A 127,740-nucleotide genomic window follows, 5' to 3' on the forward strand; every position below is an offset into this window, starting at 1 on the left:
TCTGTGGTTTGTATACAATTTTTCTTTGGTGTTGTCTTTGAAACAAAAGTTTTTTTAAGTTTATTTATTTTGAGAGAGAGAGAGAGAGAGAGAGAAATAGAGAACCAGTGGGGGAGGAGCACAGAGAAAGGGGACAGAGGATCCCAATCGGGCTCTGTGCTGACAGCAGAGAGCCCAATGTGGTGCTTGAACTCACAAGGTGTGAGATGATGATCTGAGCTGAAGTTGGACCCTTAACTGATTGAGCCATCCAAATGCCCCCAAGGTTTGATTTAATGTTTATTTATTTATTTTGAGAGAGAGAGAGAGAGCACGTGGGCAGAGAGAGAGAGAGTGAAAGACAGGGAGAAAGAGAATCCCAAGCAGGCTCTGCACTGTCAGCGTTGAGCCTGATGCAAGTCTCAAACTCATGAACTGTGAGATCATGACCTGAGCCAAAATCGAGTCAGATGCTTAACCAACTGAGCCACCCAGGCATCCTGAAGCACTAAAGTTTTTAATTTAAGTTTAATTTGTCTATTTTTTTCTTTTGCCACTTCTGCTTTTGGTCATATTAAAAAAAACATTATCTAATCCAAGGTAATGATCATTTACACCTATGTTTTCTTCTAAGAGTTTTTAACATTTTAGCTATTATGTCTAAGTCTGATTCATTTTTGAATTGTGGCAAAATACATGTAATGTAAAATTTACTACTTCAACCACTTCAAGTTTATAGTTTAGTGGCATTAAGTATAGCAACATTGTTGTGTAGCCCTCACCATCATCCATCTCCAGAATCTTCTCATTTTGTGCCATCAATACTCAGTACCCATTAAACCAGAACACTTCGTTTCCTCTCTTCCAGCCGTTGGCAATCATGATTCTACTTTCTGTCTCTATGAATTTGGTTACTCTAGGTACCTCATCTAAATGGAATCATATAACATTTGTCCTTTTTATGACTGGTTTATCTCACTTAGAGTAATGTCCTCAAGGTTCCTCTGTGTTGTAGTATGTGTCAGAATTTCCTTCCTTTTTTTAGGCAGAATAATTTGTGTGTGTGTGTGTGTGTGTGTGTGTGTGTGTGTGTGTGTGTGTTTGCGCGCACGCGCACATTGCATTTATCCATTCATCCGCTTATGGACACTTGAATTGCTTTCACCTTTTGGCTATTTGTAAATATTGATGCTATGAACACGGGTGTACAAATATATACGTTAGTGTCTGGTTTCAATTCTTTTGCTGGTTCATATAGTAATTCAATTAAATTTTTTGATAAATACCATACTGTTTTCCATAGCAGCTGCACCATTTTATATTGCCAACAACAATGCACCAGAGTTCCAACTTCTCCACATCCCTGTCAACACTTGTTTTGTTTGTTTGTTTTTTTTTATAGTAGCCATCCTAATGGGTAAAAGGGGGTATCTCATTGTGATTTTTGACTTGCATTTGCCTAATGATTAGTGATGTTGGGCATCTTTTTATGTGCTAGTTGGCCATTTATATGTCTTTGGAGAAATGTTTTTCAAGTCCTTTACTCATTTTTTACTCAGGTTGTTTGGTTTTCTTTGTTGAGTTATAGAAGTTCTTCAAAAATTTTTAAAATGTTTTATTTATTTTTGAACGACAGAGAGACAGAGAAAGAGATAAAACAGAGAGAGAAAGAGAGAGAGAGGAAGAGGCAGAGAGAGAAGGAGACACAGAATCCAAAGCATGCTCCAGGCTCTGAGCTGTCAGCACAGAGCCCAATGCAGGGCTTGAACTCATGAACCATGAGATCATGACCTGAGCCAGTGTCGGACACTTAACCAAAGGAGCCACCCAGGTGCCCCTTATAGAAGTTCTTTATATATTCTGCATATTAACCCCTTATCAGAGGTATGGTTGCAAATATTTTCCCCCATTGTGCAGGTTACATTCTCACTTGATTGTGTTTTTTGGTGCACAGAAGTTTTTAATTTTGATGTAGTCCAATTTATCTATTTTTTGTTTTGTTGATTGGCTTTGGTGTAAGCCTGGTCCATTTTGAGTTAATATTTTATTATGATATGAGCCAGGGTTTTAAATTCATTCTTTTTCATGTGGCTAATTGTTTCAGCTTCATTTGTTGAAAAGACTGTTCTTTCCCCCATGGAATTGTCTTGGTGTTTTTGTAGAAAATCAATTAATTATAAATGTAAGGGTTTATTTCTGAACTCTCATTTCTAGTCCATTAATTTATATATCTATCTTTATGTCAATACAATGCTGTCTGATTATAGGGGTCTTATCATAGGTTTTGAAATGCATAAGCCTGAGTTTTTCAACTTAGTTCTCTTTCAAGATTGTTTGGCGATTCTGGGTTCTTTGCATTTCTATTGGAATATTACAAAATCTTGTCAATTTCTGAAAAAAAAGTTAGCTGAGATTTTGAAGAGGATTGCATTGAATCTGTATGGCACCTTGAAGATTATTGCCATCTTAATTTTAGGTCTTCCACCATATGAACATGATATGGTCCCATTTATTTAGATTTGTTCTAATTTCTCTCAATGCTGTTTTATGGTTTTCAGTGAATGAATCTTAAATTTATTCTGGCAAATTTATTCCTAAGCATTTTATTCTTTGAAATTATAAATGGAATCATTTTCTTAATTTTAAGTTTGCTCACTGCTACTGCAGAAAAATACAATTTATTTTTGTATATTGATTTTGTACCTGGCAAACTTGATGAAAAGTTTGATGATAAATTCTAAAATATTTTTTGTAGATTATTATTTTAAATGTACAAGATGATATCATCTGTAAATAGAGATAATATTAATTCTTCTTTTCAAGCTGGATGTCTTCTATTTATTTTTCTTGCCTAATTGCCCTATCTAGAACATTCAGTACAACAATGAATATAAGTGGCAAGTGTGAAAATTCTTGTCTTGTTCCTGATATGGGGCGGGGGGGGACATGCAGATTTTCACATTAAATATGATGTTACCAGGGGTTTTTTTCTATATGGCTTTTATCAGGTTGAGGAAACTCTGTTCTACTTCTAGTTTGTTGGATGTTTTTATTGTGAAAGGGTGTTGGACTTTACCAGATCATTTTTCTACATTTATTTAGATAATCATGTGGTTTTAGTCCTTTATTCTATTAAAATTGTGTATTACATTGATTGTTTTTGTATGTTGAACCAACCTAACAATCATGCAATAAATTCCACTTGATCGTGGTATATAATACTTTTAATATGTTACTGAATTCAGCTTGCTAGAATTTTACCGAGTTTTTGTTATATTATGCACCTGTATTTATAAAAGATATTCATCTGTAGTTTTCTTTGTCTGGTTTGGGTATCAGAATTATACTGGTCTCATAAGATGAGTTAGGAAAATTTCCCTTCTCTTCCGCATTATGAAAGTTTGTTAAAGGTTGGTATTAATTTTTATTTAAATGTTTGATAGGAGCACCTGGGTTAAGTGTCCGACTTCGGCTCAGGTCATGATCTCACGGTTCATGGGTTCCAGCCCTGCATCAGAGCCAGGAACCTGCTTCGGATTCTGTGTCTCCCTCGCTCTGCCCCTCCCATGATTGTTCTCTGTCTCTGTCTCTCTCTCTCTCTCAAAAATAAACATTAAAAAATTAAAAAAAATAAGTGTTTGATAGAATTCCTCCATGAAGCCATTTGATCTTGGGCTTCTCTTTATGAGAAGTTTTTGGATTGCTAACTCAATCTTCTTACTTGTTTCAGATCTATTCAGATTTTCTTCCTTAGTCGGTAGCTTTTGTCTTTTTAGTAATTTATCAATTTCATCTAGGTTATATAATTTGTTGATAAACAGTTACTTGTAATATTCCTTTATAATCCTTTTTATTTCTCTAAGGTTGATAGTAATGTTGCCTCTTTCATTCCTGGTTTTTAGGAACTTGAGCTCCCTCTCTCTCTCTCTCTCTCTCTCTCTCTCATAAATCTTAAGTTTGTATAAACTTCATTAATCTTTTCAAAGAAACAACTTATGCAGTGCCTGGCTGGAGATGTCAGTTGAGCATGCAACTTGATTATCAGGGTTGTGGGTTCAGGCCCCACATTGGGTATAGGAATTACTTTAAAAAAAATCTTTAAAATAAAGAAAAAAAAGTAACAACATTTGGTTTAAGATATAGCCATTTATGGCTAAATTTCCTCCAAGTGCTGCTTCATTTATCTAGAAGGTTTTCCTAAATATCTTTTTGATTTCATTTTGACCCATTGATTATTTAAAAGTATGTTGTTTAAGCCCCATATTTGTGAATTTTCCAAATTCCTTTCTGTTACTGATTTCTAATTTTATTCCATTGTGGTCACAGAACATATTTTGACTGATTTCAGTACTTTTAAATTTATTGAGTTGGTTCTATGGAAATAACATATTCTTTCCTGGAGAATGTTCCATGTGCACTTGAGAAGAACGAGTATTCTGCTATTTGGGGTGGGATGTTTTTTAGATGTGTGTTAAGTCTAGTGGTTTATGTGGTAATCAACTCCTCTAATTCCTTGTTGATCTTCTATCTGGTTGTCCTATTATTGAAAATGGAATACTGAAGTATCCAACAACTGTTGAATTGTCTGTATCTCTTTCCAGTTCTGTCTATTTTATTTTGGGGCTCAATTTTTAGGTACTGTGCTAATCGTTATTACATCTTCTTGATGAGTGAAAGATCTTTTTTAGTTTTTGATTATTGATAATTGGGATACATAAAATATGTAAATTCACACACAAACATATCACTATCTGTATTTTTGACAAACGTTTATGCCTTACCAATATAAAAATTCTGATAAATTCTATTTCATGAGATTCCCATAGAAAAGGGAAAAAAATACGTGGTGAATTTGCAGTACTCTGTACTACATAACTGAGCACATTCTCCAGGGGAATAACTTCTTTTTTAATTAGGTATTGGTGAAAATTGAGAACGTGGCTTATAATTTTACAGATAAGAGGGAAAGTTTTCTAAAAACTAGCTTCTACCTCAAAATAGTTAAAACCTTGTTTCTCCTCTACTGCGCATTCTTTGGGTATTGGGGTTATTATAGGACACTGCCAGAGAATTTTCTCTGCCGGCAGGCTATTTCGTTTGATATTTCCTCTGTTCCTGGCCCTTTGTGTCACAATACTGGATGAGTTGTCCCAGCAGGCAGAAGGAGTCTTCCTAGGACAGCTTAGCTACGCTCAAAAATGACTGCCAAACGCATAACTGTATCTCACTAAACCACAGCTAACTATATCTTCAATTCAACTTCCTGTTGGCCAGATTCCGAAAAGGATCACAGCTACTCTACAATGCCACCCCAGTATAAAGGCAAGAGTGATTGAGGGAAAGTCAGAGTGGAAGAGGATGGTAGACTCACCTGTTGTTGTTATCTTTCTTTTGATGATTTTACAAACAGATGACACATACACACATGGTTAAATCTTGGAAGGCAACCGGCACAAAAGTGAAGGGACCTGAAATTTAAGCTTATGTACTTTGTTGTAAATCCACCTCTGGCTCCAACTCAAGAAGATTTGTTATAGATAATAGCTACCATTCACACATAAAAACCATTCCGTTGCTGAAAATTCGTGCTCTTCTTCGAACCATCACCCAAAACTCTTTTCTCTTACACCTTCATTTGGTTAACCATATTTACTGAGCACCTACTATGTACTATTGTTCTGTGCTCAGCCCTGGAAATGCAATGATGTATAAGATACACAGGCTGTTTCCACTCAAAGAGCTCAGAGCCAAAGGCAATACCTACCTCTCTCTAGCTGGAACACTTCAGGTTTGCAATCAGCTGTCTGCCTGCTTAGGCCTTGTCCCACCGTGACTGATTCTTCAGGCTACATTCAGGCTCACCCTGGCCTAGATCACCATGCCATAGCCCAGTTCATAGCACGAACGTGGGTTCCCATCTCTGGACTTTAGGGTCAGATTCCTTACACTCAGTAATAAGGCTCCTATTGCACTCCGTTGAACGATTCGGTGAACTCATTTCACCGTGTTTCTATCCCATTACCCTCGTTCAGCTCATGAGAACTTCCTTCTGCTGTTTGCCCTTTCCATCCTGATATTCCTCTTTTTGATCCTCGTTACCTCACTTGCAGAATGACCTCATTCTGTGCAGAATGCTCCCCACACCGAGTAACTATTTCACTCAATGCTGCCTATAACCTGCCCCAAATCCTCCCTGGAATAAGTGAGATAGTTTATCTTCATCACCATACACTTTGGGGAAAAAATCATAAATTCACTTTCTACATAAAACCAAATTACTAATAATCATTTAGTCCTTAGCAGGAGCATGATACTATAAATATGGTAACCTTTTTTTTATATATATAGGTGATTTTAGGTAATTCTTTCGATGTTAGCTTTCAGTTAAGAAATTATTCTTTTTTAACTGGAATTTTGGAGGAAAAGGATGTTGAAATGATGAGATCTGATCATATCCATACACAACAGCAGTATTTCTTTAATGTTTTATTATTTACTTTTGAGCGTGAGAGAGAACACGAGTGTGGGAGGGGCAGAGAGAGAGGGAGGCACAGAATCTGAAGCAGGATCCAGGCTCTGAGCCTTCAGCACAGAGCCCAATGTGGGACTTGAACTCATGGACCACGAGATCATGACCTGAGCCAAAGTCAGACGTCTAACCGACTGAGCCACCCAGACACCCCCATAACAGCAATATTTATTGTATGATCCAGAGCTAGAGTTCATTGGGGTGGTGTTTGGCTGGCCTCTTTAGGCTGTCTCCCCAAATTAGCGTTGCTTTCCAATTCAGATGTAGATACGTGAAATGGTTACCAGGCAAACGCGGAAGGACATGCAATCTGGCTGCAAAACATGCTGACCTATCTACTAGAAAGATGAATATAACATAGACCCGGAATGGGCTCACATTCCACTCCGGATGCTTAAGAATCTGGTAAGAAGCATATTTAAACCTCAAGGGGAAATGGTGAACTTGAAAATGTATGAGCTGAAATGTGCAAAAGGCTCAGCCCAACCTTCTCTTGTCCTTAAGGATTTCAGAGAGTAAATCCACTATCACTACCACGGACTTGCTAATGACAATCGGGGCCCACATAGACGGAGCCAAAATCAATTATATGCAAATCAAATATTCCAAGTACATAAACAACCTTTGTAATCGATGAGACATGTGTGGCCCTAAGGATGAGGGGAAAACAGGTGTATGGTCGTTGTTTTCTCAGGGCTGGTCACATGAAAGGAGAAAGCAATGATGCGTGCAGCTGTATTTATATCCTGCATTCAATCATGGAAAATGCAGCATTCAATTTCATTGTCCACCCATTGAAAGTAAGTCTAGAATAATTCTTTTAGGAATCTCGCAAGTTATCTGGACACAGAATTTAGTCCTTAATTATTCAGCTCTGCTGACTTTTAAAATGTAATTCCAGTCAGTAAACAAAGTCCTTTGAAATTTGTGAAGTCAAGGTAGTTAAGACATATATTTTGTGAGAGTCTCTTAGAAAAAGTGGCACCATCCCATCAGAGCAGGCACAATGCCTCTCTTAACAGATGGCTGGGAGAGAAGGCAGCCAAAAGACCATGTATGAACAACAAATGTGCTTGCTAAGGGCGGGAGTCCAAGTGGCGAATGTCGAAATTGTTTTCCATCCTAAGCTTGCAGGGCTGTGGCAAAGGCAGTGGGGAGTCAGTTGACTCTTGTGCGCTAAAGTGACCAAACAGCTCCCATGACTGTAGGAAAGGAGACCAGCAGACTTGGGAGTGGCAGAGTGTTCTGAATGTGCCATTATAATTGCTTATCGCCCTTGTGTGCTTGTGTAGAAGTTCTTCTTGCTGTCTGTTAGCATTGTATTTTATCTCGTTTTCATTTTATAAGCTAAAATATGAGTGTCACAAGTACACAGACAGGCAATTTGGCATCTCTAGAGATGAGAAGTATTTCTGCTAGAGGGATCAGGTACAAAGTTACATTGCTCAAAAAGAGAGAGATTATTTACAGGACAGGAGCTGTCTTTGATGGTTTTCACCTTTCTTATTGGGCTCTAAGCAACTTTCTGCCACATAAATGTGGGTAGAACTAGTTTATTGCCTTCTGTCTTCTTCAAGTGCTATAAGGATGTAGTGAAACATCTTATGTTTTGCTTACAGGTGACAAGACCTCTGGGGTAAAAAACTGCAATTTATGTGGATTTCGAGGCTGTGTTGTTGAATGACAATGTTTAAATGAATGCGAGTTTTTCAGTATAGTCTATGAATTGAACCAAATTTTACTAGAGACACCATTTTATTGAAGTCTAGTGTCAACAGGTGAAGGCTGTGGAGGGGGTGTGTGTGTCTGTAGGAAAATGGGTCCTCTGTGCAAATGACTATATCTGTATGTCTGTGAACATGACAAAGTGTTAATTTCATGGAATTTATCTAGATTAATTCTTCAAAAAAGTAGATTTATTTATTCATTTTAAGTATTCTCCTGAAATGATACCAAAATGTGACAATGGCCAGAACCGTGAGATAGAAAACAGGTCCCATTGTAAAATGACACCCTTTATTTTTAGACTTCTGTTATGATACTTGTTAGTTTTTAGAAGTGATCCCGCTTTTTAAATTATTATATATTCACAATGAGTGAAGGTAAGAGGCAAGGAAGATCCCTTTGGTGCTATCTGTGTAAGCCTGTGTAAGAAAGCCTACTACTGCTTCTCCAAGAGTAACCCGCCAAGCCACACATCCCCCTCCTCCCCAAGAAAATTTAGGGAATAATCAATTTCAACCTACTCTTTATCAGATTGAGTACACTCTCTATTATATTATTATTAGGCCCCACTCATGTTAAATATAGTGTGGAGATAAAGGCATTTTTAAAGTCATGTATTTTCATGTGTTTGAAATAAATGAGAATCTCTAAATGAAAAAGACTGAGTTATTGGCTCAAGAATTCTCCCACCTGCTGAATCTCAATAATGCACCATACATTTATTGATTATTCTAAGAAACTGATGCAGTTTTGTGAAATACTTTCACAGGAATTCTTTCCACATCTCTTTGCTGCATTTTGTACTTTGAATTTCTAGGATTGAAAATCAATCATATACTGACAACTCATGTTATTAAAAAATGTTGTGTATAATTTACCAAATCAGAAATATTTTCTCTAGCTTTTATCAAAACATAAATTTGGGCTACCTGGGTGGCTCAGTCAGTTAAGGGTCCGACTCTTGATTTTAGCTCAGGTCATGATCTCGCACTTCATGAGTTCGAGCCCCACATTGGACTCTGCACTGGCAGCATGGAGCCTGTTTGGGACTCTCTATCTCCCTCTCTCTCTGCCCCTCCCTTACTTGCATTCTCTCTCTCATTCCCCCTCTTTTAAATAAACTTAAAAAACAAACAAAAAACATACATGTTATTCATTATGGTAACTTTTTTGAGTTTTTCATCTCTGGTTTAAAATAATGTTGCTTTAAAACAATGCAGTTTAGAATGGCCTTTGGGTCATTGTTGAAATTACTAAATTCTGTTCAGAATCTAGATTGGAGGTTTAAACTTTTAATTAATGTAAATTTTATAGAATTACAAAATAGAGTTAAAGCTTATATTGTTGTAGAATAAGAAAAAATAGTTTTATAATAGTGGAATATTTAATTTAAAATGCTGAAAAAAAATCTATCAGTTTAATACGAGACGTTTGAATTCTTTAATTATTGAGGCAGTGCTGCCCTCTACTGATAGTATTAGAAAATTAACTTCATTTATTTGATTATTACTCTCATTACCTAGCACAAAGCTGGTTAATTTAGGCTCCTGTTCTCAATCCTGGTTGCACATTAGAATCACTTGGGAAGCTTTTTAAATAATGCCCATTCCCAACCCCTAAAAATGCTATTTATTCATGTATGGCCCAGCATCGGTCATTTTTATAAGCTCTCCTGAGATTCGAAGCATCATATTAAGAAATGCTAGTTATGGCACGGAACTCAAGTATTCACAGTTAGAAAAAGTTGTATCCCTGCCACCAGAGCGTTTAGCACACGCATGAATATGATCTCTTTCGTATGTTCCACACTGGCATTTTCAGAGACATAGTTTCTGGTCCCCAAATTTCCCTGATTAACCACCGGCCGGGTCAGCACACAGGCACAGCAGGATATACAAACATGCATGTGGAAACACGTATACAGTCACAGTCTCAGAAGCCAGCCTGTCCTTCCTACTGCGTCTTCTGCACCTCCTCTTACTGCCAACTTCCAACCAAAACACAGCCTTAGTACTGGAACTCAGAAGGCTCTAAAACTGATGCCAGTCTCCTTGGCAAGAAAAGGGAACAAAAATAAGAGGATGACATTGAAATTGAAAACAGGAGGAAGTGTTTCTGTATGTTGAAGTGTATGTGTGCGTGTGTGTGTGTTGTCTGTGTGTGCATGTTGGTGTGTGTGTTTCTGTGTCTGTGCACGTCTCTCTGTGCAGATGTATCTGTGTATGTGTCTGTGTTTGCTGTCTTCTTCATCAGGATACAATTCCAAGAAGAAAGGGATTTTTATGTTTTAGAACAATATTTGGTATACAGTTGTCACTCAACAGGCATTGTTTCATACACAGACATATAAATGAACAAATGCATGGATGAGTAGACTTATGTGTGAAACAGGGTGAGAGAGTCTGATTATAAATAAATGTTCAAGGTTGTGCAACAAAGAAGAGGTAAACCCAAGCTGAATGAAAGAAAACACCTATCCAACTGAAAGACTGAAAATACATATTATTGTTCAAAAAGTGATAGAATGAAAATAAATACCCAAATTGATAATTAATTTGTGGAAATATGTGAATTATGTCAAAACCCAACCATTTCAAGACTAGCTTTAGAGTTTCTTTAAGAACACCTGGCTAGAAACAAAACCAATTGGTTATCTCTGGAGGATTCAAGGGAACCAACTCATTATTTTGCTAACTGGCAAATAGAAATAATAGTCATTTCTCTTGTCTTTCTTATCCAAACTCTATCACTGGGTAACCAAATACTAGTATACTTCTGTAGAACTATTCCAATTAACAAATGAATAAGAAGTCGAATTAGAATATAATAACTTTTCCACCCACAAAGAATGAATGGTTTAGGCACTGAGCATCAACAACTGTGAACAGAACAAAAGGAATGATAATCAGGTGTTAGATGCCTTGAGATGGAAGAACACGCCCACTGCCTATGAAGCCTTCTTGCTAAAAAGAATTAAGCCTAAACCAGGCATGCCTCTAGGTCCAACTACCAATATATTTTTTCCCAAACATGCAGTATTTTATTCTTACCATAGTTACACAATATGCAGAAATAGGGGCCGACAAAGGCACCCCCAAGCCTATTTAACTATATCACTGAGATGCAGCAGACAAAATCCTGATTCTGGAAAATTCTATAGGACAATAATCTGGTTTCATAAAAAATAAATCACAAGAAAAAGGAGAGTCAGTGGAGGAATGTATACACTAAAATATCTTAAAAGACATATCAACCAAGCACAATGTGTGCACCTTATTTGGAACTCAATTCAAAACAAACTGTAAAAAATTAATGACAGTTATAGGCAGTTGGAATTTGAACATTTACTGGATACTTGTTATTAAGGACTTGATAATTTTGAGGTGTAAAATGATTATTTCTGTTTTAAAAAATCATCCTTATATTTTAAAATGAATACTGAAATATTTGTGAGTGAAATAACATGTGTGAAATTTACTTGAAAATAATACAACCGAGCCAAATTAGTAGGGGTGCAGACACTTTGGACTGGCCCTCTGTTAATAACTGTTGGAGTTGGATGGTGAATATATGGAAGAGAGTCCTATTTTTTAACTTTTGCGTAGGTCTGAAATTATCCATAATAAATTTTTAAAAAATTATCCCCTGAAAAGCTTCCTCACTAGCATAGGAGAGTTTGGGGAGGGATGTTCATCACAAACTATTTTAGCAATGGAGAACAAAGAAAGAGGGTAGAAAGAGGGAAATACTTTTAATAGATTATGTTGTGTCCATGGTAAGCTATTTATTCTTACTGGTTTTCTCTGGAAGTCCATTTAAATAATGCAATATCACCATCAAAGCCAGCATGCCAAGAGCATTGCCATTTGCTCTGAGGAAGAAGGAACCCCTCTTTGTGCTGGGGGCGGTTGTGGGAAAGAGAAAGAGGAGAGGAAGTTGCATAACTGTTGTTTCACTAGCACATGGAGAATATTTATTCATTCTTTCTAGGGATTTTTTTTATAATACATTTTTGCTATTTAGAAGGTTTTTTTTAAGTTTATTTATTTTGAGAGAGTGAAAGAGCACAAGCAGGGAGGAATGGAAAGAGAGGGAGAGACAGAGAATCCCAAGCATTTCCCTCACTGTTAGCGCAGAGCCTGACCTGGGACTCAAACTCATGAACCATGAGATCATGACCTGAACCAAAATTATGAGTTGGATGTTTAACCCACTGAGCCACCCAGGTATCCCTAGAAGGTATTTCTTCTTGGGGCCCTTATATTTTTCTTTTCTGGGGAATAACTTATACTGTTGTGCTTTATTTTTCCTACCCTGTAACACGAACTGTCAGCAAAATGTAAGGAGCCTTTTTTCTCCCCATTAAAATGTCATTAAAATGTCATTCTGTACTTCAGAGCAGGTGCTTGATTCATAAAGGACCCATAAAATGAAGGAGTTGGAATTTATAAATCTGGTCCTCTATTCTTGCAGATCCAGCAGAGGGAGCAGTGAGCATGGATTTGCAGACCCCAGAGAGGATGAGGCTACTTCAATGGGAGATTGTAATTAGACACAACTGTTCACTTAGGCGCTGGTTTCCTGCTTCACCTCCATTTTGCCGACGCTGGAGCTTCAGGTTGGCGAGTGAGTATCCATAAGCAGATTCTATTCAGTCCTTACCCTACAGTCATATAAGATTCTTCCCCATATAAGATAATGGGGAGCCAGGGGACATAAATCCAAGATTCTCTTTTTGTGTGTGATTTTAATTCTTCTTCAGAGCTAGAAACTTCCTCTTAATTCTATCCACTTATTTAATGGAGCTCTTGGCATGCTGGCTTCAATGGCCATATTGCATTATTTAAATGGACTTCCAGAGAAAAACAATAAGAATAAATAGCTTACCATGGATACAACATAATGTATTAAAGATATTTCCCTCTTTCTACCTTCTTTCTTTGTTCTCCATTGCTAAAATAGCTAAACTAGTCCTCCCATGCCCTTTTCCTCTTCTCTATTTCCATTTCCTCAAAGCCTGGTCAATAGTGATTCAGGAGCCTATTTTTGTACTGTCCACGTCAGGTTCAGGACAGACACACTTAGATAGGAAACATGTTCTGTTGTGTCTAACCAGGTGTCCCTTTACATGCCCCTATGATAAGCCTTTCCCATAGAGGCCCCAGGACAAGCGGGATAGCTGCTTCTTCATATACATTCAGTCAGCAAATGTGAGGCCATAATGCACTTTCTGTGCAGAGCTGTGGCACAGTGTAGCTCCGTGGACAGGATGAGGCACTTGGCACCTTTTCCGCTCCTTGCCTTTGAAAACGAACCAAGCCACAGAAAGAAAGGCTTAAAGGGGCCGTGATAGCAGCTGATCCACTTTGGCCTTGCTGTAACACTCTAAGAACACACCAGCTCAGCTCTATCAAATCCTCATTCTATAAAAAGCAAGAGAGACCGGCACCAGCTTAACTGCCTCAGTGATAATGAATGTGGTTTAACTCCTCGTGGGCATCGGCCTCCTCCTTCATTGACCGTTTTTCCCACAGGACCCAGAGAGGAGAGAACTCGAGACAATGTGTCCCATTAAAATCACTTTGTTGTTGTTGTTTAGGGCAATGGAAATTAGTCCACGTAGTGTCTCTTGAAGGAGGAACTTTCCCTCTTAAATCAGAAAATCCATATTCTACATTAGTGTTGCTCAGACTTTAGAGTACATAGGAATCGCTTGCAGATCTTGCTGGACTGCCGTTCTGGAGGACAACCAGATATTCTGAAAGGGTCCAACCTGGCTTCTCAATGTGCGTCCATAATCAGCCCCATTGGCATGATCAAGGAACTTGTTAGAAATGCAAAAGTGAAATAGCGTAACCGTATTTTTCCCTCTGTATGTTCAAAGATCTCTGATGCTGAGATGATGATTTAAAAGTACCTCATTAGGTGCATATTACATGTTAACAACTATATACATATTTACTCTAATGCAAATAGCATTGTCTTATTTTAATATAAAAACTAAAGCTCAAGGAAGATAGGTAATTTGTCCAAAGTCACATGGTTGGTAAGTGTCCCCATCCAGGTCTACCAATGCCAAAGCTAGAGCCGTCGTTGCCACTCCATGGTGCAATAATGAGAGCCTTCACCCCACAACTGACCCCCTGTAAGATCCCCTAACTGCTTGCTTCCCCAGCCTCAGCCATTGCTTGATCCTCCTACTGAGTTTTTTTTCCATTGCACTTGCTTTGTCTGCAGCATCTGCACATGACCTTGTGCAACACAGCTGGTTAACAGCAGTCATTCATTCTTGGGGCATTCTCTGTATTTGGCTTAGTTGGGAGAGATCACTGTGTCCCCTTGAGCAATTTACCAACTGTCTAATCTTAATTTTAGAGGGTTTCTTTCTCTAGTGTTTTACTAAAGGATTTCATTTTATTTTCTTCACATTGTGATTAATTCTATTTGTATTCTCCTTTTAATATGCATATTCTCATGTTACACTGTCAGATTCAAGACAATTTTTATGTAATTCATTTCCTAAGGGGCGTTTTGATTTTCTTGCAAAAATTGATAATCACTTCTGAAGACTTACAGATTCTTATGGGCTAGCTGCAACAGTTTTCCCTAGTCTTTCCCCAAATGCCTACATGTATTCATCCAATAAATATGTTCTGAGCACCCACTCTAGGCCAGACATTGTGCTGGGCTTGAGAGTATAGCTTTAGCAAAATATACATGGTCCTTGCTTCCATACAGCTGTATTCAATTATGATTTCCTGGTAAGCTGGCTTCAGTTCTTGTGGGCCTTTCTGTATGATAGCAGAATTAAAACCTCAAGTGGAAAGCCTGAAAAATCCAGGAAATTTTCAGTTTTGTATGGAGTATGGTGTACTAACAAGAATAGATTAGGAGTTTGCACACCTGACCTAGCTGTTTTTTTCTCTTCCTTTCCTCCTTCTCTCCTCCCCCTTTCTTTGTATCCATCTCATTGTTTTGCCCTTCTCCTACCCCTCCTCTCTTTCTCATTAAATATGCACCCAACATTGTGGATACAGCAGGAATCTGGTATAAGGGACCCCTGTCCTCACAAAGCCCTGAGTACGCTGGGGAAGGCAGACGCTGCTCATTTTAATTACCAGAAAATTGTGTGAGAAGTCATTCAGTTTCTCTAAGGCCTTGTTTGTCTGTTTTAAATAGTAAACATAGGGTGTGTGTGTGTGTGTGTGTGTGTGAGAGATGGGGTTGAATTTAACAGTTCTTTTAACTCTTAAAGTGTCAATATTCTAAACAAAAACTTTACCACAAAGTAGATATAATAGATTATAATGTTTTTCATTCATATATAAAAATTCAATTAGCATACAGCATAATAAAGAGAAATGTGCATGCTTGCAGTTTAGAACTCTTCAGAATTGAAAGAAGCCACCATGACACAAGATAATCTCCTCTTCAAATTTAGACATGTTTTGCTACCACTCTAAGTAATACCACGTTCCCCTCCTTCTCAGTTACAGGACTGGAATATAACCACCTGTAAAGGTGATTGGCATAGGATATATAGGAAATATAGGTAAAGGGATATAATCACCTGTAAGGTGTCTTAAAGGATAGCAGTCAAATAAAACGGTAGAGTTGCACTTCAGACACCTGAATTACAAATAAAGGTTACACTTAAGGACTCCTTTCCCAGCGTTGGTTTAAATTGATTTTATATATAATAACATTATTTATGCATATAAAGTCACAAAACTGGATATAAATCTTAATAAACAAAATAAAAATTTGAATCGTATATAAACAAAATTACAAAACCAACACTATTCATAGTAACATTTAATTTAACGTGACAGATGGTTTTGTTTTGATGAAACCAAGCATCTACTTGAAACATGAAAGGACGCTGATGGCCGGGGTGTGGGTTCTTGTATCAGGGGTGCTGTCACTGCTGAACGCAATGCAGAGACTCAGTGTCCCGGTGCTTTTTGGATTTTGATCTACTGTGCTCCTGTCATTCCTAGCATGCACATCATTTGGCCTTCACTTGGCATGAATGAATCAGTTAGGTCTGCTTTTATTCTTTTCTCATTAAGATACAAACCATGAAATCAGATATCTAAACAGCTGTAGGCACCAAAAGCCAATGACAATTAAAATTAGACGATCTTGATTAGAAAGTGAACATCCAGATGACTCAATAGTTTTGTATTACCTTTGAAAGATTTTTATAAAGTCATATAATTTTATTACATATAATATATTTACAAATTTCACATATGTAGAGGCACCTGGGTGGCTCAGTCAATTCAGCCTCCAGCCTCGGCTCAGTTCATGATCTCACGGTAGTGGGTTTGAGCCCTGCGTTGGGCTCCATGTTGTCTGCTCAGAGCCTGGAGTCTGCTTCAGATCCTGTGTCTCCCTCTCTCTCTGTCCCTCCCCCACTCATGCTCTGTCTCTCTCTTCTCTCTCTCTCTCTCAAAAAATAAATAAACATTAAAAAAATAAGAGATTTTTTTAATGTTTATTTATTTTTTGAGAAAGAGAGATGGAGACAGAATGCGAGTGGATTAGGAGCAGAGAGGGAGACACAGAATCCAAGGCAGGCTCCAGGCTCCAAGCTGTCAGCACAGAGCCCGACGTGGGGCTCGAACTCACAAACTGCAAGATCATAACCTGAGCTGAAGTCAGATGCTCAACCGACTGAGCCACCCAGGCGCCCTTAAAAAGATCTTTTAAAATGTCACATATGTATAATTACACATAGGTATACATATACATATAATCACATGTATCTATATGTATACATTGTATGTATTTATAATTATATTATTGATTCAATATACATAAATATGAATATATTTATAAATTTTATATTTATACATTTATAGAAAATAGAGAGCTTATCGATACTTGAAACGATGTCTGAAATTGTCAGTTTGAAAATAAGCAGCAATAGAAAGCACTGGAAGATGTTAGTCAGTGAGTGATTCATAAAAGCCAATCTGAAGGGTGAGATCAAATTTACAAATTTTATTTGTCTTTGGAGAAATTAGAAAAAAGAGGACTAGACAGATTTCTGTTGAAATGATTTACTATACTTTCTTGTCAGGGAAAACCCTCTTATTCTGAAATCATTTGCTTCCTGACTTTTCTGGCAATGACACATCCTTTCAGTTGTAAGATGGGAATAGTGTAGTTTCTTTAAAGCATCATCACTGCTTTAAAGACTTTTTAAAAATATTTATTTATTTTTTAGAAAGAGAGAGAAAGAGTGACCACGAGTGTGAGTGGGGGAGGGGCAGAGAGAGAGAGAGAGAGAGAGAGAGAGAGAGAGAGAATCCCAAGCAGGTTTCACACTGTCAGTAAAGAGCTCCACATGGGGCTTGAACTGAAGAACATGAGATCATGACTCGAGCAGAAGTCAGGGCTTAGCCGACTGAGCCACCCAGGTGCCCCAGCTTTAAAGAGTTTTAAGCCTCCTTTCAATTGTCCCAGATCAGTCTGACAATTCTGTCTCACCTTGTTGAAGTTGAATAACCTGGACCACCACAGGATTTGGGCCAAATCTTTCATTGATTTCTAATGATGCTGCCACCAAGCCTAAATCACTTCCTCTCCCTGGCCTTGGATTCCTTCCAGGTAAAGTGGAAGCCCTCTTAGCAACCCCATCGGATTATAGTCAGATTCAATGAGAGGGAACATGGTATTAACCTCTCTACACAGAACAGCAACTCAAAGAGTTTGGGCAGCCTTCCTCTCCACCGTTGGTCAGCTTCTGCAGGAGAAATGTCACTGAGACAAAGTTTCAATCCAGAATTGTTTTACTTCAAACTTGAGACGAGATCGAGCAACTGGTACCTGTATAAACAAAAGGATATTTTCACATCCTTTCAGTTATTCTCCACAGAATCTCAAAGTGTTTACAGGTCTATTTTCTCAAGATGGGGGCAAGTTTCCTAACGCACGGTAGGTTATAATTGCTCCAGGACCAACGGTGTAGTGAGAAAGCAGTGAGAGTACCTTGGTTGCCATACCTGAGAACTCTGCCCAGGTGCAGAGGTACCACGGTCAGGGTTTCCATTACACATCATTATCTGGTCTTGGATTCAGTGAAGCACAAGCCAGCAGTAAGAACTTGAGCGACAGATTTTGGAGGTGAACACAGCCCTGCTCTTGGCATCCAATGACTTTTTGATCCTCTGTCCGACCTCAGTTTCCTTCAATATGTTCCAGCCAGGCCTGTGACCTTCCATGTGATGAATTTACCCTCTCATGGACCATGACAATTTTTTCTTCCATCCCTTAGCAGTTCAAACTACTGTTCTTATCCGTGTTGTCGTAATTTCCATACCACAGGGGGACATTATTCTTAGCCAGGCTCAACCTCAGCCCAACTTTCTTGAAGTTTGTGTGTGTGTGTGTGTGTGTGTGTGTGTGTTTAATGTTTATTTATTTTTGAGAGAGAGGGAGAGAGAGAGAAAGTGGGGGAAGGGCAGAGAGAGAGGGAGACAGAAGATCCGAAGTGGGCTCTGCCCTGATAGCAGAGAGCCAGATGCAGGGCTCGAGCTTTCCAACTGTGAGATGATGACTTGAGCCGAAGTTGGCTGCTTAACTGACTGAGCTCCCCAGACGCCCCTTCCTTGAGGTTTCTAGGAGGAAGTATATGCCCTCTGACTTCTTCTGAAACAAACTTCTACTCTAACTCTGGCTTTTTAGTTACTTTTATCAGCATCATTTCTGGTTTATGCGTCAAGAAAAGTCCTGAGTTCCTGCTCCCAGCTCAACTCAGTTTGTTGAGTTGAGTTCAGTTCTAACTAGGTCGTCTGGACTGGGACCGGGTTTTTCTATTGATACCATGGCTCTGGTTCTGTTGAACAAGTAGTGTAGGGCAGTGGACACAACACCCAATGGGAAACTCTGAGTCCAAGTTTGTAGCCCCAGGTCTGCCACTCACCGACCTGGTGATCCTGACAAGAGGACCTTCTTGGGTCCCGTTTCTCATCTGTCAAATGAGGCGAACTATGGCTGGCCTAGTTCTCAGCACACATAAAAATCATCCCAAGAATGGTAAAAAATTGCAAATTTGCCAGATGCGGATCTCACTGTTTTAAATAAGCACAAAAAAGTCTGGTAAAAATTGGTTATTGAACTTCACCTTGACAAATCCAGGGCCTATTAGATTATATCTGTGACTGTACTGGAACTCTCCCCTTCTGGCCCAAGTTCAAGTACTCTCAGGTTCCCCATCTGAGCATCTCATTGCTGCTTCCCAACCCCTGCTGTTCTCCTACCTTGGGACAAACTTTCTAGCTGCTTTCTGAAGAAATGTGCTTAACCTTTTCATTCTTGTGATTTTCTTAATTGATCTAAGTCAGGAATTGTATTATGGAGGTCATCTGGTAGTACTAATTTACAGGTGTGAATGGCTACTCTATAGTGCTTACTGCTTGACAGATTTTCAACATATTTTTGTTAAATGAATTATCAGTTTAATGAATTGAACCATGATGAGAGGGAGAGCTGGTTTAAAAAAAGAAGGATGCATTTAATCAACGTTGATCTGTATCTAGGGATATTTTGGATATTAAAATTAAATAAAGATCTTCAGACATACATGAGTGAGATCATTAAAAGTTGATTCTTTCACAGTCCCTGCCAAGAAGGAGGGGATCATAGCACCCGAATCTTCCTAGGGTACCTGGAACATTTTTCACAGCCACTTCCTCTTCCTCACTTGTCGAACTGAGAACAATTTCAAGAACCTTACATACCTATGGTATGTGGAATTACAGAAGTAGTTGCACAAAACAATTTAGCATGAGTGAGGATGGTCTAGGGTGATTTCTTTTAAAACTCAAGTGCATCATTGACCATCCATTCCATAAACATTAATAGACGGAGGCTTTGAATCTCAAAAAGCCACGCTGGGAACAAAGGCACCTAATAGAGGAACTAGAAAATGAAAGTCTGGTCTCTTATGTCCCTGGAGGCACCTCTGCAAATGGTAAATCTCCTTAGTGGAGAAGAAAATGGTAATATGGAAGGAGCTGAAATAGCAGTCAATGAGGAAGCCTGGTTCATCCTCAGAGGGCGGAAATAAGAATACTTTTGTAGCTTGTAAACCTTATTTTATAGAAGACTAGAGATGAGTGGTCTTAAATCAGGCAAGTCAACGGTCTTTTCAGTAGAGAACTTTTCATGCCATTATTTGGACTCTAAATCTGATGAGACTTCAGAACAAATAAGAACCTTTTCCAAATAAGAACAATCAGTTTAGGCTTAACATTTGGGGAAGTCGGAGATTTTCTTTTTTTTTTTTTAGCTCTCTGTCCATGATAAATCTGATGTTGCGCTTGAAAATAACACATAGAGTGTTGCATGGAAACCAATTTGACAATAAATTTCATATATTAAAAAAAAAAAAGAAATAAATAAGTTGGCATATAAAAAAAAAAAAAAGAAAGAAAATAACCCATAGAAGTGACAGAGGAAGGAGCTGAAATTCTCCTATCTGAATAACGTGATTATACAACACCATCTCCTTCACCTCCATGTGCTGTTTTAAAGACTTCCTCTTGTACAGACAATAACACAGCCAGCTTGAGATGCTAAGTGATATTTAACCCTTGGCATTTTCTTATTGGCTTTTGAGTTTTGTGATAAGTAGGTCTTCTTCCTCTCAGGGAGAACTGATTGACACTTATGTTCCACCTAATGCAGTAGTAAAAGATTTAATATAAGTGGAACGTGGTTGCTACAGTATATTTTCAGGCACTAAAGTTCGAGCAAAATGGAATAAGGGCCAGGTGGCGGTATCTACAAACTGTGCTAATAGCTCCATCAACAGATGTTTAATGTGCTTAGAGTTATTCTCCACATCCTACTGTTGCTAATACATTTCCTCCCATACCTCCTCTCAACACAAAAATTTTGAGAGGAAAGGAAACATTAATAACCCCAAAGTGTTTAATTTTAAAGGATATTTAAATCTTAATACTGGTCATAAGGTGACCTATTTGACCACTGGATGGCTTATTGCAGGCTCCAATAATTTTGTTGCCATCATTAGTAAAAGTTGTTAACCAAATGAAGGCCTAAAAATGTATAGGTCTTCTCCTTTATTTACCCTTGGCTTGCACACTGCCTTGAAGTTATTTTTCAATGGATCGAAAATATAGAAGTGCTGTACGGTGATGTTTTAGCCTTGGGTGCAGGTGAGGCCAGCCAGCTGCCTCACCATGTATGGAAAGGACACTGGTCTGCTAAGGAGAGCCTCTGCTCTCTGTCTAGAGTTGTCAGTTCTGTGGTCAGTCCATCAAGTCAGACAACCAAGATGGATTAGACAATTTTAGAGACTCAAAAGTCAGTATCAGAGCATGCTTTTTTTTCCCCCTCTTTTTTTTTTTTTTTTTTTTTTTTTTTTACTACAGTTGGAAAAAAAGAATGAAGAGGTGATTCCCTTCAGTGCAGCACCTTCAGGGAGATTTATTTATATGATTATCCTGGCTCCAGGTTGCTAGACACAGAGAATAGGGGCCTGGTGGGGATTAGCTAAAGGACAGAAGAGGCCGTCCTTTGGCTCTTTGAGACAGAAAGGTAAGCAGACAGGATGGTTTGGGAGCATGGGGTTTTGGCCCTCTAAAAGCTTCCTAGAACAATTTGAAGCAACTGTGGGGAGGGAGGGAGGGAACAATGTGGCCCAGCCCATAGAGGAGTCCCTTACCCAGGCAGCTACTTGGACAGATCCTTCTTCTCATGTACCCCATCCTTGTGTCTCCGTGTCATCTCCTTTGTCTCTTTTCCTCACCTCTTCAGATTGTCAAGCTGTTCCATTTTTAATATTTTTGTATGAAGGAAGGGGCCTACAAATAATGCGTCGGGCTCCTAAAAGTCATGATGCAGCGGTGCTCGAGCATTCCCGTTTGGCAAATTTTAACCTGTTCTATAATTTAAAGTATTCTAAACATGGGTTAGATATAATCTGGTTAATTGGCAAATGAACATAAGAAGAGACAAGGCAATTTTGTAAAACAAAATTACAGCAGGTGGATTTTCTGTAACACTTGTTTTAGGTTAGACATCAACAACAATAGAAAGAATAACCTCATCCCTAAAATTAGACTGAAATGGAAGCACCATAGGATGGATGAAAGAGCTTTGGAAAGGAAGCCAAAATGGTATCTCTAGTTTGTTCCTAGTGAGGCCTTACCCAGCTATGAAAGTTTGGGAAGGTCACCCAACCTATGTGGTCATCACTGTAATTCAATGGCCACTACTGTCTGTCCTTTCTAAACTGTAAAATGATCCTAATCATTAAGTGTCATTTCTGCTTGAGAGAATGAATGCCCACTGACATTTCTGCTTGTAGCCAAGAACACAGAAGAGGTTAAAGTAGAAGAAAAATTGAGTAACATGAATCCTTGTTCTAATGCAGATTAAAATTGTAGAAGGGCTCTGTCTTATGTCGGATCCTATTTCTATTTGGTAACATTAGCAATTATAATTTAAAATACTTTCTGGGACACCTGGGTGGCTCAGTCGGCTGAGCTACCGACTTCGGCTCAGGTCATGATCTCGCGGATTGTGAATTCAAGCCCCGCTCAGGCTCTGTGCTGATAGCTCAGAGCCTGGAGCCTGCTTCGGATTCTATGTCTCCCTCTCTCTCTGACCCTCTCCCATTCATGCTATGTCTCTCTCTGTCTCAAAAATAAATAAAAATGTTTAAAAAAATTAAAAAAAAAAAAAAGAAATGAACTTGAGGGGCGCCTGGGTGGCTCAGTCGGTTAAGCGTCCGACTTCGGCTCAGGTCATGATGTCGCGGTCCGTGGATTCGAGCCCCGCCTCGGGCTCTGTGCTGACAGCTCAGAGCCTGGAGCCTGTTTGAGATTCTGTGTCTCCCTCTTTCTCTGACCCTCCCCTGTTCATGCTCTATCTCTGTCTCAAAAATAAATAAATGTTAAAAAAAAAATTTTTAAAAAAGAAATGAACTTGAGAAGAGAAAAGTATCTTAAAACAAAGCAACAGGATGTGGGTTTTCCATAATTTAATTCTACAATTTGAAAAATATCAACAGCATGCAGGAGAGGCTGCTGCTCCCTTGAGAAGAGAGGGATGTGCTGAGTTTGAGTAGACCTTTTTTTTTAAGTTTACTTATTTATTTTTTAGACAGAGAGAGAGTGCACTTGCACCAGTGGGGGAGGGGCAAAGAGAGGGAGAGACAGAATCCTAAACAGGTTCCATGCTGTCAACACATCCTGGGGCTTGGACCCATGAAGCAGGCATCCTGAGAACATGACCTGAGCTGAGACAGGGAGTCAGACACTCAATCGACTGAGTCACCCAGTTACCTCTTGAGTAGGTCTTCTTTGTTTCTTTCTCTCTTTCTTTTTTAATGTTTATTTATTTTTGAGAGAGAGAGGGGGTGGAGGAGGTGCAGAGAGAGAGGGAGACACAGAATCCGAAGCAGGCTCCAGGCTCTGAACTGTCAGCACAGAGCCCCACGCGGGGCTTGAACTCACAAGCTCTGAGATCATGACCTGAGCCGAAATCAGACGCTGAACCGACTGAGCCACCCAGGCACCCGAGTAGGTCTTTCTAATGAAGAAAGGCACAGGGAGGAAGACCAAACAGAGAGGAAGACAAAGATATTAAAATGAAGTAATAATTTAAAGAGATTACATAATGAGTTCACTTAAACTGCAAATAATAATTACAAAAACAATGATGTGAATTATAATGGGAAAACATGATTGAGACATAAAAAACTAAGAGTGTTTTCTAACACCTTTTAACTCATGTCAGTAAGACAGAATTCATGTTATATATTTTATTTTCACTAACCTTTTCCTGGTTATAATATCTTTGAAAAATACAGAAAATATAAAGAAAAAAGCAGCCTAATTCCTATATCATAGTAAACACTATTTATATCTGGTGTATTTCTTTTCAGATATATATATTTAAAAATAAAAGTTGGATCATCCTTTATAAACTGTTTTATATACCTCTTTTTCTAGTATTGATTTTCATGAATATTTCCCACAAAATCAAATAGTATTCACAAGCATGGTTTTAAGGAGGCCAAAATATTTGTTGTCTGGGTGAAACCATTCCTCTGTTGTTATAAAAATATCACTATTCATCATCAGATGCTAATGTGCTGTTAGAAGCAACAGGCGCAATGTTCACGTAGCAGCATGCACAGATCTTTTTTTTTTTAATTTTTTTAAATCTTTATTTTTGAGAGAGAGACAAAGTGAGAGCAGAGGAGGAACAGAGACAGAGGGAGACACAGAATCCGAAACAGGCTCCAGGCTCCGAGCTGTCAGCACAGAGCCCGACGCGGGGATCGAACCCACGAACCACGAGATCATGACCTGAGCTGAAGTCGTACACTTAACCAACTTAGCCACCCAGGAGCCCCAGCAGCATGCACAGATCTTAATCCTAAGTGGGAAAAAAAGTAGGAAACAGAATGAGATGTATAATGTAAAACCATTCGTATAAAAAACATGTACACGCAAAACAACAGTTAACAGTATACAAGAACAGCGCTCAGCACAAATACTTTCTGTAATACGGCTTTAGCCGTGTTAACTAAAGGTGAACATATTCTCTATACTATGACTTACAGTTCCACTTCATGGCAAAAGCCTGACGGAAATATGGACATGTGTTCACCAAAAGATGAACTACAAGGTTCTCAGCAACACTAACAGCAAATGCAAAACCAGAACCTACTCAAATCCCATTGACAATAGAATGGAAATGAATGGCAAATAGTCACAAGCTGGGATGTTATACAGCAGTAAATATGAACAATCTTCAGTCGCACACAAAAACATAAATTAATCCTAAAAACACAATGTTGAGCTAAAGAAGCCAGATACATAAGAGCGAAAATGGTATGGTTCTGTTAGATCTATTAATCTCTCCTGTGTCAGGATAGGGGCTCCCCTGAGCTGACAGTGACTAGAAGGTGCCCAAGAAAGGCTTGTGGGGTGTTGGCAACATCTGCTTCTTGATCACGGGGCTGATGGCTGAACGGGTGTGTTCAGTTTGTGAAAATTCACTAAGCTATACACTTAGGAGAAGTATAACTGTCTCTATTCTTATGATATTGCACTATAAAAGTTTTTTTTTAATTTTTTTATTTTTAAGTGATCTCTACACCCAGCATGGGGCTCGAATTTATAACCCCCGAGATCAAGAGATCAAGAGTCACATGCTCTACCAATGAGCCAGCCAAGCACCTCAAAAGTCTTTTTTTAAGTTACACATTAAATACATTAGAGCGGCTGCTTATCGGGGAGGAAATGAAAGAATGAATGAACGAATTTCAAGTGTATGGTTTTCAAGAACTTCTTGCTGAGGAGTACCAAGGAATTTCTTAATTTTACTGAGTTTTAGAAGAGTAAGTTGTTCACCATTGCTTCAGGGCTTTTTAGAAAATGTGTGGTGGAGGATGAAATTACATAAGCAACTAGACATAAGTCTTGTTACTAAGAATTGGGGTAATTAAATCTTTTTTTTCTTTTTTCTTTTTTTGGAATTTGGGTAATTAAATCTTATGCTTTGCCAAAAGTGAAATTAATGTGTGATAATTATGATTCAGAAAGCTACTTCTTTTGCCTTAATGTAATGTTTTCAAAAGTCACCTTTTTAGTCATTTTTATTTTTAGAACAGAGTACTTAATTTCCCTTTATTTTTCTTTTCTTCACATTTTAACCTCAACACCAACCTTTCCAAATGTTGTTGAATGCAATCCCAGGCACTTCCTGCTGGAATGAGGCATTTTTTCCTTCCAGAACAACCTAAACAGATTAGAAATCACAAAATGCTTCTGATTTTAATTCCCTGCAGAGAGTTGCTAGAAGAGTTGTTTTAGGTTATCCTGGTGACATTTATTAAGACCACAAGGTGCAGAGATAAGACCATCAGAAATGTTTATTCTATTTAACTATTTAGATCCTCCCACACCTGCTTAGCTCAGTGACCCCAACTATCCTATAATTGCCTATATTAAATGTTTAGTGAGTATGAGGCAAGAACATACCAGCTTAAGCAAAATGCATGTGGTTTCCCTTTACATCAGTTTTTGTGGATGGTTCTTATTCCACTTAATGGATAAGATGAAAAGAACTTCACTAATTAAGTCATTTATTATATGAGCATATTGCTAAGCATATAGGAAAGCTTTCACCAAGCACTTTAATTTTATTTTTCAGTATTATAAACATAATTGGCACCAAATTTAATCTACAAATAATTTTTTTGGATCCTCTAATTCTGTTTTGGAAAAAGGATGTTAATTTTTGTAAAGAAAGTCAACTTAAATTTTCTCTCTTGTGTGATTTTTAAAAAAAACAACTTTGCAAAAACATCTAGCAATTGAATCATTTCTTGGTATGTCATTGCTTTTCCTTTGAGTTTTAAGCCAAAACTGACAATGTAATTTTTGGACACATGACTTATTGACATATAATTTCAGAATGACATCCTTTTGCAATGAACTGCAAATGCATCCCTGTAGCAAACTCCTTCCCTGTATTCTTAATTTTTTCTAATTGCTGATTTTTGCAAAACTTGAACCCTGTGTCATAGTATTGGGTTCCAGTAGACCTCTTCAGGTCTTATTCGTGCATGTGCGTATATTGCTTTATGAAATAGATGCAGATGCATATAACTCTTCGTTCTTGAGGACATTCAATGAATAGGAACACAGAATCATGTGCCCTGTGGTTTACTAAAGCCCCATGGAAAACCCTACTGCAGTAGCTATGCAAAGTTCTGGTTAAACATTGTCCCAGCGTTTGCACTGCTCCGTCTGTTGTTTTTACGCTGAAGACTCAGCCCAGGTTGGAGGCAGTATTGACTTTGTAATTAAACCATTTTACCTTCAGAATTTTGTAATCACTGCATTTAAAGCCATCTGTTGTGGTAAGAGGGTAAACTCTTTTTCCTTTCAAGGTAAAGAAAAAATCTACAGTGGCTTTTTTTTTTTTTTTAACTTTCTGAGTCCTGATTTTAGGGTCTTGATTTGGTCACATGTAAGTGGAAAAATGGAGGAAATTCTGAGTGATGGAAAAGGAAGGCTGTCATAGAACTCAAAGTGAATGCAAATGAAATACCTGCTTCTCCTGTTTCCTCCTGTACATGCAGAGCTATTAGTATCAGAGGATGAATGGGGTGATATTAAAGATAGGTTTTGGTGTATTTCACAGTGTTGGAAATTTTCCTTACTAACTTGTCATGATATTGTCAGGACTCTAAGAGTGTGCCTTTGCTGTGGGTAGCATGGTTCTTTTTCCAGTGAGTAAGGAGGGCTCATGACACAAACAGAACGATCCGGGAAGGGGAAAATACTTTTCAAATAAGTGGCTTATGAAATGTATTGGCTTTGCGGTGATGTAGAACATCTAGGCTGTCTTCCCCTTCCCAGAAAGACGACTCAGAAGAGTGGCCTAATTTGCACCTCTGTTAAATCTTTTTTTTAAAGTCTATTTATTTATTTTGAGAGAGAGAGAAAGAAAGAGAGGGAGAGAGAGAGAGACCGCATGCAGGAAGTTGCAGAAAGAAAGGGAAAGAGGGAGAGAGAGAATCCCAAGCAGGCTCTATGTTCAGCAAAGAGCCTATTGACATGGGGCTCAAACTCTCAGACCTGTGAGATTATGACCTGAACCAAGATCAAGAGTTGGATGCTTAACTGACTGAACCACCCAGGCACCCCTCTGTTAAACCTTCTTAAAGGGCAGGAAATTAATCCCATACCTCACCCCTACATGGTGGACGTGAGTAGTGTCTGAACTACTATAAATTGTACCTTTTGCACTCAGGAAATGTAGCAAAAAGGGTTTGAAAATACAAACTTTGGAGTTAGAACAGAGCCCAAGTCATGGCTTTATCACTTTCTAGCTTTCGGTCTTGGACAAGTCACTTAACCTCACTAACCTGATGTCCTGTCATCTATAAAACAGTGAAGACAAAAGTACCTCTGTCACAGGGTTGTCGTGGGGTCTTTATAAGATAATGTGGTAAAATACCTCACATGGTGCCTGGCATGTAGGAAGCGGAGAGAAAATCTCTTTGGGTCTCAATCAATTGCTCTGCTGGAAAACAAATACTTGAGGCATTTCACCTTTAAGTTTCAGTGTAGTTCATCAATAGAGATAACTGGATATGTGGGCTAATAGTGGACTTTTAAAGCAATTTCATAGTTCTCTTTGGCTGACATCTATTATGTATGTTCATTTGGGGAGAGAAGCAAAACAAAGAAATAACTGCCAACCATCATAAAATTCATTATTAATTGAATAATTCCTCCCTCCACCAAATAATTTGGAGACTGAGCAAAAAGCCCAATTCAGAGATTCCTCTTAAACATCCCATAGCTAGCCAACAATAACTGACTATCACTTGGGACAGGGGTGCGATGGGGGTGAGGAGCAGGGCACAATGGCAGAATTGTATAATCTCAGAATTCAAGCTTTAACCTCACAATGCCTGGCTTCTTTAACTCAGCCCTGTTGCTTACTAGATGTGTGACTTTGGGGAACCCCCTAACGTCTCCAATATGTAGTTTCCTCATCTGTAAAATGAAGATAACAAAAGCACGGACCCCATAGAACTGATATGAAGATTTACCAAGGTAATACGTATAACCTATTTATCACGATGCCTAGCACATAGCAGACACTCAGTAGGTTGATTTTTTATTGTAAGAATGCCGTAATAAATTTGTGATGACTATCTTTTGAACATTGGAATTCAAGATAAGAGAGTTGCCACTGATGTCATGAAGGTTCAGAAATAGTTACGAGTATCCAATTTCCCTTATAAGTTTGTTCATCCTCTGCCAAACTCAAGGCTTATTTTCTTCTTTTATAGAGTTATTGTGACCATATCAATAGGAGCTATTATTAAAACCATGCCTATGTCAGATGACCAATAGGTCAATGATCTTTTTACCCTGAAATGGGAGATGAGTAACTTACATTTAGCGGCCCACCATGGTAGGCACATAAAAATTACTTAAGGAATGTGCATTCAATTGAATTGTATCAATAATGTAGTCAATCCTTGAAACGATGGATGTGAGAAAATGTTCATAGGATGGTTCTGATTAGAAACGAAATAAAAAGACAAACAATAACTTCATAAAAATTTATCCTATTTATGTTTAGGAAAACTATGCATAATTTTATTTGTCATTTGTCATGGTAAGCTTGTAAGTATTTATAATAATCCAAAAAATTCTGAAACTTATAAAAAAGTATTGCATAAACTCATGAGGGCACATTAGGATATGTAACAGTCCTAATTGGTAAAAAGTTATAGAAAATCTATAAAAAAATAAGTAAAAGTATGTAGGCTTGAAAAGAAACTAAAGCTAACATGAGGAAAAGAGTTGTTAAGAAATGGAAATTATTTTGGCAACTGCAGGGATTTCTTACTGCTTGAACATTCTGCGGATTAAAAAAAACCCATTTCACATTCTATAATCAGTTCATAAAGCAATACCTTCTAGAACCCTGAATATCAGAGAAAGTGCTATTTCCTTAAAACTCAATCTGGTTTACAATTCCCATGGAGTAGGAACTTTCTCCTGGTTGAGAAATGGGTGCTTTCGCGAACCAGCATCCGGCCTCCTACAATAGCTTAGCAACAGATCAATGGTGCCGTGTTCAGCTATGGACAAACTCCTTCTCTCTAAGCATGGGAGGTAGGATGGCAAACTCGAAGTCTTTCTGGAGGGAAATCTGTGTGTCCAACACAAATCACAGTCAGAAGATTAATCTTATACCGCTTGGGGGGTTACAAGTGTTCCTTCAGGTTTTTATGTGAATGTATTAATAACATGCTATCATTAGCCTTTGTCCAGTTCAAATACTTTTCTTCTTCTTATCAGGATAGATAAAATGAGGTAAACCAGATGTGAGAGAAAGCACGGGAACCCATCAGCTGTGCATCAGCCACCCGATTGTTCTTCTATGACTGTCCTCATCTTGCTAGTCAACCGGTCACAGAGGCCACAGCTTTGATCTCAATCTGACTCTATTTGACAAAGCCAGTGGCAGATGCTGTTCATGGAGACGGCCGATTACAGACAATACCATGCTGAAGCACAGCTATCTTCCAGCCATGGATACTCTGAAAGCTATCTCTTTAATCTGGGATATGCTTGTGTCAAGGAGTCCCAGAAATGAGGTGACTGTGGAATGGAAGGCATGTATTCATCACAGTTACAAAATCTCTCTGAGAAAGACAAAATTTAGCAGCAACAACGAAGTAAAAATTGCATATGCCATAAACTCATATAGATGCATTTTCAAGAAGTGACTACAAAGACTGATGGTGTACTCAGGCAGCTAAATATTCTCCACTCTCCCCAGAACACGTCCACTCTCAGCTGTTGAAAGTAAGCTACAATAATAGAATCAGATGGTGGGGAGTTAACTTGCAGGCATGTGACAGATATCTTAAAAATCCATTTTGACCTTTGCTATCCCCATGACTTAGGAAGGAGATTTTGATTTCACTTCGGCCAATAACTGTGGGAAGAAAAATGTCATTTTAACAATTTAGTTCAAAGTAATCTTCACTACAAGATAAACGGCCTCAGTTGCCATCATGTGCAAAGACCTTTTCTTTTGTTAATTTGAAATTATACCATCAGAATTGAGCAAATGACTTCGTTAATGTCAAAAGAATGACCTTTGAGTTTGATCTTCATGTTCAGGTGGGCACAATGCCCTGTAGTCAAGTCCCTTCCCGCCTCAGCAGCCCTACAAGTCAGATAAAATGGCACTGAGTTCCAACCACATTTCTTTCATGCTGCACTTCAACGTCTTAGTCTAATCTTTTAAAGTTAATGAATAAAACTGAAGCCCTTTCTCAGTTTCACTTCCCTTTAAAAATTTCAAGAAGATACACTTATCTTTACGACCCGCAATCTCATGCTCACAGTGACGTCACTCTGGGCTGGCTTGATGCTTCTCCAGACTCATCATTTTGGCCATTCCTCTTGTCATTCAAATTTGAGAGCTTCTCACCTTCTGAGCTTACTATTTATTTACCTCCACTACACACATTCTCCAAAAGCTTTTACTTGTTCAAACAGCTATTGGTTTAATTCTGGTTTTAGCTGGAAAGGTAAAAATAGTCTGCTGTAGTTTGGTTTTCATCTTGGCCTTGGGAAATTGCAATAATTTCTCTAAAATTTTTTGTGTACATATCTGTCGTCAACCGACCTATCACTTCCCCTTGACTTGGGACCAATATAAAGGGATAATACAGGAGTGCCCGGGTGGCTCAGTTGGTTAAGCGTCAGATTTTGGCTCAGGTCATCATCTCGCGGTTTGTGGGTTTGAGCCCTGCATTGGGATCTGCACTGACAGTGCGGATCCTGACTGGGATTTTCTCTCCCTTTCTCTCTCTGCCTCTCCCCAGCTCACACTCTGTCTGTCTCTCTTTCAAAAATAAATAAAGATAAAAAAATTTTTTTAAAAAGGGATAATGTAAAGAGTTTCCTTAAAAACAAGGCAGGTATTCAGGGCTTTTCTATCTACAAATCTGGTTCATCAAGTTCAAACAGGGCTTGCTCAGTGGCAAAATTCTCAAGAAAACACATATTAGCTCCAGGTCACTAGCAAAATATTCAACATTTTTTTATGATAGCCACTGTAACTACCCTTTAATTATCAACTCCTAAATATGATATTGTATATATTACAAGATATTTTATACTTATTCTAATTACAATAGTAATCAATAAAACTAAATAACTATAAGAAATCATGAAACACAAAGTCTCCTATAGTTTTCCCCACCCTAGAAAATCACTATCAACAAAATGAGGCCTAACTCCCTCTCCCAAATTTTCTTAGTTATGTTATTCTCCCCCCTCCACTTCCCCCCCCACAAAATATATGTTTTCAAGAAAAGTGTGATATCATGTATATGAATTTGCCATCTGTTTCCTCGTCTTCTACCCCAGTGAAATGTTTTCATGTTAACATGTGTTTCAGAAAAGCACTAGGTTTTAAAACTCGTTTTGGAGGAGGGAAAAAAAAAAAACCATTTTGTGGAGTGTTTGGTTTCAGAAATATCTAGTTACTCCAAATATCTACCAAACGTGTGAAGCTCAAATGGAAAACAAGAAGATATTGTTCAGTGAGTATCTTATCCTCTTAAAAGATGGCATTTCCAAAGGCTCAAACAATATGGAGAAAAGCATGACTTCTCATCCTCCAGATGGACAGACGGCAGAGGTGGTTGCAGGGGTCCCTAGGTATCCGTATTCTGCCAGGATTCACTGTGAAGTCATGAGGAGTCACTGCTCTCTGGCTTTTTCCCTATCCTTCCTTTCCCCCTCACCCTTTTTCTTCCTTTTTTCTGTGTGCACATTCTATGATGATTCTAATTTTAAAAGCTTGCATTTGTTGCAGGGCATTATCATTTCCATTACAAGAGTAAATGATTTTTGGGGAACCACTTGCATCCAGTGTTAATGCTCTCTTTTTAAAAATGAAGACGTTGAACGCATGGAACGTGCTTGTACTCAGATGATATACAAATTCATGTAAGAATATCTATCTTGTCTTATGTCTTCTTTCTGTTTCTCTTTTTTTCCTTCCTTTCTCTCACTGTGGTAACCGGGGCATAAGGGCAGCTGGAACATGTGGCCTTTTATTTGATCAAGGGTAATGATCAACCAGGCCCAGAGGAAGGTGGGCCAGCTTTCCTAGTTCACCTGTGAAAGAGAATCTTTTTACGTGCTCTCCAATTGTGAGTCCATCTGTGCCATCATCGAGAAGGAAAAATGTACAGAAATAAAGGGGCTGAACACAACAGGAATGAATATTTGAAGTTCATTTGAATATGCATACGTGGGGGCTGCCATTCTATGAATGGAAATGTGTCCTTTATTCCTTTCTGTGACTCGAAAGAGCCACAGATGGGTTGTTTTTGTTGTTTGCTTGCTTATTTTAATTTTCTTCTCCTGCATCATCATTTTTGAGTCTTTTGCATTTATCTTTTTTATTTTTTAGATTTTAAACAGAGGGCGCAATTCTCCAGGTTATACCAAGAAACATCAAAACATGCAGTTATATGTTTGCTAATCATCGTTTCCAGAACAAATGGTCGTCATTTGTGAAGAAAGACGAAGTAGGGGAATTCATTCCCGGGCTTTCTAAATATTTGCTATACTAGTATGTCTCTTACAGCCCTTGAGGAAAATTTATACAGTATCTTGGAGTTCCTATGAATCCTGACTATTTTTCAAATACAAGTCATTCGAAGTGATGTTAACACGTCAGATTTCCCAAGTTTCTAATGTAACAGCTTGTTAAACACCATTGGGTTTCAGGGCCATTCTGCTGCTATAAGCACCTTTCTTGCCCATATTGGATTCTATATGCTGTTTCTTGGGCAAAGGACTCAGATTTTAGTTATTAGTACTACTCTCTGTTCAGACAAGCACCAGAAAATAAAATGAAGCATACCTGCCAATGGCTGTTGGCTCTAGAAACCTCATGTTACCACACCTCAGGATAACAGTGCTTGGTGCTTAACAAGGCTTGTTGATTGACATACTAATTGCTTCATAAAAGGCTTCCAGAACTGCTATTGGAAGGTAGTGATAGTTGGCTGTGAGGTGAGGGCAGTGGATAAAGAATTGTCATGTCTGCTATGAGTCTCAGTGGGAAAAATGGGGAAAAAGAAACAGAAAAGGGTCATTGGTAGAAAGTGAGATTATTAGGAATGAGAAGAAGATAGAATAAAGGAATCTAGAAAAGTCACATGTCATCCTTACAAGACTTTTTTGATGTTACTATCTTCACAGTATGACTATTCTAAATTTTATATGCATTCATGAAATTAAAAAGACAAAGCACTAACTTCCCAGGTTGTAAGAATTACCACATTATAAGTATAGCAGGACACCTTCCCCACATTTCTAATCCTCACTCTGTCTTCCAGGTTGCACATGGAAATGGAGGAGTCAGTCTGAGGGGTGGGCTGGGGGTCAGGAATGGAGTAAGGATATCTACTGTGCATTTTACTAGGTTTTACTAGGTAATTAAAAAAGCTGAAAGTTTAATATTCACCTGTGGACTGGCCTAAATGTGTCTATGGCATGTTATTCCTATATCAGAACTTCCTGCTTCACCTGAGGACCAGGAGAATAACATAGCTTTGTGTGTTCTCTTTGTGTGTGCAAGGCATTGGCTTAAAACCTACCCTAATTCAGTTCAGAGAGTCAGGGAATTCTATGAGATCTGACTGACCATTAACTTGGATTTTGCAGAAATCTGTGCTCCATCATAAAGGTTTTGTGGCTATGTTGCTTTGATAACCGAGCTTGTCTTTTGGATCAGCAAAGCCAAATGATGAGGTCATTTCATTACTGTGGAGCAATTAGGAAAGAACACAATGTGGTAGAGAAGTCTTTCTGGTTAGATTCTGCTCTCACTCACCGATCACCAGGTCCATCCCATTTTTCTTCTGCCAGGATTTTGCAGGAGGGCTTGGAAGAACAAGACTCGCTGCAGATTCTTCCAAAGCTTGTGAATAGATCATGAACAGCATGTGAATAGAGAATGTTAGCACAGGGTAGTGAGAAGAAAGACAATAACAATCAGTGCACCCCAGTGATGTAGCCTGGATAAGAACACTCTTCTAGTATGTCACTCCTTCATTACCTCCATCTCTCCTATACCTTCAGTGCCTTCCACCCACTCTGCCACCAGTTGTTTTCCTGTAGTCCATAATCCATATCCGTGGATTAAGTCCATATCCGTGCTTAAACTTTTCCCAGTCGAAATGAAGAAAACAAGCAGCCCTCTTTTAACTCTAGAGGAAAGATGTTTAAGGAATGTCCCATACTCATGGTCTTCCTTTCCTCACTTTCCATTTACAGCTCAGTCCAAACCCATACAAGCTGGCTTTTGCTCAGAACCCTCCACTCAAACGGCCCTCACACATCCCACCGGTCTTCACATTACCAAATGCAGTATCTTCCAAATCTCTTCTTATAGAGCATCTACACTGTGTTTGCCTCTACTGACCATCACATATTCTTGAAACTCTCCTTGACATCAGATCATAACTTTCCCCTTTTCCTGTTCTCAGCTCTGACCATCGGTCTCCTTCACGAAGGTTCTCTCTGTCTTCTCTTTAAGTGCAAGATTTTCTCAGGGATCTTCTTTTGGCCCACTGTTCTGCCTACCTATGAATTCTCCCTGGGCAGTAACTTTAATACTTACAGTTTTAACCAACACCTTATCTTAAAGACCAACAAGTGAAAATTTACAGCCTTTGTAGTTCCTCTGAGTTTTAGACCAGAAATAGGTCCATGCAGGCATACCTCCAAGGCACCTTAGAATTAATTTGGATTAAATGATTGTTTCTTGTGACTCTTCACCCATGTATCTCTCACAGAAACGTTATACTTGCTCCTATTTCCTAATAAGTTGTTGACATCAGCACAAACCAAGTCTCCAGGTCAGCTGTTCTTTCCTATCTCCCTGCCCACCATGCCCATCCTCCACAGCCAATTAATCAAGTCTTGTCTCCTCTCTTTTGTAACCTGTTGACTTCTACCTAGAATATTATAGAATCTTCCTTGCTAAGTATACAGATTGTAGAAACCCAAAGAATTTGGGCACAGCTTTTATATGTCACATGGGGCTTTGTCTCATGAGTTACTTGTATTCCAACATAAGCACGAACGCATAGACCTGCCTCAAAAAAAACAGTCCAAACACAAACTGGTTTTGTTAAAATAACTTGGAAAAGTCCTTGATTGTTGAGTGTTGCTGTTTGCACTGACCTTGGGTGGAAAATTGGATTTTATTCCTTCATGGGGATGTGTGGAAGATTTGTCTGAATCATTCCTTTTATCTAAGGGAATTTGTAATACACCAGCCTTGAAAACAGAAGGCAGATGAGTTGCTAGGCTATTGAGAGGTATGTTTGCATGGATGAATACTTTCCAGGGAGGGAGCCATGTGTTTATAACCTCATCAATATTAACTGAACTTGAAAGAATGAATTGTGACATTGACATTGATAGGGGATCAAATCATAATCTCCACAGTGCCCGAATTTCACTTGATTTACCTTGCTTCCTTTCTACTTGCTTGTGCTCTCCATTGGGCATTGTGTTCATCCTCTCTTACCTAGACTACTGTCCTATCCTCAGGGATATGTGAACATGGATATTCATGTGTCAGAAGGTCTTTTTTTGGCAGTGAAGGCCGACAAGACTATTTTGTGATGGTCTATTCTAAAGGAATCATAAAGCAGTTGCTTTTTACATCCAGCATAGATGTTAATGTAACTTGTTTAAAAAATGATTAGAGAAGACAATTTAGGTAACACAGACAAGCTTTATATTTAACACTTCCTGAAACAACAGTCTCCAGTCAGAGAACTGCAAAATGGGACGGAAGGCAGGCAGCTTTTATAGGATAAAGGATAAGGAACAAGGAAGGAAGCAAAAAAGCCCAGAGTTGGCCTGGAGTTTAGGCACTGACTGGTTATCATATATTTCTGGTGAAGCACAGCACTTACAGGAACACAGAAGTTATCTAAATCTCTATTTGCTGACATGGTGCCCTGGATAGGAGCAGCTCTATCTTGGTCCTAGAAATATACTTCAACAAAAATATTCCTTAGGGTTGTCGTGACGATTAAAAGTTCATATCCACTACTAGTATTATTAATATTTTGCAAATAATTCCCATTTAAGAATATTTAAATAATATTTAGTTTTTTTTTATTTTAAACACTTTTAGGGTGACATCCCCTTGCCCCACTTCCAAAGTAAGCAGGTCAAAATCGTGTCCATCCATAGTCTAGGCATGCCAACTCCCAGACATGCCAATAGCTGACTAAGGTGTCGCAGGAGTTTGGTCTCCTGGACATCAGACATGTCAAAAGTACCTGGGAAATTTAATTCATCATCTGGATGATTTCATATGTTTAAAACAAAAATCAAGTGTGTGTGTTTTCATGCTGGGGTTCAGTGAAAACAGCGCTAGATTAGAAAATATTCTAGGCCGTATTATTTTCAGTGAATCAAGAAATTTCCATCTCTTTGGCACCTGGGTGGCTCAGTCGGTTGAGCGTCTGACTCTTGGTCTTGGCTCAGGTCATGATCTCACAGTTCATGAGTTAACCCCACAACAGTCATCAGCGAGGAGCCTGCTTGAGATTCTGTCTCTCCTTCTCTCTGCACCTCACCTGTTTGTGCTCTCTCTCTCAAAATGAATAAACTTTATTTTTAAAAATAAAGAAATTGCCATCTCTTTCCCCTTTAAAAAAAAAATTTTTTTTAATGTTTTTATTCACTTTTGAGACAGAGAGAGACAGAGCATGAGCAGGGGAGGGGCAAAGAGAGAGAGAGAGACACACACACAGAATCTGAAGCAGGCTCCAGGCTCTGAGCTGTCAGCACAGAGCCTGACGCGGGGCTCAAACTCACGGACTGCAAGATCATGACCTGAGCTGAAGTCTGACGCTTAACCGACTGAGCCACCCAGGCGCCCCTTTTTCCCCTTTTTAAAAAGTTTATTTTGAGAGAGAAAAGCAGGGCGCATGTGCGCGACAGGGGAAGAGAGTGAGAGAATCCCAAGCAGGCTCTGCTCTAGCACGGAGCCCAGTGCAGGGCTTGAACTCACAAACTGTGAGATCATGACCTGAGCTAAAATTAAGAGTCAGACACTTAACGGACTGAGCCACTCAAGCACCCTTGCCACCCTTTTTGTTTTAGATCTAGACATCTTTTTTTAGACTAAATCTTCAACTGTAAAAAGTTGGTTAAGTAAATTATAATATATCCATATGAAGAAATTCTAATAGCTATTAAAAATCTTCTGTCAAGGGAAACTAAATAACAGACAAAATGTACATCATCTAATACTAAGCATAAACTAAGTATACACAAGAGAGATGTTCTTAAGTTGCATATGCACACAGGTATGTACATGTGTGTAAAAGTATAGATTTTATTTGTAAGAGGTAGGATTATATGTGGATTTTCCCCCTTTATTTTACATTTCTGGGCACCTTTTGCTTTTGAGATTAGGAAAAATATGCAGATTTCTATAAAGGAAAAATATTCTCCCCCATCTTATCTAACAAAACCATTTATTAGTGTCTAGTTGTCTCCCCAGAGTTATGAACATTTGCTAATGAGACTTAAACTCCCAATAATATATGGCTTATTCCACTCACTGTTGCACTGCTGAACTAATATCTATGGATAAAATTTTAATATTTTAAATATTTTTTTTAATTTATTTAAGTGATCTCTACACCCAACGTGGGGCTCTAACTCACAATCCCAAGATCAAAAGCCACATGCTTTTCCAACTGAGCCAGCCAGATGCCCCGAAAGTTTTAATGTTTTAAACTGAATAGACTCTTCCCTCTTATAGCTTATTTTTCTCTATTATAATCTAAGAAATAATTATGAAATATTTAAATTTATTAAAAAGTATACAGAATAACACTATAAACACCAATGAATCCATCACCACACTGGCACACACATCTGGCATTTTGCCAGATGTATTTCATATCTTTTTTTTTTTTTAAGAAATAAAGTGTGTAAGATAAAATTGAACCTTTACTCAGTATTATTACCCTGCCTCCCTCCTCAAGGTAATCATTATAATGAAGATACATACAGCTGACCTTGAACAATACAGGCGTTAGGGGGACCAACATCTACTCCCATGCAATCAAAAATCCACAAATAACTTTGATTTCCCCAAAACTTAACCTGCCTAATGTTAAATAGCCTACTCTTGGTCAGAAGCCTTACTGATAACATAGTCATTTAACATTATTTTGTATGTGATATGTGTTATACACTGTATTCTTAAGTAAGTTAGAGAAAGGAAAATATTATTAAGAAAATCATAAGGAAGAGAAAATACATTAACAATACCGTACTGTATTTATAGAAAAAAATCCACACATAAGTGACCCGTGCAGTTCAAACCTGTGTTGTTCAAGGGTTAAATATATACACCACCCAACCACATATTTATACTTTTACCACATATTTATATATATAAACAATAAATACTTTGTGATATGATTTTTTAAATTTACATAAATATTAGATTTTACTTATGCTTTTAAACTTCTTTTTCCACTCAGTATGATCATCTTATAATTTATTCTTATTCATATATGTAATTTTAATTCATGAATTTTGTCTATAGTATTACATTGCGTGAATTTTTCCTTATCCAATTATTGATGGTCATTTAAGTTCATTCTAATTTTTTTTTTTCTGTTGCAAATAGTGTTGTTAACAGCCAACCATCTGTCTCCTTAAGCAAAAGTACAAGCATGTATTTTGGGTGTGTATCTGGATCTTATGGCTTCAAAGGCATTTTCCAGTCCTCTCCAATCAACCAATCAGTGAGTTAATCAGTATTCACTGAGGGCCTACTCTACTAAGATAAATAACTAGAACTTAGTTTTTAAGAACAGAATTGCGTTTCCACTCAATGATTCAAAATAAAATCAAATCTAAAGACAAAAAAGTGTGACTATTATTGTAAACCATACGAGACTCTTAAAAACTGAGAATAAACTGAGGGTTGATGGGGGGTGGGAGGGAGGGGAAAGTGGGTGATGGGCATTGAGGAGGGCACCTGTTGGGATGAGCACTGGGTGTTGTATGGAAACCAATATGACAATAAATTTCATATTAAAAAAAAAGACAAAAAAGCACAACTTTCTTCTCCAAGGAATGTTTCAGATTGCTGACTATGCCAGGGCAACCCCATTTTCAGTGAATTTTCATACTTTGTGCAGTTCTAGTCCCTTATTAGATAACAGTGACTGTTGATTCACCCTGGTTCTTGCTTCATTGTGTTATTTGGTATACAGCATCCTGACCAATGAACCCAAGAGTGATTATTCATTCTGTGTTTAAAAGTGTTCCTTACATGCAATTTTCATTAAACACGTGTTTATTGTAGGAATGCACCAATAAGCCTAACGATCACCTCAGCCACCCCAGAATTTACAGTCAAGTTCAAGAGAGAAAAATAACATGTTCAGTGTCATGTTGGAAAAGTATAGGATCTCAAGGGAGCTTATACGAGGGACACTAACCTGGACTTTGGGGTTTCCAGGGGAACTTCTTAGACAATGCAATGTCTGTACTGGGAGATTGAGTAAGAATCATCCAAACACAGGAAAGGCAGAAGACAAAAGAAGAGAGTTTATTGTGTTTATTGAATTCCTGTGTTATTAACTTGTTTTAAATCTCAACCTTAGCCTCAGTTAAGCCTCTATCTGCCTGTACGTCATTGAGGTCTAGCAAGGTCTATTTCCTCAGTCTTTCAATATCACTTTGTCACACATTAGAAAGACTCAGAATTGAGCCCAAATTTTCCATTAAATAAGGCTTCCTGCAATGTTGTTTGTGTCAAATCCTGATGTCCTGAAATATTTTAGATCCATTAAAGCTATTGATTTTTATAAGCATTTTATCTCTATTGACCATTTATCATTAATATTCCAACACGTTTTACTCTGACCATAAAACATAAAGGAAATCCCAGTACCTACACAGTGATTACCTTTGACATCAAAAATCTTATGAATCTTCTATCTGCAGACAAAATTCCAAAGAGTGTATGCATTATATTGATTAATACTAGGTCCAAGCAGGAAGAGTGAAAATGCCCTAGGCCCATATTAATGAGTCTGGGCCTTGTTCTGAGGTCAAAGAAAAGCCATAGGCTGATCTTGAGCAGCGGGTTTAAGGAAAATCCCTCTGGAAGTGATAGAGAAATGGATTGAGTTGGGGCTAATACCATCATCCTGGAAAGAGATGAGAGTGTGCATTTGGATGCTGTCTATGAGGATGAGGAGGATGAGATGAGAGCTCAGAAAGATACTTAGAAGGAACAATGTGAAGGAAAAGGGGGCAAGGAGGGAGAGGTTAGGGAAACTTCCTGGTTTCTGGCTTCCAGAGCACTGTAATGACAAGAGGGAAAACACGGTGAGCACACAATCTGAGAATAAATCAAGTGGCTCCTGGTCTGCACATGCTGAGCTTCGGGTACCTGCAAAACATCTTGGAGGAGACACCCAGTAATCAACTGACGTTCAGCTTTCTGGCGGGAAGGAGTGCTTTTGGCTAAGGTAAAGGTTTTCCTTCCAGTAATGATACAGAGAACAGAAAGCACCTTGTCCCCAACCTGGCAGTTATGAAGGCATTAGGAATGTCCAACACTTAATAATTTTTTATTATAAATGTCGCCAATTCTATTTTTAAAAATACTAATTTAATTGATTTTTAAAGGGGAATAAAAATTAATCAATGAAAATATTGTCTTCCTAATATAAATTTCCACGGGAAAATCACATATTTTTATAGCTGCTTATTACAGGCCTCTGAAAACAAAGACAATCAGACTGAAATAAACATTGATAGCTCACTCCCAGAATTATTGATTAATCGAGGAAGGACTTGCATCATTGTATGAAACCAGTGAAATATATATAAGCACAAATTATTTTTAAATATTGCTTGCAATAATGTTTTCATATCTAACAATCAGACCATATTGTATCCTGTGAGTGTCACTTCTTTGTAACCATATTGGCGTGGTTAATGATTTACTACGTTTTGCTTTTTTCCTTTACTTTTACATAATAAATTCTTATTTAATTACACCAGTTTAGGTTATCTTGCTGGACAACTCTACCAATATAGCAGTCTACATGACACATAAAGGCACACAAGAACAGTTTGCACTGCATTCAATAACATTACTGATTCCATTGGGACCTGACGAATAGTGATAATTAAAAACAGTTACCATTTGTTTAGCCTGTGCAATATGACAGAAACGATCCTGCTGAATATTTTATAAACCTTAGCTCCGTTAACACTCACACAACTTTTTGTGGTAGATAGTATTATGAAGCCCATTTTACAGATGAGGAAAATGAGTCTCAGAGAAGTTATTTGTCACACAGATAATGTGGTTTTAAACATAGATTTGCCTGACAGTACTAAACATTTTAAATTGCTACATATTGTGTGTGTCTCTACTTTGAAATCATAGTTTATGCTAATCCTGTCTTCATATTTTATTTTATTATTATTACTTTTTTTAATGTTTGTTTATTTTTGAGGGAGAGACAGAGCATGAGTGGGGGAAGGGCAGAGAGAGAGAGAGGGAGACAGAATCTGAAACAAGCTCCAGGGTCTGAGCTGTCAGCACAGAGCCCCATGCGGGGCTTGAACTCAGAACGGCAAAATCATGACCTAGGCTGAAGTCAGACAATTAACCAACTGAGTCACCCAGGTGCCCCATCCTGTCTTCATATTTTAGCAGAAACTTGAAAAGTCACTTCAAAGCTGTTATATAAAGGCAAATCTGTGGCTCTTGGGGTGGTGCCTTTCCTAGAACTTAAGACTAGCTCACAACATCCTGATGCTTCTTAGTCCTTACTGCATCCTATCTGAATCTTTTATGGTCTCATCTTTTCAAATGCAGAGCCCAGGAAAAGCTGAAAAGGAATTTCACTGGGGCAAGCCACTTAGAACTGAAGCCTGTGACAGGGGCAGGCCATTCTTTTGGGTTTCCTGAATTCGCTAGTCCATTCTCGGCCACTTTTCCCTTATATTCCCTGGCAGCATTAAGATGTGAGAGAACTCTTGATGTGCCAAGGGGTTATCTTTCATCAAAGGATCCATGCACTCTCAGAGGGGTTTCTTTGCTGGTTTGTTGTCCAAGTACCCTTAACAACTCTCCCCCTCACTCCCCTCTCCCCCCCTCCCCAGGCTCCCGCAACTGAATACTCAGCTTCCTGTCAAAATACATCAGGTACCATCTTCAGGCACACTTTCTAGTGGAGGGTTGAAATGATATTATAAATTGTAGATTTTGTGGTAATATCTACCACAAAAAGAGGTAGAGGTACCCAGACAATGAGTAATAAGTAAAAAACCAGTCTATATGTGGGGAGAAGGGATGGCAAACAGTACATACATATTACCCCCCAAATTGACAGGCAAGAAATCTTGCCATTTTGTAACATAAAATATGGTAACAGTTTTATTTTCCACAGGGATCATGCAGAGAGCATTAATAAGCTAAAGCACACAGAGCTAAATGACAAATCTTGATTAACAAACTACCCACAAAGCTCATATTTGCCTCGGTGTGTTTAAAGATGCTTGAAGGCTGTAAATCCCTGACCCTGTTTCTGACTATTGATTGGTAAGAACAACACCCTTGTTTTTAACTAATAAAAACAATGGTTTCTCTTTACTTTAGGGCAGGTATCATATTAAGTAGTTAATTTTTCACTTTCGTAAATGTGTTCCTCACCCAATTCTCACTTAAAGACCCTATGACATCTATTTTAAGAAGGTCACCACATCACACTGAGAATCTTGGTTTTGACCTTCTCTTCACCTTTAGTTCTCTTCAATTTTAGGGTCACATCAGCAATACAGGAAAATGCATTTGAAAACATTAACAAATTTTTTCTTCCTTGATATTTAAATACCTTTTTCAGGGGAGAAAGTCTGGGATTCAATTTGTGAAAAGGAATAGAGAATTGTATTAAACCTTATTTTATTGGCTGAAATCATCATTTTTAAAAAGAGAACAAATTAAGACCTTCATGAAGAAAACCAACACCTAAAACGAATACAATGTTACATGTCAATTATATCTCAATTAAAAAAAAACCCAAAAGATTAATTTCCTTAATTTTGTGTTGTCATAGAAGACATAAAAGGGGCTTAAAGCCTATTTTTAGTAGTGGATTCTAGGAAAGCAATGGTGTTTGTTGAAAATATTTTAGCATTTCAAAGTTTATAAAAATCTCAGCTTGACATTCCTACCAGCCTTGTCTAATACTTTGTGTGTCTTCATAATCATGTTTCTCATGTTTCATCACTAAATCACTATGATTATCATTAAAGTTTGAAAGCTTCAGGAGTTTCTCTCTATATTCATTCTGGCTGCTCTTCCTAACTCTTTGTGCTCCTTATCTTTTCATCTCTTCTGCCAACCCTAGGTTCCTTACAGGCTGCATTCCTGTCCTGAACACTCATCCCGCCTGCCAAGCCCTCCCCCACCCCCCCACCATTTCCTTCCCCAACATCACCTGCTTTCCATTTATTCTTCTAGTCTCAGTATGTCACTTCCTGCAAGACATTTCCCTGACCAGCTCTCCCCACCCCATCCCTGCCCTGGAGGCATCTCCATGGGCTCAACTCTTATTATTATTTCTCTGAGCCACCTTCACTTCTTTTCACAATGTCAACTGTGTAGATGTTACAGGTAATGTCTGCCTTACCTCATAAACTGTAAGATCCATGGGGGGGGGGGGGGGGCGGTGGGACCTTATCCTTGTTATCAGCGTGAGCAGACATATTTGTTAAAGTGGGATAAAATTGAATATCTCTTGGAAATTTCAACGTTAACTCCTTAACAAAAAGCTAACCAAGGCTAAGAACATGACCAAGACATTTCATTAAAATATTCAAGTAATAAATAGAAGTCTTGAGATTAAATGAAATATTTGTAAATAATGAGATAAGGTTTTTAATAGGAACAGGAATCTAGAAGTATTCTACATTTATATGTATGTCCAAAGCTTCCCATCCTATTGAATGAACAGAGAACTGGAACTTTCTAGTTATGACAGAACTTCTAGATATGACAAGTAAAACAGTCAATCTAATGAGTGGTCAATTTTATCCCCATAAACATCTGCATGTAATACCTATTACATGAGAATTTTAAGAAAGAAAATCAGAGATCTCTCCAACTGGATTAGATGCCAAAACAAAAACAAAAACAAACAAAAAACAAAACAAAAAACAAAACAAAAAAACCCTAAATTACTTTGGTCATTCTGGAAGTAGACTATTTTTATAAGAAGAAACATTTCTACCATAATATCATATAGCCAAGATGAAGAAAAATTAAGCACTATTTATAAGATTTTGATATTAGAAAACTAATTGAAAACCTTTTTACCAAACAGAACAGAGATAAGCCCTTATTTTGTAATCAAATATCTCAAAATTACTGAATAGATTACTCATTGCAACTACCAATCACTTCCAGCCATTGCTAACACCTATAATCAAAGAGTAACTGAAATGTATTTTCTTTTCATTTAAGCAGTGTGCTTTTGGAACAGACAAGTTGCGTTCTCTGCCATTTACAAACTAGAGGATTTAATTTAGAATTCTATAATTGAATGAGATAGTACAATAACCTTTTATATAAACTCATCATTTCTTATCTTTCCCAAAGCACAAAATGTCCTGTATGCCATAATCACCATTGTTTACTTTTCTGGAAGGTTTTTGTTTAAATTTCTCTAACTGACCTGGGATTATGAATCTGCCTTCAAAATACAGTATGAACAGTTTGCTACTCCAGTCCTTATAAGAGTTCAAAGCTGTTATTGTGAAACTTGTAGGACAATTAATTTTGCTTCCTGTTATATAGAAATCTGAGTACCTGTAATCTCTCTTTCCAGGGAGTTCATACATATCACTCTCATTTGTCTCCTGCTTTTTTGAAAAATTGGAACTTTGGGTTTGGGTTTCAGAATTCATTTATCTCAAAGCGTTTTTCTTTCTTTCTCTTTTTTTCTTTTTCTTTTTTGGGGAGTTCGTGGGGGAGAATGCACTACCTGGCAGTATTCTTTGTCCTGTTTTTGTGGACTGCGTTTTATGCTCATAAATTTATGAGCATAAATTCAGTGGTTGGAAAACATCACCAGGGAAGTTTGCTGTTTATCATGTTTGCTGGTTATCTAATTTGATGTTTATCATGTTTTTCTGAACAAGAGGAACATGCTGCTGTGGACTGGTGACTGTAGTCAGGGAAGCTGTACTCTGAATGGCTAAATGGAGACCATGTCAGTAAGGGCTCCAAGGGTAAATTTGGGAGAGCAGGAGAGAATTGGGTATCGTGCTTCACTGGTCAGGGTGGCACAGTCTCAGCTCTGGTGTTCTAGAGTCTAGGTCCAGGCACCTGTGGCCTCAGTGTCCTCTTACAGGGGCCCACCCATTGCTGCCTACTGGACCCCTCTCACAAAGCTGGTCTCTAGCTCTCCTTCCCTCTCTTTCTCCCTGCTTCTAGTCCTACTCTTCTGCTTGTTTGCTTCTCTAAGCTATGTGTAGGAGTTTCATAGTCACAGTAGCTGAAGAAATCATCTAATTGGGTTAGTTGGATTCTATTTAATGTAGAGTGCCATTACTGGTCAGAGTTTGGGGACATTCATCTCACAGCCTACTCCATTTCTCCATGGAAGTGTTACTTTATTTCTTGCCACAGTTCTTCATTGTGCAAATCTGTCCCACACGCTGCAAGATATTCACATCCCTGGTCTTGACACTAAATGCCAGTGCACCCACCGGTTGTCTTTAGGTATCATGTGAGTAAAAAATATTCTCTTTCCCATTTCCAAAATGGGTTCTTGACATGGGCGACCCCGAGAGTCTCACGGACTTTCTTCTCTCAAAGCAGAAACAAAGAGAAAGATTTTACATCACAACTGTAATTGGAATTTAGCTTAAATGATTTTTTAAAAAATCCTTTCTAATCTGAAAGCATACTTGGGAACATATAACTGAGGAGAGCTCTAACTTTTCTCCACCACCTGGAGAGAGGAAAATAAATCAGATCTCCTTTGATCTGTAATTCTATGTTAATGACATAGCTGGGTTTTAGTTTTTCTTCAAGCTGTTATAAAATAAGCTCTTGGTTTCTGAATTGTATTGAGTCCACCGAATTATTTGGAATGCTCATTTTTCCTTATGCCATTTATCTATAGTAACCACTAAAACACAGGATTTGAAAGATAGTACTCCAAGAACGGAGTATTTAAACCTCTCCCTTTTTTATTTCTACCCTTAATTTTGGGCTTCACATAGGCATTAGCTTGAACAGGTCACTTTTTTTGTCTCTTTTTTTATTTATTATTTTTGAGAGAGAGAGAGCACATGAGTGGGGAAGGGGTAGGGATGGGGAATTGAGGATGCAAAGTAGGCTCTGTGCTGACAGCAGAGCCCCCAATGTGGACTCAAACTCACAAACTGAGATTATGACCTGGGCCAAAGCCGGACACTCAACCGACTGAACCACCCAGGCGCCCCCAGGTCACTTCTTTATAATTGATAGTCCACAACTTCTAAAAATTACTTGATTTACTTTTAAAAACAGAAACACTAGAAAGCTAGGCTAAGATCCTTTAACTATATTAAAATTAACCTAAAGAGTACCAGAAAAAGCCTTGAGCATCCAAGCTTTAGATCCATGAAGGAAGCAATTCTAGAATGATGAGTGCAGCTGAAAGGCAGGAAGGTATTAAATGTCTCAAGCTCCTTCTAAGTAAAATTAATGATGCTGTCACTTTTAATTCATGCAGGAATGGCACCACCTCTCCAGAGGCATTTGGAAACATGGAAGATGTTGTTAGTTGTCGCAAGGCTGGGTGAGTGGAGTGCTTTGGTGTTTGAGTGCCGGGGATACTAAATCTTGTGCAATATGCAGAATGATCCTGCAAAACAAAGAATTGTCCTGCCTGAAAGCCAGTAGTGCCCACAATAAGAAACGCTATTATACATCTAATAGACATAAACCCAAGTCCCACTGCTTGGGGAAAAGAGCAAGTTAGTCTTCCTGATGTCAAAATTTAGCACCTTGTCATTGTACATGAAACCCAGAGATAATGTTTACTTTTCTTCTGCACTTCTCCCTGCTCCATATAATTTTCCCTCATCTATGAAGGGGTTATCAATCCAGGGTCAACTATTTACACTGAAATGGTTTGCAAATAGGGTTAAAGAAAACTTTAGCGCCACTACTAACATATTCCTTTTTTAAAAATTTTTTTCATGTTTATTTATTATTGAGAGACAGAGAGAGACAGAGCATGAGCATGGGAGGGGCAGAGAGAGGAGGAGACACAGAATCCGAAGCAGGCTCCGAGCTGTCAGCACAGAGCTCCACCTGGGACTCGAACTCACAAACTGCGAGATCACAACCCGAGCCGAAGCCGGATGCTCAACCAACTGAGCCACCCAGGCGCCCCTAACATATTCCTTTTTAATTCCTGATATCGCCAGTCACCAATCCTTTAATTGTACTAAATGATGCTTATGCTTCTTTGAAATTTCTTATTCCTGCTCCTTTCACTCTGCTTCCATGTAGTCTCTGCACTTACCTGCTGGACATCTGGAGGAGAGAAATAGCCTCTCAAATAGCCCATTCTTGGGCTAGTTCCTCTCCTGTCTGGTCCTCCTCCCTTTCCAGCTGTTGCTGGCTGTTCCTTAAACATCATGTCCCATATTACTTTTTACTCAAAAATCTTCAATGAGCTTCTACTTCCTATCGCATCACCCCTTCTTCATCATATCAGAACTTACCAAAGGCATTGGCAGGGTTTTATTTTTAGTTGTATTTTCATTTTCATCTTTTCAACTTGCATTTTTCAATGTGCCTGACGTAAAATAGATGCTGAGTATATATGTAATTCCTATATGGTGGAAATTTGGCTCTTAATTTTCGAGACTTATGTCCAAACATTTCTTAAAGCTGTTTTGCTTTTCACTTCAGTCCAAGCCCTTCATAATTTCACTCTCCTTTGTATTCTTACAGTATTACTACAAATCATAGAACATTTATTCCTATTTCTCATCATTTGTTACTGTGCAGAATTTTCTGCTCAATTAATTAGCTCATAAACTACATGCTACTAAGCAAATGGTAGCAACACTCTGAGAAGTCCACAATTAATTTGTTTATTGCTTTCTGAAAACAATCTGCAGTTTGTCTTCACCAAATTACATCATGATGTATAATGGGTATTTGGGGCTTACAAATCCTTTAAAAATGTACTCGGAGCTCATAGTATCACCCAATCCTTAATACAAATAATATAAGTCCTGTCATATGACTGTAGGAAAAGCCTGTGAAGTTAATGGAGGTTTCCCATTACAGGCCATGAGTCTTGCAACAGACCTTTCAGCTAAGATATACAAAAATGAAAAGGAAACAGACCTAGATAGATGGTGTATCAAATTCTATTAACTCGTATGGAATGAATTCCTCACTTCTGAATTTCTCTTTGCATTCAAATGATCCTTGAACACTCATTCATTCTTAGTTTATAAGCCAAGTACTTGATTAAAGACTGCTTCTAAATCTTTAGAAGTTCAAATGGTCTATAAGCCACAATTTCCTTATATTTATATGCATGGATAGGATATGAAAATATTCTTGAATTATGATGTTTTCACCAACCAGCTTTACTCTTTAATTCAGTATCCAAAGGAACTTTGCCTGTGAATCCTAAGCATTCTTCAGAAACAGTAACAGTTCTAAGAGCAATCAAGGATTTAAAAATATTTTCATACTTTATTTCTTTCATTTCTTCTTACCTTTCTTAAATAAAGAGGGAAAGCATTCATAATCTCCGTTCAGTTACATAGAATTGGAATACTGCTATGTAACAGAACTCATCACACTAATGCACAGGATTGAAAGTCAAGCAACTTTGGTCTAGGCTGAATTGAATTAAGTCTTGACCTTGTAAACATTTCCACAGGAGGTAGAACACACACACTTGACTTTTTGTCAAATAAGGGATAGTAAACAATGATTCTGAGACCCTAATAAATTAAAGGTATTTTAAAGGTATTAAATAATTCTTTCTTTTTATAGACCAAAGATGAAGCAGCACACAGATTTTCAATAAATTAGGAAGCAAAATATTAAATCTTCATAGCTGAAATGTTTGCATCTTCAAAGCTCCAGTGGTTCAATTTGATAATGTTTGAAACTATAATTAATAACGAGATCACATTTTAAACAATTTGCGTGCAAGGCAAAGTCTGCAAGTATCTCCATTCATTATGGAGTTGTCCATAGTTTTGTACCAGTGACTTGAAAACAATGTCCTGCCACTGTATATTCCATTTTCTTTACCCTGATGGCAATCCGAATGAACAATATTTGAGCAGTAGAGATTCTTAGTTTCAATCCTCACTCAACATTGTTGGTTTAAGTGCCTCCAGCTGCTGTTCCCATGAACACAGTGTTGATGGGTGGTAAAGAGGACACCATTTCTCTACCATTTGCTCCATGGGAATCCAAGGTCTCTTGAGCTGGATACTGATTGGAAGCTCCATACATACATTGGGATGAGGAGGAAGGAATTGGGGTTTGCAAGCTGGATGCTGTAAGGGAAAATGTAATCAGCAATTGAATATTGACTGACATTTTTTTCCTTTCAAAGTGCCACTCATTTTAAGCCTCCTGTATTTATTTTTGCATTTATCACCCATACCTATGCTATTTTCCTAGAAATTGTTTTTACTTCTACACATTTCACAAAGAAAACTCCATTTCAAACTTAAATTCAGACAACTTTATCACCAAAATATATCCCCAGTCTACTTCCTCTTTCCATCCACACTTCCTCAATTATTCAAACCCCCGTGTTCTCTTACCTGGACCAACACAGCTGCCTCCTAACTAGTCTTAGGACTGTCACCTTTGCCCCACCCTCTCATTCTGCAGGGAACAGCCAGGATAATGCTGCTGATGTATACATCAAATTGTTGCTGTTCTCAAACTCTACAAAGACTTCCCCCCACTCTTAGAACAGAATCCAAGCTCTCTGCCCTGGTTCGCAACGTCTTCTGTGAACTGGTCTCTGCCTTCTGATTGATTTTACTCTACTGTCTTCATTCACCATGCTCAAAGCACATTGGCCTTCTTGCTGCCCACTCAGTTTTCCTTGTTCCCATTTCAGAGACTGTGCACTTGTCATCTCTTCTGCCACCACTCCACCATCAGACCTTCAAGTCATCGCCTCCTAATCGCTCAACTTTCAACTCAAATATCTCTGCCTCAGGATTCCTTTCCCAACCATCTCACCAAAAGCAGTTTCTCCATAACCATGTGTCATTTTGCCCTATTTAACTGACTTCAGAGTACCTGACACTATCTTTTTTTTCTGCATTTGTCTATATAATCATCCCTTAATCTCTCCTTCCTAGAAGGTAAACTTCTTATAGGCAAGAACTCTGTCTGATCACCACCATAACCTCAAACTTAGAATGAAGTTTGGCACACAGTAGTTGGTTCTCAAAAATTTGACCAACTGGCTCTCTGACACTACATTTCCTGCATGTATGGTTGCTGGCTTCTCATTGCTGTTTTTCTCATTTTTCTAACTACCATCTTCTCTGTCCCTGGAAACTAGGTTTTCTAACTAAGGAAACATAGAGTGGGTCCTAAGTTCCCTCGCACTACTTACCCACTTACTCTGTTCCCTTTTTTCACTCAGAAGCCCTCTTTGCTATTTACTTGTAAGCCAGCTCTGTCAACTAAAGCTTAGAATCCATCCTACACCCAAGCTATGTTCCATCAAAGCTTCCACTATCTCTACGAGTAAACAGAACTAATAGTAACAATAGCAACACAGTACATTTTAGTCTCACGGTGAGGAAACTTCCTGAAGTGGAATTTTCTGCTTCATTAGAGTAACCTAGAAGCAATGACCATCTGCAGATAGCATGAGATGGGCTGCTAGACTCTGCTCAGGGAGCATCTGTGATGGTCACGGGAAGGGAAGAAGTGCTTCCTATTGAGTTATTGGAAAAGCACACTGAGAGAGGAGAGATGGAATTTATCTTATTTTCCCTTATGCTCCAGCTGGGTGTCAATGGCCTTTACTCCAGCTAGCTTGAAATCTATTCCATTGGAATATTTCAACCATCTCATATAAACATTAACACTCTGCCTTGATACTTACATGCATATATACTTGTCCTGTGATCCCTTATTAGCCATATTGGAAATTAAATCTATACATATATTTTTGCCCCCTTTTTCAACTCACTGATGTATGGAGTTCCTACCATGTGACAGACACTTTGCAGGGTGCTGTTGATGTACAAATTGTACAAGTACAAGTTGCAGGATTTTCCCAGGGACAGCAACCTGGTTGGAAAAAGATGCTAGGGGACTTTATGGCAAACACACTGTTTTGCTCATTTTTACTTAAACTATATGTAACAGAGCAATAAAAATAGCAGCATTTTCTACAGAGCTGTCTAATCACATTTTACATACAATTGAGAAAATGACAGCAAACTCTATCACAAATCACCATTTTTTAAAACTTGGAGTGGTTTTAGGGTACTAGTGGAGATTATGGGGTCCAAAGATACCTCTTGGCACTGTCCCTGGGTCCAACCGTGAACAGGAGAGAGTGAGAAAAAGACATCATTACTGCCCTCGTAAAATTTAAAGTCTTTTAGGGGCACCTGGGTGGCTCAGTCGGTTAAGCGTCTGACTTCGGCTCAGGTCACGATCTCACTGTCCGTGAGTTCAAGCCCTGCGTCGGGCTCTGTGCTGACAGCTCAGAGCCTGGAGCCTGTTTCAGATTCTGTGTCTCCCTCTCTCTCTGACCCTCCCCCATTCATGCTCTGTGTCTCTCTGTCTCAAAAATAAATAAACGTTAAAAAAAATAAATAAAAAAACTTAAAGTCTTTTAGACTGCCTTTGACAGATTATATTCATGTTTTGCATACATAATAGGTGCCAGCTATTTTTTTGAAAGAATAAGAGATTTAGCAGTGGGTTGCAGAGTGACCAACAGACTGAGAAAGGGGATACTGTTACCAACAGACACAAAAATATGACTTTCGATCCAAAGTGATGAATCACTTGTAGGAATATGACCTCCAGGTTTACCTCAATAGTCACCCTCCAAAGTAAGACTACAGACCTGAGGTCAGCAGCCTTTAAAATGTTTTCAAGAACTACTAAAATAATTTACCTACTACTGGAGTTCGACACGCAACTGATGGTGATGTGTCTGCGTAAAATGAGCTGGTCTGCTTTCTACTATTGTCATCTAAAATGTTAAGTGGATCGTGGATGTCACTGTAGGGAGGCAGTGAGCGAACACTGCTGATGACAGAAACATGTTGGTTCACCATCGATCCGAGTCTATGAGACTCTGGGTAGTTTATGTTGCTTCCATAGTATCCTACAACAGAAAAAGTCAGGAATGTATTGTTAACGTACTACAAAGAATATTCCAGGAATGAAAAAAGGGACAAGATAATAGGGAGGGGCCTAAAGATGCCATATTATAAATATTACATTCACATCCATCTTTACTATAGAGTTGGATTTGTGCTTGTATAAGGATACGCTTCACTCTGCTGGGTTTTTTTGTTTTTAAAAAAATACAAAGGAGTTATCCTATTATTAATTTTCAGATGTAAGACTACATCTCTCTCATATTTTCCTCATCTAAATTAACAAGATCTTCCCATAAAAAAAAAAAGCACTACTAACTTCTCACAAAGATTACACTACTTGTCAAATACCAATTTTATTTACAGATTTATGTTACTGGGAGAAGGACTGGTCTACATCTAGAAGAGAGGACACAGAACCTGCATTGGTGGCTGAAGAAAGAAGTCCACAGACCTTTCCAACTCCGTAAACTTTAAGTGTTTTATCAGACTAATGGGGGGCACAGTTTCTGTCCTAATGTGTATGATCTGCTGCTAGTTCTCTGTAAGAAACATTATTTACTACAAATAAAATGGACAGAACATTCTTCTTTTGGGCTTATTAAGGGAGATCTCAAACATACAGTTTGACATAGTATTTTTTTCATCATGTGTGGCATTTAAAAGGGCAACTTTAAAAAAAAACCACAAGAATTGTATCTGGAAGAAATTAGCTCCAAGTATCTAAGATTCCATGATCTTTGGAAACTTTACGTGGGATGGCATACTACTCAGAGAGGTGGAGCTCAATTCAATGTCTGATTTTGTCTTACTGCCATCTCAAAAGCCAGGAAAAATTCTTTAAAAATTTCAATACCATTCGGTGAATTAGGAGGCAATGTTGCTCCTTGGCAGCTGGCAGCACCCGCATTGCTCAGGAAATTGAAGCTTCCTGTATTTAAAAACTGCATACTGTGTGAATCTTGGCTGTGTGAGGATGGTCCGTAGCTGGAAGGTGGTCGAGAATTATATGGAGACCCAGCACAGCTGCCACTGAAGAAGTCTCTAGAAAGCTGCTGTTCACTCCAGGCCATGCATCGACCATGCTCTGGGCGATGAGGATAGACTCCTGATGGGGGGTGAGGCTGTGCCCTAAACACAGTCTGATAGTTAGAGTTGGTCCCATAAAAGTCATGGCTGGTTTGAGGATGAGTAGGATAAATGGGCTCTGGGAATGTTGAGCAGTGGGGTGGAGCTGACAGGACTGGGCCCACACTTTGAGGTCTTCCTGCCATTGGTCCCTGGTTAATGACGCTTCCTCGGCTCGCCATGGCTGGAGAAATGGGTGGTGTCATCAGATGACCAGTGTTCTGGGAAAGGTCCATTTGACCTGGAAAAAATTACCAGAGCCTTCACAAGTGGCATATAAAAATAGATGGATGCATATCTTTAAAAATTATTCAAAAGATTTATCAATATGCTTTTTTAAAAAAATGGTTCATTCTTACTCTCTAAAAATTACAGAACTGGGGAACATTAAAAACCTAGGTTTAAAAGATACCATCACAAAAAAATAAACATACAAATAAATAAAAGACACCATCACAATACATGTATATTTCACAATACTGAAGTGTTTTACACTTGATCTTGGCCAAGAGGCCGAGAAGCAATAATAGTGAAGTGTTTTGAAGTTAGTCACTATGAACAAAAGTCTGCGATGGTTTCATGCTTCCATGGGTATGAAGATGGTTAGAGCTCAAGCTTGGGAAAGTCAAGGGATCTGCTCTTTACAATTCCCCATAATTAAAAAAACAAACTGAATGTTAAATGGTTTGATTTTTAGGATAACAGAAAAAGGCAATAGTGTCAAAATGCCCATGGCTTCAAAGCAAGCCAATTCAAAACATCACGCAAACACCCCTGATCAACAACGAGTTATGAATGCCACCCACTCTGAGGGTGTTTGATTTGCCACTGGTGGAATTGGGCCCCTGAGCTATAAGGCCTTCCCAGGTTTAAAATTCTGTGTGTCCAATGAAGTTATATATTTCAGAAAAGACATAATGCAAGAAGCAGACGTAAAATATTATCTAGTAGTGAGTTCCAGCCACTTAACATTCAGATTGATACAAAGGGGATGCTAGACCAAAGATGAAAAGTATTGTAATGGTTTTCTAAAATGGCCAAATCCACTTTTTAATGGAGGAGAAATAGTCTCCTCAAAAGCCAAAAACAAATAAGAGGCCCAGTTTTTTGACTCTCAAAGCATCTTCAGGATTTTATGTGTACCTAATCTAATTTTTTCTTCCACTTAATGAAGATAACTATTCGTATTTCTGATATAACTGAGAGAGCATGTCACAGTGTGGTACCTATGTTAACAATGGCATTGATAAAAATGTGAATGAAAAATGTTGAAAATCACAGAAACTGTACAAAGTTTTCATGCAAGTTAGGTAAGACAAGTCTTGTTTACTCTTTGAATGCCTGAAGGTCACCAGTTTTGAAGAACACACAGGAATAGGCTCCTGTGAGATGCACTGAAGCCCAAATGTTTCCCAATGTACCTGTGAGCGGCATGGTGTCTGTATTCCCAGCAGGAAATGGGTGTAGAGCAGAGGGTAAGCCTCCAGGATGACTGGATGATAGAGGAAGATAGGGTGTTTCCACATGGCTTTCATTCTTCACAGTGTCACTGGAAACAGTGCTCCCTTTATTACGGTTGGCCAGAAAGCAAGAACTCGGAGAAGCAGTGAAGGCAGCTTTACTTGCATCTGGAAAGATTTTTTTTTCTTAACAGGAAACCTAACGTCATTCCCATATTCCTAGTATATAAGCCCAAGAAAAGGAAACTGAAAACGCTCTAGGGTCATGTCATAAATCTGGCAACTCCGGGGAAATATGTGCCATGGGAAACAAGGCTGGCAGATGTCTGGTCTTGGCAGTGGTGCTGGATTTTTGCTGTTGTTGCTACCTGTACCTTTGTGAGTGTGAGGCGTGTTCTGAAGGGTGCCAACCACCACCCCGCCCCCGCCCCGGGAGTGGACAGTCTTCAAAATGCAAGTCATCACATCCCAAATGGACATGTTCTCTTCCTTCTTTAAGCTCCCATAGAACTTCTTTCTACACCATTTATAAGGTGTGTACCACAGGTGTTGTCTTTAATTCTGATTATTTTTTTATTTTCATCACCTATCTACCTTAATTGATTTCATATCCTTTAGAACTTCCAGTAAATTCCTCTGACTACTCTAAGTATAAATGGTGGAGAGAAAAAATAGTGCTCCAATGGTGTTAATATACTGTGTTAGTAGTAACACGCCTGGGGAAAAAAACTCTGAGACTGTTATAGCCCCACACAACGTGTGCTTACAAATTCTGGAACTTAGGTTTAAATACAGAAATACGTAAAACAAAGTATACATTTTAAATTACCTGAATTCTTCATATACTTGTCCAATAAATTCTGTAACTCCTGCTCTTTGTCATTATTGAACTGGGTCTCCATGGCAAGGAGAATGTATTCATCAAGAAGCATTCGGATCAAATGGAAAGAACCTTGTTTGTGGATGGGAAGAGGGAGAGGACAATGTGAGATGAAAGGAGGGAGAGAAGGAGAAGGAAAGAGAAAGAGAGAAGTCGAGTTATCTTTGTGACCATCTCACAACACTTTACAAGGAGCAACTGAAATAAACAAATACTTGTTGGACTTTAAATGACCTGCTAAGACCAACATGCTTAACTTGGGTCTCTAATCTTTCTGTGTACCGCCTGCCCAGCTCACTGTGTATACTGTCCTGCCAGCTCTTTGGCCGCTAATTACATCAAAGGAAAATACGGATGAAAGTGAGACATGCTTTATGCTTTAAGAGGGCACACATTGGAGTGTGATAAGCTTTAACCTGAGGAGAATGAGCTCTACTCTGCTGTATTTCTGTTTACTTTGTACTAAATAATTAGACAATGGCCACCATGGGTCTGAAAAAAGTATCAAGTAAGATGTCTTTCTAGCCTGAAACAAAGTTCCCTTTGGTTTCAAAAAACCAAAAGAGTTATTTTCATTTGGAAGTTGTCTTGGAAAACCTTAAACTTCTTTGAAGAGATTTCCCAGCAAAAGTCTGTTTTCATAATAAAGTCAGGCTTCAGTGTGGTATGTTTTAAGAAACCTCACACAAAACCAAGATATTTCAAATAATAGGCTCAATACATTTTGTTCATCCTTCAATACAAGTTCACTGATTTTATCTAATTCCACTGAGGATTAAATAAAAACAACTTAGTTAACTGTAACCTATTTTATAATGTAAAGATTTCTTGGAAAGCTAAATGCAGGAGTACTGTCCACAAGACAGCATTATAGCTGCAAACTAAGAATCCCAGAAATTTTAGAAAAAGGAAGATATTCAATTTTTAAAAGAGCTAACTTGACTCAGTTTGTTTCACAAGTCAAATCAATCAGGAAAGAGGTTTCAGAAACATATGAAAGCATGTCCTCTCAGCTGCTCTTTGACTGCAGCTATGTAGTTCCTGAAAAAGATGCAAAAATTTGCCATATTGCAGTTGGTGCCTTTGGAAAATCATGTACTAATTACTGTTTACTTGCCTGTCTAACAAAAAAAAAAAATTATCCAAGCACTGATGGGATGTAATGATAATAGCTGCCATTCTAGAAGTGTTCACCGGGTACTAGACTGTGTTTTTATATATATTGTCTCACTAAAGTGCCAATACAATCCAGCAAGGGGAATATTCATCCTCTTCGACCAACTTGGGGGGGGTAAAAACCCAAGCCAGAGAGAAGCAGTGTTAGGATTTAACTCTGCATGTGGTCTGACTCCAAAACCCAGGCTCCCACCTACCATTCTCTATGGCTCGACAGTCAGATTTGAGCAGTATCAGTGCCACACGTTTAAAAACTGATAGGAAATGTGACTGGAAAGTGAATTATGTATTCAGATAGGAAGAGCTTTATAAAGCACTTAGGATACCAAAACTGGATGCGTTGTTCAAGGTGAGGTTATGCATTACTCGAGCACCAAAAAAACTCCACTTGAGCAGGAAGTCTTGAGCCCTCTTCTTTAACGATCTTCCATTTTGTTTGCTGGTCTACAAGTAAAGGAACAAAATGAAACTATAAAATCTGTCATCTCATTACTACATGCATCCTGCCTAAAATCAAGAGGTTGATAAGCTGTCTGACAAATGGACAGATGGCATGACACGCAATTTATTTTATCAGATATAATGATCTGTCCAGGGATTTTAAGTTTAGTCTGTCTTTGCTGTGATTTTTCAGGTTGATAGATCTTTATTCTGCATGGTTTTGTTACGTAGCAGAATCAGACAACACAATGAAATAATTTACAAAATACTTCGTCTCTTAATTTTCCTTTGACAGAACTTTAAAAAGAACAGAAGGCGAAGTGTGAAAGAAGGGTTATATATTTCTGTGAATGATTAACTCTGACTTCTCTGGTCCTGAATGATAATCTGTTTTCCTTCCAGGAGGAAAAGAAAAGTCCCTACAATATAACCAGTTTCCTTGATACAGAATGGCTAACACCAACTAGTGATGGATCTATTTGCTCTTATTGCCTTGTTTCATGATGGATTGACTTGCAGCTTAACTGAAAGGGTTGAAAAAACACAGAAAATACAAAATACTGCACTCCCAGAATTTAAAAATGCAAATACTTAAAACCACATTTTCTGTCAGCATTTATGAAAATTTGCTTTTTAGAGAAGGGTCAGATCTTTTCAGCTTTAAAAAAAATTTTTTGGGGGCACCTGGGTGGCTCAGTTGGTTGAGCGTCCGACTTCAGCCCGGGTCACGATCTCATGGTCTGTGAGTTCGAGCCCCGTGTCAGGCTCTGGGCTGATGGCTCAGAGCCTGGAGCCTGCTTCCGATTCTGTGTCTCCCTCTCTCTCTGCCCCTCCCCCATTCACGCTCTGTCTCTCTCTGTCTCAAGAATAAATAAACGTTAAAAAAAAATTTTTTTTTAAATTTTTTTAATGTTTACTTATTTTTGAGAGAGACAGAAAGTGTGAGCAGGGGAGGGGCAGACAGAGAGAGGGAGACAGAGAATCCAAACCAGGCTCCAGGCTCAGAGCGGTCAGCACAGAGCCTGATGCGGGGCTCGATGCGGGGCTCGATGTGGGGCTCGATGCGGGGCTCGATGCGGGGCTCGATGCGGGGCTCGAACTCATGAGCGGTGACATCATAACCTGAGCCAAAGTTGGACACTTAACCGACTGAGCCACCCAGGTGCCCCAGATCTTTTCAGCTTTTATCTTTCACCACCTATGTTACTCAGGTGTAACTGTACTGACTGACAGGGAATGCATAGTGTCTTGTAGTTCTTTGTCAAGAAATGATGAATAGAATTGAATCTATGCCCAACACTTTCAAATCTGGTCTATTCCGAATTTTGATATTTGGGCCACCTTATTTGCAAGTCTTCAAGAGCTTTTCAAGGCATTTTTACACACAGACTATCACCCCTCCCCCACCATTCAAGGAATTACCAGTTTAACATTTACTACTAAGAAAAATTTTATTTTCTGAATCTGTCATTGAAAAATACCTTAATAACTCTCTGCTCTACCACGGTATCCAACCATTCAATAAAAGCCTCCACGGTGGCATTCTTCTTAAGAAGATCTTTCAGTTCTTGGAACACTGTGATAGAATCATCTAAAATGAAAAAAGAAAGCAGAATATTACTCTACTTTGAACTCAAGAGAAAACCTAAAACTAGGAATCATTTAAGAATTTTGTAGCATAAAAGGGAAAGACAGAATAAATTAAATGTGTTAAAGAAATTATTTCATATCCTGAGAACAAGGAACAAAAAATCCTTAGTTTTTACTCTTCAACATTTTAATAATAAGTGTATGTATTTTGGCACATATTGAAATATAGGCTTATGTATTATATAAGCATGTATATACTGGGGAAGAGTAAGTTGTCAGTATAGTTGATTATTCATTCTGAGTCCAAAGCTTTCATTAAATGCAACAGCTTCATTGAAAGCTGATGAATGAAATAAGCTAAACTTGTTGATTTCCTGCTTTCTGAACTACTTTTATCTTTAGCCAAAATTAAATTCTGCACTGTGGAACTGAACCACTTACATGAATAATCTTTCATCTTATAAAAGTTAAAGGGGCCATTTAGAACTACTGTTTATTAAAGAATTTGAAGTTTACTGAACCCCAAAGGGTAATACAATTTTATACTAGGAAACAGAAAGCAGGGCTGATGTTGGACCACCCCAGAGAGCAGCCTATCACTTGTGCAACAGCCTATCAGAGGCTGCACTTTGTCTTTTTGGAGAAAGAGGATGGGGAAATAGTGGATTGCTGTCCCTTGAAAATAGAACCTGGTAGTCTAGTCACACACATTAGCTTGCTAACTCTGTCAGATTGTCCAAACCTGCGCAGGTAATTTCTGCTTTGGAAAACAGTATTATATTGAGACATCATTTTGATATGCATCATATACCATATGATGCTAAGAGTGTAAAACACACGGAAATGTGTATGCATATAAAGTTGGAAGAGAGCTCACAACACTCAAAAACATGTTCATTATTGCCAAGTTATTTCTTTTTTTCTTTCGTTTATTTTTTACTTTTTTGGTTATTTCTTTTAAAAAAATTTTTTTTAATGTTTGTTTATTAGAGACAGAGAGAGAGAGAGAGAAAGAGAGAGAGAGAGAGAGGTATAGAGAGACAGAAAAAGAGGGAGAGAGACAATCCCAAGCAGGCTCCACACTGTCAGCACAGAGCCTGATGTGGAGCTCAAACTCACGAACCAGGCGATCATGACCTGAGCCGAAACCAAGATGTCACTTGTGCCAAGGAGTTGACAGACCCAGCTCTAAACAGGAAGAAGACTTACGTTCAGTGTAGATATCTGATTCAGTGTCTGTGCTGCCAGAAATGGTGAGAAGGGCCTGCGAACCAATACTATTCAAGTCAACCTTTTCAATATCAGATACCATAGAATTCACAACATGCTGGTCGAAGAGAGCTGGTCTGGCAATCTGCATAAAGAAAGTAAAAAAGACACTAAACTATATTATCAAGAGTCTATCTAAAGAAAAGTTTTGGCTTCTAGAGAAATAGTTCCTTGAGACAAAAGTATCACAAATGTTTTATTTTAAAACTAAAAGCAATAGCTGAGACTCATGATCATCTCTGTTAAAGCTTTAAAAACTATTTTTGGAACTAGAAAATGAATTTTTTAATTCACGGTCATACAATAAGGATTTTACAATGTTACGCTTCTTATCTGGAACTAGCCCAATCAAGTCTTTTAAAATTCAGGGGGCTAAAAACTTCCACAAAGCAAACAATCATTTGAGAGGAGGGGAAATATATTTTTTAACAATATACAAACCTGTAATCCTAATTTAAGAATTACTTTTTTTCTTCCTATTTAAGAGATCCAAATTAGTAGTTTAAAATGTGTTCTTTGTGGGTTTCACATCAAATATTACATGGGCTCATTCCCCACAACCTTAATTTTTATTAACTGGATTCATAATGCAAAGAACTACTTTGCATTTTACATTGCACTCAGAAATTTTGTATTTTTTTACTTTTTATTTTGAAATAATATTAAATTTACAGAAAAGGAGGAAAGATAGTGCAGAATATTTCCATATTCTCCCTATCCCCCTTCTCCTATTGTTATCACCTTATCTAACCATTGTTTATTGCCCAAATCAGGAAATTAACATTGGTATAACACTGGTAGATAGACTACAGACATAATTCAAATTTCCATCAGTTTTCCCACTAATGTCCTTTTTCTATTCTAGCATTACTCTGGGGTCTCACATTACATTTAACTGTCTACTTAGTCTTCAATCTCTGAAAATTTCTTGCTCTTTGCTACCAGAGGGTTTTTTTTTTTTTTTAATCTGGTGACTCAAATACCAACATACCTGAGCAAGGTGTAAGAAAGATGTTTGCCGTTTCAGAGAAGATACAAATCTTCGCACGATAGGTATCTTCTTGTCAGTTAGAGCTTCTGGCAAGTTTTCCAAAGATGAAACAACCCACTGTTCCCAATTTTTAGCAAAATTTCTTATATCTGCTAATAAGCTACACACACAAAAAGACTTATGTATTAAATGCTAAATTGTTCAAAATGCATTAAATAAATGTAGTTTAATGGAGGTATGCTATTATTCTGTGATTCCAAGAACATGACTCTGAAGTCTGATGGATTCAGCCTAGGTCTGCCATTTATCACCTTGGTCAAAATACTCAGTGTCCTCAAGTTCTGGCTTCATCTATTAAATGGGGACACGATTAGTATCTATGTCACAGGATTATTACTAGGACTACATAAAATAACTCATGGAGATTTCTCTGGTCAAATGTGGCATGCAGAGAGTAATCAATAAATAATACCTTATTGTTAATATTAACTCATGGTTCAGTCATTTTTGATAAAATATTTCTGGGTAAATGTAAGTACCCAGATTTTGCATATCTTGACTTCTTGAGAGATACTGCATAGGGATCATAATGTCATTTCAGGTACTTACTATTAGTGTCTAGTAATATATTTTTACAATCCAAATATGACTGTGGGATAGTGGGATACATGATCAAAAATGTACTATAGAACCCTATATAGAAACTTGCAAATGTTGGTTGTGTGTGTGCACAAACATTTATACAGAAACACAAAAATTTTAAAATCAGTCAATAATCTACACATTCTACCTCAACAAAAAAGATCTAAATTTATATTTGGGATGGTGCTACATATTGGCAAGCAGTGACATAATACAGGAAAAAGAATAGAAAATGGAGTTAAACAGACGCTCAATTAAAATCCTGACTCTGTTTTTTAACTAGTTAACTTACTTTAGGCAAATAAATTAACTTCTTTCTGCTGCCAGGTTCCTCATTTGTGGATTTGGGATTGTAACAGCTACTGGGGAATAGTCTAACAAGTTGTGTTTTTTAAAAAATCCACTGTTCAATGATAAGAAATTGGTTAAATGAAGTATAGTATTTTTCAGATGCTATGCAGCCATTTAAAAAGAAAATGTTGAGAGGTGCCTGGGTGGCTCAGTTGGTTAAGCGTCCAACTCCTGATTTCGGCTGAGGTCATGATCTTGCAGTTAGGAGATCAAGCCGGGCTCTGTGCTGGGCATGAAGCCTGCCTAAGATGCTCTCTCTCCTACTCCTTCTGCCCCTCCCCTGCTCACACTCAATCTCTCTCTCTCTCTCTCTCTCTCTCATGTTTTTTTTTTTTATTTTACTTGAGAAAGAGAGACAGAGTGTGAGTGTGGGAGGGCAGAGAGAGAGGGAGACACAGAATCCAAAGCAGGCTCCAGGCTCCCAGCTGTCAGCACAGAGCCTGACGTGTGGCTTGAACTCAGACTGTGAGATCATGACCTGAACCAAAGCTGATGCTTAACTGACTGAGCCACAGGTGCCCTGGTCTCTCTCTCTCTCTAAGAAAGAAAGAAATAAAAAGAAAGAAAGAAAGAAAGAAAGAAAGAAAGAAAGAAAGAAAGAAAGAAAGAAAGAAAAAATTGAAAAAAAGAAAAATTTAAAAAATAATGTTGATCCATATTTGTTGATATGAAAGACTTTCACTATATACTGCAATTACAGTATGTATACTATGGTTCCATTTTTTTAATGTGTATATTTACAGGTATTCTTAGAAAAAAACAGTCTATGGGATAATAACATAAGACATTAATGTGGAGAGATCAGGAGTATTATTTTTTAATGCATTTATGCATGTTCTTCATTTTCTACAATGAACTACTTGCATATTTAAGAGATAAATACATAAATAGTCTGCTTCAGGCAGTTGTAAAATTAAGTAAAATAATTTATATAGTCTCAAAGCCCATGTTGTAGTTAATAAAGGTTAGCTATTATTACTATTAACTAATAATGCCTGCCCCTAAGTAAGCACAGCCATTCTGTTGTGACACAGAAATGTTAAGTGTACTTAATTCAGAGATCAGATTAGATGTTTAAAGATTACATATTGATAATTAAAAGAAACTATTGGTCTGGACAATACTATTATATAAATAAATAAAACGATCTACAGGAAAAAGTAAATCAAAAATAAACTTTGTTTTGTCAATCATCATGTATTTATTGAGCATCAACTATGTCCATCCTACGTGTATTTGTGCCTCAAATACTAAAATAAATTTCATTTTTTCATTAGACTTTATTTACAAAGAAAAATTTTCGTTTTTATTTTTGAGTTTTTATTGTTCACACATCAGAAAGTTTTTGTGAAAAATCTTCAGGTACCATTTCAATTTCAGATTTTTTTTTATTGAAGTATAATCGACAAACAACATGATATTAGTTCCATGTGTACAACATAGTGATTTGACATTTGTGTACATTGTGAGCTCATCACCACCATAATCCAGTTACCATCTGTCATCAGTTACCAGAGGGGATGCGGGTCCTGGTGGGGCAATATGGATGAAAGGGATCAAAAGGTATAATGTTCCCAGGATGGGGAATACAGTCTATTTAAGATCTTATTCCTTTGTTAAAAGAAGATGGTAATTCCATTATGCCACTTTATGATTTTTCAGTTAAGGCCAATAATAACAAATAATAATGTTAATAAGTAATCTTTAATAACAAAGATAAAATAATTTTTCTTATAATTTTTCTTATTGTGGTTTATTTTCCATCAATTATCCATTTTATTTTCCTGTAGCCAGTTTCTAAAATGTAAATTATCCCATTTATTTTCCTGTAGCCAGTTTCTATTGAAGAACTTCTCAGTATTTCAAAGGTCAGTACACTTAAATATTTATTTTTCACTTGGACATCTCTTATATTAAAAGGATTTCAAGATTATTCTATCAATTTTGCTCAGTGAGGTTTGAGTATAAAGGTTGAGGCACATCTTCTAACTAATACAAAGGGACAGGAGCAGGAAAGTAATCTTTATAAACAAACGAATTGTTATTTAATGTTTTCCTTTAATATAATGGATAGGTAATATAATGGATGTAGTTAAATTCTACATTAAGAAACTACCACATTTTATTGACTGAACCTACCTTTCAGGCATTTCTTGCATTGTTGCAGGAATGAGTACATCTGTAAGAACCTTAATCACAGCAAAAGAGAATTAACATAAATCCTTACTTAGTATTTTTGTAGAAAGACACTTATTTGTCAATTACTTTTCATTCCTAGCTTTCTAGAGAATAATATACTAACTCATTTCTGGAAGTTATACTTTTATCTCTAAAATGAATGTATGTGTGAGGTGCATGTGTAAGAAAGGTGAGGGGTGGGGATCTAGAAACATTACAATCCTAGGTTAGCCTAGGAACACTAATATCCTGGGTCCAGAGAGTTAATTATCAGAACACAAAGAATAATGAAAAGATGGTCAACATCACTCATCATCAGAGAAATACAAGTCAAAACCACAATGAGATACCACTTCACACATGTCAGAATGGCTAAAGTTAACAACTTAGGAAACAAAAGATGTTGCTAGGGATGTGGGCAAAGAGGAACACTTCTGCACTGCTGATGGGAATGCAAACTGTGCAGCCACTCTGGAAAACAGTATGGAGGCTCCTCAGAAAGTTAACAATAGAACTACCCTATGACCCAGCAATCACACTACTGGGTATTTATCCAAAGGATACAAAAATGCTGATTTGAAGGGGCACATGCACCCCAATGTTTATAGCAGCACTATCAACAATAGCCAAATTATGGAAAGAGCCCAAATGTCCATTGACTGATGACTGGATAAAGAAGATGTGATATATATCTATATACAGTGGAGTATTACTCTGTGATCAAAAAAAAAAAAAAAAGGAATCTTGCCATTTGCAACGACGTGGATGGAACTAGAGTGTATTCTGCTAAGCAAAGTAAGTCAGTCAGAAAAAGACAAATACCATATGATTTCACTCATATGTGGAATTTAAGAACCACAACAGATGAACATAGGAGAAGGGAAGGAAAAATAAGATAAAAACAGACAGGGAGGCAAACCATAAGAGACTCTTAAATATGGAGAACAAACTGAGAGTTGCTGGAGGGGTGGTGGATGGGGGAGATGGGCTAAATGGGTGACAGGCATTAAGAAGGGCACTTGTTGGGATGAGCACTGGGTGTTCTATGTAAGTGACGAATCACACTGGGTTCTACTCCTGAAACCAATACTACAATGTATGTTAACTACCTTGAATTTAAATTAAAAATTAAAAAGAAAATAATACTGAAAGAAAGGGCTAGACTGAGCCCTAAACATGGATGAGGTGGGTAGGACCTGAGAATTAGTAGAAAGAAGAATTTAGATAGTGTTGACTGATCCCAGCTCAAGAAAAACTAGAATAAAGAAAGAGGGGACAAAATAGGATATGAGCAATGCAGATCCATTAAGCTGACTGATAAACTGAGTGGTCCAGCCTGAGGAAAAGGACCAAGAGGAGAAGATATTTCAAAATGTGGGTAAACCCTAATCTTCAAAGGCCTATGTAGCCTACCAGAAAAATGTACAGGTATTCCATGTGTATAAGACAGTATTGTATATGCCCAGTATGTTAGTTACCAAGAATTGGACTTGGTAATCACGTACTGTTTTATGGACTAAAAGCTGACCACTCTCCTGAGAGGAATGAAGATCTTCCAGAAACTCATTCTGCAATGAGAATTGTAAATTGCTCTATTTACAATGCTTACTGTGTCTCCCTGGGTCCACTATGAGGAGAAAAAACTTAATTCATTTAAAGGTACTTAAACTCAGGACTTTTGTGTTGAACTGAAAAAAACAAAACAAAACAAAAAACCAGACCATTTGTAAAGAAAAAAGAAAGAATATGCTTTAAGAATATTTCTTGGGGCACCTGGGTGGCTCAGTCGGTTAAGCGACCAACTTCAGCTCAGGTCATGATCTCAACAGTTTGTGGGTTCAAGCCCCACGTCGGGCTCTGTGCTGACAGCTTGGGGCCTGGAGCCTGCTTCTGATTCTGTGTCTCCCTCTCTCTCTGCCCCCCCCCCCCCCCGCTCACACTCTGTCTCTCTCTGTCTCTCAAAAATAAATAAATGTAAAAGAAAATTTTTATTAAAAGAGTTATTTCTTGGAGGTACTGAATAGTGTTCCAAAGAGCTTTACTTTGATGGTGGTAAATGTGTATGCATGAGACCCGGGGGCTTTTCTTATACCCTCTCTTGGAGCCACCTTATTTCCCTTTTCTGCTTACTTCTTCAAGTCTTAAACATTGCAATCAGTTACTGCAAACTAAACCTTCTCCCTCTAAATAATGATACTCATATGCAACCCAGAAAAATGAGACAATCCTCACTCTCCTTTGTCCCTCTTCAACGTGAATTTGAACTAAAGGCAGAGAATATACTGCACTTGCTCCGTCCTCTTATCCTGTGATAGGAAGAACTTGTTAGAGGATGAAAATATGGGCTCTCCCATTCTGGCTCAAGACTACCTACCAGTTCTTGGTGTGCAAAGTTGCTTCCAGTCAGAGTTCATCTAGCTTCTGCTGAGAACCTAATAGTAGCAACCAGTTTAGGAGGATTTTATTTTCTAAATGCTTAACAGGGTTCTAGTTTGGGTTTTCTTGCAAACTCAGATTATGTTTTAAAAGGAAAGGTTTTGTTTTCCTTCTGACAATTGAACAGGTAAGTGCAAACTCACTTTAAAGTACCCAGATTGCAACACAGTTTTCTCCCTCAGCCTCGACCTTGCTGTTGCTCTAACTAAGGAATTGACTGTCAGGGAATTAGATTCTCCCTCTTCCCAGATAAATGTTTGGCTAGAAGGCCAACCAGTTCATCTTTGTTTGTAATGTCTTCATGATCTTTCTGTAGACATCTGAATACTCTTATTTGGTTTTAGAACAGAAATGAACATTAATACATTAAACCTAGAGATTTCCAATATTTTTAAGTTGTTAATCCCATAAGAGTGTTTAACTCTGCTTCCCCCCCAGAAACACTGACGGTAAAAAAGCCATCATATTATTCACTCTGAAAACACCTTAAACAGGTAATAAAAATTAACAAAATTTAATGTATTAGTGAGTATGTCATATTTTGAATCATTAACTGTAAACAGATTGATTTTATTTTAATGTAAATTTAACCATAACATATGTACTATTAAATACTGGTTTCTCATCAGAAAAAAATAATACTGTCTCTTCAGCCAGAAATAACAAATTTATTGAACATACAACGCAAAAATTTAGATAGAATACTTATAAAGAAAACATGCGGTTTGTGTTTAAGACACCCCAAAGAGCTTACCTTATAAAGAATTGAGTCACAAACACAGAAAATGTCAATGATAACAGGGTTTTCAAGCAGGGGAAGAAGATGATCAGGCATTCCTTGCCAAAAGTGTAATAAGAAATGCTGGATCTAGTTATAAAGCAAAAAGTATAAACATTAAGATTCTTCCTTAACATGAACTCATAAAGAACAAGACAAGAAAGTACACACAATATGATCAGCAAAGCATTCTTTGTCGTCCTTACCTCTTCAAAGTTTCCATTAATTGCATTGTCCAGGATGCACTGGCAGTGAGTTTTATACATCATTATGAGGGTATCAACCTATTTCAAGGAAGAAAACGCTTAACCAAAGAATCCTTTCAATACTGCCTTCATTTGTTTATGCATTCATTTGTCCAGCATGCATTTTTTTAAGCTCCTATTATGGACCAGGCATTGTGCTCAATGTCAAGGAATCAAAAACAAACGTACAGTTCTTATTTCCAGGAACTTAATGCCTTGTGAAGGGAGAAAGGCAAGCAAATAGACAATTACCGTATAGTATCATAGGAACAATGAAAAGCTGATTGAGCAAGGAGCTTTGGGCCAAAGCAACATTGTGTTTTTCTACCTAAGAAGAGAATTACCTCTGATTGCAGAAATACACACAAAATGGTAAAATACATCAAGTGTCCACACAGCGTTTTATTAAGTGGGTGGTGGGCAGTGTGGCATAGCGGTTTCCAGTTTGGGGTCTGGAATTGGTTAAACTGAGTGCCCAGTTCAACTGCACTACTTTGCACAGGTTGTTTTGTCTCTGAACCCTAAGCTTTTTCTCTTTAAGTAGGATAGTAATAACATATTACCCACATGGTATTAAAAAGATTAAATAAAATATCAGGCAGATAGAAGAGTGCCTGGTACACAGTAAGATCTCACTAAATATTACTCGAAATTAGTAATATCAAATGCCTCATATTTACCCAAAAAATATTTGAATAGTTAATGCCCATTCTGAAAAGTCTCTGCTTCCATGTTACCACAGATACTTGGATTGCATAGTTAAAACATGTTAAACGTATTCTAAAATCTGTAATGGATTAGAACTAGATAATATTTTAATAGATTAATAATAGTCAAATATCTGTATTTTACAAGCTAGAAATATCACTACCTGTTACTGGTTGTGTAGTCTGTGTGAACAAGAACATGGCTTAGAGGTTACAGGTGTGAGTTTTTACCTGGATTTGAATACTAGCTCTAACCTGCCACTTACTAGCTGTATGATGTCGAGCAAGCTACTTAACATTTGTGTGTTTTAAATTTCTCATTTGGGAAATAGAGATGATAATAACAGTACATTTCTAATAGGGTTGTTATGAGGACTAAACAAATGAACACATGAAAAGTGGTTGGAATAACCCATAATACATGCTGAGAGACTGACCATTAGATTTACTTTTATCCCAACATTATCTAGGGTGGTGATGGCAATGGGGGTGTCCCATTGTAACCCTCCAGTCTCCAATATTTATCCCTACAGCCTAGTGACAGTGACAGCACACATCTTTGTTACTTAGCTCAAAGCTGTAAAATGATGACATGCAAATTACCAATATCCTTGCAAGGAGGTATGCTGACTACAGGACACCTCTAGCAGAATATGTCACCATTAATGCAATTGAGACATGGTCCATATTTTAGTCAATGATATTACATTTTTAAATAGGTTTCCAGGACATATTTTTAAAAATAAGGATAAGGACAGTATGAAATACAGAGAGGAAATCACAACTGTTGTCAAAAATTAACCCTTTGAAAAACAGTGTGGAGGTTCCTCAAAAAATTAAAAATAGACCTACCCTATGACCCAGCAGTAGCACTGCTAGGAATTTACCCAAGGGATACAGGAGTGCTGATGCATAGGGGCACTTGTACCCCAATGTTTATAGCAGCACTCTCAACAATAGCCAAATTATGGAAAGAGCCTAAATGTCCATCAACTGAATGGATAAAGAAATTGTGGTTTATATACACAATGGAGTACTACGTGGCCATGAGAAAGAATGAAATATGGCGCTTTGTAGCAACGTGGATGGAACTGGAGAGTGTGATGCTAAGTGAAATAAGCCATACAGAGAAAGACAGATACCATATGTTTTCACTCTTATGTGGATCCTGAGAAACTTAACAGAAACCCATAGGGGAGGGGAAGGAAAAAAAAAAAGAGGTTAGAGTGGGAGAGAGCCAAAGCATAAGAGACTCTTAAAAACTGAGAACAAACTGAGGGTTGATGGGGGATGGGAGGGAGTGGGGGTGGGTGATGGGTATTGAGGAGGGCACCTTTTGGGATGAGCACTGGGTGTTGTATGGAAACCAATTTGACAATAAATTTCATATATTGAAAAAAAATTAACCCTTTGATCCCTGAAATATAAATAAGCTTTGATCCTAAAATATAAATAAGCTTCTTTCTTCACAAGTATTTCCACTTATGTGTTCAAATGTATTCTTTTGTACACAAATCAGTTAAAGTTTTTAATCTTACTATTGGTACTACATTTGCTTATTTAATATTCACATAGTCTTCGGACTATGTAAATTTTTATTGTAGCATTGCATTATTTACAAACATAATTTTGCTCAGTTTTCTGAGAATAACACACCACCTTATAGAGGGCAGGAGCAGAGGCAAGGCTTATCTCCAGTAAAGTTAGTATGTGGTGAGGGTGGTAACTGCCTTGAGTGACACCATGATGAGGCAGAAAGTGGTCCCTCAGCTTTGGCCAACCCCCACCTCACTGGGATCAACTTTTCACAGGGAAGTCCCATCCTTTCTGTCTCAAGAAAGCAGGTGCTTAAAGTGCTTAGCTTCAGCTCCACCCTTCTTTCTAGAAACTGACAAGTTACTTGGGGAACTGGGATACTGGCTAAGAAGGTGAAAAGCAGCATCCAACTGTTTTCGAGGGACAAAGAGGATGTTAGTCCCTAGTGCTCATGATGAGGACCGCTGGGAATGAACTTAGAAACCAGGGGTTATTTAAGCATCCTGATACCTGAGTGAGAAATGATCTACAGACCAGGGTTTCAAGTTGACAGGTAAGGAATTCCTTGGAAGCTAGCAGAGAAATTGAAATTAACTATTGAAACATGCTCTCATTTCTTTTTTTTTTTTCTTTGTTGCCCTCTCCATCCCCTTCTCTTTCACCAGGTAGATTTACTTACACAGCAAACATCTTCATGATATGCTTACATGTAAGCAATTCTTTCCACAAAGGGACCCAACAATACTCTCCTCCAAAGAACCATGTTCCCTGGAGTCCCACTGATTTCCACAGGTTTCTCCACAGACTGCCACATGAGGCATCCAAGTCTAAAGTTATAATATCACACCTTACAAGATTAAAAAAAAATGATGTGATAATCTCAAGAAATACGATGGGAGAGGAGAATGGTAGAAAGTGGACATACTTCAGGGGACTTGCTTGGAATCAGCATCTGAGAATTATCTTCAATATTTTGCCTATTCTTAACAGGAATAGTAGGTCATCAGAATAAATCCTGGAAGTGACTGTACAATTCTACTTATCTGTCAATAGATCTTTTTATCAATGCATTATTTTTATTTCCAGTTTCTACACAAACCCACTACTAAGTCAGCTGGACATTAGTTAATCACATTCCTCTGTCTTTGTACCTCAAGAATACGAACTGACTTAACATACTGTTAAAGATATTTTCCTTGGGGCGCCTAGGTGGCTCAGTCAGTTGAGCATCTGACTTCAGCTCGGGTCATGATCTCACTGCTCGTGATTTCGAATCCCACGTTGGGTTCTGTGCTGACAGCTCAGAGCCTGGAGTCTGCTTCACATTCTGGGTCTCCCTCTCTCTCTGCCCACCTCCTCCCTCAGCTCACACTCTGTGTGTGTGTCTCTCTCTCTCAAAAATAAATAAATGTTAAAAAAATTAAAACAAAAGATATTTTCCTTAAATGTTAATAAGAAATGAACTTTGGTTGAAAAAAAAAATGCAGAAATCATTATGCCCTGATTTAATAATGGATGCTGCCGTTAGTCAGCCAGTAGGAACTCAGCAAATGACTTTAGAAGTTCAGAAATAGAGGAGGATTTACTCTTAGATTTTACTATATAAGCATTGAAAAGTCACATTAAGGATTGTTTATAAACTGAATCCTATGAAACTGTTTCTTCCTTAACTTTCAAAAAAATTGCAACTATAACGGAACACAGAATTTTAGAATGGAAAGGAAGCTTTGTCAACTTCTAGTATAGTCCTTGACATTCATCTAGATATTACCCCCTCAGTGCTAGGAACAAATTGTCCTAGACAAGTGCCTGATGACTGCTGAAATTATATGAAGCTAATCAAAAACATAAAGCTTATAATTAAACTGCATGTGAGAGACACATTCTCATATTTTCTTCCTTGATAATTGAGTTTTAGATAAAAAATAATCTTTAGTATTTTGAGGTTTATTTTGCCAACTTATGACTACATACTATCATGGAGATGGTAAATAATTAATTGGAAAGTGTTTAATCAATGTTAGTAAACATTTGTCCCTCCTATAAATCAGTCAATTATGTTTGATTATGCAGATTTCTGACTGCTTCCTGCAAATGCCATGAGATTCCCAGCAAATGGCGATAGGGAACCAACATATCAGAAAATCAATAAAGAAGTATCTTTAATTGATACCTTGTCTTTAGAAATGCATCCCTGGTACACAAGGTGTTGAGCACTGGGGAATTCTGGAAGAAGTGTTCCAGTTTTTGAACTTAGTGAATATTTACGAGTGAAGCCACCCTATAATTTAGAAAAATGAAAAGAAATAAATCATTATCAACTATTTGGCTCTGAAATACCATTCTAATAAAATAGAAACCCATAAAATATCATTCTTCTTCATCCTGCAAACGATGACAAATTAAGAGATTTTGGTAAACTGTTCAGATCATTCAATTGAACAAAGAAGAGCTGTCAGCAGAATCGTTGTTTCCAAATCATAAATAATTTCATAGTCAGGATATTTTCCCTATTATTTTGGATTTTAGTTTTGAACATTTGTCAGTTTATACAACTTTAAGAAATTTAATTTTAGTTCACATTTGTTAATGGCATAAGTTTTGAAAGACCTACTTTTAGAACTGTGGAATTTGAACTATATGAGGATCAAGAATTGCCAAATCCATTTATGGATTGTGTAAACAAGATGATAAGAAGTTAACTAATTTGTTTAGTCTCAGAAATAATTAGTGATAGCTTGGGAGTGGAGCTTAAGTCTTCTCATTCCCAAATTGGTACTCTGGACTTTCTCATCTCAACCTTACCCCACCCTGAATTTACATATGTGTTCTTCTTTTGATCCCTTGGAGAATAGCATACTTCTAGTAGTCTTCAAAAATTAGAAAAAGTGACAAAAAACAAATAATATATAATGCCACAGGGTTGATGTACCTACAAAAAATCCACACAGAAAGAGAGAATGCATATTTGTGATGGAACCAGAGCCTCAGCAAATCCGTCTTCCAGGTCATAACTAATTGTTCCTGCCCCTCAAACACAGTTTTAGCAAACTGGATCATAATAAAAAGTTTAGGCAAAGAATGAAATTGTGACTATAGAATAGGAAGGAAAGTATTCCTGGCAAGGACAAAATTTCATTCTTTCCCATAGTTTTCCTGTATTTTCTTCTACACCTTTTGTATTTCTTTGTTTGTCTCTGTCATATTGAAGATTTATTGCTTATACAAGTTAGGTTCCTACCCTGTATTATCATTCCCAACATTTGTAGACTATTACAGACTTACATGTTAGTTAAATCACTAAGAAGTTGGGAGGACTTTCAGTCCTCAAAGCAGGTATTTTAAGAACATTGATTTCTCATTTGAATGGATTTGATATAAGCTTTCTCATTTGAACGGATTTGATATAAGCTTTCAAAAATTTTTTATTGAAAGTGCAGTAGAAATCTATTTCTTTCAGATTAGGTTTTAGTTATCACCCTTGTTATGCTTTATTTTCAAGTATGGATAGAAAAGAATTATTCTGATTAAATAATTCTTAAGGATTTAAAAAAAAATTTTTAAGTTTATTTATTTATTTTGAGAGAGAGCACAAGGGAACAGGGGAAGGGTAGAGAGAGAGGGGGAGAGAGAGAATGCCGAGCAGGCTCCGTGCTGTCAGTACAGAGCCCTATGCAGGGCTTGAACTCATGAACCATGAGATCATGACCTGAGCCAAAACCAAGAGTTGGACACTTAACTGACTGAGCCACCCAGGCGCCCCTAATTCTTAAGAAATTAATAAAGAACTACTATATAAATGATTAACTATCATGAACTGATATATTAGCACAGTTAATCCCAATCCATTCTACTTAATCAGTCTTAAGAATTCAAGATATATTTCAAATATTTTTGATGCTTGGATTTGTCATTTATGAGCATCAATCATCATTGTACAGTCAAAGAGTGGCATTGTCAATAAATTGGGAAAATAATAGGATGTGAGAAGTAAAGACTTTAATCTTAAAAGGAGGAAAAAGTAATTGGCAAAGAATATGAAACTAACATTTGATAGATAAACATAACAAAAATGCACTTAAATTCTAATTTTAGGAAAGTTTACATTGTTTTCTTATGCCTTTTCTCATGGGTGAAAAATCATGTTTATTCATCCCAAAATGTAATTCGGTGAGATTGGAAAAGAGAGATAGAGAAACAGAGACCAAACAATGGCAATACATGTGTTGTATTAAATCTAAGTTAGGAATATGAGATAGTCTCATTTCCATTGACAAATATAATTAATAATCAAAAATCTTTCCACAAAGGGAAAAAAACAGGCTCAGAAGATTTAATAGGTGAATTTTATCAAGCATTCAGAAAGCAGATATTTCAAACTTAAAAGATTTTTTTTTTTCAGACAGTGGAAAAGAAGAACCTCTTTCCAATTCATTTGAAAACTTTTATGCCAAAACTGGACAAGGACAGAAAAAGAAAGAAAAATCATAGGCCAATACTGGTTATTATCATACTTGAAACAGTACCAAATAAAATACTTGCAAACCAAATCCAACAGTCAATAAGAATGATAATAACCAAGTCAGGCTTAAACACACTACATTGACAGAAGAAAAGGCGGGGTGGGGGGTAGAATACCATATGTAATCATCTCAATTGATCCAAAAAAAGTGTTTGTTAAAAATCCAGCCACCATTGGGGCACCTGGGTGGCTCAGTCGGTTAAGCGTCCGACTTCAGCTCAGGTCATGATCTCACAGTCCGTGAGTTTGAGCCCCGCGTCCGGCTCTGTGCTGACAGCTCAGAGCCTGGAACCTGCTTCGGATTCTGTGTCTCCTCTCTGCCCCTCCCCTGCTCATGCTCTGTCTCCCTCTGTCTCAAAAATAAATAACAACATTTAAAAAAATCCAGCCACCATTCACTTCTCTTTCTCCCTCTCTGTCTATGCTAGAAACAGAAAAAAATTTCCTTAATCATTCAATAATCTATCAAAATATCAAAAAATAAAAAATATGAAAATAATCTAACAAAAACCCACAGCAAATATCATACTTAATAGTAAATAGCAAGTTCATTACTATTTGACCTGTTTTGCAAGAAATATTAAAGACAGTCTTGTGGGTTAAAATGAAAGGACACTAGACAATAACCTGGAGTCATATGAAGAAATTATGATCCCAATAAAGGTAAACACATGGGCAATTATAAAACCTGGTATTATTATAGCAATAGCTGTAACTCCACTCTCTGTTTTCTACATGATTTAAGAGACCACTATTTCTCTTTTAAAAAAAACAATTAGTCTAAAAGCTAGTATTATTGTAACTTTGGTTTGTAACTCCACATTTTCTTTTCTACATGATTTAAAGACTAATGCATTATTTAAAAACAACTATTAGTATATGTATTTTGGACACACAATTTATAAAGATGTAATTCTGTAACATCAATAACTGAAAGAGGTAAGGACCAAACTTGAAAGGAGCAATGTTATGTATATTATTGAAGTTAAGCTGGTATAAATTCAAGTTAGAATGCTATAACTTTAGGATAATAAATGCAATCCCCATGGTAGCCAAAAAGAAATTAGTTGCATAATATACACCAAAGCAAATGAGAAAGGAATTAAAATATTCACTACCTAACAACAGAATACACATTTTTCACAAGTGCACATAGAACATTTTCAAGGTTGCACCATATGTGAGGCCACAAATTGAGTCTCAATGGATTTAAAAAGATAGATATAAAACAAAATATTTTATCTGGCCAAAATGGCATGAGGTTAGAAATCAAAGCAGAAGGAAAACTAGGAAAATTCACAAATTTGTGGAAATTAAACATACTCTTTTTTGAAAGTTTATTTATTTTGAGAGAGTGAGAATCCCAAGCAGTCTCTACTGTCAGCACAGAGCCTGACACGAGGCTCAATCTCACAAACCATAAAATCATGACCGGAACTGAGATCAAGGGTCAGACACTTCACCGACTGAGCCACCCAGGCACTCCAGTAGATCAAAGGAGAAATTATAAGGGAAATTAGAAAATTCTTAGAAATGAATGAAAATGGAAACATACTACATCAAAATTACAGGATGCAGTGAAAGTGGTGCCAAGGAAATTTATAGCTATAAATGCTTACATTAAAAAATCTCAAATCAACAATCTAAGTAAACAACTTCAGGAACTAGGAAAAGAACAAACTAAACCCAAGTTGGGCAGAAGAAAGGAAATAACAAAGATGAGAACAGAGATAAAATGAAATAGAGAATAGAAAAACAATAAAGAAAATCAATGAAACCAAAGGTTAGTTCTTTAAAAAGGTCAAAATTGACAAATTCATAGGTAGACTGACTGAGAAGAAAGAATAGAGAAGACTCAAATGATTAAAATAAAAAAAAGGAAAAACTCCTGAGTCTACCGAGAAAGGATTTTAAGAGAATACATGAACAAATGTACATCAACAAGTTGTTTAACCTAGATGAAATGGATAAATTCCTAGAAACACAAATTCTACCAAGATTGAATCACAAAGAAAGAGAATACAGTATCTGAATCAGTCTATAATCAAGGAAATTGAATTAGTAATCACAAATCTGACAAAGAAAGGCTCTGATCCTATGGTTTCACTAGTGAATTGTACCAAACATATAAAGAAGAATTAACACCATACTTTCTTGAAGTTTTCCCAAAAATTGAGGAGGAAGGAACACTTTTTAACTCATTTTATGAGGCCAACATTATTTTGATACCAAAGTCAGACAAAAACACAAGGGAAAAAAACAAAACAAAACAGGCCAATATACCTTATGAACATTCATGCATAAATCCTCAGCAAAATACTAATAAAGTGAACTCAGCAACATGTTAGAAAGATTATACACCATGACCAAGTGAGATTTATTCCTTGGATGCAAAAATCAATCAGTGTAATAGACCACCTTAACAGAATAAAGAGAGGAAAACACATGATTTCAATTGATGCATTTGACAAAATTTGACACACTTTCCCAATAATAATACTTAACAAACTAGGAATTTACCTCAACATGATAAAAGTCACATCAAAAACCCACAGCAAACATCATATTCAATAGTGAAAGACCAAAAGCATTTCCTTAAGAGCAGGAACAAGGCAAGAATGCCCATTTTCACTGCTTCTTTTCAACATAGTACTGGAAGTCCTAGCCAGAACAGTTAGGTAAGAAAAAGAAACAAAATGCATCCAAATTGGAAAGAAAGAAGTAAAATTATCTGCTTGCAGATGATACGATCTTATATGTAGGAACCCATAGAGATTGCACAAACACAAAAAAAACCCTGTTAGAAATAAGTGAATTTAGCACAGTAACAGGATACAGTCAACATGAAAAACTCAGTTGTATTTTCATAACAATGAACAATATGAAAAGAATTAAGAAAACAATTTTACTTACAATAGTATTAAAAAGAATAAAATACATGGGAATTAACTTAACCAAGGAGGTAGAAGACTCATATAATGAAAATTATGAAATAATGCTCAAAGAAATTAAAGCATAAAGGAAAGACATCCTATGTTCATGACTTGGAAAACTTACTGTTATGATGTCAATAGTACCCAAAACAATCCACAGATTCAATGCAAAATCTTAATGATGGTTTTTGCAGAAATAGAAAAATCCATCCTAAAATTCATATGGACTCTCGGGAACCCCAAATAGTAAAAACAATCTTGAAATAAAAACTAAGTTGGAGAAGTCACAATTCCTGATTTTAAAACTTACTAAAAAGCTACAATAATCAAAAGAGAGTAGTGTTGACACAAAGACAAACATACAGTGGAACAGAACAGAACACTCAGAAGTAAACCCTCACAAAAACTGCCACATGATTTTTGACAAAGGTACCAATAGCGTTCGATGGGGAAAGGGCAGTCTTTTCAACAAATGGTGCTGGAAAAATTGGATATCCACAGGTGAAAGAATGAAGATAAGCCTTTACCAAATACCATGTAACAAATTAATTCAAAATGAATCAGACATTCAAAATATAAGACCTAAACTATGCAATTCTCAGAAGAAATGATAGGGAAAAATCAGCATAACTTTAGATTTGGCAATGATTTCTTAGATATGAGAACAAAAACAAAAACAGACAAATTGGACTTGCTAAAAATTAAAAACTTCTGTGCATCAAAGAACACTGCCAACAGAGTAAAAAGATAATCAATGGAATGGGAGAAGATATTCCCATATCATATATCTGATAAGGGATTAATATCCAGGACATATGGAGAACTTGTAAACTTAACAGCCTGCTTCAAAAATGGACAAAGGATGTGGACAGACATTTCTCTGAAGAAGATATACATTAGTCAACAAGGACATGAAATAATACTCAATATTGCTAATCATTAGGGAAATATTTCAAAGAAGAGAACTGGCCAATAAAAACCCTAAAAAATGCAACCTTATATTTTTGATGCAGTTATTAAAAGCAATTTTCAAATGAAAATCACAGGTGCCGTTTTGCATCCATTGGATTGGCAAGAACTAAAATGTCATTCAATGCCACGTATCAGTGAGAATGTGGAACAAAAGGAATGCTCACACATGGTTGGGCAGATATAAATTGATATAACCATTTTGGAAAACAACTTCATCTTAACTAGTAAAGTTAGGCATGAGCGTATCCTAGAACCTGGAATTCCATTTCTGCACATGTGTGCCTGGAGGATGTTCATGCACTAGTTTTTCAGAAAAAAAAGAGTCCACCCCTGTTGAGATGAGCACTGGGTGTTGTATATAAGCGATAAACCATGGGAATCTATCCCCAAATCCAAGAGCACCCTTTACACGCTGTATGTTAGCCAGTTTGACAATAAATTATATTTAAAAAGAAAAGAAAAGAAAAAAGTCCACCAACAATGGAATAAATAAATGCACTGTGATATTTTCACAGTGGAATATTACACAGCAGTACAAATAAGGGTATTAAAGCTACCTATACATCAACATTGATCAATCACAAAATCTAATGCTGGATGAAACCAGAAGGTCTACAAAAAAATGAATCCATTCTATGTAGGGCACATAATGAACAATACACTGGCAATAATAAATGGGGTAATAAAACAATACATAGAATTATTCATCATTTTGAAGTATATGGTTCAGTGGTATTAAGTATATTCATATTGTTGTGTAGCCATAACCACATTGTTTAGGTATATATTCATAAGTGATCAACTTTAAGGAAAAACACAGTAGTGATTAACACCAAATTTTGGACAGCAGTATCTTTTGGTAGGTGATTGGGATGGGGGCACAGAGAGGACTTCTCTCCATTAAGCTGTGGGGTAGATCTTGAATTTTTATCTTAGGTTATTTTTTTTTTTAATTTTTTTTTTCAACGTTTTTTATTTATTTTTGGGACAGAGAGAGACAGAGCATGAACAGGGGAGGGGCAGAGAGAGAGGGAGACACAGAATCGGAAACAGGCTCCAGGCTCCGAGCCATCAGCCCAGAGCCTGATGCGGGGCTCGAACTCACGGACCGTGAGATCGTGACCTGGCTGAAGTCGGACGCTTAACCGACTGCGCCACCCAGGCGCCCCTTAGGTTATTTTTTAAATGCATGGGTGCACCTGGGTGTCTCAGTTCATTGAGCATCCGACTTTGGCTCTGATCATGATCTCGCAGTTCATGATTTCAAGACTCGCGTTGAACTTGTGCTGACAGCTCAGAGCCTGGAGCCTGCTTCAGATTCTGTGTCTCCCTCTCTCTCTACCCCTCCCCAACTTGCACTCTGTCTCTCTCAATGATAAATAAACATTAAAAAAAATTTTAATAAAAAAATAAAATAAAATGTGTATGTGTGTGTTATGAACAATACATTTCCAAATAAAAAGAATGTTAGAAGGGCGCCTGGGTGGCTCAGTCGGCTGGGCGTCTGACTTCAACTCAGGTCATGATCTCACGGTCCATGAGTTCGAGCCCCGCGTCGGGCTCTGTGCTGACAGCTCAAAGCCTGGAGCCTGCTTTGGATTCTGTGTCTCCCTCTCTCTCTGACCCTCCCCCGTTCATGCTCTGTCTCTCTCTGTCTCAAAAATAAATAACCATCAAAAAAAATTGTTTTAAATGTTAGAGTGCTAAGGAAACACATATTAAGGAACAAAGTATATCTATTATATTTAAATACTTATTTAAAACTCTCATCTTGATAAATAGTAGTTTTGTGTAATAGACGCCAGCAACATTTGGAATCAACAGGAGGCAAAAGTGCCGAAGGAAAAAGTTTAAAAATTAAATTTGTTGGATATGTTAACAATTGTGTGCAAAGTTGGTATAAATCAAATAATAATGTGCCGTCCAAAACATGCAGCACAAAAAGAAAGAAACAATTGATAATCTGGGAAAAAAAGTAAAACACAATCATTTTAATTACATTAATATGTTTGCTATTTTAATTGCACCAAAACTGGTGCCCGTCATAGGCCAGTTACAGAGGTCTGGGAGGTGTGTGTGTGTGTGTGTGGGGGGGGGGGTGTTCCCCTCAACCAATGACTTCAGTACTCTTGGGCAAACTATGAAGTCTTATTTCCAAAAGAAAACAAGAAGAAACCTGCAGAAAAGAAACCATATGATTAGAAGGCAAGAGGGTCTGATTTATGAGGAAAGATTAAAGGATTTAAGTAAGCAGCACAGTTTGGCTAAGTGATGACCAAAAGAGAGCATGATAACAGTCTGTAAATATTTGCAAAGCATATACCAAGGAGGGAGGATTTGTTATTTATCTTGGTACAAAGTTGTTAAATGGCCATGAATGGTCGATGTTAAGGAGAAGGAAATTCAGGCTCAGAGAGACTTCCTGGTTGAAATGTATAAAATCAAAGGGGCTGGCTCCCTAAGAAATAATGGCAACTTCATTACTAGAGCTAGTTAAAACAAAATTTGGTGCGCACTAGAAGATTCACAGGAAAAGAAAGGCTTTCTTTGATCAGGACAAAGCATTGAGAGTAGGTTTTGTTAGTTTTATTCCAGAGGATGAAAGGATTCTGAAACATTCTCTAAGACATTTCTGAAATTTGAGTCACTACATTTATGAATCAAAATGTAAAATAATCCAAATTCATACCACAAGCTGATAATTACTCTTACCATCCTCTTCCTGTCCTTTTGTTTTACTTTTCTTATTTTCATTTTGTTTCCTTGTCTAGTATGAACTATTTAAAGCTCAAAAAGGGGGTGGATAAAGAATAATAAGTAGCCATGTACTAACCAACCAGATTGAGACATTACAAATTTGAAATATTAAAACAGTCTCTGTAGCCTTTCCTAATCTTATTACCTTCCTCCCCACAAGAAATAATGCTCTTCATTTAGTTTATATCATTCCTATTTAAACCTCTAAAAATTTATCTCATATGTAATACTCTTAAGCAACATATACTATTGCTTTAAAACTCGTATAATACGGTATATATCCTTCTACATTCAATACGTTTTCTTCACTCAACTTTAGGTTTTTGAGATGAATCTAATTTAATTCTTGTAGCTATAGTTCATTAATTTCCAAAGCGGTATAGTATTACCTTGTATAAATATATTAACATTTATTCTCTCACTGTATCATAATGGCCATTTGTTTTCCAGTATTCTGAGATTGCAAACAATACCGCAGTGTGCCTGCTTGCGCACCGTGTGAAGGTTTCTCTAGGAATACAGTCGTACGGCATGTGCACTTTCAGCTTTACTAGTGATTGTCCCTTCTCTTGTTCACGAGCGTTCCTTTGCTCCACATGTCTGACGACGCTTATTTTCAGACTTTTGACTATTGTTATTCAAAAAATAGTGACATGACCATTTGTTATGGTTTTAATTTGCATTTCCCCGATGAAACCTTCTCTGATTAAGTTGAGCTCTTTTCACATGTTTCTTGGCAGGAATGGTATCCAAAATATTTGTTGACCCCATGTTATGGTCAGTCAGGAGGGGTGCCATGAATACCAATACTATTTGCAGTTATTATTTTTCATCTTGTATGAATTGCATATTCATATGCCATGTTATATTTCTACTGGGTTGTCTTTTTATCGTGGAGTTGAGTATTTTACATGTTCTAAAATAGTGCTGCCCAACAGAACTTTCTGTGATGCTGAAAATGTTCTGTCTACACTGCAATACTGTATATGATTATTATGGACCTGAAATGTAGCTAGTGTGACAGACAAACAAAATTGTAGGTAATTAATAGCCATATGTGGCTAATAGCTACTATATTGTACAGCATAGCTATATATATTAATCCTGTCACTCATATATGACATGTAAATATCCAGTTTCATTTACATTTGAAGTCACATATACATATATTTGCTTTTGTGTCCTCTTTTCTTCCTAATTAACATTTTTCCATGTCATTAAAAGAGATTTTTAATAAATGGCATAATATTTAGTCCCAAAAAAGTCCTATAAATGATGTCACCATGGGGCACCTGGGTGGCTCAGTCAGTTGAGCATCCGACTTCAGCTCAGGTCATGATCTCACAGTCTGTGAGTTCGAGCCCTGCGTGAAGCTCTCAGAGCCTGGGGCCTGCTTTGGATTCTGTGCCTCCCTCTCTCTCTGCCCCTCCCCTGCTTGTGGTCTGTCTATCTCTGTCTCAAAAATAAATAAAAATATTTTTTAAAAAAATGATGTCACCATTTCTTTATTGGTAGTAATGTAGGTTACACAGTTTTTCATAGTTGTCGATTACAATTTTTGCATAATATTTTGTAAGCATTTTCTGTTATTTCTGTATATGAGATTCATGCAAAAGTGAAACTGAGGGAAAAAAAGCATGAACACTTTGAAGACTTGATACAGATCTTACAATTTTTTTTCCAGGGAGTTTGGTCAGTATTCACCAGAGGGATACGAAACAGCTTATCTCACCAGAACTTCACCAACATCATCATATTAATTTCTAAATATTTGATAATTACAGAATTCAAAATTTTATTTTTTATTTATTTGGCAGTCCATTTTTCATGCATTTATTGCCTTTTTCTTCCTTATGTGTATTTTCTATTCATGTCTTTTACTGTTTATTTTCATCTTCATAGTTTTCTATAAATTGATAGGATTTCTTCACTTAATAGAAATATTATCCCATTGTCATATTTGCTGAAAATATTTTCTCCAGTCTTTCTTTTGACTTCAAATTTTGTATATCATGCTTTTGATACAAAAATAGTTTTCAATTTCTCCACTTTATATTTTTCCTTTGACTTCTTAAATTGTTTTCGTCTTAGAAAATCATTCCCAGCAGCTCTTTCTGCCCACAGGTCCTGTCCCCGTGCTTTAATAAAATCACCTTTTTTTGCACCAAAAAAAGGGAAAATCATTCTTTATCCAGAAATGAAGTAGATAAAAATGTTCCCTTCTAAGTACTGTTTTTATACTTAATAATTTATATGAAATTCATGAGGCATAATTTTTTTCCAAAATGGTCAATTTTTCTAACATCATGCTATGAAGAATTTTATTTATTTATTTGACACTACATCCTCCTCCAAAAAACAATTAAGACAATTCACTGAAAAAAATTTTTTTCCTTCATTGGTTGTAATGTCTCTTTGATCATACATTAAATCCTTATTTATACTAGGGTCTTTTTTTCAGGTATCTAATCTCTGTTATGGATTTATTCTACCTACAGTTGAGCTTATATCATAGTGTCATAATATTTTGATATCTGCCAAACAAGTCCCTTTTCACTATTCTTATTTACATTTCTCTTAACTATTACTTTCTGTATATCCTTCTACATCAAGTGTATAGTCATTTTAATCATTTCCAAAAATCAATTACCCACTCAAATTTTTATTAGAGTATTAAATGTCTAAATGAATTTAGGAAGAATTGGCCCATTTATAATATCTAACATACCTAGCCACTCATGTGGTATGTCTTTTCATTTAAAATTTTCATTTAAATAAAAAGCTTCTGCACAGCAAAGGAAACAACAAAACTAAAAAGCAGGGCGCCTGGGTGGCTCAGTCGGTTGAGCATCTGCCTTCGGCTCAGGTCATGATCTCACTGTTTGTGAGTTCGAGCCCCGTGTCGGGCTCTGTGCTGACAGCTCCAAGCCTGGAGCCTGCTTCGGATTCTGTGTCTCCCTCTCTCTCTCTGCCCCTCCCCCACTCGTGTTCTCTCTCTCTCTCTCTCTCTCTCTCTCTCTCAAAAATAAACATTAAAAAAAAAACTAAAAAGGAGCTTACTGAATGGGAGAAGATATTTGCAAATAACATATCTGATAAAGGATTAGAATCCAAACTTTATAAACAACTGATACGACTCAATACCCAAAAAACAAACAATCCAATGAAAAAATGGACAGAAGACATGAACAGACACCAACAGACACATGAAAAGATTCTGAACATTTCTCAGCTTCAGGGAACTGCAAATCAAAACTACAGTGAGATATCACCTCACACCCGTCAGAATGGCAAAAATCAAAAGCACAAGAAACAACCAGAATTGGTGAGGATGTAGAGAAAAAAAAAAAAAACCCTCTTGCACTGTTGGTAGGAATGCAAACTGGTGCAGCCACTGTGGAAAACAATATGGAGGTTCCTCAAAAAATTAAAAATAGAACTATCTTACAATCCACTACCAATGTTTCCCAGCTAAAATCAGGCGCTTCTCTCCATCTCTGGAGCTATCATCCTCATCCAGATATTCTTTCATCCAGACTTATCCCCAAATCTATAACATGATGCTCCTTGTTTGCCTTCCCATATGTCAGTGGTTGACATTTGGTAACATCAGAGACATTTCTGCTTGTCACAAGAGGAGGGTGTGGAATCTGGTGAGTAGAAGCCAGAGATACCATGATGTTGCTAAACATCTTGCAGTGCACAGGACATCCCTCACAACATAGAATTATATAGCCCAAAACATGAGTAATACCACGTTTGAGAAACCCTAACCTATAATGTTACATCGATTCCATCACTGTTACACTTTTTCCTGACTCCACTCCAAATTCCCACTTATTCTCAGTTCTTTCCTTGAATGTCACTTCCCATGGAAAATGTCCCTAACCACTTAAACTAGGTTGATACCCATGACACCCCTTATAATTGCATATAATTACTTTAAAAGATATGTTTTCCTGCTACACTGTAATAGAGAAATTCTATCCATTCATTATTTTGTTCCTTAGTATCTGTAACTCCATCGATCGATTAATGTCTTGAGCATGAGTTTTGAAAAGTAGAACTTAATTCAGAATTTGAAAAAAGCAAACGCATCTCTCAGCCTCAGTTTTCTTAGCTGTAAGTTAGTCATGCTAACACCAGTTTTCCCTGCCTCACAGTTAGTAGTGTTCAAATGAACTGTAATATATGCAAGTTGACACTGAAAGTCTCACGTCCTGAGCAAACTATGATGGTTGATCACTCAGGTACCAAATAATTTTTTTTTTAATTTCAGCTTTGAGCGGTGCCTGGGTGGCTCAGTCGGTTAAGTGTCCGACTCTTGATCTCAGCTCAGGTCATGATCTCAAGGTTTGTGAGTTCAAGCCCCGCATCAGGCTCTGTGCTAACAGCATGGAGCCTGCTTGGGATTCTGTCTCTCCTTCTCTCTGCCCCTCCCCTGCTGTGCTCTCTCTCTCTCTCAAAATAAGTAAATAAATTAAAAAAAGATGTTTTTAAATAAAAAATAAATAAATAAAATTTCAGCTTTGTTAAACAAAATTCCATTATTTTTTAAGTGTTTAGAGTAGTTCCGAGCCTTTAGAAAGCCCTTGTGCTAATTTCTATAATCATCATAATAATGATGCTTTATTGTTGTTGCAGTCTTTGGAAATATCAGCTATATGACAGCCTAACAAAAATATTTTAGTTTAAATTTGTTAACAAGATCTACACCCGAATTTGTAGTGCACTCTTCTAAGGAGGAAACAGTACACTGGAGAAACATTTTTTCTTTTATTATGTAAAATGAGCCTTGCCATACACATGCCGTAATAGCTGATGGCTCACTAAGTACCACCAACCTCATCAAAGTGGTAGAAAGAACACCTGAGAGAAATTACTTAAATTCCCTATTGACATAAACTTCAGTCAACTGAAGTGTATTTCTAAGTCAATATTTTTGCACTTTCACAACTGTTTATCTAATAAAGAGCTATTATTTCATTGATAAAAAGAGCAATCTAGAGGATTTTATTATGTAATTAGCCATTAACTGTATTAAAAGCACTGGTGGGAAGAAATTGGTCATTTCAAAGGGTTGGGGGCTTTCTATTATTTCTTAAGATAATATGCTTGCATCATTTCACCAAACTAATGGAGTTACAACCTCAGGTCCAGATTTACCACACAACACATTGTCATGTGCCCTTAGTTCTGTGGCACCTCTTTTTAATGATTAGATAACTTGAGGATAATGAAGGCCTTATCGTGTGCCTAATTAGCCATGCAGTCCCTAATGGTAGTCTAACTCATTTAGATAAAGTCAGTTTGCTGATCTGTTCTTTGGTTGGGGGTGGGGAGTGGAAGGGGTGTCTAGGGAGAAAGTGTGTGAGTGTGTGTATGTTAGAGAGATGTACCCTTTCTCCCTAGCTCCCACCTCCACCATCCACCCTGTCTCCACACTGCAGAAGAGGTCAGCAAACTGACTATACAAACACATACACTCACACAAAGTGGTTAAAACAAACCACAGCATAACATTTGGGTTTCTTGATAACTCTTAAAGGTTTTGTCTAAATGGCTATATTCCGAATACCAATTCCTTCCATATCCTCAGCTTTAGACTTTTTGTTTATATTCAACTGGAAATGTCTTAGATCTGTAATGGTCTTTTTTTTTTTTTTTTTTTGCAATCTCTTAAGTATCTGATATTAGGTGAGAATAACTGAAAAATTACCCTTCCTACGTTAATTGGAAATTGTTCAGTAGGTCCATGTAAAGAATAATCAGTAGCCCCAAATCTAACAGCTCTCTCTGAAGTTGTCAATCATTTAATGGGCTCCTAATAAATTAACATTTATTTCTATATTTGCCAATGAGGACAGTTAGCATGTATTATTTAGTTTGTAGTACATATTATAGCAGATAAAATAGAAATGAAAGTAATTCTTACCTCATTCTTCAGCTTGCTTCCAGAAAACCTTAAAAATCATTATATTCTCCATTAGTTAACATATAAATATACAGTTATAGCAATCAAGGAAATGCAGAGGACCCACAATAGTGGTAACTTTGGATCACGATTAGCAAAAGAAACCTGGAGAAATCTGCTTGATTTTCAAAGAGACCCAAGCATTCTTATCAACTTACTTAAAAAATAAATCTATTAAGGAAAAGTAAATGAAACATATTTAAGGAAATCTGATAGGATCTGCAAAGAACATTTGATATTAAATATTCATTTGTATTCTAGCCTGTATTTTCATGTTGCAGTTAGTTGTAGCCAATAAGCTGCCATTATGTTCTTCACCATGTCTGAGTTCATCTTAGTATGACTCAGGTGAATAAAATTATTTTTTTACACATGTCACTTTACTTTTCAAAAAAATTTATTCTTTTGAGAGCTAAGAGGAGTTCTTGGTAAATCATACTATAAGGCAATCTCAGATGTAGATTTAATTACTAAGAGCTCCAGTATATGAAAAATAGTAATTGTATATTATCACTGGTTTTATTGGATATCACCCCAATAATGACCTCCTCCTGATGGTTAATGGCAGGTTAGAGAAATGTGTTATGATCATTTGTGTATTCCCTTTCACAGAGACTCAAACAGGGCAGTAACTTTATCTCACTTAAGAAAGCATGTATTATTAGTGATGAGTTATCATAAACTTTTCATCTTTGTAAGGTACTGATGAAGCACAGAGATTTTTATGTTATTTTATATTATTTTTAGAGGCTTTATAACCAACGTGGGTCTCAAACTCATGACCCCGAGACTAAGAGTCTCATGCTCTACCAACTGAGTCAGCCAGGTGCCCCAAAGACAGAGATTTTTAAAACAGGTTATTTCTTGGGAGGAAAACATACATTTTCTGCCCTTATTTTACTGATTCCAGCCTGAAAACAGACTCAGCCTTGTGAGTAAATACTAATTTAAAAACAATTCTGCTTCCTTGATTTTTCCTTTTCATCTCTCTGGTATACCTTGTTCACTATTAATTTCTCATTAATGATTGAAAATTACATAAATTACCCAATAATCTAGACCATATCATTGCAAATGTCCATACAAAGTTGAAATTAAGGTCTGATGCTTAAAAGAAAACATTTCAATAAGCAAAATGAGAAAGTCTTTTATTCAATTGCTATTATGCATATTTCAGGAAATGCAAAGAATTTGTCTTGAAGAAAGTAGAACTCTACCTTGTCAGGCCCTTTCCAGAATAAACGGAGTGGTAATATGCACTGCTCTCTTTGATGCCAATCCCATAATAATGATACCTAGAGCAAGGACAGGAACCAGCTCTGTGTTAATGAAGGAGTTTTTGGAAGGGGAGAAGGAGATAAAAGTACAGCTGAGGGAAAGAACAGCTAAGAACTGCAACCCTCTGATCACCTTCCTTGCCTAATTTTTTTTCAAGTAGCATCTTAATGTGCTAAATCGCTTTGATGGTCATTAGTCCTACTTATGGTCATATTTCTGGCTCTAGGATTAAAAAAGGAGAACAGCCAATCCCCTTCTAACCTCTAAAATATAGGCTTCAAAAACCAAAAAATTTATAAATGTAGACATTTAAATGTAACCACTTAAATTTGTAAATGTCAGCACTGGCTCCAAGTATATCAAGTGTCATTCTGCTAATTACCGGTTCCATTTGATTTAGTCAATTGAAAAAGAAAATGATAGGTTTCCTTTATAGTATATCTATTGGATGGAGTAAAAAGTATGACATTGTATGGAGGAAGATATTAATGTCGTGCATAGGAATATATATGAAGCATGTGATCTTTCAAACATTATTTTCCTCATGAGGAATGAGAAGCCCAATTCACTGTCATTTTCACTTCAAACTTTTGTGCAACAATGAGGGAAAAAAACTGTACCATGAATCAATGGAAATATGAAACATGGAATGTAACAGCGTCACAAATACTTTATTATAAATGTGTCTATGCATCCTGAGCCACTCACAAGTATAGCATTTCATCAGTTCTCAAGTTGTAGCTCATTCTCTTAAGCTGCAGACTCCTGACTTATTACACACCCAGGCACAAACACTATAATATTACACAAAAGCTAATCAAATAGTGGGAATTCAGTAAGGCTGGCTGAAGCCTAACTTTGCCTTCTCATTCCTTCCCAGCCCAGCACATGCAGCAGCACCATTTACTTGGTTACCTATTGTTTCAATTTGCATTCTTCTAAAATCAAGCAAGGAATGAAATAAAAGTGAATAAAGGGGTTGCCAGGGGACTCCGCTGTAACCGTATTTAGAATTTCATAACTTAGCATCATCATCTGAGTTTAAAGTGGACAAGACAGTGCAGATCTAAGTTTCAAGGCCCCTTTTCTGACCTTAGCAATAAAAAAAAAAAATTAAAAAAAAAAGACTTGGCAGAACAAGTCCACCCCTAAACATTCCCAAGGCCCAGAACAAGAGTACAAATGAAAGCCCACATACCATATACTTAAATATTCAAATCTAAATCAAGCTAAAAAACTACTACATAAAATAACCTTGTCCTCCTAGCTTGACAGTTTTCCTCCATACTGATCTGGTAGGTGGGTTTGAATCTACAATTCTTCCATGTGTGGACATGGCGGTAGGAGAAGAGCCACCCTTAGCCCTTGTCTTCACAGCCCCTGCTCTTTTCTTCACTGTGAGGAGCCTCTTGTGAACACACAGCCTCCATGTCCAAGATCAATCCAACCTTCCAACCACCACCGCCAAAGAGCTACCTTCTGGTGGCTCAAGTCTATGTATACTGGTGGAACATAGCACCCTTCTTAGGATGGATGGGGGGAAAGAGCCCCACATAAGAGGGAGAAGGCAAGTCTGGGCTCTTTGGACAAAGAATTCTGGGGTTCTGGGGACCTGAAATGTGGGCTGGAAGGAGGATGTGGTCTCTCGATGGACACATTTATTCAGGCTCCTGGGGAAGAGGAAAGCTGGAGGAGGGCCAGAATAGAGCCCTCTAAACTGTGAGGCCCAGAGATGGGTTCTCTCCCATTATGTTCTAAGGGCAAAGAAGTCACCTCTGATGACCCTGGGCTATTTGAGATAGAGAGAAAAGAGTTTTTAAATATGAAAACAAAAAATTACACATAGTATACAAATGTTTTCAGAAAGAGCTATTATATTTGAGAAACAGTAATGGGGGGGGTGATCAAGGTGAATGGTGATATTTTATGATTGCTGCACACTGGGAATAAGTTTTCAATACAAGGGCAATAAGTAGCCTGTTAACCTGAAACAGAAGAGGTGGGTTTTTGGGTTTTTTTTTTTTTGAGGTGGTGGGGGGTAAGGGGAGAGACAGAGAGAGGGAGACAGAGGACCTGAAGCAGGCTCCACACTGTCAGCGCAGAGCCTGATGTGGGTCTCAAACTCATGAACTGTGAGATCATGACCTGAGCCGAAGCTGGAAGCCTAGTGGACTGAGCCTCCCAGGTGCCCCAAACAGAGGAGGTTTATAACTGCTCAAGTTTTACAATACAGAAAAGAATCCTATAGTAGAAGAAGAATAAAAAACCCATAAGGTATAATGAAACAGAGGGGGAAATGGAGGAAATCCAAAAGTGATGGAAACCCCAAAATACGGAAATGACTAAGTCTCCAGTGAGAAACTAAAAGAAGGAAGCTTATTTAAGTCGTAAAGACCTTACCAGAAGCATTTATATTAACAGAAATAGATAAGGAAAAGACCTAAAAACCATGAAAACAATGAGCAGATTTAGAGGATATTTGGCAAGTGTATTATAATTAATAATTATTATAAAAAGTTAATGAACCTAAGAGTCTGAAATAAATATTAATATTTTAAATCAAGATATAGAACTAAGATATCAAAGGGAATTTCTTTCTATTAGAAGAAATATAGCAAAAGATGTTTGAGAACAAGCAGATCTATAACAATGTAAATATACTGTAATTTCATTTTCTCTTGCAAAGTTTTCTGTTTATTCTCTAGAGGCTATAGTTTAAATAACTATATTTTATCCACTTGCTGAAGCAATATATGTTAAACATTGCTTCAAAAGTTGATAATTTTCCTTTATTAGAACGTTGATCTTTTGTTTCTCATCTATCATCTTTTTTCAATATGTAGATAATATTATACCATGGTAAAGTGGTTTGTCATGCAGATTCGAGAAGAAATTACATTGCCCGGTGGTAGACAAAAGTCACTGGGCAAGTCAAAGGGATGACCAGGAGTTCAACAAATATTAGAAGACATACTGTGTCCTGACAACTATGCTAGATGTCAATACGATGAAAAAACAGACATGGGAAATCAGGGCAGGAAATTATACCCTTGTTCATGGCTTCCTGAGCCCGACCACTTGCCAGTCATGGAACAGTGACCACACTGACCAATACTGAGGCACATTTTACTTTCATTTTTAAAAATCACCTGATGATCAGGTTCTGTAAAAACTGCACCATCCTTTAGCACTCAAGAATCCTGACTAATATGAATTTGTAATTTTTTCTTACTTATGACTTTTAAGGAAAGGGTATTCTGATTACACAATTCATTTGTTCCTTATTTTCTAAAATGACTGTATTATTTTGCCCTCTTCTTTCCAATAATAGGCAGAAGCATCTTTAAAAATGGAAGTGTATAATATTTCCAACTACATCTAGAGTCAAGAGTTTACATCTTACGGCCCCACCCCACCCCCAGCAAAAGAAAATCCTTTTAAAATAATGTATTTTATTAGTAGGCTAGATGTAAATGCTGCTATCAACCCAGACATGCACTGAGCACTCTTTGTTTCAATGGGTCATGTTGCCTCTGTACTTGAGAAGCAAAATCTTTTTTATAATTTTGTATCTCAAGTTTATTTGTGTTTAGAAATTCTTAAGTGAAAATATTTTGAATATGTTTGCACTCAGTATAAACACTTCCTCTTCTAGCTCAGCACAAATCATATTAAGCAAGCATTGATAACTAAAAAGAATCATTAAGACCTATACCATTGATCTGGATTTTTCTTATTTGATGATCCATATGTAAACAAGGACTTCTAGAATGTAAGCTCCCTATAATAGGAAATCAGTAAATGTTTGTTGAATAAATAAATAACATGGAAAAAGTTAGAAATAATAATATGTCATAAAGAACACTTTAGAAACAGGATTTTTTCAATTAAGGGCATACGTATAGTATCATATACTTAAATATATCAGCACAATTTTAAATTTGGTAGAGATGAAAGGATTTCTTGTCTAACATGATATAAGGAAATATACTAACTCCTTTAACCCTACCACAAACACAGTCTGAACTTATCTATCACTGTCACAATTACTTGTTGTCATAAATAACGTGTTTTCTCACCTTGGTACTCTTTGTTGAGTTCTTCATGGGGAATGCCCTTATTCCTTCATGTCCTCATTTCTTACTCATAGCTCAGGCATTGTAATTTTAATGCATGAAGCTTGCCTGGTTTCTCAGGAATCTAAGGCCTCTATGCCCTTTGAACTCCTCTCTTGGTCATTTATCCCATGTAGTTTATATCTCATACCATTGGTGAGTGTATACGTGGCTTACCTCTCCTACTAAACTTTAGATTTAGAGGAAGGGAATTGTATCTTTTCCTTCATTGATTTCCTCCTTAGAAATTACTGTATAGAAAAATCTTCATTTATTGGATGAATCAATGTATCCTGCTAGAAATTTAGACGCTGATAAAACACAAATTCTCTTAAAGCCAATAGTTTCAATAACTTCTTTGTAGCACTGTTTATTCCCAGGTTACCAGTAAAATATTGGGGTTGAATAAAAGTTGTATAGCTAAACAATATATACAAAGGGCATGAAATTAGCATACTTAAGTAGAAAGACGATTGCTAGGAATATAAATCTTAATATTTTCCAATGATCATTGTAATGCTTTAGCACATCTCCTATCTAGTTTCTTCTGGAACTAATAAAATAAATCTTTACCCCTTAATCTTCCAGATACATGTTATCATTTGAGTGATGATTTCATGCCTTTGAGAACAGAGAAGAGATAATAAATGAGTAGCTCTGTCCTCCTAAAGGTAAACCTCATAAAACTAGGAAGAGTAATTTCATGTAAAATATACATGGATTTTTCATCTCAATCCTTACATTTTATAGCATTATTTCACTGTTAATATATTCCCATAAAATAAGTTTGCTGAAAAATATTTGCCAGAAATACTCCAGTATTACAAAGACCTATGTTGGTGCATGCTGAATAAAAAGCACTGTCTACATAAGTGTGGGATAACTAGTTTTAATTAGTTATTTTAATTTGTATACCACTACCCAATGCCTATACTGTAGGTTACTCTGAATAGATTCCCAAACATTGCACAGTTCCTTCTCTCTATATGATTTTTACCCATTTTGCTTAAAAATGATATGTGAAAACTGCTTTAAAATCTTGGGTATGACTAGCTCATTTCTCTAAGAAAACGTTAGCATAATACAAGTAGTTTTGTGATTATCCAGCAAATTGTGTTCATTCACTAGTGTCAACTGTTCCTTAGCCTTATATCAAATAATAGATCGTTTACATTTTAGGAATAAAGAAGATTTATTAATTTTTATGTCCACATTTTAAAGTGAACACGTTATAAAATAGAAAATACTTTTAATAGGACAAATGAAATTATTGCTACTCTTGCTGCTAAAATATTTACATTGCATCTAATACTTTTCTTCACTTGCTGATAAATTTCTACCTGCACCTATAGTTCTTCTTTCCTATTTCAATCATTATATAGAATTCCTGAAACATATGTTCCTACTGAGCTGGTAGCCCTGATGTTAGTTTACACTACACGAATGATGACCGATAAGGAAATGATGGGATTAAGCTGTTCAGGGACTTGCAATAACTTACTGTGATAAGAGCAGCTGCCATATCAGTTTTATTAACCCACTAAATCACTACTAATAAATAAGATAATAGCTTTTGTCCATCATGTCTGAAAAGCAAGATTTGACTGATCAAAGTCTACACGAAATTAAAATGTAACTTCAAATCAAACAGTCTACTGCGTACATGAAATCTACTTGGTGGTCTCAACGATCAGCTATCCTGAGCAGTGGTGGGATACAGGCTTTTTTTCTTAATCACTGTATCCCTAGGGCCTAGTAAGTACCAGCACACTCAATAAAATGCTTATTAAATAAATGAAGCTTAATAGTGAAAGTTTTTTGATAGCATATATCCTATCCTGCTATTTGCATCTTAAAACCTCTTTAGCACCATGCTCTGTACATTGATATAAATATGAATGGATTGATTATTGATATAACACATTTAAAACATAAAATAGACAAAAATTGCTTTGCATTACTCTTTCGTGCCTATATGATTTTGTTTCATTTTTACTTTTTCAAAATCCAAATTTAAAAATACTGCCCAGAAAAAAAAAAAAAAACAACAGGTGTATATTTTGGCATTGGTAGTAAATCAAAAGAAGAAAAATTAAAAAAAAAAAAACTCAAAAGACAACACAGTTTTATCTGGGTGTTGAGAATGTACAGAATCTGTCACTGGGGCTTCTTGGCAGGGAGGGGAGGGTGACAGTGAAGGAAGGGACAGAAAGCTGAGCTGCTAATGCCCCTGTAAACTGATTGGCTTTGTCCCCAGGGCACACTCAGGTTAGGTGTTCTAGGGTGAGGCTTTGTGACCCCAAGAGTTAACCTTTAAAGACTTTTTTCCAGAACTCTTGGCACTACTGGCTTCTTATGTAGAACGTCAGACCTGCCCCTGGAAACAAATGTTTCAATTTTTAATTGTTTCTAAGTTTGACAGTGCATGATATCTGGTGATCTGTGATATCTACCTAGGTAGTCTGTCCATTTGGATTTTTGTTTTGTTTTGCTTTTAACATATCTGTTTTAAATATTTTATCTCTTCCTTTTGGCTGAATAAATTTTGCCTCATTTTATTTAGTTACACGTTTTCATCTTTCATGTTCGTGAGGTCCTTGAAAGTAACACCTGCATAAAGGTGAGTTGTGAGAACTGATCATTTTAATACCAGTTATGACAGAACTTAGGGAGAAAAACCTTGAAAATAGACACAAAATTCACTCTTCTTTTTTAGATCCTACCAATCACCTCTTTGTCACAAAGATCAGTGTTTCCCAAACTTTTGGATTTCCTACATGGAGTAAAATTCGAAAAGTAACATTGTTCCATGAACCCTAAAGGCTGCCAGGAACGGTTTTAGAAATAGTGGTGCTATCTTGTGTCCAGAATACATAAGAACTTTTTGAGTTAATCAGGATCAAAATCAATTCTGTCTGAAAGACTCAAATGAAATGACTGGATATACTCTAGCTATTCTATGAGAATTTGGCAACAATTGAGAGCTTATGTTTTTAGATAACCATCACTAAACAGTTATATAATGTCAATATATTTTAATAAATGATCCACAAAACTTAAAATAAATTAATACTTAGTTTAAAATTTTCAAATAATTCAATAAACATTTAGTGATAGTATGTTTAAGGCACTAGAATAAACACTACTCCAACAAGTTTTGCAAAATTAATAGTAAAATTTGGAGAAATTATAAATTTCTCTTTCTCCAAAATATGCTAACTTTCTTCATTTATCTTTCTGTTTCACAGATTGTTCATATTTCTATAGACATAAAATATTTTTCATAGACATGTACATTTTTAAAATATTAAATAGCCATTAAAAATGATGGATGTGAAGATAATATACCAAGATAAAGAAATGCTTGGGACAAAAATTAAAGGGTGCCTAGGTGGATCAGTTGGTTAAGCCTCCAACTCGATTTCAGCTCAGGCCACAATCTCATGGTTTGTGGGTTCGAGCCCCGCATAGTGTTCTGCGCTGACAGCAAGGAGCCTGATTGGGGTTCTCTCTCCCTCTCTCTCTGCCCTTCACCTGCGCTCTCTCTCTCTCTCTCTCTCTCTCCCCCCCAATAAATAAATAAATAAATAAATAAATAAATAAATAACAACAACAACAAAAGAATAATTACATCAAACCATTGCCAACTGCAAGATTCACAAACTCTCCATCTTGCCCTATCTTTCAACATACTTGTTTATGTATGGAAAATTTTTTCCCCAGGATATCAAAATATCAAAAAATATAACAAGCAAGTTATAAAAAGCAAATGTCATACTGGGAAAGAAGGAAAAAAAATTCAAATTTTAATAATTTGCTCTTGGGCACATCTGCTTTTAGATATCAAACAAATTTCCTGAAATTACCACATGTTGGTCCATAAACCTAAACACTTGAGCCTCACAGAGTCACAATGGACAGGGTTAATGATTCATCCCTAATCCTGAAGGCTCCTTTTAGGATTAATTGACTTTCCCAGCAGCCTGCCTGCCTGCCTTCTTGTAGATCCTGTGAAGGGGATTTCTCTGCATTGCTTTGCCTCTTTTTCTACTATTTATCTACTTCCAACATTATCTCATCTTTCTTCTACCCACACAATTCAGTAGGAATCAAATTCAGTAGAAATCAGCCAGTTAAAGTGATTCAAGTCTGATAAACAAGTTAGAAGGGAAGAGCCAATTCACTCTTTTTCAATCTGGCATTTCATTCCTCCTTCTCACACCACATACTGTTAACACCAATAGGAGTCAATTAAAGAAATATTAATTGGTAATCAATTATGTAGCCAACAACAGAAAGGATATCAAAATGAATGAGACAAAGTCTCTATCCTCAAAATATTATCTTTTGAGGGGAAGAGATAAGGTAATTACACACTAAGAATGAACCAATGAACTGCTGTGAGGCTATGAAGAAAGAGCCTATAAGAAATCAAGAAATAAGAAAAATTTCAAAAGAAGAGGAAGTTTATGAAACATTCTTTTCTTTTCAATGGATAAGCTTTCAAAATACCTGTAGGGAAAAGGCATTTTCCAGGGAAGAAGACAGCATAGATGAAAGAATGACATTTGGAGGTGAAACAAAGGGTGCTGGGCACTAATTTGGTGGGAGCATAGGCTCCATGCTGAGAGGTGAGTAGATGATAAGGTAGGAAAATGATTTGGGACTAAATCATAATGGACCCTGAATGTCAAAGTGAGAAAAGTTTGAGCATGACAGAGATACAATTGAATTAAAACTTTTAGAAGGCCAATTTGGAAAAACTGTATTGAAAGGATTGGAAAGATACAGTGAAAGCCAGATTATGAAAGTGAGAATGGAGAGAGACTGATTCAAGAGAATTCATAAAGTAAGATTTATTTTTTGGCAAGTGACTAAAGCTGAGCTAGCCAATAAGGTTGCTCCTAGCCACATGTAGGTAGTGACCACTTGAAATACGACTAATCAGAATTGAGATGTGCTGTAGGAATAAAACACACAAACACTTCGTAGGGAAAAAGAATGAAAAATATCTCAATAATTTGAATTTTGATTACATGGTGAAATGATACATTGGACTAAATAAAACATAGTAAAATTAAATAACACCTGTCCCTTTTTACTTTTTTAATGTGGCTACTAGAAATTTTTGAATTAAATATGTGGCTGGATTATATTTCATTGGGCAATGCTGAACTAGATGTTGGGACGGAAAAAGACATTGGATGAGCTAGAAAATGAATGGGAGAAGAGGGAAGGGGGCCTGGCAGTTCTGTGACAGAGAAACCATAGGAGAAGTTTTACATATTGATTTATTTTAAGAGGGCACTGTCAGCAGGTTCACATCCTAGACAGGTGCCAAGGAGGATGAGTAACAGTAAAATTGAGCCATAGGGTTTTTGTCTACATAAAGAAATGGACTGTTACCATGTGAACAATGGTAAGATAAGTGAGCACAGCTACTCTTTCGAGGAATAGCAATGAGAAGGAAAATAATAGAGCAATTGTGAAGAGTACAGCAGGTCTGAGATGCGTCTGTTTTTATCAACATAAAAGAGATCTGAATCTGTTTGCAGGCAGAAGGAAAGGAAAAACTGAAAACACAGTGGACAGAGGAAATAATGGACGAGTAAGAATGTGTAACATGTAACTCTACAGAGATTGCCACAAGAGAAAAGAAAAGCTAAAATTATCAAGAGAACTAACTTTATGTTTACATTAAGAGATGACCAAAGAAGTCATTTGTAGAGGTCATTTGTCTTGAAGGGAAAAGAAGAGGATATTAAAATTATTATCTGGGAAAGAAAACCATGCTTCAACTCCTGACTTCAAAGTTGAACCATACTTCAACTCCTGACTTTGGCCTTGTTCTTTGGGAGTGCTGTGGTTCCACCTGGCCACTTATTTAGCCATAGATACTACCCTTTCAGGACACCAGTGCCTTCAGTAGTGGATGTAAGATTGTAAAAATGACTTTTTTATCAGAAGAAATAAGATATTATGATTTTTCAGTATAAATTTTGCTTTTTAAACATTATTCCAAAATCTACTTTTTTGCTTTTTAGTTCTTACAGTTGGTAAAAAATCTGCTTCATCAAGAAGAGAACACGTGATTCCATTCACTGATAAAAACAATACTCATTTTACACGTGTCAATCCTCCTATACGGGGTATCATATGTACAGATCTGATATCTATGCTCATTAACATATCTTACTTTGAATGGCCTCTTGTTCCAAGTCGCCGAGTCGTTAAGAGGGGGAATTTCTGGCGAATTGTCTAAAAAGAAAATCAATTACTTTAGTTTTTAGGAAACGTGTGGTTCTGTTGCAAGCAACTTGTGGCCAGTTAATTCAAGAAAGTAAATGTTGAACTTTGGGTAAAATTTAGTCTGGAAGAAGTAATATTCTACATATACTGACAAGCAATTGATAAGCAATAATACACCAGCAGAGGCAGGGAGGTAGTTTTTTTTTTTTTTAATATGAAATTTATTGTCAGATTGGTTTCCATACAACACCCAGTGCTCATCCCAACAGGTGCCCTCCTCAATACCCATCACCCACCCTCCCTTCCCTCCCACCCCCCATCAACCCTCAGTTTGTTCTCAGTTTTTAAGAGTCTCTTATGCTTTGGCTCTCTTCCACTCTAACCTCCTTTTTTTTTTTTTTCCTTCCCCTCCCCCATGGGTTTCTGTTAAGTTTCTCAGGATCCACATAAGAGTAAAACCATATGGTATCTGTCTTTCTCTGTATGGCTTATTTCACTTAGCATAACACTCTCCAGTTCCATCCACATTGCTACAAAAGGCCATATTTCATTCTTTCTCATTGCCACATAGTATTTTAATAAGATTGTTTTGCTGCCCGTCTCAATTTCCAAAGCAAATCATACCAGTATCTGCTTTTGCTTCATGTTGCTTACTACCTTATGTACCTAGAGGAAAGACTTGAGTGTCTTTACAATAATTTTATCCAGAGATTTATCAAAATTAAGTATCAATCTCCAACTCTGAAAAAACACAGGAAACTTTCTCCTTCCTTCCAGATCTCCACAGCAGTGTTTTAAATTGTTTCTTTTCTATGTCCCTTTCTCTAAAATTTGCTAAAAATTAGCATCCAGTTAAAGAACAAAATCTGTTCTACATATAACAGGAATTGTATGATCTCCTAAGGGGCTCCATGGCAAACTTTTTGTATATGTCAGTTTCTTGGGGACCAATTCTGTAGTGTTAATCAGATTCTCAAGATATTTCATCACTCCCCAAACAGTTAAGATTACTACCATAAGGTGGAACAAAACAGTGCAAAAATGGACGTTAGCAGTTGTCTTATGCAACTTGCTCATTTTAGGGAATAAGTGAACTGAGTTTTGAAAAAATTAAGTGCTTTTCAAAAGGCTTCACAACAAATTTGTCACTGTCTAGGCCAGAACCTGAATAATGAGATTACCATGCACCATGTCACACTAACTCCCATAAGCAGAGAGGTTTCAAAATAAATTTATAAATTATTTGATTTTCAAAAACTGAGAAGCTCGACTATAGTATTCATTATTTTCTGGACAATGAGTCCCTCTACAGGTTAGAATTTAGATTTCAGTTTATATGGGATGCAATGTTTGAGCCTTAAGCTTCCTATAGTTTCTCTAGAATATCCTAAGTTCTTAGCAGAGCACGAAAAGAATCTCGAAGGAGAAACCTCTCCCAAGAGATTGATATCCTATCTTGATTTTCAAAATAACATCAACATACATAAATATGATAATGCCAATTCTACAGATTCCCATCCTAACCATACAGTTGGGTAGAAAGGAATGTTTTTAAATACGCGATGCTTCGCCAATTCTGTCACAACATTTTAGAGTTTGGGGTATAAACATACTCAGAGTGAAATGGAGAATCAAGGGAACTATTTCATGAAATAAAGTAAAAATTATTAAAAACTCATATACTTGAACTAGCTAAATAATAAACACAATCACCAGTTGCATTAACAAGATACTTGTCACCACCACTTAATTTTACTTCTCAATACAGGCTATACCATACTCTTTAATGCATCCCTCTTTGAAGGGAAATGTCACTGCTCAAATGGAGCTTCCTTTATTATTCTTTTTTTAATTTTTTTTAAATGTCTACTCATTTTTGAAAGACAGAGAGAGACAGAGCACAAGCAGGGGTGGGGTGTAGAGAAAGGGGGACACAGAATCAGAAGCAGGCTCCAGGCTCTGAGCTGTCAGCACAGAGCCCGACGCAGGGCTCGAACTCACAAACCGCGAGGTCATTACCTGAGCCAAAGTCAGATGCTCAACTGACTGAGCCACCCAGGCGCCCCAAATGGAGCTTCCTTTAAAATCATCTGATAGCTAAGGTTCTAATATTCAAAATATATAGTAGTTCCAGGTAAAACCTACAGTAGGTAAAATCAAGATAAAATGCTTGTGAAACAAATTTCTTAATATTCTGTAAACAAATGTACTTAAATGCATTTGTTTCTATACTGTCTTCCAGACATGACTTTAGCGGCAAAGTAGTATGGCCAATATGTGTCATTTACCTTTCCAAAGGTGGCTGCACAGGCTGGCTCCAATTTCTCTTTCCTGCAGAAATCTAAATAGTGCGCATAAAGGATGCACCGTGGTAAGCAAACTCCCTCACACACAATGTAATTCTCTTCAAGCCTAAACAAAAAAAAAGGCAGAAAATTAGGTCAAACCTTTTCTTTATTTCTCCTTTCCTTTCCCCTTTCACATTGATTTAATGACTGTTTTGAATACAGACGCTATACAAATGAGTTCATGAGCAGACATGAGTAGACCTTCTTTATTCCGGATATTATTAAAAGTCAGATCACAAGAATTAATGTTAGAAGAACAAGAACCCCAGTGAATACCTGCTAGTGGAGTTAAAATACCCTGGTCAATGTAAAACCAATCCTTTCTGGTCTGTATCTCAAAGAATAGGTCTTATTTCTATGGAAATCCTCACTATTCATTATGCTTTGCTCTGTGAGATGCAAATATGTATGAATGGTAAAAGTGAAGGAGATGGTTTTTTAAAAGACTATTCTCAACACTAATGGGCTGCCAGGTTTCAGGCTGGCAAATGCCTACAATATCTTACTTTCATTCCCAAACTAGTCCTGAGCCCTAAATGGTTAGGGAAGCATGATGATGCATTTATTTGCAAAACACCTAAGAGTAAACTCACTTCACTAAAGTCTGAAATGGTACTGATCTACTTCTACCCTATGCCTTTTGCTGTGATCAAGTACCATAATTGCCTGAAACATACCATGCACTTGAAACATAATGTACTTCTCTATAGATGTCTCCAAATATGACATACAAATTCAACTCTGTTACAAATACAATTGTATAAATTTTGAAAATTTAGACACAATTCTATTTGAATGTCTACATTGCAATTAAACATAATTTATATAAATGTAATAATGTATACTCAAGTGTTATAAATATCTAAACAGCAATCGAGAAATCAGAACTTGTAGATTGTATTCCCAATTTTCCTAACAATTCAGTAGGTGATATTGACTAAAATTTATGTACACCCATTTCTGTATAGTAAAATTGTAATTATTACTATATAGGAACAACGCAATATTGAGCATGCATTCAGATTAAAATTGACTGAAACTAGTCACATCTCTGATTTAGCATATTCCCTAAATGCATGAGATAAAAGCTAAAGGAGATGTTCATCAGACTTTAAAGCATCAGATGTTCATACTTCTTTGAAGAGGAACAAAACAAAACCCAGTCAGATTTGCATCCACAAAACTAAACCTAGCTGACAGTTGAAAACTGGAGTTACTTAGATTTTTCATTTTAATTTTCAGCTCCAATTTTTAATATCCCCAATAATCTATATAACCATGAGGGAAAATTCTCGAAGTACAAATAAGTCACTTAGTTTCTAGAAAACTCTATGTAACACTCTTTTATAGGAAAGGGGTGGAAAGTTCAAACAAAAGTATAGCATTTTAAATTTCAAAAAATGAAAATCACTAAGAAAACATTCAACTATTTAAAAATTATATTTTAATGGCATGCATAAAATGTCAACTGTTCATGTGGCTGTTTTAGTGTTGTTGCAGGCGTTGTCTTTATCTTCAAAATACTGGATAATCCCAGCCATGAATACGGCTAATTTGGGGTATAACCTGTTTTTCTTTAATTATAATGCAATCACTCATATTTATAAAACAAAAAAACAAGTTTGTTCCCATTCACTCATTTGAGGGAAAAACTGGAAGTGATAATTCAGCAGTTCTCCACAATATATCTTTAAGCAATACTTCTGCCCCAATTATACTAATAAAATAGCTGTATCTAAAATAGTCCAGATAATTAACTCAAATATTTACTGCCCCAGTGTATTTTTAACCAGTCAGTGTGACATCAACTTCAATAGTTAAGCCACAACTTTAGAAGAATATTTGGTTTAGATTTCAAATATTTGAAAAGGTGTAAGTATATAATCACAAAAATTTAGTATATGCAAACTGTAATTCAGGGTTTAAATAGCTGAAAAAAAGTTAGGGTTGTTTTTTTTTTTTTTTGCTAGATTTTTAGACATTATTTTTTTCTATTGTATTTTTCTAAGGTTTAGTTCATACCTTACATACATACAGATTATACAACTAATCAGTAAATAAACCTTTTAAGTTATTTGCTTGTTACTTGTAACTTGGAAGGAAATATATACTCCTATTCACACTATGTGGGGAAGCTTAGAGTTTTTACTTTAGATCCCTCTTCCTTTTTGATCAATATTACAAAATGCTCTTCCTATGTAGAAAGCCTACTGATAAACTCTTGGTTTTAAAAGAGTTTCCATAAAATCCAATTCATGATATTTCATCACAATAAATCATATATGACAGGTGCTATAAAATAGTTGAACATTTATTTAATAGAGATATTTTAACTGAATTTTCAATATCTTCTAGTTCAAATGCATTTCACCTAATGACCAGTATACAATTGTTAATTTGCCCTCATATCGATAAAGGCAATATTTAAGATCCTTCCTCCTTTTAAGGTGGTTTGAAGAATCATGTTTTATAAACAAAAAGACGATCAAATAACAAATATATAAGGACCGAATTGATTGCATGTTAAGCAAATAAGTCCTAAAAAGCATTCATTATTGCTGACATTTGATGAAATTATAGTTTATGTCAATAGTGACTAAAGTGATGGGTTTTTGTATTGCAGATCATTTTTCATCAACACTAGACTAGACTATGTCTCCAAACCAAACATTCATTTAAAAAAAAAAAAAAAGATTCATTTTCTTTTGGTATCTTAAAGTTGCCCCCAAAGTTTGAGGCAGAGGCAAATTGGGAAGAGCAGATTCTGAAGATAGTGACTTTCAAAACTCAACGGGTGCTGAAAAGTATCCCCCGTGGGAGACTTACCACTGCAGGGTGAGCTGAGTCTGCTTCTTTTTATCCTTCATCATCTGCGTGACGGTTTTCTTCTGAGAGAGGTGTAGATCGGCTGCTTTGGTTTTGCTGTCGTGACTGTCTGCATCCTCTTCTTCCGAGGAAACGTTACCATTGCTTAAACCCATTTCTGATTGCAAGTTGAAAGGGTGGTAAAGACAATCAGAATGCAAAATCAGTGAAGGAGCCTCTAAAAGTACCAAACTGGTGCCAAACTGGGTAGCCTAAGGGGGTGGGCAGGGGGTTGAGAGGGGAACTAAGCCAAATCCCTTAGAGTTCATTTCTAGGTGACCAACGTTTTCCTGGGGAAAATACAAAGATCAGGACGGAACATTCTCCGTATGTTATGTCTGCGGTGTGTTTACTTTTCCTGTGGGGTGCCCTTCTTAGAATTCATCCCCTTCCCAGCCACATCCCCCGAGGGGGCAGAGCACTCACCCGATTTAACTCCCGCCGGCAGCTCCGGGTCTTCCCCTCTCTCCGCGCTGCCCAGCGCGCCCGCGGGTTGCGCCGCCGCCGCCGCCAGGTACACCCTTTCCTCGGGGTAAATGAGCAAGCCCTTGCCCAGGAGCGGCCCACAGCACTCCTCCTGGGCCTCAGGGGAAACTTGGGGCGAAGGCTGCGCCTGCGCCTGCAGGAAGGTGTCGTCCAGCTCCGGGACCTTGGCCATCCTCTGGCCGCGGGAGACCTGGGCACCAGCCGCACGGCCGGCGGCCCGCGGAGCCCAGAGCCCAGGGCGGGGCGGGGCGGGGCTGGGGACCTGCGGCCGCGGGGGCGGGGGCGGAGACGGCAGGCTCCCGAGCCCCGCGGCGTCGCGGCGAAGGCAGGCCTTGCGCAGGGACTGCGCGGACCGAGGCGGGACTGCCTTTCTCCACCTGTCCGCGGTTCCGGCAGACGCTCAGCTCGGACTCCCTTCCTCACCTGCGCCTCTCTCCCCCGAGTCCCATTCCCATCTCCCCCCTTCTCTCCGCCCTTGCTCACGTCTGGCGCTGGGCCCGAGGGCACTTTTCACATTCACACCCGGAGCTCCCGGAAAGATCTGAGAAAACCCCACTCTCTTCCCGAGGGAAGAGCTACTGCAATTGTCTCCATCCCTAACTCGCTCGTCAGACTTAAAGGACGCACTGGCCCCGCAGCCTTGAATCTGCGAGGCCAGAGCACCACTCAGTCTTTGCACAACCTGGGCCGGGTTTATTGATTCTCGGATTAATCTCAGGGGTTGGGGAAGGCTCTCTTCCCAGTGACGGGGACGGACGCCATCGCATCACACACGTGTCCAGACTTCCCTGCTGGAGGGTGCACCCTCGAGGGTTCTGATCCCAAGCCTCGCCTCTTTCGAGGATCTAACCTTCAGCATGGAGGAAACGATTCAATTGTTCCCTGCAATATTTTGTGACTTAAAAGCATCCCTGACAATTCCTCACCTATTGTACCTACGGGTAGTGCAGTGGACGTTGCTGTGATGAAAAATGAAGCCGCCACATTTCATTTCCAATCTAAAATGGCAAGAGAGTCATGTGGGGTGGAAGAAAAGGTAACTTGTGCTCTCTTTAAGAAGTCAGTAGAGAGTTGGGGGTGTGTGTTGCCTGACTGCCACAGAATCTTCCATTCTTTCCATTTCTCTTCTTGCCACAAATATGTGCTGTGCTTACTCTATGCCTAGTGCTCCCCAGAAAAAGCAAGGAAGCTGTTTTGGTTCACACTGCCTCGCCACAGCCAACAACCTGTCATCTTCTTGTGGAGCATTAGAAAGAGAAATCACCCCTTAACCCGAATTTAATATTGAACTACATTACATCAAAATTTAACTTAGAAAAACCAAAATGGGACTCAAGGTGCTGGATGGCTGAAGGGTGAATTATAGAGAGGAATAATATGATCTAAGAGCATTAACCTGCTTAAGCACCCAAGATTATGGATATATTTGAAACTTTCCCTGTTTTTAGCAACACTTGTTGGGAAAGGCATAACTTTTCTGTTGAAGGATTTCTCCCTACCGGGTACCACCAGCAGCTGGGTCCAGGCTGGAGCCACCCACCCATTCATGCACCCAAACCTGGGAGGCTATACCTCCCAACCAAGGGAAAACTTTGCATATCAGTTTCCTCTACCTAGGCCTTAAAAAGCCAAAGAACTTTCTCAGTGCCTGGAGCTTAGCTCTACAATACTACAGTTTAGAATGTTCCCCCTTTATAGAGACACCTTCAGACATAGATTAACTATGTGTATGCAAAAAGACTGCTATTTATATCACATAATCAGAAAAGAAAATACTCAGGAAAATTACTGGGAATTCTTTTTGAATTTTTAAAAATACAGACCACTTAATATCCAGGCTAAGTGTGTGTGTGTGTGTGTTACAGACACTAAATGAATATCTGGCAATTACAGCTGAATTAATCAAAGGAAACAAACCAAGCTCATTGAATGCCTTCCATGAACTTTTTTGTCTTAGTTTTAAGTAAACCATCTGCCCTACAAAATAACATGTAATTTCTTTGTGCTTCTAGTCAGAAATATAAACTATAGACCTATAATAAGTGAAGAAATTGAATCAGTAATCAAAAAAAATTCTACATATAAAAGCCTAGGACAAAAGGCTTCACTGATAAATTATACATGTTAAAAAAGAATTAATGCCAATTCTTCTCAAGCTTATGAGAACCAGTGAGAACAGTGCTCAATGGGGGGGGGGGGGGGAATGTCATTATCCTAAATTTTTACTTGTAGTTATTATAATTAATCTGAGCTCATGAAGCCAATATTTTAAAGATGTAATAATGATAAGTCATAAGATCCTAGGCAGGAAAACAGTTAAATATGGAGAATGATCTCTTAAATAGTGATGCTTAACATTTTTTTTTTTACATTCCCTTTAAGAAATTTATGTAAGCCATAAACTCTCTCCCCGGGGGAGCAGGTGTGGGAACCCATGAATACACTCACATACCTACACACAAAATTTTGTATGCAATTTGTCAGATCCCAGGTTTTAAAAAATCTGAGAAAGTTAATTCAGTTTTAAGAAAAGGGCATAATGACATCTGAAACAGGAGATTCTTGGTAGTTCCCCAATGACAGTATCTTTGTGACTGGAGGCACCACATTAAAGGGGAAAGAAAAGGAATTTGGAGTCACATACATTTTCACTCATTCTCTTTGTGACTCTGGGTCCTTAACCTTAGTTTCCTTCTCCCTAAGTTTTCTGAGCACCATTTCCCCAGCTTCCAACTCCTTTTGTTTCCAGTCCCCAGCTCCACCACCACCACCTGAGAGCAGGGACTGCCTTTGGCTACCAGACCACCAATGCCCACAGGCAAAGAGAGCCCAAGAGTGTCTGTCCACTCCCTGGGTACCCTGGGCATTCCTTAGCCAATGATTGATGACTAGGGAGAATAAAAGCCTAATTCTTTGACTTCATGGTAGATAAATCTGAGTTCCAATTTACAACACAGAGCTTCTTTGTGGAATCAGGCTGAAGCATCCATGCTGGACAATTCCTGAAATCCCATCCTACTTTGCTTTCTTCCTCTTCACTGTCTAGCTACCTCTGTTCCCTTGCCTGTTTCTTCTGGAAACGTTTCCTTAAAAATCATCTTCGGGGTGCCTGGGTGGCTCATCAGTGAAGTGTCTGACTTCGGCTCAGGTCGTGATCTCGCGGTTTGTGAGTTCAAGCCCTGCATAGGGCTTTGTGCTGACAGCTCAGAGCCTGGAGCCTGCTTCGGATTCTGTGTCTCCCTCTCTCTCTGCCCCTCTCCCACTTCTTCTCTGTCTCTCAAAAATAAATAAATGTTAAAGAAAAATTTTTAAATCACTTTTGTAGATGACTACTTAAGTTCTGCTGACAAAGACATCACATTATAGGGCTTATGTAAGCATTAAATGCAAAATTATAAAGACAAACTTAATACAATGCCTAGAACAGCAAGCTCTCAATGAAAGGTATCTAATAGGGGCGCCTGGATGGCTCAGTCGGTTGAGCTTCTGACTTAATGAGCTTCAGGTCATGAACTCAGGGATTCCTGGGCTCTGTGGCTTTGTGAGTTTGAGTCCTGGTGACTCTGCTGCAGGGCCTGCTTGGGATTCTCTCTCTCTCTCTCTCTCTCTCTCTCTCTGCTTCTCCCCATTCATGCTTTCTCACTCTCAGAAATAAATAAACTTAGAAAAAAGTATCTAATATTTTATTCTACAACCTTATATCTCTTTTAGTGCTCAGAGGCAAGGAAAGAAATTCTTTTCTTTCATGGCAAAATGATTCTGAGAAACATCTTTCTTCTTACCTAGGCTATTCCTTGGGCTTAGTATGATCTGGAGTGATCACAAACTATGAAACTTTCTTCTGTAAAAACACACGTCTCCTCTAATTTTTTTTCTTTTCACCAAGATTACTTTTTAAATATAAAACATACTTCTTATTCTGCCTTCAGGTAATAAATTTCATGTCATTGTTGTTTTCAGATAAAAGTAAGGATAGTTACGAACTAACAACACAGCCCAAAAATACACGAAGCAAATACTGAATCTGACAAAGGTGCCAAGACCCTTCAGTGGGGAAAGAATAAACTTTTCAACAAATGTTGTTGAAACAATTGGACATCCACATGCAAGAAAAGCCCTTTTCCACAAGATTTAACCCTCCTTTGTGCTACATACAAAAATTTCCTCAAAACAGATCAAAGACTTAAATATAAGAGCTAAAACTATGCAGCTCTTAGAAGAAAAACTAGGTATAAATCTTCATTCCCTTGGGTCAAGCAAATATTTCTTAAATATGACACTAAAAGCACAGGCAACAAATGAAAAAAATAGACAAGTTAAACTCCATTAAAATGTGAGCGTCAAAGGATACTATCAAGAAAGTCAAAAGACAGCACACAGAATGGCAGAATATTTGACAGTCATTTATGTAATAAAAGTCTAGTACCCAGAATATATAAAGAATTCTTATGATTCAGCAATCAAAAGATAATAGCTCAACTTAAAAATGGGCAAAAAATTTGAATAGACATATCTCCAAAGAAGATCTACAAACAGTAAATAAGCACATGAAAAGATGCTCAATATCATTTGCATTAGAGAAATGCAAATTAAAACCACAGTGAGATAACATGTCACTCCCACTAGGATTAGAATAGCTGTAATTTTTTTAAGAAAGAAAATAAATGTTGGTGAAGATGTAGAGAAATTGAAAGCTTCACACATTGATGGTGGGAAGGTAAAATGGTGCGGCCACTGTGGAAAACAATTTGGTAGTTCCTCAAAAAGTTAAATAGTGTTACCATAAGAGCCAGTAATTCTACTCCTAGGTATATATACTCAAGAGAACTGAAAACATATGTTCACACAAAGTCTGAACACAAATGTTGATAGAAGGATCATGCATCATAGTCAAGGTAGATACAACCCAAATGTCCATCAACTGTTGAACAGATCAATACAATTTGGCATATCCATAAAAGAGAATATTATTCAGCCACAAAAAATAACGGAGCGCTGAGATGTGCTAATATGGATGAACCCTGAAAACATCACGCAAGTGAATGAAGCCAAATATAAAAGGCCACATATTGTATGATTCCATTTATATGAAATGTCCAGAATAAGCAAATCCATAGACACAGAAAGTAGATTAGTGATTTCCAGAGGCTAGAGGTAAAGGCTAATGTGGAGCAACTGCTTAATGAATATGGAGTTTCTTTTTTGGGTAATGAAAATGTTCTGGAATTAGTGGTGATGGCTGCATAACATTGTGAGTAAGCTGAAGATCACTGAAGTGTATGCTTCAAAATGGTCAAAATGGTGAATTTTATCTCAATAAAGAAGAAAAATTTGAATAAGCAAGGTCAGGTTATAAAGAAACAACTTAAGAATCTGTTACATTATTACCAGATAAAAATCACTGGTTTGGACAAATTTCACAGATTTATTCTTAAAATATGAGCCATTACTTTTGTTATTGTCCTATAAACTTCAATGGATTATGTCTCTATTCCTTTTTCAAGTCTCATTTCTTCCTCCTTCAAACTTGGTTGTGCCATGTTAATTAAAAAAATTTTTTTAATGTTTATATATTTTTAAGAGAGAGAAAGAGCACGAGTGGGCAAAGGGCCAGAGAGAGGGAGACACAGAATCCAAAACAGGCTCTAGGCTTTGTGCTGACAGCCCCAGGGCTGTCAATGTGGGGCTCGAACTCAGGAACTGTGAGATCATGACCTGAGCCGAAGTCAGACACAACCAACTGAGCCACCCAGGTGCCCCTGTGCCATGCTAATTCTCTCTCTCTCTCTCTCTCTCTCTCTCTCTCTCTGAGTTTATTGCATGTAGGGTGAGAAAGAAAGAGTGGGAAATGGAGAATGAAGAGGAGAAAGGAAAGGAAGTGTTAAGAAATGATTGATTAGATTGAAGGAGTCAGCAAAATAAAAAAGGTAAAGATAAAATACATCTGGTTGGTTAGAAGTTAAGACACCAAGCTGATGGCTCCAGTCTCCATATGGGCAGAACCATTTTTTCCATAACTGTAGATCAATGTAAAAGGTAAATTAACTGGAGAAAATCCAGGAAAGGGGTTTTCTAGGAAGCTACAGCCAGATTACATTGGGCAGTGATCAGGGCTAGGAAAGGGACTGTTTGGTTGGAAATAGAGTGGGTGGCAGGCCCTAAGGTTATTTGAAGGAAGAATCAACACTTCCTGGTGACTAATGGGCAGGTCTTGCGTGCAACAGAGAAGTTATTTCCCAGATTGCAGTCTTTAGGAGCTATCAGGGAAAATAAGTAATTTTCATGTAAAATAATTGCTCAGCTAGTGGCTCTGATCCTGCACCAGAACTCATTACAGTCATTGCCAAACACAATGTTACCAGACAGACAATGCATAACAGCTACCTCTTTTACCACTATCATTCCAAAAATAGACATGTGCGTTAAGCTCAGAACAGGGACTTTAGCCGGAACTGGGGCCCAGAGCTAATAACTCAGCCCTGAACCAGAAGTGTCTGTATTGAGAGCATGCTGTTGAAATCCATTTCAGTGTCTAGACATTTCATCAGATTTTCCTTGAGCTGTGATGGGATAGTCTTCTTAATTTGTAACTCTCCACACTGTAAATCCTAAAGAGTGACTGGTGCAAATGTGTTTATTTTGTTGTTCTATGTGTTGTTTAGAAAAATAGAAATGCCAGAATGGAAAGTATTTGGGTTCTTGTTACATTACACTCATAACTTTTCTTCAGATTAAAATTGTTTCAAAATAAAATTTTAAAAGTGCAGTAAGCATTTTATCTTTAGTAAAAGTTGACCTACACTTGTTTATTAAAAAAAAAGATATTTACATAATTCTAGGGGTGCATATGTATACATCAAATATATTAAAGCAAAGGAAATATTTGTTTTTAATACAATGCTGTTAAAAACAGAGAGTACATTTAAAATATTGTAATATTCACTTCCATAGCTAAAGTCACTCTATCTCTTATTTAAAGTTACTTTATTCAACCTTTACATCCGGTGTCTCCAGTAACCTTTGTCCTTCACATACAAATAACCAGTTAGCTCTTTCTCCATTTCCAATAAAAGACAGTCTAATGGTCTTTTTTAGATTAATATAAAACTAATTATATGTTTCCAACAGTGAAGAAATAGGCTAGGTTAGTTTGTGTACAAAAGTAAATAATGTGAGGCTTTATGTGTATTTGAGAACATTATATTGCATTATATACTATATGTATTATAATAAATATAGTAAATAGCAAAAATGACTTGCAAATCAAATTAAATATTAGATGCATATGTTAGATAGCAAATGATACATCGTAGATATCTACCAAATATTTGTTACAAAAATGAGTGGAAAAATGGTGGCGACTCTCCACCCTCTCCATTCAACCAAAAATAATTTATCACGACCAGAGGATTCAAAATCAAGTAAGACATGATTTTTCTCCATTCAGTATTCTCAGTCTAGTGGAGGAGGCAGGTACATTAGAATACAACGTGATAGATATCAAAACTGTGGTATGCACAAGGTTGTCTAGGAACACAGAGCAAAGAATGACCAGCTCAGGTGAGACAACCTTGGCCCAAGAAAGAGACGCAGAAGTTTTCCTAGAGAATATAATATGTGAACTAGTCTTGAAGGATTTGTATGCAATCACAGGTGGAGACAGAAGGAGTGGAATGTACACAGGCACAGAGTTAAGAAAGAACCTGGCTGGTTGGAGGAATCAGTTACTGGGTGCATTTGGAGGATAAGCAGCATCATGGAATGTGAATGATCATGAGTTGAGATCAGGTCTTGAGGGCCTGTTCAAGCTAACCAATATATCTTATAACTAATAATAACACATCATTGAGGGGTTTTAGGAGGAAAGTATAAAGAATGAGTGGATTGTGGTGAGGAAAGTTAGGAAGACCATGTGGTAAAACAAAACAAAGGCTTGGACAAGGACAATGGCAGTGAAGATAGAAAAAAAAGTGATTCAAGAACATATTAAGGATTGTATGGTGATTGTAACAGATTTTTACAGTACTGGCTCCCCCAATGATTCATGCATCCTCTATTTATGCCATTGGGTAATCCCATCCTATGTAGACTCTGAACGTGGCTATTAGCAGACCTCAATCAGAGGCTTGAAAAGCACTTATGCATTGGGGTTTCACTTCCCTCACTGAGGCTGAAAACTCTGAGACCATCACTATGTGGCCAAGCCCGGGATAGCTTTCTAGAAACATGTCAAACCCATTATTCTAGTTGATAGCTAGAAATAACCAATAATTTTAATACTAAAACCAACTACCAGACACGTGAGTGATGTAAATGAAACCATTCTAAAATAATCAGCCTTTGGCTGACTTGCCAGGTGAGTGCAGCACCATGAGTGAGGCTCACAGTTCCACAGAACTGTGCACTTATGAATAATTGTGGTTTCAGGCCACTAATATTGGGGATGGTTTGTTACACAGCAAAAACTGACTGACACAGTAATGGATTAGTTTATAGTTTATAGCCTTGAATGCCACAAAAAGTTGGTTGAACTTTAGAGACATAAAAGTAGCAGAGCTAGTGGGAAAAGCAGTTTGAAAAATGAGTGTGGAGTGATTTGTTCATTTTGGGTGGGTTTTTTGTTCACTTTTGTTTTTTTAGGTAAGGAAGAATAGAACTCAAAGGTGAGAACAATTTTGAATAATAGAACTTACTTCAAAGAGTTCGCGTAAATATCAAATGCAATTATGTACCCAAAACGACAAATGAAAAATTATCACCTTATAAATCTGTATATATGTAGATTATACATACTTTATTTTCTGTCTGGCTTTAGGAATTTACACAAGTGGTTATACACATACAGTGCACTTTAAAACAGCTCCCTAAAGTTTCTGACTATAGGCAGGGTATAATTTTCACAGACATACTTCTCCTTCTATTCCCAAACCCAGAGAATTGTGCACTTGCTTCTTCAAAATGAAGTGTCCACATAGAGACACATGTTATGGGTGTAAACAGAATAAGATATTACAAGTGTGAACCCTAAACTGTCTAAATAAATTAAGCATGTTTAAGGCTAAACAAACTCAACTTTATTTTTGAACTTTTTAGTTACAGTATTGTATTTACCACATATTTTCCTAGTGGCTTTGGGGCTGGGGTGCCTATTACTCCAAATAACAAATTATGTAACAAGATATGCGAGCTTATCAAGCACTTCATTTCAACACATAATGTGTAGCCCATGAGATGAAGGCAATAAACTGTTTCATTTCATATCAGTGTTCACTTGGGAGAAATGGGCAAGACCAGAATGCTTCTCAGCCTTAATATTCCTAGCATAACAAGGCAAATAGTTGAAATTAGAAGACTTAACATTGGAAGCATAAATTTTTAGGCATGTTTTATCTACTGTCATGGATAATATAGAAGAAACCAGGTCATTTAAAATTTAGGCAAGTATGCATACATTTGATTTTTAATACTTTGTAATCAATAGCTGGTTTCAAATCTCTTTTTTTTTTCTCAGCATACTTCTGTATATCATCCTTTAGTTGTGAAATACACTCTAAATGGTTCTTTTACTTAGAATCCCTGTTCCATAAATATTGAAGATTGTAGCTTTTATTTTTTCTCAGCTTTCCATTTTTTTTGTATTTTATAAAAGGGACATGTAAGTATGCTTATTATAATCATTTTGTTGTATATAATAATTTGACTAATAATTATTAGTAATTTTGACAAATACATTGCTTTTTAAATACAATATTGAAATCAATAATGCTTTTCAGAACTCATGTAATTTCCTCAAGCTATACAAGATTAGTTTTGCCTAAATCATTAATTTTGTAACTTGTCACTGAGTGGAATGGATCACTCTGCCTACTAACTCCAGGCTGTGGTTCTAAGATTATGTGTGCAATGCATTTATTCCTCATCCCTCACCCTGTTTGAAAGCTTTTGAGCTCAATGCATCATCTTTACTGAACAATTTATCAATTGGAGTTTACTAAGTAAATGCTACTCTTTCCATAACTTACTGCTTTGGGGTACCTCTAGGGGATAAATAATCATAGAAGGGCATAATAAGTTAGGTCAAGAGAAAAGATAGTTGGTCATATCTAACACAAGGATTAAGATGATACTTCCTGAAGTCGGACCATCTGCATCAGAGTTATCGAAAGATGTGAACAGATACCCACCTCAGAACCAGGGAATCACTGTATAAAATGGAATTTACCAAATAGTGTCACATGTTATAAATTTGTGACATCAAGACAAGGAAAATTGGCCTGTAGAAGACATGAGGAAGGATAATGTGCCCCAGCCTAAGTCATAGTCTAAAATCTTAGAGAATGCTTTCAGCCAGATTATGGCTCATTCAGAAAGGCAGTGGGGAGGAGAGAGTCAAAGGAAAAAGTAGGGGAGAGTGCAGATGGCAGGTTGAGGAATGAGAAGGTGAGAACAACTTCTCAGTAGCCTCTGTGGTGCTTTCCTTGGCTTTTCACACCACAGCTCGTGTAGAAAATGACAATGTCTCTATAGCATACTGGGCTGAATAGATGAGCCTGCACATAGAAAGAGGTACACTGACCAGAGGTTCTGAACTACAAGAGACAGGGGACCAGTGCCATCTCCATATGGACACCCTGTTGGGAAAATGTTCCAGGGAACATCCATCACTTTTTGCTGGTATTCATCACTATATGCTCTTACCAACGCCTGGCACTGGCTTCAGCTTCTCTACTTGGAAGAATAGGGAGGAAGTTGCTGGGCCATTTTCCAGCTCCTTGTAAATAAGGACATGGTATAGTTTCTCCATTTCCACAGTCAATTATGGAATACTATTAAGTGGATATGGTGTTACATGTAGAACATTTTCTTGATTACCGTGTGTACTACATTTGAATGAAATAATTTAATTGTATTAGAGGGCACGTACAATTTACATATCTTGTCTTTCCAGTTAGCCATTTATGATGATATTAAGTGAAATTTCAAGAGAATTTTTATTATGTTACATAAAATATGAAACTATAATATAAATATAAAATAAGAAAGTGCAAAATATATAGAAAGGTGATAGAACTCATTTTCATCCTTAGATGAAAATTATTTGCTGATCATGTTGGCATCTGAAAAAACATCCTATATTCCAGGTTAAAAAAATAAAGATGAGGAGGAGTCAATAAGAGACAGAGAAGTCAAAGAGCAGGTGTGCTATTAACTTTTATAAAACCACAAATATCTAAAAACATCAAATGATTACTATTTCAAATAAAAATGTTTGTTGATCATTTTCCTAAATTCTGTAGTACTAACAATGTGAGTTTCCATAATATATGTCAAACTAAGTTGAATTTTAACATTATATCTTTCAACATTAACTGGATGCATCAAAGTAAATCAGAATATGTAACTTTGAAAATAGTGCACCAAATTAAAAAATTAAATGGCACACAGTACTAGAAGTAAACTATAGTAACATTTACACTAACAAGGAGAGCAAATAATGATTACACATTTTGGGTAGATCTATTTTTAAGTTCTGTTTGCTCATGTCTCCAGAAACCTAACTCACTGACACGTAGGGCAACTTCATCAGATGTGAAACCAAGTTGCATATTAAGCTTATTCACCAATGGACAGTAATGTGCAGTAAGCTTCAGTTTTATGAACTGGACAAATAGCTACTTCATCCTTACAGCATAGCTGTTATAACTGCTAATTTATAACTTAAATCACATCAAAAAGGTGGCTGATAATCTAACTATGAGTTCATTTTGAAGGGAGACATGAGAGACATAAAAGTTAATTGGTCCCTCCAGAGATAGTAGGGCAATTATCAAGGTCATTATGTGACTTGCTGGTGGACCATATAAGGAACATTAGATTAATGGAAAATTCTCCTACGACATTTCCATGAAATAATCTATGGATTGCCAGCCGCCTTCAACATTCACTTAGAGTTAGAAATAAGAAAATTGAAGAAGACTATAAAAAAAGGAAATTGCAACAGTTGAGACAGGAAGTGATTAAGGTAAATAGAATTTTAGTTGAGCCAGGGTCATGGTAAGGATGGTTTCTGTTCTGACCTTGCTCTGGTGCGTTTGTAATTAAAAGCTTATGGAGAGAAAAAGTAATTCCACAGTGCTGACATACGGCATATGTTAGACTTCCAATTATTTCATCATCCACTTTGATGCAAATGAATCCGAATATCAAGTTAGAAAAATTAGTACTCATGAAAATCTGTCGAAATATAAATGCATGTCATAGATAATGAAATTCTGAGTTTAACTTTGAAATTTTTTTTGATGTTTATTTTTGAGAGAGAGAGAGAGACAGAGACAGAGCTCGAGCAAGGGAGAGGCAGAGCGAGGGGGAGACACTGAATCCGAAGCAGCTCTAGGCTCTGAGCTGTCAGCACAGAACCCAACACAGGGCTCAAACCCACAGACCCTGAAATCACGACGTGAGCCAAAGTCAGACGCTCAACTGACTGAGCCACCCAGGCGCCCCTGAGTTTAACTTTAAAGTTAAGATTATAAAGTGATTAAAAAAAAACTCATGACCTTCCAATGTTATTAAGAGTCACTGCACCAGAGAATACAACGATATGAATGATATCTTCACTGCTTCATTTGGTGAGCAGCAGGCATGATGATGATGTGCTTTCTGTAGTGTAAACTTTGTGGAAAGTTCCCTGCAGGAAGTGGAGCTTCCTCCCTGTCAGGGATGCACTTTAACTCTTGTAGGGAGAGAAGAATATATCCAGGCTTGCTGAGTAATCAGGCTTCCCAGCTTCACTCAGCAAACCATCTCTGCACAACAGGCCGAGGACATCCAGAGAGACCTGGAACTCACATTCACCTGTGTACAGTCCTGAAGTCAAGCAGGGAAATAAGAAATGGTGATAAGAATATGGAGAATGAGACAAAGGGAAATGGAAAAACTCAAAAGCTAAGTGTTGATATATTTGAATGCAAATTCAAGACCCAAAGGATATAACCAAGATAAACTGAAAGGAGTAGAATTTGACCTAATTAGAAAAAATACATGGTAGAATAACGCACACCGAATCCTATAAGCTAGAATAAAGGAGCGAGTTCTTCAGGAATGAAAGAATAAATGTGAAGCGTTTATTAATATCTATATTATTAATTATATATAACACTTTTCTCATAAAGTTTATTATAGGAATTCATTAACTTATTGGGTTTTAATAATAACATATCATATACCAACCACATTATATGCTGGGCACTACATTAAGTACTTTATACGTTATGTCATTTACCTTCACTGACTCTATGAGGTAGGTGCGAATATGACTTTTTTGCAGATGAAGAAACTGAGACTCAAAAATGTAAGTGATTTGCCCAACATCTCATGATTGGTAAGTGAGGAAATAAAGTGAACCCAGCCCTGCTTGATTTAAAGGTTCATATCTTAACCAGTACAATGTGAATTTTCTTGGACACCCATACCAACACAAGGGCCAAGTCTGTCTCATACATGCTTGGACTAGTGGTTCTCAGCCCTACCAACCCACATCCCCACACCCCTATTTTATAGTAAATGTTTTCTAATATTCTCTTTACTACACCAAAAGAAATTCACAGATAACCAAACATATATTTAATCAATGAAATGTACCAGCTCTAATGTAAAGAGTAAAGAAAGGTTATTAATATGTAATAAGAATTTCAATAGATACATACTCAGGCATGACATTGCTAAAACATTTTAAGAAATCTGATGTTTGCATCTAAGCATAGAATCACCGTAATGGAAGACTCATACATGCAGAGAGTTTTTTTGGTAACTAAAATACATAAGAGGTACTGCCATTAGTAATGTGATTTTCTCAAATAGTAAGCAATTGTTAAATTTCCATACAAAATGTGATTATATTAGCATAAAACAAAGAATTCAGGATAAGGAATATTATCAGAGATAGAGACACTGCATATTGATAGAGGGGCAATTCTTTAAGATCTTAACATGTACGCATCTGATAACAAAACTTCAAAATTCATGAAGCAAAACTGGAGAGAACTAAAGGAAGAAATAGAAAGTCCATAATCATAGAGATTTTGGAATTCATCTCTTAATAATTAGTAGGACAAGTAGACAAATAACTAGGAAGGCTATAGAAGATCTGAACAAAACTATCAGGCAACTTGATCTAATTGATATTTATAAACCACTGTGCCCAGCAATTATATATGCATTCTTTTCAAGTGTATGTAAAACACTTACCAAATATACTAAGCTATTAAGAAACAAATCTCAGTATATTTCAAAAGGTTGAAATCTTACAGGGCTTATTTTGAATGGAATTAAATTAGAAATTGGCAAAAAGAAAGATACCTAGAAAACCCCCACATATTTGGAAATTAAATAACATTCTTAAGTAACACGGTCAAAGGGGGGGGGGGAATCACAAGACAAAAAATACATTTTTAACTGAATGATAATAAAAACATACCCTATCAAAATTTGATTTTGAACAAAATTGGTGAGATTCAGCTAATGCAGTACTCACTGGAAAATTTATAGTTTTAAATGACTATACTAGTAAAGAAGAAAAGGGTTAAAATCAATGATCTAAGTTTCCATCTTAAGAAGTTAGCAAAAGAGAAGAAAATTAAAACTAAGTAAGTAGAAGGAAAGACATAATAAGAATGTGAGGAAAAATCATTTCAATAAAAAACAAACATTAAAGAATATTCAAAAAGTTGAATATTTGAAAAGATTAGCAACATTTATAAATCCTTAGCAAGAATAATTTTTTAAAAGAGTAAGAAAAAACACTAATGACCAGCCTCAAGTATAAAACAGAGACATTATTATAGAGTCTACATATAGCAAAAGAGTATTTATGAACAATGTTTGACCAATAAATTTTAAAATCTAGACAAAATGGACAAATTTCTTCCAAAACACATGTCCTCAACACTGACTCAACAAGCAACGGAAAATCAGAATAGAGAGAGAGGGTGCAAGTGAGCAAAGGGGGGGGGGGGATAGAGAGAGAGAGAGAGAGAGGGAGAGAGAATCCTAGGAGGCGCAGAAGGGAGAGAGAGAGAAGCGAGGCTCAAGCAGGGCTCACCCGAAGCTGGGTTTGTGCTCACCCAAAGCCAGGATCTGAACTGAAGTCCAATGCTTAACTGACTGAGCCACCCAGGCTCCCCAGCTCTATTCTATTCTTAAAAATTGAAAGCACAATCAAAACCTTTTCCATAAAGAAAGCTACAGGTCTGAATGGTTTCATTAGGGATTCCTATCAAATATTTAATGAAGGAAATAATATCAGTCACACAAGTTTTCAAAAAAATAGAAGAGGAAGGAATACTTTCCAATCATTTCACAAAGTCAGAAAAATCCCACTCCCAAAAGTTGCAAAGACATTACAAGAAAAGAAATTACAGACTATTCCTTGTAAGGCAAGACACAAATATCCTCAGCAAAACTGAATCCAACAAGATATTACAAGGGAGATACATTATGACAAAGAGCTTTTATCCTGGCATGCAAGGATACTTTGACATTCTAAGATCAATCAACATAATTTACTACATTAATAGGATAAAGAAAAACAAACATCTCAATAAACACAGAGAAGGCATTTGACATAATTCAGCACCCATTCAGGTAAAAGCAATCAGCACACAAGGAAAAGACGGGATTTAATTGGGCCCACAAGGGGGAAATGATTAGAAAAAAAATAAAGAAATAGTTGAGGCAATGCTTTGCCTATTGTCTCACAAAAGGAATTGCCTTGGTAAAATTACTTTGCAATGTGGGTTTGCAAGCAGTCACAAAAGTGGTGAGGATGATGATGATGGTGATGATAATGATGATGGTGATTATATTCTATTCGGAAAACTGTTGTCAGGATTCAGAGTCTTGCCTACCGTCTTTGGCTCAAAAAAAAAAAAATACAGTAGAGAAGATATCTGCACTTTCAGAGAATCCAAGTGAGCTAAGGTTTAACATGTTTTTCTAAAACTAAACCAAACTTACCTCTGGAGGCCCTATATAAGCTCGCTTGTAGATACTGTAACCCTATTAATTCAAAGTAATGTCATCGACTCCAATATCTAATATATTTACTGAGTACTTAGTATGTACCAGGCACTAGGGATTCATCAGTGAAAACAAAACAAAACAACAGAAGAAGATCTTGCCTTTAAGGAGTTTCTACTCCAGCCAGGAAGATAGACAATTTAATAAAATTGTGAATAAACAAGTTATATAACAGGTTAAAAGGACATAAGTATGGGAAAAAGGCAAAATAGTACAGGATGAGATCAGAGTGCTGTGGGTGGTGGGAGTACCAGGGAGGCAGGTGGGGAGGATAATTAATAGCATTAAATAAGATCATCAGGATAGGCCTCATTGAGATGGTGACATTTAAGCAAATACTTCAGGGAGGTGAGGGAGTTAGCCAAGCGGCCATGTGGAAGGACAGTATTCTAGGCAAAGGAAACTGCTAGAGCCATTAGCAGGAACAGGCTGAGGTTTTTTGTTTTTTGTTTTTTGTTTTTCTTTTTTCCGGAAGAGCAGAAGGCCAGTATGGCAGGAGGTGAATGAGCAAGGGGACAGTAGCAGAGAATGAAGTTAGATAAGTAATAGGGACTGGATCATGTAATGCCTTGAAGGCCCCTGTAAGAACTTTGGATTTTACCCATTGCAGAATTTTGACTAGAGAAGGGACGAAGTCCGATACATTTTAATATTCTCTCCGGCTGCTGTGTTGAGAATGGGCTACAGAGGAATATTCTGGTTATCTATTGCTGACACAAAAGAGTGTTATAAAACAACCACTATTTTATTATATCTTGATTTTATGAGTCAAAAATTCAGACAAGGCTCATCCGGGTAATTCTTCTGTTCCATGTGGCACCAGTTGAGGTCAGTTAGTGGTATTTTGCTGACGGAAGAGCTGTTCTGGAGAGTCCAAGATGGCTTCCATCGCATGTCTAGTGTTTCAGAAGGTTGGGCTGAGATTGTCAAGTAGAGTACCTCCATGTGGCCTCACCACCACAGAGGACCGAGAGACCCTGGATTTTTGCAGAGAGCTGCCAGGTTCCCTGATTGTTCCGAGAGTCAGAAAGTGGAAGCTGCCCATTTCTTAAGAGTTGGGCCTAAAAACTGGCATAGTGCCACTTCTGTGATATTGTAGGGATCAAGGTAGTTACAGAGTCAGTCAAAATTCAAAGAGGGGCCACACATTACATACCACGTCTCTTTAAGAAAGAAGTGCCAAAGACTTTATGGCCTTCTCTACAGTCCATTCTCTGACCACAAATTACTTATATTCCTCCCACTTGTAAAATAAACTCCTTCCTCCCCCAAATCCTAAAATGTATGTTCTCTTATACCACTAGCTTCAGGCTCAGGTTCAGGATATCACTGTCTAGATCACAACCCTGCCCAATCTTCAGCTTCCCCCAACCTGTGAGATATTTATGTAATTAGGGTGGGGAATCTTCTTTGACATCATCATATATTTTTTTCAAATCAACTTTACAAGGCAAATACTTCATGCTCCATTGCCTCTGGGCTTCCTCTTCACATGCTTTTGTCTCACAAGTCCAACCCCATCAACTGGAAGTTTTGGCTTTAAGACTGTTGTCTCTGCAAAAATTTTTTAAATCTTTTTTTGTAGAGCCTATTCAGAAACATAAACGCCTTCTTTCTGTTTCATCACCACGAGAAAATGTCACAGTGCAGAATGGACTGGCTTGGAGGAAAACTGGAGGCAGAGACACCATTGACAAGGCTACTGTTCAGGCCTCTGGACTTATGATAACGTGGACCCAAGATCCTGCTTTGAACCGGCTCAATGATTTGTTCTCTTGAATGTTGAAAATGAAAATCATTTCTTCCCTCCGTTATATTGACTCAATCCAAAACACACTTTATTATTCTGTAACTTACCATGTCACAAAGCTCTTGAAAAGGTCTTCAACACCAAGTAAATGCTCAGTGCATGTTAATCATTATCATTATTAGTAGTGATTTATTTCTTAGAAACTAGGAATTTTCAGTTCGTTCACTAATTGAATAGTATCATTCTTTAGACTTACCAGTAGGTGGGGATGTTGAACAATATTTTTCTAGGTTGTTACAAGACTTGTTCCTGCCTTAAAAAAGAAAGAAAGAAAGAAAGAAAGAAAGAAAGAAAGAAAGAAAGAAAGAAAGAAAGAAAGAAAGAGGCCTGTGGATAAACAGTTGCCCTATTATGTTGCATAATCTATTTTTAATGAAATTTCTTTCAAAAATTATAAATAACTTTCTAAAGGTTTCAAAATAACGATAAAAATGTCTGGATACAGCTTAGAATGTGAACCCTGGAGCTCCTATGGAAAGAGACTCTCACTGCAACAGGTCAACATTTCAGCCTCTTACCTCTTGACGGCTTAGTGGACGATAAATCAATATCTCATGTCAGTTTTGGGCTCAGTGCTTTATGAGTGGATTACAAAATACAAATAATGAATAAGTGCCTGTGTCTGACTCACTTACTGAAAATACTAAAGTGTGACTTTAGTTACTCTCTTTTTTATGAATAATAGCTATTAAGTGACTACTGGTTCCAGGTGCTAAATTAGAGGCTTTCCATATTTGGTATCATTTAATTTTCATAGAAGCATTAGGAAGTCAGTATTATTAGCTCTATTTTACAGATAAGGGAACTGAGAGAAATTAAGTTACTTGACTATGTTCATTCAACTACTAGATGATGGAGACAGAATTTTAACTCAGCCTCAGTTGACTCATGTTTTGTTTCTTGTCTGCCCAATAAGACATCAAACTTCATTTATTGATTTTTTAATCATCTTTTAAAATTTTATTTATTTATTTTGAGAGAGAGCAAGCATGAACACGGGAAGGGAAGAGAGAGAGAGAGAGAGAGAGGGAGAGAGAGAATCCAAGCAGGCTCCATGATGCTAGCACACAGACCCCTGTGGGACTCAAACTCATGAACCGAGATCAAGACCTGAGCCGAAATCAAGAATTGGACGCTTAACTGACTGAGCCACCCAGGCACCCTGATTTTATTTATTTTTAAAAAAGAAACTAAATTAAGCATGTGTGTTGTAGGTCATAATTCAGTTTAAGTATCTAATTGATGGCCTGTCTGTTTTGTCCTAGGAGTCAGTTCTGACTAAAGAGCCCATGGGACACCTGGATGGCTCAGTCAGTTAAGCATTTGACTTCAGCTCAGGTCATGATTCTGTGATTTGTGAGTTCAAGCACTGCATTAGGCTGTGTGTTTACAGCTCCAAACCTGGAACCTGCTTCAGATTCTGTGTCTCCCTCTCTTTCTCTCTCTGCCCCTCTCCCACTCATGCTGTTTTTCTCTCTCCCTCAAAAATAAACATTTTTTAAAAATTGTAAAAAAGAGCCTAAAGGTTAAGTGAAACTAGCAGATAATACCTGCCCAGCGTCCAAACTACAGCACTCAACGGCAAATGCAGCTTCAGTCTAATGGTGGGGGTTTGCAGGCATCTATGGAAGCTGCCAGTTTAGCAACAAAAGAACAATGTTTTCCAAACTTACCTGTAAAGTTCTTTCCTTGAACTTGTCATTTTGACCTAAATGAGACACTATTTTTCTCTGAAACTTTAGGGACTAACAGTAGAGAGGGATTTGAGAAGACAAGAAGCAGAATGCTAAAAAATATTTTAAATTTGTATGTCTAGCAGAATTTATAAAGAACTTCTTCAAATCCATAGGGAAAAGGACAAACCTGGTTTTCAATTGGGCAAAACACTTAGAACATGCACTTTGTGGAAGGTATTTTTATGTGGCCATATCTCTCCAGGGTGAATAAAGGCTAAGAATTGAGAACCCTGGGTGCTTGGGGGAGAAAGGATGGGTCTGACTACTTAACTCAACCCAGTGTATCCCATTTTATTTAGATTAAAAAGATCCTTTTTTATCAAAGGACAATTAATAACATCTTAAGGAAGTTTGGGAAACAATGATCTAGAAATTTTATTCTTTTTCTCTTCTTCTAATAGCTCACATAAAATTCTCTTTCAGATTTTCCTAGCACCTATACTAGGAAGCCATCAGACCCCTCTCTTTTGCTAGGATTCCATCATTCACTGAAATTCTAACATCAATATTTTGGTATCTCCTGAAAGATTTTTTTTTCTGAAATGGAGTTTTTGGTTTACTTTATAATCACAAGAAAATGCTTTCATCATCTCTTGTTTACCACAGTAAATTATAGTGGTTTTAAACCAACCAAGAAAGTGAAATGTAAGAGATAGTAACAGAGTTCAAAACTTGAAAAATATCAGCTTTTATTCTTTTCTTGTTTTCCCTTTACTGTCTTTGAAGCAAAATGAAGAAACTCTTTGATCTTTTCATTTTCCAAGATGGACATATTCTGTTATTATTAGGTAAACACAAAGACCATGAAGACCAAATTCAATGTTTCATCCACACCTCATTAAGAATTATATTTACTAGACATTTAGTAAGAGAAAAGATGGTTTGCATTTTATTTTTTATCCCATTTTATATCTGAATATCCTGGGATAAATATAATAATACAACAATATTGAGAAATATTATATAGTTTCCTTGAACTTTTTTCTACTTCAGATTACAGTCTCTATAGCCAAGTGACATGACCTTTTCAATCTGTCTCAGTATCCTTAGTGTATCTCTGGATGGAAACTGAGAAAGAAAAAATATATGAATTTTAAATGCGGCAATTTTTCTAAGTAATGACATCAGCAAATTCTGATGGCTCTACTCTTTCAATATATCCAGAAAATTTGACCACTTCTCACTTTCTCCATTATTACCAGATTAAGCAGAGCCAGCATCATTTTGCCTAAATCATTGCAACCGACTCACCCCCAATCTATTCTCAACACTGACACAAAATGATCCTTTAAGCGTGTAATTCAGAATATATCACTCTACTACTGAAAACCTTCCAATAAATTCCCATTTCAGAGTAAAACGAAAAATCCTTACAATGATTTGCAAGGTCCTCATATGGTCCCCTGTCACTTCTCCAATTTATTTCTTACTACTTTCCCCCTTCTTCTCTCTTCTCCAAAAAAGCTTGCCATTCACCTCTACCTGGATGACTCTTCCCTCCCACATCCACAGTTCTCTCCCCACCTTTAGATCTTTCCCCAAATGTCATCTTTTCTGCAAGGCCTTAATGGACTAGCTTGCCTGACCAAAATTCCAATCCTACTCTGGAACACTTTATGTCCCTTCCTGCTTTACTATTCTTCATAACTTTCTTAATACCTTCTAATATATGATAAAACATACATTTTTATATGATTGTTTACCTCCTCCGTTAGAATGTAAACTTCATGGGTGTTTTTCCAGCACCTAGAACAGTCCCAGAGACATAGTAGACACTCATTATTTATTTAACATAAATATACTATAGGTGAAGTTTAATTTTTTTTTTTAACATTTATTTTATTTTTGAGACAGAGAGAGACAGAGCATGAACAGGGGAGGGGCAGAGAGAGAAGGAGACACAGAATCGGAAGCAGGCTCCAGGCTCCGGGCCATCAGCCCAGAGCCCGACGCAGGGCTCGAACTCACGGACCGCAAGATCGTGACCTGAGCCGAAGTCGGACGCTCAACCGACTGAGCCACCCAGGCGCCCCTAGGTGAAGTTTAATATACCTCTTTCCCAAGACAGGAAAGCATCTATAGGCAAATGAAAAGTAACTTTGACCAATTGCCAGCTAACTGTCTGAGGCTCATTTAGATGAAGCATACCTCAGAATAGAATTGCAAGTATAATAATCCAATTCTTTCTTCACTGCCCTAAAGCACTGAATTGCTACATTATTGGTGTACCTTAGATAGTACCTGTGGACATTTGATAATAGTCTATCAGCACAAATATATATATATATGACTCAACCTCATTTCTTACTTCCAACTTTCATTTTCTACATTACAGATTTAAAGAATTACATACATCTATTTGTACAGTATTTGAGGACAAATTGATGGATTCAAAGAGCTACATTGAAACAACTGATCAACTGAATCTCACCAACTAAGATCCTATAAAGCAGTCATAAGTAGAATTAGCTTTCTAAATTAGTTATCTGTTACACTACCTTTTTCATTC

General features: G+C 37.2%; 1 protein-coding gene across 1 annotated transcript; it reads right to left on the reverse strand.

Annotated features, from left to right (window-relative positions):
• Nucleotides 1–49,028: 49,028 nt before the first annotated feature.
• RFX6 (regulatory factor X6) lies at nucleotides 49,029–105,872 on the reverse strand. Its single transcript, XM_019418178.2, has 19 exons — nucleotides 105,549–105,872; nucleotides 105,084–105,240; nucleotides 102,198–102,321; nucleotides 99,857–99,918; nucleotides 89,485–89,562; nucleotides 88,229–88,256; nucleotides 73,283–73,390; nucleotides 68,828–68,905; nucleotides 68,598–68,711; nucleotides 65,369–65,418; nucleotides 62,237–62,396; nucleotides 61,186–61,330; nucleotides 59,868–59,977; nucleotides 58,272–58,389; nucleotides 56,719–56,841; nucleotides 55,851–56,057; nucleotides 54,158–54,670; nucleotides 53,094–53,306; nucleotides 49,029–50,481 (listed from the first exon to the last, which is right to left on the reverse strand). Exons 1-19 carry the CDS (start codon nucleotides 105,778–105,780, stop codon nucleotides 50,306–50,308), a joined length of 2,796 nt encoding a protein of 931 aa, XP_019273723.1. The 5' UTR covers nucleotides 105,781–105,872; the 3' UTR covers nucleotides 49,029–50,305.
• Between the last annotated feature and the right edge of the window lie 21,868 nt (nucleotides 105,873–127,740).

This window comes from Panthera pardus, unplaced genomic scaffold, assembly GCF_024362965.1.
Source record: "Panthera pardus isolate Hobbes unplaced genomic scaffold, ASM2436296v1 HiC_scaffold_17, whole genome shotgun sequence".
NCBI lineage: Eukaryota > Metazoa > Chordata > Mammalia > Carnivora > Felidae > Panthera > Panthera pardus.

Bases quoted from the DNA above. Each gene is read 5' to 3' on its own strand.
- RFX6 (XM_019418178.2), bottom strand. From the start codon at position 105,780: ATGGCCAAGGTCCCGGAGCTGGACGACACCTTCCTGCAGGCGCAGGCG. The intron at 68,712-68,827 runs GTAAGGACGACA...CTTTATAACTAG, and splicing joins TTAATGGAAACTTTGAAGAG to ATCCAGCATTTCTTATTACA. The intron at 61,331-62,236 runs GTATGTTGGTAT...TTCTTTATGCAG, and splicing joins CTTTCTTACACCTTGCTCAG to ATTGCCAGACCAGCTCTCTT.